This window comes from Ranitomeya imitator, chromosome 6 (genome assembly GCF_032444005.1).
Source record: "Ranitomeya imitator isolate aRanImi1 chromosome 6, aRanImi1.pri, whole genome shotgun sequence".
NCBI classification, from domain to species: domain Eukaryota; kingdom Metazoa; phylum Chordata; class Amphibia; order Anura; family Dendrobatidae; genus Ranitomeya; species Ranitomeya imitator.
Window position 1 is genome coordinate 457768912 of NC_091287.1, and position 110723 is coordinate 457879634.

General features: G+C 45.7%; 1 protein-coding gene across 2 annotated transcripts; it reads left to right on the forward strand.

The window, feature by feature from the left end:
* The first annotated feature begins 471 nt into the window (after positions 1-471).
* On the forward strand, positions 472-73046 carry TERF1 (telomeric repeat binding factor 1). 2 transcript variants are annotated; one of them, XM_069731479.1, is made up of 10 exons: positions 486-828; positions 11614-11709; positions 11793-11929; positions 32787-32873; positions 41092-41241; positions 41985-42061; positions 45458-45508; positions 61296-61384; positions 62682-62767; positions 72739-73046. In XM_069731479.1, the coding sequence occupies exons 1-10, from the start codon at positions 663-665 to the stop codon at positions 72901-72903; spliced, it is 1104 nt and encodes a 367-aa protein (XP_069587580.1). In that variant the 5' UTR covers positions 486-662; the 3' UTR covers positions 72904-73046. The 2 variants fall into 2 exon arrangements, with proteins under 2 accessions (XP_069587579.1, XP_069587580.1); XM_069731478.1 differs by lacking the exon at positions 32787-32873 and having other exon boundaries at positions 472-828.
* The last annotated feature ends 37677 nt before the right edge of the window (positions 73047-110723 follow it).

Sequence of the window (110723 nt, forward strand, 5' to 3'; positions counted from 1 at the left end):
AATTACCGGCTTTCAAGCTGTATAGCGCTGGAAAAAATATTTATATACATATATGTGTCTAATGACATATATATATATATAGACAGTATATATATTTTTTTTTTTCTTTTTGGGACACATGGATCATTTCTATAGCCGTATGTTGGTTTTGCAAGCCTGCGAGAAAACCACGCAGTACGGATGCCATACGGATTACATACGGAGGATGCCATGCGCAAAAAACGCTGACACACCCTGCCTACGGAGGAGCTACGGACCACTATTTTCGGGACATTTCAGCGTATTACGGCCGTAATATACGGACCGTATTTTCATACGCTGAGTGTGAAGCCGGCCTAAAACGGATCCTTGCAGTCTGAGGGCACTTAAGGGTTAACACTAGGAAGCCCTTTGTTTCTGTTTTCCAGGATTTCTCTAGTACTCGCAGGTATCTGCTCACAGTCCACAGCTCCCTCTCCCCTCACTGCTCCTCCCACATCAGTCACAGTCAGGCCGCCTCACACTTCACCTCACAGGCGCCAGACAAGACACAAAACAAAACCCTCGGCTCACTCACACTGCAGAGCCGGCTCCTTCCGTTCACAGCAGGGAGCCGGCTCTTTGTGTCAGCTCGTTCACGAACGACACAGACATCACTAATAATAACAGACGAGGCAGCGACTATGGAAACTATGGAGGACGGCGCCCCGGAGCCGATGGTTTCCTTCGACCAGGTGGCACATGTGGCTTCATCCTGGGTGTTTGATTACATGTTCGCCAGTTTGTGCCATTACTTTTCTCTTGAAGACCGGGCGGAGGATTTCCAGCGCATGTGCCGAGCAATGGAAGGTAAATAAATGTGACGGAGTCGGTTTGAAATGACGAGAGGACGGAACTACTTGCGCAGAGCTTTGGTCCGGTATCAGTGCGCCGACCAAAGCACCGGGTCCTGTTAGGCCATGTTCACACGATCCTTTTTTTCATGCGGAATTGCCGCGATTTTCCCGCTGCGGGTCCGCAGCTGTTTTCCATGCAGGGTACATTACATTGTACCCTATGGAAAACAGGAACTGCTGTGCCCACAATGCAGAAAATAAAAAAAAAAGCCGCGCTGAATAGCTGCGGGAAAAAAGAAGTACCATGTCACTTCTTTTTTCGGAGCCGCAGCGGTTCTGCACCCATTGACCTCCATTGTGAGGTCAAACCCACAGTAAAACCCGCAGATGAAAAAAATATCTGCGGGTTTTACTGCGGCTTGTGGTGCCGAACCGCTGCAGCAGGAAGTGCGGGGAAGCGGGCGGAAGTGCGTGGGCAGAGTGTGGCTGCCCCCCCGTGCTCCAATCCCACCGCCCCGTGCTCCAATCCCACCGCCCCGTGCTCTGATGCCCCCCCCGTGCCCTAATCTCCCCCCCTTATACTTACCCAGTGGCCGTCTTCTCCCTGGGCGCCGCCATCTTGCAAAATGGCAGGCGCATGCGCAGTGCGCCCGCCGAATCTGCCTGCCGGCAGATTCGTTCCAAAGTGCATTTTGATCACTGAGATATAATCTCTCTCAGTGATCAGAATAAAAAAAAAATAGTAAATGACACCCCCACCCTTTGTCACCCCCATAGGTAGGGACAATAAAAAAAAATTAAGAATTTTTTTTTTTTTTTTTCCACTAAGGTTAGAATAGGGTTAGGGGTACGGTTAGGGGTAGGGTTAGGGTACTTTCAGCCATTTTAACTGCATAGAAAACTGCATTAAAAAAAGGATCAAAAAAGGACCAAAAAAAGGACCTGCGTTTTCTGCCAAGAGCTGCAGTTTTTTAAAAAACAGTCCTAAAAAAAAAGGATGGAAATCAGGAACGTGTGAACATACCCTTAGGCTATGTGCACACGATGCGGATTTTGCTGCGGATCCGCAGCAGTTTCCCATGAGTTTACAGTTCAATGTAAACCTATGGGAAACCAAAAACGCTGTGCACATGCTGCGGAAAAACTGCACGGAAACGCAGCGGTTTACATTCCGCAGCATGTCACTTCTTTCTGTGGATTCCGCAGCGGTTTTACAACTGCTCAAATAGAAAATCGCAGTTGTAAAACTGCAGAAAATCTGCAGCGGTTTTCCACTGCGGATTTATCAAATCTGCTGCAGAAAAATCCGCAGGGTACCATTATACGTGTGCACATAGCCTTTCAGTGCGCCAACCAAAGCACTGAGCGTTATGTGCCAGCGCTGTGCTGCGGCGGAGCAATATTATAGCTGGCTGTGATTGTGCGCGGCTCTGGGCGTCGGCCAACGCCTTGGTCATCATTACGCTATGTGCCCACGATGCAGATTTTGCATCCGCAGCAGTTTCCCATGAGTTTACAGTACAATGTAAACCTACGGGAAACCAAAAACGCTGTGCCCATGCTGCAGAAAAAAAACGCACGGAAACGTGTTTTATTTTCCGCAGCATGTCAATTCTTTGTGCGGAATCCGCAGCGTTTTTACATCTGCTCCAATAGAAAACTGCAGATGTAAAACTGCAGCAGAATCCGCAATAGAAAACACGATAAATCCGCAAGAAAAAACGCAGAGGAGCTCTATACGTGTGCACATAGCCTTCGTGCTGGCAGAGGGTTACTGCCTTATCACGTGCGTCCATGTCCGGCATAATAGCGCCCCCCTGACTGGTCAGATTACACAGTGATAGGACATTATCACTGGAAACCTCTGACCCCTTAATGACGCAGACATTATATAGTTCGGGTCTCATGATGTTTTCATGTATTTTTTTATAACCTTGTTTTTTTACAGCAGCCACATGATGGTTTAGGTTTTACAGGAAAAGTAGGTTTGTTTATTTTTAACCATATATTGCACCTAAAAATGGCGCAACTACCAGCTGGAGATACGGTGCAAATAACTCCAATTCTGCTATTTACAGCATTCATTGCGCGGTAAAAATGACGGCGGTACCAAACTTATACAGAGGTTTACTATTCTTATTATTTTAGAGGCCTGTACAAGGAAAAACATGTTTTGTGTCTCCATTTTACAAGACCCATAACTTTTGACATTTTTCCATAGCTGGAGCTGTGTTAGGACTTGTTTTTCATGGTACCATGTTTGGGGTACAAATGATTTTCTCCTGGAATTTTTGTGATATTTTAATTTATTTATTTTTTTTACTAGTGCAGCGACCGCGAAACGGCAATTTTGCTGTCTGTTTCTTTTTTTTCTGTACGGCCTTTAAAGGGAATCTGTCACCTAATTTTGCCACTATAAACTGCGGCCACCACCACCAGGGGCTTATTCTACAGCCCAAAATTAGGTGACAGATTCCCTTTAATTTATAGGTTATTTTTTATTTTGATTAGACTTGTATGGATGAAAATATACTAAATATGCATTTGATTTTTTTTTTTTTTTTTGTAAAGGGAACCTGTCATGTCCCCAATCCCAAACTGAAAGAAAAGTCCCTTAATTCCTCATTGGAGCTGCCAGCTTTCAGATGCAACTATAGTCACCACTCGCAGCACTGGGAGCAGCGGCTATAAACACGCCCAGAGTAACATCAGTCACCACTCACAGCACTGTGAGCAGTGGCTATAAGCACGCCCGGAACAAATACAGTCACCACTCAGAGCACTGAGCAGCGGCTATAAGCACGCCCGGAGCAAATACAGTCACCACTCACAGCACTGAGCAGCGGCTATAAGCACGCCCGGAACAAATACAGTCACCACTCAGAGCACTGAGCAGCGGCTATAAGCACGCCCGGAGCAAATACAGTCACCACTCACAGCACTGAGCAGCGGCTATAAGCACGCCCGGAGCAAATACAGTCACCACTCACAGCACTGTGAGCAGCAGCTATAAGCACGCTCGGAACAAATACAGTCACTACTCACAGCACTGAGCAGCGGCTATAAGCACGCCCGCAGCAAATACAGTCACCACTCACAGCACTGAGCAGCGGCTATAAGCACGCCCAGAGCAAATACAGTCACCACTCACAGCACTGTGAGCAGTGGCTATAAACACGCCCGGAGCAAATACAGTCACCACTCACAACACTGAGCAGCGGCTATAAATACGCCCGGAGCAAATACAGTCACCACACTCACAACACTGAGCAGCGGCTATAAACACGCCCGGAGCAAATACAGTCACCACTCACAACACTGTGAGCAGCAGCTATAAACACGCCCGGAGCAAATATAGTCACCACTCACAGCACTGAGCAGCGGCTATAAGCACGCCCAGAGCAAATACAGTCACCACTCACAGCACTGTGAGCAGTGGCTATAAACACGCCCGGAGCAAATACAGTCACCACTCACAACACTGAGCAGCGGCTATAAATACGCCCGGAGCAAATACAGTCACCACACTCACAACACTGAGCAGCGGCTATAAGCACGCCCGGAGCAAATACAGTCACTACTCACAACACTGAGCAGCGGCTATAAGCACGACCAGAACAAATACAGTCACCACTCACAACACTGTGAGCAGCGACTATAAGCACGCTCGGAGCAACATCAGTTACCACTCGCAGCACTCTGAGCAGCGGATACACTAAGCCCTGCCAGTGCAAATACAGTCACCACTCACAGCACTGTGAGCAGCGGCTATAACCACACCCGGAGCAAATACAGTCACCACTCACAGCACTGTGAGCGGCTATAAGCACGCCCGGAGCAAATACAGTCACCACTACTCACAGCACTGTGAGCAGCGGCTATAAGCACGTTCGGAACAAATACAGTCACCACTCACAGCACTAAGCAGCGGCTATAAACACGCCCGGAGCAAATACAGTCACCACTCACAACACTGTGAGCAGGGACTATAAGCATGCTCGGAGCAACATCAGTTACCACTTGCAGCACTCTGAGCAGCGGATATACTGTAAGCCCTGCCAGAGCAAATACAGTCACCACTCACAGCACGGTGAGCAGCGGCTATAAGCACGCCCGGAGCAAATACAGTCTCCACTCACAGCACTGTGAGCAGCGACTATAAGCACCCTCGGAACAACACCAGTCACCACTCGCAGCACTCTGAGCAGAGGATATACTGTAAGCCCTGCCAGAGCAAATACAGTCACCACTAACAGCACTGTGAGCAGCGGCTATAAGCACGCCGGGAGCAAATACAGTCACCACTCACAGCACTGTTAGCACCGGCTATAAGCACGCCCAGAGCAAATCCAGACCACTCACAGCAGTGTGAGCAGCGGCTATAAGCACACCCAGAGCAAATACAGTCACCACTCACAGCACTGTTAGCACCGGCTATAAGCACGCCCGGAGCAAATACAGACCGCTCACAGCAGTGTGAGCAGCGGCTATAAGCACGCCCGGAGCAACATCAGTCACGACTCACAGCAGTGTGAGCAGCGGCTATAAGCACGCCCAGAGCAAATACAGTCACCACTCACAGCACTGTGAGCCGTGGCTATAAATACGCCCGGAGCAACATCAGTCACGACTCACAGCACTGTGAGCCGCGGCTATAAGCACGCTGGGAGCAAATACAGTCACCACTCACAGCACTGTTAGCATCGGCTATAAGCACGCCCGGAGCAAATACAGACCACTCACAGTAGTGTGAGCAGCGGCTATAAGCACGCCCGGAGCAAATACAGACCACTCACAGCAGTGTGAGCTGCGGCTATAAGCACGCCCGGAGCAAATACAGACCACTCGCAGCACTGGGGGCAGCGGCTATAAGCACGCCCGGAGCAAATACAGTCACCACTCACAGCACTGCGAGCAGTTTTAGCACTCTTGACACTGCACTGTTTGTGAGGAGTAAAATGAGCATTCAACTGGAAGCCCCACCAGGATCGCACAATTAAAGGGCCATGTATGAATATCCAGGGTCTATTCTGTTTAGTTTGCGCCTGTACAAGGCTAGAGATTTACAGTGGGTACAGAAAGTATTCAGACCCCTTTAAATTTTTCACTCTTTGTTTCATTGCAGTCATTTGGTAAATTCAAAAAAGTTCATTTTTTTCACATTAATGTACACTCTGCACCCCATCTTGACTAAAAAAAACAGAAATGTAGAAATTTTTGCAAAGTTTATTAAAAAAGAAAAACCTGAAATATCACAGTCATAAGTATTCAGACCCTTTGCTCAGACACTCATATTTAAGTCACATGCTGTCCATTTCCTTGTGATCCTCTTTGAGATGGTTCTACAAGGCCAGCTGTGTTTAATAAGGCTGGGTTCACACTGCGTTGTGTGAACCCGTTTAACGGACTACGTTACACCGTGGCATAACGTTGGGTAGCGCAGTCCGTTAACGCCGCCATTACTTGCAATGGCGAACGCATCGCTAGCGCACGCCCACAATGGGCGTGCGCTAGCGATGTGCCGTCATTGAGTGACGGACCCGAGACGCGGGCTGCAGCGTTTCCGGGTCCGTCACTGCTAGCGCAGATGGAGCTAGCAGATGCTCCATCTGCGCTAGCGCAGTGCCAAAGTCGGCACTTGCGTTAGTGCAGTCCGTTTAACGGATTTGTTGAACGGACTGCACAACGCAAGTGTTAACCTAGCCTAAGGCTGCCGTCACACTAGCAGTATTTGGTCAGTATTTTACATCAGTATCTGTAAGCCAAAACCAGGAGTGGAACAATTAGAGGAAAAGTATAATAGAAACATATGCACCACTTCTGCATTTATCACCCACTCCTGGTTTTGGCTTACAGATACTGATATAAAATACTGACCAAATACTGCTAGTGTGACGGCAGCCTTAAACTGATAGGACTTGATTTGGAAACGCGCACACCTGTCTATATAAGACCTCGCAGCTCACAGTTCATGTCAGACCAAATGAGAATCATGAGGTCAAAGGAACTGGCCAAGGAGCTAGAGACAGAATTGTGGCAAGGCACAGATCTGGCCAAGGTTACAACAGAATTTCTGCAGTGCTCAAGGTTCCTAATAGCACAGTGGCCTCCGTAATCCTTAAACAGAAGAAGTTTGGGACCACCAGAAGTCTTCGTAGACCTGGCTGTCCAGCGAAACTGAGCAATCGTGGGAGAAGAGCCCTGGTGAGAGAGGTAAAGACGAACCCAAGATCACTGTGGCTGAGCTCCAGAGATGGAGTAGGGAGATGGGAGAAAGATCCACAAAGTCAACTATCACTGCAGCCCTCCACCGGTCGGGCCTTTATGGCAGAGTGGTCCGACGGAAGCCTCTCCTCAGTGCAAGACATATGAAAGCCCGCACAGAGTTTGCTAAAAATAAAAACTCATGAAGGACTCCCAGACTATGAGAAATAAGGTTCTCTGGTCTGATGAGATGAAGATAGACCTTTTTGGTGATAATTCTAAGGCTAAGTACACATGTTGCAGAATTGCCACTGAAATTTCCACGGCAATTCTGCAACTCCTGCCACGGGTATATCGCATGCGGAATTGGCATGCGTTTTCCCGCTAAACACTAGCGTTTTGCAAGTGTAATTAGCTTGCAGAATGCTAGCGTTTTCCAAGCGATCTGTAGCATCGCTTGGAAAACTGATTAACAGGTTGGTCACACTTGTCAAACATAGTGTTTGACAAGTGTGACCAACTTTTTATTATTGATGCTGCCTATGCAGCATCAATAGTAAAAAGATCTAATGTTAAAAATTATTTTAAAAAATGGTTATTCTTACCTTCCGACGGCCCTCGATCTCCTCCTGGGATGATTTCACGGTCACGTGACCGCAACGTCATCCCAGTTCCTTCATTCAAAGCATCCCTCGGAACTGAAGCCGCCATGTGCACCGCTGAGAGGCAGGAGGACTCTGGGGGCCATCGGAAGGTGAGTATATCACTATTTTTTATTTTAATTCTTTTTCTTAACAATTATGGTTACCAGGGCCTGGGTACCATCCGCACATGATCTGCTTACATCCCGCATGGTGGGCATAGCCCCATGCAGGAAGTAAGCGGATCAATGCATTCCTATGTGTGTGGAATCCCCGCGATTCCGCAAATTAATGAACATGCTGCGTTTTTTTCCGGAATGCGTTTCCGCTCTGGAAAAAAAACGCAGCATGTGCATACAAAATGCGGATTGCATTCTATTAATAGGATGCTTAATGTGAGCGTTTTTATAGCGAAAAATCCGGAACATGTGCACACAGCCTTAGGGGTATGTGTGGAGAAAAACAGGCACTTCTCATCACCAACCCAATACAATCCCAACAGTGAAACATGGTGGTGGCAGCATCATGCTATGGGGGTGTTTTTCAGCTGCAGGAACAGGATGACTGGTTGTCATTGAAAGAAACGTGAATGTGGCCAAGTACAGAGATATCCTGGATGAAAACCTCTTACAGAGTGCTCTGGACCTCAGACTTGGCTGAAGGTTCATCTTCCAACAAGACAATGACCCTAAGCACACAGCTAAAATAACAAAGGAGTGGCTTCAGAACAACTCTGTGACCATTCATGACTGGCCCAGCCAGAGCCCTGACCTAAACCCAATTGAGCATCTCTGGAGAGACCTGGAAATGGATGTTCACCAACGTTCACCATCCAACCTGACGGAACTGGAGAGGATCTGCAAGGAAGAATTATTATTATTATTATACATTTTTATAGCGCCATTTATTCCATGGCGCTTTACATGTGAATACGGGGCAAATATAGACAAATACATTAAACATGAGCAGATAACAAGGCATACAGGTACATAAGGAGGGAGGACCCTGCCCGCGAGGGCTCACAGTCTGTAGGGGATTTGGTGATGAAACACTAGGAGAGGGTAGGGCAGGTTGTGCGGCGTTTCAGTAACTTCAGGATCACTGCAGGCTGTAGGCTTGTCGGAAGAGGTGAGTCGGTTCTTTTTGAAGGTTTCTATAGTAGGCGAGAGTGTGATGTGTTGGGGAAGAGAGTTCCAGAGTATGGGGGAAGCACGGGAGAAGTCTTGGATGCGGTTGTGGGAAGAAGAGATGAGAGGGGAGTAGAGAAGGAGGTCTTGAGAGGATCGGAGGTTGCGTGTAGGTAAGTACCAGGAGACCATGTCACAGATGTATGGAGGAGACAGGTTGTGGATGGCTTTGTATGTCATTGTGAGGGTTTTGAACTGGAGTCTCTAGGCGATAGGAAGCCAGTGAAGGGCTTGACTTAAGGTACCGTCACATTAAGCGACGCTGCAGCGATATAGACAACGATGCCGATCGCTGCAGCGTCGCTGTTTAGTCGTTGTGTGGTCGCTGGAGAGGTAAACATCGGGCCACCAAGCGCAGGGCCGCGCCCAGCAACCCGACGTCCACCCCGGTCACCACTGCAAATGCAAAAAAAAAAAAACCACTACACACCCACATTCCGGCATCCGTCACGTCCTCCGGCGCCAGCCCCCTGCACTGCATAAGCACCGGCTGCAAAGTAGAAGAATGGCAGAAGATTCCCAAATCCAGGTGTGAAAAACTTGTTGCATCATTCCCACGAAGACTCATGGCTGTACTAGCTCAAAAGGTGCTTCTACTCCATACTGAGCAAAGGGTCTGAATACTTATGACCATGCGATATTTCAGTTTTTCTTTTTTAATAAATTTGCAAAAATTACTGCATTTCTGTTCATTCAAGATGGGGTGCAGAGTGCACATTGAAAAAAAAGTGAACATTTTTGAATTTACCAAATGGCTGCAATGAAACAAAGAGTGAAAAATTTAAAGGGGTCGTAATTCTTTCTGTACCCACTGTGTATGATGTTGTGTCCGTAAATCTCCAATCTATGAAAATATTAAACTTTTTAATCTGTGTGGTAAATGCGATACAGCAAAAAAATTGGGCACGTAGAATTGCCTGTTTTGGTCACTGCCCTTCACATGCCCACAGCAATATGATTGACATCCTAGTGTGTGCCGCAGAAGAGCAGGGAGGATGTGAAGATGTATGGCTCCCATGATGTTGCCATTTGACTAAGCAAGAATATATCACACAACTACCTAGGAGTTTCCCAAACATTGAAACCCCAGAACCAACATGTGGTACTTTCTTTAAATTGCCCACCCTGGAAGCCTTTTCCTGATTGCTCCCTAGAAGTGAGGCGATGACAATACCCTGCCCTTGGCAGAGATTTTGCATGATTGGGCTCCTTAAGGTACCGTCACATTTAGCGACGCTGCAGCGATCTAGACAACGATGCCGATCGCTGCAGCGTCGTTGTGTGGTCTCTGGAGAACTGTCACACAGACCGCTCTCCAGCGACCAACTATGCGAAGTCCCCTGGTAACCAGGGTAAACATCGGGTTACTGAGCGCAGGGCCGCGCTTAGTAACCCGATGTTTACCCTGGTTACCAGTGCTAATGTAAAAAAAAAAAACACTACATACTTACATTCCGGTGTCTGTCCCCCGGCGCTGTGCTTTCCTGCACTGACTGTGAGTGCCGGCTGGCCGTAAAGCAAAGCGGTGAAATCACCGCTGTAATCTGCTTTACGGCCGGCGCTGACAGTGCAGGGAAGCAGAATGCCGAGGGACGCGACAGACACCGGAATGTAAGTATGTAGTGTTTTTTTTTTTTTTTTTTTTTTTTACATTTACACTGGTAACCAGGGTAAACATCGGGTTACCAAGTGCGGCCCTGCGCTTATTAACCCGATGTTTACCCTGGTTACCAGTGAAGACATCACTGAATCGGCATCACACACGCCGATTCAGCGATGTCTGCGGGAGATCCAGCGACGAAATAAAGTTCTGGACTTTCTGCTCCGACCAACGATCTCCCAGCAGGATCCAGATCACTGCTGCGTGTCAAACACAACGATATCGCTATCCAGGATGCTGCAACGTCACGGATCGCTAGCGATATCGTTGTGAAGTTGGTCAGTGTGAAGGTACCTTTAAGGTACCGTCACACTAAGCGACGCTGCAGCGATACCGACAACGATGTTGATCGCTGCAGCGTCGCTGTTTGGTCGCTGGAGAGCTGTCACACAGACAGCTCTCCAGCGACCAACGATCCCGAAGTCCCCTGGTAACCAGGGTAAGCATCGGGTTACTAAGCGCAGGGCCGCGCTTAGTAACCTGATGTTTACCCTGGTTACCAGCGTAAACGTAAAAAAAACAAACACTACATACTTACCTTCCGTGTCTGTCCTCCGGCGCTCTGCTTTCCTCTGCACTGTCAGCGCCGGTCAGCCGGAAAGCAGAGCGGTGACGTCACCGCTGTGCTTTCCGGCTGGCCGGCGCTCACAGCCAGTGCAGAGAAGCACAGCGCCGGGGGACAGACACGGAAGGTAAGTATGTAGTGTTTGTTTTTTTAACGTTTACGCTGGTAACCAGGGTAAACATCGGGTTACTAAGCGCGGCCCTGCGCTTAGTAACCCAATATTTACCCTGGTTACCAGTGAAGACATCGCTGGATCGGCGTCACACACGCCGATCCAGCGATGTCAGCGGGTGATCCAGCGACAAAATAAAGTTCTGGACTTTGTTCAGCGACCAACGATCTCCCAGCAGGGGCCTGATCGTTGGTCGCTGTCACACATAATGATTTCCTTAACGATATCGTTGCTACGTCACAAAAAGCAACAATATCGTTAACGATATCGTTATGTGTGGCGGTACCTTTAGTCTTCATATTTGCTAAACACCCCTATCTATTCAGGGCAAATAAAAGATTATGCTGACTTATTTACTTTCATTTACAGCGATTCTGGAGGGTCTATTAACATTGGATTCAGAGAAATCAAAAGCCGTCTTAGTATCACAGTTCCTCACCCGAGTATCACAAGGAAAGCATCTTGGTAAAACACGATTCCTATGTTGTTATTTTGGGTCTCTAGTCCAATCCTTTTGTCCTAATGTATCAAACCAAACCTCTCTCTAGATGTGCAGTTTGACTCAGATGAGACCCTTACACCTCTAGAAGCTGCTGCAGTGGTGTGGGATCAGATTATTAAGGAAGAAGAAGACAACGACCTGAGAATGCTCCAAGAAGAAATAAAAACATTGGTTAAGGTTCAGGTAAGGAACCAAAGTTGAAGCGCATTTTTTGTTTTGCTATGATAATTTAGAGGTAATGTTAGACCATATACCCGATGCTTCTTTTTTTTGGCACTATTTTCTGAAAACATGATAAAATCACTGCATTTATGGAAAGTCGGGTCAGTAAAAAAAATCATTGCGAGCGCATTACTTTAGATGTCCAGTTAGAATAAACATTAAGCATTAATGTATTACGGTACTGTAAAAAGTTGTAAACTGTGTGCCATCAGAGTAGGATTTATTTGATTTTCACAGGATCCAAACTCCATGTAAGGGCTTTTTCAGACTTCAGTATGTCTGGTACGTGTGGTGACACTTTTCACACGCACCAGAGACACTTACACAGGTAGACACATTCAAGTGAATGGGTCTGTGCACGTCAGTGTGTGTCCACAGAATGTTTTTCAGTAGGCAGAATACGCTTACATGTTCGTTTTTAAACATCAGCACAGGATGCAAAACGTCCCGCACACGTACACACTGATTACACACGGATAATATCAGTGTGTCATCAATGTTACTCATACCGGTGCTTAGGAAGCAGCGGTTCAGTTAGTGCTGTTCCCCGGTGCTGGGTGCTGAAGATCACTCTTATCATTCTCCCCTGCTCGTGCTGTGATCAGCACAAACATGGGAGAATGTTGAGAGTTATATTCAACTGATAAGAGTGAGAGCAGGCAGGACTGTAGGCAGAGTCTTATCTTCCTGCTCTAGGCCAGAGAAACTAAAGGTACCTTCACATTTAGCGACGCTGCAGCAATCCAGACAACGATCCCGATCGCTGCAGCGTCGCTGTTTGGTCGCTGGAGAGCTGTCACACAGACCAGCAACAAACGATGCCGGTAACCAGGGTAAACATCGGGTTACTAAGCGCAGGGCCGCGCTTAGTAACCCGATGTTTACCCTGGTTACCAGCGTAAAAGTAAAAAAAAACAAACACTTCATACTTACCTTTCGCTGTCTGTCCTCCGGCGTTCTGCTTCTCTGCACTGTGTAAGCACAGCGGCCGAAAAGCAGAGCGGTGACGTCACCGCTTTGCTCTGCTTTCCGGCTGGCCGGCGCTCACAGTGCAAAGAAGCACAGCGGAGGACAGACAGCGGAAGGTAAGTATGTAGTGTTTTTTTTTTTTTTACTTTTACGCTGGTAACCAGGGTAAACATCGGGTTACTAAGCGCGGCCCTGCACTTAGTAACCCGATGTTTACCCTGGTTACCAGTGAAGACATCGCTGAATCGGCGTCACACACGCCGATTCAGCGATGTCTGCGGGAGATCCAGCGACGAAATAAAGTTCTGGCCTTCTAGCTCCGACCAACGATGTCACAGCAGGATCCTGATCGCTGCTGCGTGTCAAACTGAACGATATCGCTAGCCAGGACGCTGCAACATCACGGATCGCTAGCGATATCGTTCAGTGTGAAGGTACCTTAAGGAATGACCTGCCCACAGGCAGCCCCGACGCACAGTCTGTCTGTTTCTCTCTGTCTCTATTATGAGGAACATGTTTGTGCTTCAGGGCGGCTTGTGGTCCGGTGTTTCTTTAGTTTATCTGGCCTAGAGCATGATGATAGGACCCTGCCTACAGTTCCGCCCTCGAGCACGGACATATCATTAGCTGAAAATTTCTAACACTGATTACACAAGAACCACAAGACGGATTCCTTCACCCCAGGTATCATTTTAATGAGTGTAACAGCACCAGCATGACAATGCCTGTAGTTTACTTAGCAAAATCCCGCTGACAGGTTCACTTTAACCCCTTAAGCCCCAAGGGTGGTTTGCACGTTAATGACCGGGCCAATTTTTACAATTCTGACCACTGTCCCTTTATGAGGTTATAACTCTGGAACGCTTCAACGCATCCTGATGATTCTGACACTGTTTTCAAATGACATATTGTACTTCATGGTAGTGGTAACATTTATTTGATATTACCTGCGTTTATTTATGAAAAAATGGAAATTTGGCGAAAATTTTGAAAATTTCGCAATTTTCCAACTTTGAATTTTTATGCCCTTAAATCACAGAGATATGTCACACAAAATACTTAATAAGTGACATTTCCCACATGTTTACTTTACATCAGCACAATTTTGGAACCAATTTTTTTTTTTAGGGAGTTATAAGGGTTAAAAGTTGACCAGCAATTTCTCATTTTTACAACACCATTATTTTTTTTTAGGGACCACATCACATTTGAAGTCATTTTGGGGGGTCTATATGATAGAAAATAACCAAGTCTGACACCATTCTAAAAACTGCACCCCTCCAGGTGCTCAAAATCACATTCAAGAAGTTTATTAACACTTCAGGTGTGTCACAGGAATTTTGGGAATTTAAAAAAAAAAAATGAACATTCAACTTTTTTTCACAAAAAAAATTACTTCAGCTCCAATTTGTTTTATTTTACCAAGGGTAACAGGAGAAAATGGACCCCAAAAGTTGTTGTACAATTTGTCCTGAGTACGCCGATACCCCATATGTGGGGGTAAACCACTGTTTGGGCGCATGGCAGAGCTCGGAAGGGAAGGAGCGCAGTTTGACTTTTCAATGCAAAATTGACTGGAATTGAGATGGGACGCAGAGCCGTGAAAAAAAAAAAAAAAAATTTTTTCACAAAAATTATTTCTCCTTCGCCTCATTGGGGGACACAGGACCATGGGTTATGCTGCTGTCACTAGGAGGCTGACACTAAGCTGAGACAAAAAAAGGTTAGCTCCTCCCCTGCAGTATACACCTTCGTACTGGCTTCCAGACACCCAGTTCAAGCTTAGTGTCCGTAGGAGGCACACTGATTTTTCATCTCACGGATTTTTTCTTTTTAATCTATTCCGGACGAAGGGGGCAACGGATTCTTTCAAGGTCCGATCTCCCCCGAACCAACAACAGGCGAGCACGGGAGTTTCACCTCACCGTATCCTCTCCTGCGACGTGGGAGCCACTGCCTGAGCTGACCTTTTTTGGGCGACGGTTTTTTTCCCTAAAAGGGCGCCGATCTCCCCATGTTGTACAGAGGAGCACTGGTGTTTTACCTCCAGTATCCTCCTCTGCAGCCAGGCCTTTTTATTGCCGGACATCTGCCCTGTCCACCAGGTTCTACCCTCGGCTGTACAGTGGCCCTATCCCTGTGGCGTCCGTGCAGACCACACTGCATCACCAATGTTCTGTGTGACTCAGGTGGTGGACGGTTCCTCTCCACCCCCCTGTCTGGGGCTGGTGGATGGAGGCTTCCCAACCCCTGCACCGTCCCAGCCATCCTAAGGCTCCTCTCACCTCCTCGGGGTAAGTGTCTCGTGGGGGATGGGGGGGGTCGCCGGCGGTCCGGAGGGCTCCTCCTAAGCATGGCACATTGGTGGGCTGTAGCGCAGTATTGGTGGGCTGAAGCGTCGGCACTTTGCGGCCGCGCGCCGGGCCAAGGCCGCAAATTTAGTCCCCGGCTTCGGCCTAGCCGCTGGTCGCCGCCGATAGGCTCCGCCCACCCCTGCGCGTCATCGGCGGCGCCGCCCCCCGGTCCCTGGCGCTTCTCGCAGCCGCCGAGATCTCTCTCCTGATCTCGGCGGCCATCTTGGTCCTCACTGCACGCCGCAGCTCCAGCTCTGCCGCATCTCGGTGTCACAGCGCCCACGTGCAGCCAGTTTCCTATCTCAGGCTTCACAGTTCGGCTTCCCAGGACAGCGGGACACAGGACCGGGGTAAGGAGACATCGTCAGCTTCTCCTCTGCAGCGTCGCCCTCTGCTTCCCAGGCACGGTCATAGATTATAGTCCCTGTGGGTTTTCTTGCATTAGAATCATGTCGCAGTCAAGGTCCAAAAAATCCTCTAAGGTGCATACGACCTTTTTTTCTGCGTGTACCACCTGCCAGGCCCCACTTCCTAGGCCTCAAAGTTCTCCCCTCTGCTCTGCCTGCGATGCTCCATGTGCCCAGGAGCCCTCCACCGCCACCGACTCTGGCGTACCTAGTCCCCCCCCGTGGGTCGCTTCACTCTCGCAGTCCGTGGATTTTTTAGCCAACGCCATCAAATCCATTCAAAATCCTCCCGGGGAACGGGGTAATCCGTTACAGGCGTTAAGAGATCCCTCCATAGCAGGGGAATCGTCGGCCAGCAGGGGCCGCTCTCCACTTAAAGAGGCACGGTCATCCAGAAAACGGATCCGCACTACCTCTCCTGAGCGCTCTCCTCGCCGCTCAGACTCTGGCAGCTCCACCTCTCGCTCACCCTCTTTGGGGGCTCACAGCGTTCACGACTCTGAACATGAGTCTGAGGTATCATTGGACCCGGAGGCTCCGGAGTTCAGAGCTACGGTTGACTCCCTCATTGTAGCAGTCAATCACGCACTTAAGGTGGATGATAACGCTAATTCCGCTCCGGAACACGCGATCTCTTTTACCAGATCCAAACGTTCCCAGAAATCTTTTGCCTCTCATCCAGCCTTTCTGGATATAGTCAGGCGTCACAGGGAGCGTCCAGATAAGCGTTTCACGGGTAAGAAGGACCTGGTATCGAAGTATCCCTTCTCAGCGGATCTCGTGAAAGACTGGACGGATCCCCCTTTAGTAGATCCGCCGGTCTCACGCCTAGCTTCTAAAACGCTTCTTTCAGTTCCGGAGGGCGCTTCAATTAAGAGTCCCACTGAACGCCAGCTAGACTCTCTAGCTCGTTCAGTGTATGAAGCCTCTGGCTCTTCCCTGTCCCCCTCCTTCGCCGCGGCTTGGGTGACCAAGGCTATGGTTTCCTGGGCGGACGCTCTAGCGAAATCCATTCAGGAACAGGACCTCCCGTCTGAGATGGCGGACCTGGCTAAGCAGTTAGCCATGGCTAGCGATTATGTAATGTACGCATCTCTCGAAGCAGCGAATTGCGCAGCATCGGCGGCTTCTAACGCCATCGCTATTAGAAGGGCTCTTTGGCTCAGAGAGTGGCGCGCAGACTCCTCTTCTAAAAAATCCCTGATCTCTCTCCCTTTTCAAAGCGGGCGCCTTTTCGGCGAAAAGCTTGACCAGCTTATTTCCGATGCCACGGGGGGAAAGAGCAAGTTCCTTCCCCAACAGAGGCCCAAGGCGGCTTTCCAGCGCCAGCCTTACTTTCGCTTTCGGCCCTTTCGTACCAGCCCAGCCTGGTCCAATCCTTCCGGTCTTCCCAGATCACACCGTTCCGCTCGCACAGACAGAGACGCTCGTCCCTCCTTCAGGCCGAATCCTTCCTGGCGCGGGAAACCGAGGCAGCCCAGAACCCGAGGTTCCAGACCTCCCAGATTCCCGTCTCAATGACTCGGTATCGACTGGCACCGTTCCCATCAGAGTAGGCGGACGCCTACTCCTTTTTCAGCAAGCCTGGCTCTCCGTCGTGCACGACGAATGGGTCAGGGATCTGGTATCGTCTGGCTACAAGATAGAGTTCTCCTCTCCTCCTCCAACTCGGTTTTTCCCCTCTCGTCTTCCCAGTTCGGCAGCTCAGTCTCGCGCCCTTCTTTCCACCATTCACATCCTCCGCCAGAGCGGGGTCATTGTCCCGGTCCCGGAACACGAGAGGTTCAAAGGTTTCTACTCAAACCTCTTCGTCGTGCCAAAGAAGGACGGAAAAGTGCGGCCCATTTTGGATCTGAAGCTCCTGAACAAGTGCGTAAGAGTCCGGCACTTCAGGATGGAATCGCTCAGATCGGTCATCTCTTCGATGGAAAGAGGGGAATTTCTGGCCTCGATAGACATCAAGGATGCCTATCTTCACATCCCGATTTTCCCGTCTCATCAGAGGTTCCTCCGCCTTGCCATTCTGGAGGATCACTTCCAGTTCACGGCCTTACCCTTCGGTCTCGCCACGGCGCCCAGGGTATTTACCAAGGTCATGGCGGCTGTCATGGCCATCCTTCATTCTCGAGGAGTCGTCGTGTTACCTTACTTAGACGATCTCCTCATAAAGGGGGCCCGTCTTTTCAAGCCTGCGAGTCAAGCGTCCACATTACCCTGGATTCTCTTTCGCGCCTAGGTTGGTTGATCAACTTGGACAAGTCCTCTCCCGTTCCTGCCCGTCGGATCTCTTTTCTGGGAATGATCCTGGACACTTCGAGGGGGCTGGTCTTGCTTCCTCGGTCCAAGGCCCAAGCACTTCAGCAAGGAGCCCGAACGCTCTGTCATCCTCGCCCGCGAACCATTCGGTTCGCCATGAAGATCCTGGGAAAGATGGTTGCAGCAATCGAAGCAGTTCCTTTTGCTCAACTCCATCTCCGTCCCTTGCAACAGGCTTTGCTGGACAACTGGGACAGGAGTATCTCATCTCTCGACCGCCCTTGTCCCCTGTCCCCGCGGGTCAGACAATCTCTCGTATGGTGGACCCTGGGCCCATCTCTTCTCCAGGGGAAGTCCTTCCTCCCGATCCGCTGGTTAGTGGTAACTACCGACGCCAGTCTTCTTGGCTGGGGGGCGGTGTTCCTCCACCACTCTGCCCAGGACCGCTGGACAGTTCGGGAATCCAAACTCCCTATCAACATCCTGGAGATTCGTGCTATCAGACTTGCACTGAGTCGCTTTCACGCCCTGCTCGCGGGTCACCCAGTACGAGTCCAATCGGACAACGTCACGGCGGTGGCTTACATCAACCACCAGGGGGGTACCCGCAGCAGTGCGGCGCTGCAGGAAGTCTCCCTCATCCTTCGTTGGGCCGAAACCAACCATTCCATCATCTCTGCGGTCCACATTCCGGGAGTCAAGAACTGGGCGGCAGACTTCCTGAGCCGCCAGGGCCTTGCCTCGGGGGAGTGGGAACTCCACCCAGAGGTTTTTCACCAGATCTGTCTTCGCTGGGGGACCCCGGACGTGGATCTGATGGCGTCCAGATTGAACACCAAAGTCCACAACTTCATTGCTCGATCTCGGGATCCCCAGGCCATAGGAGTGGACGCGCTGATTTCTCCGTGGCATCATTTTCAGCTCCCATACGTGTTCCCTCCCCTTCCCTTACTGCCGAAGGTGATCCGAAAGATCAAGACGGAGGGAGTTCCAGTCATCTTGGTCGCCCCAGACTGGCCTCGTCGCGCTTGGTACGCGGAGCTCGTTCAGCTCGTAGCCGACGTTCCCTTGCGGTTGCCAGACCGCCCAGACCTGCTTCGCCAAGGACCGATCTACCATCAGAGCTCAGGGGCACTACGTTTAACGGCGTGGCTGTTGAAACCTGGATTCTAACTCGTGCCGGTTTCTCTCAGCAGGTCATCCCCACCATGTTAAGTGCTCGCAAGGCGTCTTCCGCCTCCATCTACCACCGCGTCTGGAAAACCTTCTTCTCATGGTGCAGGCTCCTGGGTCACCCTCCGCTCGTTTTCTCTATCCCTTGCATCTTGAATTTCCTTCAGTCTGGTCTGGACTCCGGTTTGGCCCTGAGTTCCCTCAAAGGTCAGATCTCAGCGTTATCCGTGCTTTTCCAGCGTAGGATCGCCACCAACCTTCAGGTCAAGACTTTCATCCAGGGAGTCTCCCATGTGGTTCCTCCCTACAGGATGCCGCTAGAGACCTGGGATCTCAACTTGGTCCTGGGGGTTCTTCAGGAACCTCCGTTCGAACCCCTTCAAGACGTTCCGCTCTCTGTCCTCTCTTGGAAGGTTGCCTTCCTGGTAGCGGTGACGTCCATCAGAAGGGTTTCAGAGCTCGCCGCTTTATCCTGCCGGGCTCCTTTCCTTGCCTTTCATCAGGACAAGGTAGTCCTACGTCCTTCTCCGGCGTATCTTCCGAAGGTGGTCTCATCTTTCCACCTCAATGAGGACATCATTCTTCCCTCCTTTTGCCCGCAGCCCAAACATAGGGTCGAGAAGGCTCTCCATACTCTGGACGTGGTAAGGGCCCTCAGGAGGTACATTTCCAGAACGGCTCACTTCAGAAAATCGGACGCCCTTTTCGTGCTCCCGGAGGGTCACAGAAAGGGTTTGGCTGCGTCTAAATCCACGATAGCCAGATGGATCCGATCTGCTATCCAGGAATTTTATCGGGTCAGGGGCAGTCCTATCCCGGCGGGGATTAGAGCTCACGCCACTCGGTCGATGGGTGCTTCCTGGGCCATCCGGCACCAGGCAACAGCGGAGCAGGTTTGCAAGGCCGCAACGTGGTCCAGCCTGCATACTTTCACAAAGCATTACAATGTTCACATTCACTCCTCTGCAGACGCGGCCCTTGGCAGGCGTATCCTGCAGGCGGCCGTTGCGCATTTGTAGTCAGATGGTACACGGAGTTATTTGGTTGTATTGTTTCCCTCCCAGGGACTGCTTTGGGACGTCCCATGGTCCTGTGTCCCCCAATGAGGCGAAGGAGAAATAGGGATTTTTGTGTGTACTCACCGTAAAATCCTTTTCTCCGAGCCACTCATTGGGGGACACAGCACCCACCCTGGTAGCCTTTCGGCTCGTGATCTTGTTTTTTGATCTTGACTGTTTGTTTGACATGTTATATTCTATTGTTACTTGTTATATTGTTACTATCCTACTGCTTTTGCACTGAACTGGGTGTCTAGAAGCCAGTACGAGGGTGTATACTGCAGGGGAGGAGCTAACCTTTTTTTGTCTCAGCTTAGTGTCAGCCTCCTAGTGACAGCAGCATAACCCATGGTCCTGTGTCCCCCAATGAGTGGCTCGGAGAAAAGGATTTTACGGTGAGTACACACAAAAATCCCTATTTTTTAGCCCCCAGTTTTGTATTTTCCCAAGGGTAACAGGAGAAATTGGACCCTAAAAGTTGTTCTCCAATTTCTCCTAAGTACGCAGATACCCCATATGTGGGGGGGGAACTACCGTTTTGGTGCATGGCAGAGCTTGGAAGGGAAGGAGCGCCGTCTGGAATGCAGACTTAGATGGAATGGTCTGCAGGTGTCACATTGCGTTTGCAGAGCCCTAATGTACCTAAACAGTAGAAACCCCCCACAAGTGACCCCATATTGGAAACTAGACCCCCCAAGGAACTTATCTAGATGTGTTTTGAGAACTTTGAACCCCCAAGTGTTTCACTACAGTTTATAACGCAGAGCCATGAAAATAAAAAATCATTTTTTTCCTGCAAAAATGTTTTTTTAGCCACCAAATTTTTATTTTCCCAAGGATAACAAGAGAAATTGGCCCCCGAAAGTTGTTTTCCAATGTGTCCTGAGTACGCTGATCCCTCATATATTGGGGTAAACCCCTGTTTGGGAGAGCTCGGAAGGGAAGGAGCACTGTTTTACTTTTTCAACGCAGAATTGGCTGGACTTGAGATCGGATGCCATGTCGCATTTGGAGAGCCCTTGATGTGCCTGCACAGTGGAAACCCCAAATTCTAACTGAAACCCTAATCCAAACACACCCCTAACCCTAATCCCAACTCTAACCCTAATCCCAACACACCCCTAATCCCAACCCTAACTTTAGCCCCAACCCTAACCCTAATGGGAAAATGGAAAAATTCATTTTTTTAATTTTATTATTTTTCCATAACTAAGGGGGTGATGAAGGGGGGTTTGATTTACTTTTATAGCGTTTTTTTTAGCGGATTTTTTAATATTGGCAGCCGTCACACACTGAAAGACGCTTTTTATTGCAAAAAATAGTTTTTGCGTCTCCACATTTTGAAAGCTATAATTTTTCCATATTTTGGTCCACAGAGTCATGTGTGGTCTTGTTTTTTGCGGTACGAGTTGACGTTTTTATTGGTACTATTTTCTGGCACGTGACATTTTTTGATCGCTTTTTATTCTGATTTTTGTGAGGCAGAATGACCAAAAACCAGCTATTCATGAATTTCTTTTGGGGGGGTGTTTATACCGTTCCGCGTTTGGTAAAATTGATGAAGCAGTTTTCTCTATCGCCTTTCATTGGGGGACACAGGAACCATGGGTGTATGCTGCTGCCACTAGGAGGCTGACACTATGCAAATAAAAAAGTTAGCTCCTCCTCTGCAGTGTACACCCTACCGACAGGAAGTAGGATATTCAGTTTAGCTTAGTGTCAGTAGGAGGTGGACACGGGTCTTTCATTAGACCCTTATCTACCTCAATGTGCGTCGTTTCCTTTCAGGTTTTTCCGGAGGGATACAGGGTGAACAGTCACACCTGTAGTCCCACTATGCGGACTATGAGTACGGCGTGTACTGCCACCCCGTATCCTCATAGATCCCTCTCCAGGACCAAGATCCTAGCACACAAGTGTGCTCAGAAGTCCGGTCCTGGCTCCGTCCCCCACCCACTCGCCCACCAGAGCCTGTCGGTCGGAGGAGACGAGGACGTCCATCAGCTCCGTGGACGTCTCATTCCTTCCAGGTTAGTACCGGCGGGGGATGTTTAGGTGAGTATTTTCCCGCCCCACCCTGTGGCTTCCCTGGATCCCAGAAAAAAAAAAAAAAAAAAAGGGTTCCTATTTAGGGGGTTTTCTGATGCGAATCGCACCTCTTTTCAGCCGCGCCACTTCCGTGGATGCGGCCTCCCTGTCCCCTGTTCCGGCGCGGCTGCCTTTATGGACCACCGCGCCGCTTCTTGTCCAGGCACGCTATCTGCGTGGCCTTGCTCAGGGGGGGGGACATTTCCGCCTCGGGTCCTGCAGGCTTCCCAGCCCCAGCTTCAGCGCGGCGGCTTCGGCCCTCAGTGGCTCCCCTGCTCCGGCCGCTGTTTGCGACCGTTCATTCCTTTTCTGCGTGGTGGCTTTGCCAGCCGTCGCATCGCTCTGGCCGCTGTATGCGGCCGTTCTTTTCAGCGCGGCGGCTTCCCAGCCACCACATCGCTTCGGCCCTCTCTGGCTTCCCTGCTCCGGCCGCTGTATGCGGCCGTTCATTTCTTTTCAGCGCGGCGGCTTTGACGGCCGCCGCATCGCTGCGGGCTCCCTGCAGCTGCGTCCCTCTGGCCGCTTACAGTGCCGCTCATCCTCCCTCAGCGCGGCGGCCGCTCACCCATCGCCTTCTGCGGCGCACCGTTCTCCGCTGCGGCCCTTCCATGCCGGTCACCCATCGCTAATTTAGGCCCCGGCTTCTGCCTGGGCCTACTTCCGGTGCCGGACTCCGCCCCCTTTCTTTGTTCGTCGGGCGGGCTTTTCTCCCGCCCGACAATTTCACTGAGAACCGCCTTTTCTCCTCCCACCGGCGCCATCTTGGGACTCCTGAACCACGAGTCCCCTCCTCCGGAACAAGAGAGTGGTGTAGTACAGTGGTAAGGTGTGCAGGCTTGCAAACAGAGAGCTGTGAGTTCGAACCCCAGCAATGAAAGTTAATTTTAAGCAACGCAGATCGATCAAGATTACGGCAGCAGGCCTTACCACCCTCCTGCTTAAGGGTCTATTTCTCGCCGGAGGTTCATACCATCTAGCCGGACAGCTTCCTCCGGATTTCGTCTGCCGTAAGTAGCTCTGCACCGCAGACTGACCCCCCGCTATGTCTGTCCTGCAGCAACCCGATTGTTCCCACCGCCCAGGATCCCCCAGCCGATCCGCCCCAGAGTGATACCCATCCCAGGCTGGGCCTCCTCTCTGTCTCAATCGGTGGCCAATTTAACAGGGGTGTCTCAAACCCTGGTTTCCGTGCTGGATCGGTTACCCCTGCAGACCCCCGCAGTAGCCACCGGGTCGCAGGAAGCTCCGTCCAAGCCCTCCAAGGCTAGCTGCAAAAGGTCCAGACAGGAACGCCGGTCTGAGTCCTCTTCTTGCTCCATCTCGCCACTCGGTCCTCCTCTGCGGTCGGCGTCCTCCCGATCCTCCTCCGCTGAGTCAGGCGAGGCTTTCTCTGGTGCGCCTTCGGAGGATAATTTGGGGCCGGATTCGAACCAAATCGCTAACATGAGGGATATGGTTCAAAGCCTCATTGGAGCGACCAATCAGACCTGTGGCATCGAAGATTCCTCTACGAAACCCGCAGATCAGGCGGTTTCGTTTAGACGGTCTAAACTACCTCCCAAGGTATTTGCTCCTCATCCTGAATTCGAGGAGCTTCTGGCCAGAGAGAGCGAATTCGACCAGACGTTCTCAAAGAGACAAGCGTCTTGGAGTCTCTTTCCTCCGGATCTCATTGCCAACCGGAATGAGAGGCGTTAGAGATCGACCTCTCCCCCTGTGGATCCGTCGGCTGCTAGACTTGCCGCCAACACAGTCCTTACGCTGTCCGGTGGGCGGCTCTGAAAGATTCCATCGATGGGATCATGGAATCCTTCGTGAAGTCGGCTTTCGAAACTGCCGCATCATCCCAATGCCCAGCTTTGGCTTCCTCATGGGTTTCGAAGTCTGTATCTGAGGGGCTAAACAACTCCGTTGGGGCATTCAAGCTGGAGCTCTGTCAGACCGGCTGGCGGAACTTGCCACCCAGATTACTCATGCCGGGGAATAATTTGTTCCCGGGACGTCGCGTCTTCTGCCGCACAGGTGCCCAGTAATGTCGTTGCCAGCTGTCGCACTGTTTGGCTCAAGTCATCGAAGAAGTCCCTCACTAGCCTGCCTTTTCAAGGTTCACGTCCTTTCGGTTCCAAGCTGGACCAAATTATTAAGGACGCCACTGGTGGCACCAGTCCCCTTCTCCACCTTAGGCGGCTACTTTGGTCTTTTCGACCTTTCTCGTAGTTTTGCGGCATCAGATTCTTCTTCGCAACTGCAGAGGCCACAGGCACGTTAAGAGAAGGTATTCTTCGGCTCACTCTTTCCTGGCGTGCCCGCTACTCCTAAGGTGGATTCTCCAGGTCCAGGACTGGAAGTTCCACCTAGGCATGACCCACGACTAGACCCCAGTCCGTTTCTCAGACTGGGCAACCGTCTCCTGTTCCTCAGGGACGTTTGGGTCTCCTCAGCAGAGGTCGCATGGGCCAGGGCACCTGTTACCTCTAGACACAAAATTTTCATTTCACGGTCCTGGGATCGTTTTCTTCAAATCCCAACCTACGAGAGACCCCGCTCTAGTCCCGGGTTTTTCTGCCATTGTTTCCCTCCTTAAATCCGGAGTAATCGTTCCCGTCCCAGAACAGGAACGGTTCACAGGCTTCTCTTCGAATCTTTTTGTACTGACAGAGAACGACAAGGTTCGTCCCAGTCCGGATCTCAATTTGCTGAACAAGAAGTTTCGTCGTAGACACTTCAGGACGATATCCCCTCGTTCAGTAATCGCTTCCATGGAGGCTCAGGAATTTCGGTTTCAGACTCCCGAAAGTCTATCCATCTTTCCCGACATTCTAACCGTTGCGGGTGGCTCGTCAACAGGAAGAAGTTCCGTCTTGTTCAGCGCCTCGTATCTCCGGGCATGTTCTTCGACACTTGTCGGACCAGAGTCTTCCTTCCCGAAGACAAGATATCCCTCCTTTGTCAGGAAGTTCGCTTGGTTCTCGGCTCCCCTCCTTTCCGATGGGCCTTAAAGGCCCTAAGGAGGTTGGTTGCAACATCGGAAGCAATTTTCCCTTCGCCCGTTTCATTCAAGACTTCTTCAGCAGGCTATTCTATCACAGGGGACAGGTCTGTCTTCTCCCTGCATCGTCCGATCCGGTTTTCTCCCGGGTCAAATGGTTCCTCGACTGGTGGCCGAGGTCACTTCTCTTATCCCAGAGTAGATCCTTCTCAGCATATCCTTCCTTCCAGTTCCCTGGCAGGTGGTGACGACGGACGCCAGCCCGCTCGGCAGAGGCGCGGGGCTTTGTCTCCTGTTCTTTCAGGGTTGTTGGTCGGCGCAGGAGTCCTCTTTGCCGATCAATGTTCTCGAGTTCCGGATCATCTTTCGGTCTTGCCTTAACTGGGCAAGGATTCTCAGCAGCCTGCCAATTCGAACCCAGACAGACAATGACACAGCAGTGGCATACGTCTACCACCAGGGGTGGACTCGGCGTTCTCTGGCCTCGGCCGAGATTCCAGGATCCTCCTTTGGACAGAGGCAACAGTCCTGGTGAGCTCCGCAGTGCATGTCCCCGGCGTGGACATTTAGGCCGCCGACTTCCTCGGCTTCGAGGGCCTCGCGGCAGAGGAATGGTACTTCAGGAGGTTTCCTGTCGGATTGCTCTTCGATGGGGGACTCCAGAGGTGGTCCTCATGGCGTCCCGATTGAACAGGAGGTCCCTCGGGTCGGCCCAGGGTCCCATGATCCTCTCAGTGGTGTTGACATTTTGGCCATTCCTTGGTCGCAGTTCCTGCTCCCCTATCGGTTCCCACCCCTTCCCTTGCTTTCCAAGCTGTCGAAAAAGATCAAGGCGGGATGGGTGCCGGTCATTCTGATCGTCCCGGATTGGCCCAGGAGGTCTTGGTTTGCAGACATCGTCAATCTTCTCGCGGACACCCCTGGTGCCTTCCAAACAGACCCGATCTGCTGTCTCAGGGTCCGATCTGCCACCCGAATTATCGGTCGCTCAGTTTAACGGCGTGGCTGTGGACTCCACTGTTTTAAGAGCGTCCGGCCTTTCGGCCCGGATGAGTCACACTATAATCCAGGCTAGGAAGCCTTCGTCTTCTTCCAGGATCTACTATTGTACCTGGAAGGCTTACTTTCGCTGATGCGAGTCCAACCGCTTTTAACCTATGTCCTTTTTCCCTGCCTTCCATTTGGTTTTCCTTCAGGCAGGACTGGATTCAGGCTTTGCTCTCAGTTCCCAAAAGGGCCAGGTTCCTGCGCTCTTCTTCCCTTTAAGAAGACTTTATCTCCTCAGCCACAGGTTAAGACCTTCCTTCAAGGAGTAGTCCACGCTGTCCCTCCGTTCAGGGCCTCTGTGGATTCATGGGATTTAAAGGTTGTGTTGGTTGTTCTTAGGGGTTCCCCCCTTTGAGCCTCTCAGGGAGTTTTCCCTGTCAGTTCTATCTCGGAAGGTGGCATTTCTCAGGTCCATCTCTTCGATCCGCCGCGTTTTTGAGTTGACGGCCATTTCCTGCCGACCTCCTTTCTTGATTTTCCACCAGGATAAGGTGGTCCCAGGCCTCCGCCTTCCTTCCTTTCTCGAGGTGGTTTTCATCTTTCCACCTCAACAAGGACTTCGTTCTACCTTCCTTTTGTCCAGCTCCGACTCATCCTCTGGAGCGATCGTTGAACAGGCTGGACCTCGTCAGGGCAGTGAGGATCTTCCTGGCTAGCACGGCCACTTTCCGAAAGATGGATTCTCTTTTCGCCATCCCTGATGGCGTGCGTAGAGGCCTGCCGGCTTCCAAGGCGACGATTGCTCGCTCGATCAGAACGGCAATTTTGGAAGCTTACCGGGTCAAGCACAGAGGGCCCCCTCCTGAGATGAAGGCTCACTCTACCCGGGCAGTCGGCGCTTCCAGTGCGGTACATCACAGGGCTTTCGCCGACCGCTTTGCAAAGCGGCAACCTGGTCTTCCATCCACACGTTTCGCCGAACTACGGCGGACTCCAGCCTGGGCAGAAGGATCCTGCAGGCGGCAGTGGTGAGTCCTCGGACCTGATGGAAGTCTGTTTTTCCCACCCCAGGGACTGCTTTGGGACGTCCCATGGTTCCTGTGTCCCCCAATGAAAGGCGATAGAGAAAACAGGATTTTTGGTTGCTTACCGTAAAATCTGTTTCTCGGAGCCTTCATTGGGGGACACAGCACCCTCCCAAGTTGAACAGCTCTGTTTACTGTCTACGTTTGGGTTCTTTGAACACTCTGAGTGTTTGAAGCTGTTAATCTGTGAAGCGCCGTGGATTTTGTTGGCGCTATATAAAGTTTATTATTATTATATTATTATTCTTTCTCTTTTACACGTTGCTTCTCCTACTGCTTTCTCACTAACTGAATATCCTACTTCCTGTCGGTAGGGTGTACACTGCAGAGGAGGAGCTAACTTTTTTATTTGCATAGTGTCAGCCTCCTAGTGGCAGCAGCATACACCCATGGTTCCTGTATCCCCCAATGAAGGCTCCGAGAAACAGATTTTACGGTAAGCAACCAAAAATCCTGTTTTATTCTTCGGGTCAGAACAATTACAGCGATACCTCATTTATATCTTTTTTTATGTTTTGGCGCTTTTATACGATAAAAACTATTTTATAGAAAAAATAATTATTTTTGCATCACTTTATTCTGAGGACTATAACTTATTTTTTTGCTGATGATGCTGTATGGCGGCTCGTTTTTTGCGGGACAAGATGACGTTTTCAGCGGTACCATGGTTATTTATATCTGTGTTTTTGATCGCGTGTTATTCCATTTTTTGAATAGAAACAAGAGGAAAGAAGCTGCTCAATAGAATCCACACCCAGGGCTAATAAAAAATGATACATAAACTATAACCACAGGAGTTTTATTAACAAACAACAACTTCAAACACATAAAACATAATTAAAAACAACAATACAGAGTACATTTGGCACACATATAGAAATAACATGTCCAAAATACAGATACAAAATGCAAGTCTGCAAACCTGGATTTATATTAAAGAAGTAACTCTCTGGCTCATGGAGCTAATTACAAAAGAATGGGCGAACGTGCACAACCCTATAAAAGACAAAAAACACCTGCCAAAACCAGGGGAAAATCCTTCAAAGAACCACTATCAGGGCAAAGCCACCAAAATCTAGTGGCTCAGATTGTAATAAATCATAGGGTCCAAATGTACCGCATGCCCCTAATAAGGCGACAGAGCTGTAACATACCCCAAGTGAGAGAAGGAGGCACGCCGTCCCCAGGTGCAGACAAGTGTGAACCAAAAGAAACTGCCCAACGCGTATCGCCCTGCTAGAGAGGGCTTGGTCAGGGGAAGGTGTTGTTTGTCAGACGCCCCCTGTATAAATAGTACACATATGGCTTACCTAATAGAGCGCAGGTGAGCAAGATGCCGGCGAAACCGGAAGTGCGGCGCTTAGAGAAAGGAGAACGCCCATCACAAGACGGGACACAGGGTGGACACGCCCCCCATCTAGGTAAGAGGTGCGCAAGCGCGGTCGAACAGCTGAGAGGAGCACAGCTCCTCCTATAGCCGGAGATGTGACCGGCCAGTATGCGTACCCACAGGCGTATAAAGCACAGGGTAATCAGAGCACCTCAGCAGGCTAGGAGAACTGAGGCAGAGATGCGCCGACCGTATACGGGGCGCAGACCGAGGGGTGACAGCACACCCAGTGTAGATCCACATGTGTGCTGCAGTAATAACTTTGCACGGCACAGCCTGGCAGGTGAAAAGATCTATATATATCCAGCAAGAACCTATACACATGCTGCAGTCCGGGAGCTGCAGACATGAACCTACCTATATGCTGTAGTCAAAAACTACCATTTTTTGTTCAGCGGTATGATAATAAAGCGTTGTGTTTTGCCTTTTTTTTTTTTTTTTTCTGTGTTCACTGAAGGGGTTAACTAGTGGGACAGTTTTATAGGTTGGGTCGTTACGGACACGGCCATACTAAATGTGTCGTTTTATTGTTTTTTGTTTTGTTTGTTTTTTCTCCTTCGCCACATTGGGGGACACAGGACTATGGGTGTTATGCTGCTGTCACTAGGAGGCTGACACTAAGAAATGTATTTATGGGAACAATACAGTTATATGAAAAAGTTTTGGCACCAAAGTTTGGAATTGTTTTGTAAAGAGGAATGGTCAAAAATACCTTCATCCAGTATCCAGGAACTCATTAAAAGCTACAGGAAGCGACTAGAGGCTGTTATTTTTGCAAAAGGAGGATCTACTAAATATTAACCCCTTACTGACATCGGACGGGATAGTACGTCCGAGGTCAGATCCCCTGCTTTGATGCAGGGCTCCGCGGTGAGCCCGCATCAAAGCCGGGACATGTCAGCTGTTTTGAACAGCTGACATGTGCCCGCAATAGCGGCGGGTGAAATCGCGATTCACCCGCCGCTATTAACTAGTTAAATGCCGCTGTCAAACGCAGACAGCGGCATTTAACTACCGCATCCGGCCGGGCGGCCGGAAATGACGTCATCGCCGACCCCCGTCACATGATCGGGGGTCGGCGATGTTTCTCCATTGTAACCATAGAGATCGCTGCTATGTAGCAGAGGCAATCATGCTGTGCCTGCTTCTAGCCTCCCATGGAGGCTATTGAAGCATGGCAAAAGTAAAAAAAAAAAGTTACAAAAAATGTGAAAAAAATATAAAAGTTTAAATCACCCCCCTTTCGCCCCAATCAAAATAAATCAATAAAAAAAAATATCAAATCTACGCATATTTGGTATCGCCGCGCTCAGAATCGCCCGATCTATCAATTAAAAAAAAAGCATTAACCTGATCGCTAAACGGCGTAACGAGAAAAAAAATCGAAACGCCAGAATTACGTTTTTTTGGTCGCCGCGACATTGCATTAAAATGCAATAACGGGCGATCAAAAGCACGTATCTGCACCGAATTGGAATAATTAAAAACGCCAGCTCGGCACGCAAAAAATAAGCCCTCATCCGACCCCAGATCATGAAAAATGGAGACGCTACGAGTATCGGAAAATGGCGCAATTTTTTTTTTTTTTTTTTTTTTTTTTTAGCAAAGTTTGGAATTTTTTTTCGCCACTTAGGTAAAAAATAACCTAGTCATGTTAGGTGAACTTGTAATGACCTGAAGAATCATAATGGCAGGTCAGTTTTAGCATTTAGTGAACCTAGCAAAAAAGCCAAGCAAAAAACAAGTTTGGGATTGCACTTTTTTTGCTATTTCACCGCACTTGGAATTTTTTTTCCGTTTTCTAGTACACGACATGGCAAAACCAATGATGTCGTTCAAACGTACAACTCGTCCCGCAAAAAATAAGCCCTCACATGGCCAAATTGACAGAAAAATAAAAAAGTTATGGCTCTGGGAAGGAGGGGAGTGAAAAACTAACACGGAAAAACACAAAATCCCACGGTCATGAAGGGGTTAATGTCACTTTTTCTGGTGGGGTGCCAATACTTATGCACCTGTCAAATTTTGTTTGAATGCAGATTGCACATTTTCTGTTAGTACAATAAACCTCATTTCAAGGCAGAAACATTACTGTGTCCAACAGTTATTAGATATATGAAACTGTTGCAAAAAAAACAATTTTTATAAAACACTAAGCTTAAGATTAATAAGGGTGCCCAAAGTTTTTCATATAACTGTATATATTTTTTTTCTTTATTTTGGAATTTGTTTTATTTTTATTTTTTTACTTTATAACATTGCCCCAGGGGGGCATCATGTTATAGGGTCAGATCGCTGATCTGACACTTTGCAGTGCACTGTGTCAGATCAGCGATCTGACGTGCACTACTGGAGGCTTGCAGGCGCCTGCTCTGAGCCACCACCTCCCTGCAGGACACGGAAGCAGCCCCGCAGCCATATTGGATCCGGGGCCTGCAGGAAGGAGGAGGTAGGAGGCCCTCGGAGAAACGCGATCAAATAGCGTTGCTCCGAGGGTGTCAGGGAAGCACGCAGGGAGCCCCCTCCCTGTACGATGCTTCCCTATACCGCCGCAACACTGCGATCATCTTTGATCGCAGTGTGTCGGGGGCTAATGTGCCAGGAGCGGTCCGTGACTGCTCCTGGCACATATTGCCGGATGTCAGCTGCGATAGTCAGCTGACACCCGGCCACGATCGGCCACGCTCCCCCCGTGAGCGCGGCCGATCGCATATGACGTACTATCCCGTCACTGGGAATTAAGTCCCAGGTCACCTTGACGGGATAGTACATCATATGGGATTAAGGGGTTAAAGGGGTATTCCCATTTCCAAGATCCTATCCCAATATGTAGTAGGTGTAATTATAATAATATTAGCAAATACCCACAATTAGAAATGTATATAGTTCTTCTAATTCATTATGTCTCATTCATTACGACCACTGATATAGTGACAGATATCTGGCTGTTAGTGGTCGTAACCACGGATACCTAAGCTGCTGCAATGTCTGCAAATGAGGAAAGACACATGGCCAATCATAATAACTACATTACATTTCTAATTGGAGCTACTTGCTAATATTATTATACCTACTACATACTGGGATAGGATCTTGGAGATGAGAATACCCTTTTTATTTTGTGAGTCAGTAAAATTACAGCGATGTTACAGTATATAGTCTTGATAAATAATTGCTGTATATACTCGAGTATAAGCCGAGATTTTCAGTGTGCGCGCCGCCCTCTGCCTGAATAGTCACTGCAGAGACCCGGAAGACACAGCGGCGCGTGGCGGTGGAACGGGGACAGGTGAATATCGCAAGTGCCAGTGTCCCCACCTGCTCAGTACAACAGGTATGTCTTTTTTTTTTTTTTAATCGCAGCAGCATACGGGGCATAATATTCTATGGAGCATCTTATGGGGCCATAATAAACCTTTATGCAGCATTATATGGGGCACATTTTGTATGGAGCATCTTATGGGGGCATCATAAACTTTGTGGAGCATTATATGGGGCTCCTGATTCAATATGGATATTCAAAAACACTTAACCTACTGATGTCTCAATTAATTTTACTTTTATTGGTATCTATTTTTATTTTTGACATTTACCGGTAGCTGCTGCATTTTCCACCCTAGGCTTATACTCGAGTCATTAAGTTTTCCCAGTTATTTGTAGCAAAAATAGGGGGGTCGGCTTATACTCGAGTATATACGGTAATATGCTTAAAAAGAGAACCTCAGAGTGAAGTGAAAGGTTGTCTCCCATATTCATTCTTCAGGAGCGCTCCTGATGACGGCCAGTTCGGACTAGTGGCATGGTTGCGTCGTTGACCCAACTATGTGCCCTGCCATGCTGCTAGCTGTGGCAGCGTTGGCTCTGCGGAATCAGAGGGTTGCAGGGACACCCTAAGCCGGCCGAATACAGCACGCTGTCCACTCGGACAACCAGCTCTAGAGCGTGAAAGCGCTGTTTTTCTGGCTGCTGAAATATTTTAGAGTTTCTATAGGTATATTTCATGAACATGCAAATGAATTCTGTGAGTTCGCTGCCTCTAATTATACTTGTATTCTTTTATAGGCTGTAACCGTTTGCATGGAAAAGGGAAGATTTAAGTTGTCATCAGAAGTTCTTGACCGACAGTTTGAAGAATCTGAGACAAACAAGGTCTCTCAAATCTTCATGTGAACGAGCTGCTAAATATATTATGTAATTGTATAGGTACAAGTTCCCAAATCATGAAGGAACTGGAGATCTGAGTAGATCATTTATTGTATAAGTGTCAGGAAGCCATCTAGTGGTGTTTTTGCTAAATGCAAGTCATAAAGGTTATTGTGGCACCGATATTTTATAAGTAATGGTGGATATTTAAGTGTGAATTATCAGTTTTACTTTAGTTTTTGGCTTGCATTGCATGATTTCTACAGATCGAGTTTTTCAGCTTGTGCGCCATATAAGTTTGAGCTAGAATAGTTTTTAACATCTTTTTGTGAGTTTATTTGCTACATTATATGTACTTATAAATAAATACTTATAATTAGCAAATCACACTCATTCTGTCCAGGGAGGTATTCCCTTTAGTGACTAAAATGCCAGAGAAACCTGTCCTGAAATAGGTGCACAGGCACCTGCCCGAATATCACCCTTCCTCCCCTCCATTCATAAGTAGGATGATGTCATGTTTGTTAATCAGTTACACAGGGCCGGTTTTAGACAAATGCTCACATATTGCATGATCACACGCGGACATTTAGGTTGCATTTACATGCACTGTGTCCAAGCTGTTAAACAAGAACAATATTCAAGTCGTTCGATTCTTGTTTATTGGCCTCTTTACATAGGCTGACAAAGACTGATGGGCACAGAACAATCACTAGTCGATCAATCTGTCCCCATACAGTATCATGTCATCAGCAGCACATCTGCCATTTACACAGGACGTTGTGCTGCTGAAAACCAATTATTTTTGTTCTGGCATAAACAATATAATCACCTCATGAATGAGCAGAATTTTGCTTGTTTGTTGGAATATGGCTGTTGCCGCTTTTATGCATTTGTATGCTACATGCAAACATGTATATGACACACATAATGCATGTTACACACACACATATATGCACAGATCACATACAGTATATGCACAGGGCACATACATACAGATACATACATGCACAAAGAACATACGTGGAGACATGTTGCATACACAGAGCATACATACCGTATGTACAGAGACGCATACACAGAGCACATACTTACAGAAACGTGCATGTACAGAACACATGCATACAGATACATACAGTTAGGTCCATATATATTTGGACAGAGACAACATTTTTCTAATTTTGGTTTAGACATTACCACAATGAATTTTAAACAAAACAATTCAGATGCAGTTGAAGTTCAGACTTTCAGCTTTCATTTGAGGGTATCCACATTAAAATTGGATGAAGGGTTTAGGAGTTTCAGCTCCTTAACATGTGCCACCCTGTTTTTAAAGGGACCAAAAGTAATTGGACAGATTCAATAATTTTAAATAAAATGTTCATTTCTAGTACATGGTTGAAAACCCTTTGTTGGCAATGACTGCCTGAAGTCTTGAACTCATGGACATCACCAGACGCTGTGTTTCCTCCTTTTTGATGCTCTGCCAGGCCTTCACTGCGGTGGTTTTCAGTTGTTGTTTGTTTGTGGGCCTTTCTGTCTGAAGTTTAGTCTTTAACAAGTGAAATTCATGCTCAATTGGGTTGAGATCAGGTGACTGACTTGGCCATTCAAGAATATTCCACTTCTTTGCTTTAACCCCTTCATGACCGGGGGATTTTTCGTTTTTCCGTGTTCGTTTTTCGCTCCCCTCCTTCCCAGAGCCATAACTTTTTTATTTTTCCGTCAATTTGGCCATGTGAGGGCTTATTTTTTGCGGGACGAGTTGTACTTTTGAACGACATCATTGGTTTTAGCATGTCGTGTACTAGAAAACGGGAAAAAAATTCCAAGTGCAGTGAAATTGCAAAAAAAGTGCAATCCCACATTGGTTTTTTGTTTGGCTTTTTTGCTAGGTTCACTAAATACTAAAAATGACCTGCCATTATGATTCTCCAGGTCATTACGAGTTCATAGACACCAAACATGACTAGGTTATTTTTTATCTAAGTGGTGAAAATAAATTCCAAACTTTGCTAAAAAAAAAAAAAAAAAAAAAATTGCGCCATTTTCCGATACTCGTAGCGTCTCCATTTATCATCATCTGGGGTCGGTTGAGGGCTTATTTTTTGCGTGCCGAGATGACGTTTTTAATGATAGCATTTCGGTGCAGATACGTTCTTTTGATCGCCCGTTATTGCATTTTAATGCAATGTCGCGGCGACCAAAAAAACGTAATTCTGGCGTTTCAAATTTTTTTCCCGCTACGCTGTTTAGCGATCAGGTTAATACTTTTTTTTAATTGATAGATCGGGCGATTCTGAGCACGGTGATACCAAATATGCGTAGATTTGATATTTTTTTTATTGATTTATTTTGATTGGGGCGAAAGGGGGGTGATTTAAACTTTTATGTTTTTTTTATTTTTTTCACATTTTTTTAAACTTTTTTTTTTAACTTTTGCCATGCTTCAATAGCCTCCATGGGAGGCTAGAAGCAGGCACAGCACGATCGGCTCTGCTACATAGCAGCGATCTGCTGATCGCTGCTATGTAGCAGAATTGCACGTGTGCTGTGAGCGCCGACCACAGGGTGGCGCTCACAGCGACGGGCAATCAGTAACCATAGAGGTCTCAAGGACCTCTATGGTTACAATATACAAGCATCGCCGACCCCCGATCATGTGACGGGGGTCGGCGATGACGTCATTTCCGGCCGCCCGGCCGGAAGCGGTAGTTAAATGCCGCTGTCTGCGTTTGACAGCGGCATTTAACTAGTTAATAGGTGCGGGCAGATCGCGATTCTGCCCGCGCCTATTACGGGCACATGTCAGCTGTTCAAAACAGCTGACATGTCCCGGCTTTGGTGCGGGCTCACCGTGGAGCCCTGCATCAAAGCAGGGGAGCCGGCATCGGACGGTATAGTACGTCCGATGCCGGTAAGGGGTTAATAAACTCCTGGGTTGCTTTGGCTTTATGTTTTGGGTCATTGTCCATCTGTAGTATGAAACGACGACCAATCAGTTTGGCTGCATTTGGCTGGATCTGAGCACACAGTATGGCTCTGAATACCTCAGAATTCATTCTGCTGCTTCTGTCCTGTGTCACATCATCAATAAACACTAGTGACCCGGTGCCACTGGCAGCCATGCATGCCCACGCCATCACAGGGCCTCCGCCGTGTTTTACAGATGATGTGGTATGCTTTGGATCATGAGCTGTACCACGCCGTCATCATACTTTTCTCTTTCTATCATTCTGGTAGAGGTTGATCTTGGTTTCATCTGTCCAAAGAATGTTCTTCCAGAACTGTGCTGGCTTTTTTAGATGTTTTTTAGCAAAGTCCAGTCTAGCCTTTTTATTCTTGATGCTTATGAATGGCTTGCACCGTGCAGTGAACCCTCTGTATTTACTTTCATGCAGTCTTCTCTTTATGGTAGATTTGAATATTGATACGCCGACCTCCTGGAGAGTGTTGTTCACTTGGTTGGCTGTTGTGAAGGGGTTTCTCTTCACCATGGAGATTATTCTGCGATCATCCACCACTGTTGTCTTCCGTGGGCGCCCAGGTCTTTTTGCATTGATGAGTTCACCTGTGCTTTCTTTCTTTCTTAGGATGTACCAAACTGTAGATTTTGCCACTCCTAATATTGTAACAATTTCTCGGATGGTTTTTTTCTGCTTTCGCAGCGTAAGGATGGCTTGTTTCACCTGCATGGAGAGCTCCTTTGACCGCATGTTTACTTCACAGCAAACCTTCCAAATGCAAGCACCACACCTCAAATCAAGTCCAGACCTTTTATCTGCTTAATTGAGAATGACATAACGAAGGGATTGCCCACACCTGTCCATGAAATAGCCTTGGAGTCAATTGTCCAATTACTTTTGGTCCCTTTAAAAACAGGGTGGCACATGCTAAGGAGCTGAAACTCCTAAACCCTTCATCCAATTTTAATGTGGATACCCTCAAATGAAAGCTGAAAGTCTGAACTTCAACTGCATCTGAATTGTTTTGTTTAAAATTCATTGTGGTAATGTCTATAACCAAAATTAGAAAAATGTTGTCTCTGTCCAAATATATATGGACCTAACTGTACATGCACAAAGAACATACATGGAGACATGCTCCATACACAGCACACACATATATACAGAGATGCATACACAGAGCACATATATGCACATAGCAGAGACATACATGCACAAAGAACATACATGGAGACATGCTGCATACACAGAGCATACATACCGTATATACAGAGACGCATACACAGAGCACATATATGCACAGAGCAGATAAATACATCCACAAAGAACATAAATGGAGACCTGCTGCATACACAGCACATACATATATACAGAGACGCATACACAGAGCACATACTTACAGAAACGTGCATGTACAGAAAGCATGCACAAAGAATATACATGGAGACATGCTGCATACACAGTACATACATTTACACAGCACATGCTTACAGAAACGTGCATGCACAGAGCACATACATACAGATACAGTGGGGCAAAAAAGTATTTAGTCAGTCAGCAATAGTGCAAGTTCCACCACTTAAAAAGATGAGAGGCGTCTGTAATTTACATCATAGGTAGACCTCAACTATGGGAGACAAACTGAGAAAAAAAAAATCCAGAAAATCACATTGTCTGTTTTTTAACATTTTATTTGCATATTATGGTGGAAAATAAGTATTTGGTCAGAAACAAAATTTCATCTCAATACTTTGTAATATATCCTTTGTTGGCAATGACAGAGATCAAACGTTTTCTGTAAGTCTTCACAAGGTTGCCACACACTGTTGTTGGTATGTTGGCCCATTCCTCCATGCAGATCTCCTCTAGAGCAGTGATGTTTTTGGCTTTTCGCTTGGCAACACGGACTTTCAACTCCCTCCAAAGGTTTTCTATAGGGTTGAGATCTGAAGACTGCTAGGCCACTCCAGGACCTTGAAATGCTTCTTACGAAGCCACTCCTTCGTTGCCCTGGCGGTGTGCTTTGGATCATTGTCATGTTGAAAGACCCAGACACGTTTCATCTTCAATGCCCTTGCTGATGGAAGGAGGTTTGCACTCAAAATCTCACGATACATGGCCCCATTCATTCTTTCTTGTACCCGGATCAGTCGTCCTGGCCCCTTTGCAGAGAAATAGCCCCAAAGCATGATGTTTCCAGCACCATGCTTTACAGTAGGTATGGTGTTTGATGGATGCAACTCATAGTAACATAGTAACATAGTAACATAGTTAGTAAGGCCGAAAAAAGACATTTGTCCATCCAGTTCAGCCTATATTCCATCATAATAAATACCCAGATCTACGTCCTTCTACAGAACCTAATAATTGTATGATACAATATTGTTCTGCTCCAGGAAGACATCCAGGCCTCTCTTGAACCCCTCGACTGAGTTCGCCATCACCACCTCCTCAGGCAAGCAATTCCAGATTCTCACTGCCCTAACAGTAAAGAATCCTCTTCTATGTTGGTGGAAAAACCTTCTCTCTTCCAGACGCAAAGAATGCCCCCTTGTGCCCGTCACCTTCCTTGGTATAAACAGATCCTCAGCGAGATATTTGTATTGTCCCCTTATATACTTATACATGGTTATTAGATCGCCCCTCAGTCGTCTTTTTTCTAGACTAAATAATCCTAATTTCGCTAATCTATCTGGGTATTGTAGTTCTCCCATCCCCTTTATTAATTTTGTTGCCCTCCTTTGTACTCTCTCTAGTTCCATTATATCCTTCCTGAGCACCGGTGCCCAAAACTGGACACAGTACTCCATGTGCGGTCTAACTAGGGATTTGTACAGAGGCAGTATAATGCTCTCATCATGTGTATCCAGACCTCTTTTAATGCACCCCATGATCCTGTTTGCCTTGGCAGCTGCTGCCTGGCACTCAGTATTCTTTTTCCTCCAAACACGACAAGTTGTGTTTCTACCAAACAGTTCCAGTTTGGTTTCATCAGACCATAGGACATTCTCCCAAAACTCCTCTGGATCATCCAAATGCTCTCTAGCAAACTTCAGACGGGCCCGGACATGTACTGGCTTAAGCAGTGGGACACGTCTGGCACTGCAGGATCTGAGTCCATGGTGGCGTAGTGTGTTACTTATGGTAGGCCATGTTACATTGGTCCCAGCTCTCTGCAGTTCATTCACTAGGTCCCCCCGCGTGGTTCTGGGATTTTTGCTCACCGTTCTTGTGATCATTCTGACCCCACGGGGTGGGATTTTGCATGGAGCCCCAGATCGAGGGAGATTATCAGTGGTCTTGTATGTCTTCCATTTTCTAATTATTGCTCCCACTGTTGATTTTTTCACTCCAAGCTGGTTGGCTATTGCAGATTCAGTCTTCCCAGCCTGGTGCAGGGCTACAATTTTGTTTCTGGTGTCCTTTGACAGCTCTTTGGTCTTCACCATAGTGGAGTTTGGAGTCAGACTGTTTGAGGGTGTGCACAGGTGTCTTTTTATACTGATAACAAGTTTAAACAGGTGCCATTACTACAGGTAATGAGTGGAGGAAAGAGGAGACTCTTAAAGAAGAAGTTACAGGTCTGTGAGAGCCAGAAATCTTGATTGTTTGTTTCTGACCAAATACTTATTTTCCACCATAATATGCAAATAAAATGTTAAAAAAACAGACAATGTGATTTTCTGGATTTCTTTTTCTCAGTTTGTCTCCCATAGTTGAGGTCTACCTATGATGTAAATTACAGACGCCTCTCATCTTTTTAAGTGGTAGAACTTGCAATATTGCTGACTGACTAAATACTTTTTTGCCCCACTGTATATATTTACAACAGAGTATTTTGCCCCACTGTATATACATGCACAAAGAACATACATGGAGACATGCTGCATACACAGCACACACATATATACAGAGATGCATACACAGAGCACATATATGCACAGAGCAGACACATACATGCACAAAGAACATACATGGAGACATGCTGCATGCACAGAGCACGTACACTTACACAGAGCACATGCTTACAGAAACGTGCAAGCACATACACACACTATATAATACTTACCAATCTGTCTCTTCGTCAGTGCTTCTGGACTGTTGCACCGTAAAAGACGTGTGGTGACATCAAAGTCACACGACCGTGATGTCACCAGAGATCCTCAAGCAGTTTCTACCAATGTAGTTTCTGCAGCAAACAGTGAGGGCCCCTAGATAACTAGGGCCCTAGGCAATTGCACAGTAAAGCCCCTTAGCCTCGGCCCTGGCTGTATGTGCATAGTTTCAGTAATGCTTTGACACACATGTTGCCATTGCCTGCAGCTATACAGCAGTACTAAGGGAACCTGAGATTAGAGACTATTGCTGTAGGTCAGAGATGAGCGGATCGATCCATGTTGTTTGCGTTGAATTTCCTGAATTTTGCACAAATTCGTGCATTTTGAGATTCAACTCGTGATTCGTAAAAAAGAAATGTGCTCTGCACCATTTCCCACACTGTTGAAGCATCAGGCATCAGAGAGTGGGTTCATGTCTTTTTGCATGGCCGTTCGATCTTCCCCATAATGACCTGCAGCTATGATATCTAGTGGCTTATCATACCTTGCGTAGCGGTCAGTACCGGGGCCATCACAGATCAGTGGTTCCCAGTGGAGCACAGTTTGCACGGCAGAGTTGTTTTCCATCTCCAGAGTTAGTAGGTAAACCTCTGGGCAGCACGGTGGCTTAGTGGTTAGCACTGGTAATGCAGTGATGGGTCAAATCCCACCAAGGACAACATCTGCAAGGAGTTTGTATGTTCTCCCTGTGTTTGTGTGAGCTTCCTCCGGGTTCTCTGTTTACTTCCCACACTCCAAAGACATACTGATAGGGAACGTAGATTGTGACCCCCATTGGGGACAGCAATAATAGCACTGCGGAATATGATAGCGTTATATAAGTAATGCATAATAAATAATAATAATTATAAATCTCTCTTCTGTAGAGTGTAAGCTCTTTTGTCCAGTGTGATTCTCCTATCCCCTCATTTATTTTCTGAGTAATTGCAAGTTTTCCGGTAATGAAATTCATGCAGATTTATTCACATCAAATCAAAATTTTTGGGAAAATTTGGCGAAGTTGGTGAATTCACCTTTCAAACGATTTGCTCATCCGTACTATAAATGCTTAAAACGTGGTTTTGTAGTGGGTTATGTCCTCAAGTAAAGCAGATAGTGATAAAACGTAAAATACTTATTCTGTTTTTTTTTTTCCCTTAGTATTTGAGGATGAAAATGTCTATGGTGATTGCTAAAAAAGACCCATACCATGAGTTCCTGAATCATTTTTCTTATGCCAAAATGTTAAAGAAAATCAACTCTTACATCAGTCTCATGTTGACCAGAAGGCGTCCTGTCGTTTTACTGCAGGTGAATTAACTTTGGTGTCGGGATTTGCAAGCAGGTTGTAAGTAAGTGGTCCTGTTCACACTGGCATCATGGCTACCTATGAGGGTATGTGCACACGTATTTTTGAGGGCTGCGGATTTTTCCGCAGCGGATTTCATAAATCTGAAGGTAAAAGGCACTGCGTTTTACTTGCGGATTTACCGCGGATTTTGTGCGGATTACACCTGCGGATTCCTATTAAGGAGCAGGTGTAAACCGCTGCGGAATCCGCACAAAGAATTGACATGCTGCGGAATGTAACCCGCAGCGTTTCCACATGTTTTTTTTCCGCAGCATTGGCACTGCGGATTGCTTTTTCCATAGGTTTACATTGTACTGTAAACGCATGGGAAACCGCTGCGGATCCGCAGCAAAATCCGCAACGTGTGCACATAGCCTTATACCAAAGCGAGGACAGCTGTGCTGAATCTTTTTTTGTTTTTTTGTTTGGAAATTGCAAGTTGTGACTAAGCCTGTAGACTTTAAGACGATTCAAATGTAGTTTACATAATACATGAGGGTACTTTTTTTTTCACACCTTCCATAAATGACAGCATTTCTGAAATGTGTTGTTGTATTTTAGGCCTCACACTTGTTTCTCTTATGTTATTTTACTAAACTGCTAGATCAATAATCATTATCTGTCTCTTCTGTGTGCATTCTGGGATGTGCTGCCTGTCTCCTTATTGAAAATAAGTGAAATGTTTTCATTTTGTAATTTTTAGGCAGCAACAAAAATGGTAGAGGCCAAAGGGAATTTGGAAGTCCAATCAAGAGAGAATGAAGCACCAAGTAATATAAGGTATTACCAATACTGTACAGCATAGTAGTGGGCCTTGTTCTATTATGTTTTTTTATTAATACTTAAAGGAATTGTCCAGTCTAAATTGGTAAGTCTGCAGTCACTCTGTGTGACTGCAGGCTCATGAATCCCCCCCACCAAAAGCAATCACTGGGCTCTGCAAGGATTTGCCTCTTTCTGAGCCACGACCGGCGGGGACGTATGCGTTATGCCAGAACCCGACTAGTGGGCGCAACCTCTCTCCATACACTTGTAGGGCGCTGCCTTGCTCAATACCTAGTGACGCGCCACTAGATGAACTCTGACTGGGACTATATATAACGTATACGTACCCACCGGTCCCGGCTCAGGAACTGGTGAATCCTCGCAGTACACAGTGCGTGCGTTGCAGGGACTCCCGATAAGAATGTAAGTACTTGGATAAGAATACAGTAATTAACCAGAGCCAGCATGGATTTTTAGCAAACAAGTCATGCCACACTAATCTAATTTCCTTCTATGATGGAATCACTGACTGAGTGGATCAGGGTAATGCGGTAGATATAGTATTTCTCGACTGCAGCAAAGCATTTGATAAAGTATCTCATACTATCCTTATTGAAAAATTGACCAAGTATGGGATTGACAAGGCTATGGTTAGGTGGATTCATAACTGGCTCAGTGATCGTACTCAGAGTGGTAATAAATGGTTGCACATCCAATTGGATGAGTGTTTCAAGTGGAGTTCCACAAGGCTCTGTCCTGGCCACGGTGTTGTTCAATATTTTTTATAAATGATCTAGATTAGGGAATTGAAGGTAAACTAAAAAGCTAGGAGAGATGGCTATTAGAGTTGAGCAAATTTGTTTGGGTCCCCGCCTATTCAGCAAGCTTTAGCGCTTCTGTGTAAGCCACAGCAGGAGCCCAGATACATGGAGTGCGCCAGCTGTTCGGGGCCGCAGCTGCATATGTCGCGGCTGTGTCACAGTCACAGCACATGCATAGAGAGCCCAACAAACAGACTATCTATGCATGTGCTGTGACAGTGACACATGCAGCTGCGGCGCTGATCAGCCAGCGCGCTCCATGTATTCGGGTTCCCCCTGTAGCTTATTCGGTAAGTGCTATAGCTTGCCGAATAATCGGGGACCCAAACAAATTCACCCAACTCTAATAGCTAACACTAAAGAAGATAGAGAAAGAGGATTCAGAAGGATCTAGATAAGCTTGAACAATGGGCAGCGACTAATAGAATGGTATTTAACCCCTTTCTGACCTCGGACGGGATAGTACGTCCGAGGTCAGATCCCCTGCTTTGATTTGGGCTCCGGCGGTGAGCCCGCATCAAAGCCGGGACATGTCAGCTGTTTTGAACAGCTGACATGTGCCCGCAATAGCAACGGGTGGAATCGCAATCCACCCGCCGCTATTAACTAGTTAAATGCCGCTGTCAAACGCTGACAGCGGCATTTAACTACTGCTTCCGGCCATCGGGCCGGAAATGAGCGCATCACTGAACCCCGTCACAAGGCTGTAATTCAGCTACATAGGCGCGATCTGATGATCGCTCCTATGTAGCTGAGCCAATCCAGTTGTCCCAGCTTCTAGCCTCCCATGGCTATTGAAGCATGGCAAAAGTAAAAAAAAAAATGAAAGTTTAAAAAAAATATATATAAAAAAATAAAAAATGAAAATTTAAATCACCCCCTTTTTACCCCTTTCAAAGTAAAACAATAAAAAAACAAATATACACATATTTGGTATCGCCGCGCTCAGAATCGCCCGATCTAATAAAAAAGAAAGGATTAACCTGATCGCTAAACGGCGTAGCGAGAAAAAAATTCAAAACACCCGAATTATGTTTTTTTGGTCGCCGCGACATTGCATTAAAATGCAATAATAGGCGATTAAAAGAATATATCTGCACCAAAATGGTCTCATTAAAAACGTCAGCTCGGCGCGCAAAAAATAAGCCCTCACCTGACCCCAGATCACGAAAAATGGAGACGCTACGGGTATCGCAAAATGGCACAAATTTTTTTTTTCTTTTTTTTTGCAGAGTTTGGAAAAAAATTTTAACCACTTAGATAAAAAGGAACCTAGACATGTTTGGTGTCTATGAACTCGTAATGACCTGGAGAATCATAATGGCAGGTCAGTTTCAGCATTTAGTGAACATAGCCAAGCAAAAAAACAATTTTTTTGCACTTTTTTTTGCAATTTCGCCGCACTTGGAATCTTTTTCCCGTTTTCTAGTAGACGACATGGTAAAACCAATGATGTCATTCAAAAGCAAATCTCGTCCCGCAAAAAATAAGCCCTCACATGGCCATAGTGACGGAAAAATAAAAAAGTTATGGCTCTGGGAAGAGGGGAGTGAAAAACGAACACGGAAAAACGGAAAATCCCAAGGTCATGAAGGGGTTAACAGGGAGAAATGCAAGATTCTACATGTGGGCAAGAAAAACGAAAATTACATCTACAGAATAGGAGGAATAAAATTAAGCAACAGCACATGTTAAAAAGACTTGGGTACACTAATAGACTACAGATTACACATGAGTCAGCAGAGTGATGCAGCTGCAGGAAGCGCAAACACCGTTCTGGGATATATTAAGAGAAGCATAGGGTCTAGATCACATGAAGTAATTATCCCCCTCTACTCCTCCTTGGTCAGGCCTCATCTGAAATACTGTGTCCAGTTCTGGGCACCACATTTTCAAAAATAAATTGAAAAACTGGAGCAAGTTGAGAGAAGCGCCACCAGGATGGTGAGCGGACTGTCCTGAAAGGAATAGTTAAGTCTAGGAAGGTTTAGATTGCAAAAAAGAAGGCTAAGAGGAGACTTAAAGGGAACCTGTCACCTGAATTTGGCGTGATCGGTTTTCGGTCATATGGGCGGGGTTATCGGGTGTTTGATTCACTCTTTCGTTACCCGCTGGCTGCATGCTGGCCGCAATATTGGATTGAAGTTCATTCTCTGTCCTCCGTAGTACATGCCTGCGCAAGGCAATCTTGCCTTGCGCAGTATGCTTTGCCCAACTGCGGGCAAAGCTGAAAAGCATTAGTGCGCATGCGCCGGCGCACTATGTCCCGGAACACAGCAAAATAACATTTTAATCAGTATAACGGCGCCAACATGACACTCTGTAGGTTGCTGAGCACAATCCTGCTGACAGGTTCACTTTAAAGCCAGAGTAAATAATACCGGTCTTGAAGAATCAGGCTCTGTTATCCATTTCTTTATAGCATTTGATATTCTTTGTAAGTGTCAATTCTCTGTACAAATTGAAATGATGACATTCTCCCGCTACTGATGGGAGAGAATGAGCTTGTTTCATAATGCATCTTAATATTGAATTCCATGTCTAATACGCCGGGAGCTAAACTCATTTGTTTCTGTCTTTATTTTACAAGTAACAAATCACCAGATTCGGTTGCACACAATGCAGATAAAGTAACGGAAAGGTAATATATGTTTGCTTTAGTTTTCCAATATTTTTTTCCTTTACATTTCCAAGACCCCCTGCTTGTGGTCTGTGAATGAGAGCGGTTATTGTGTGTACCCTGCTTATATCCAGGCGGCACATGCACCGGGCCAGTAATGGTATCAGATCTCTTCTCTAAAAAGCCATATACCTTTACATTTGTTTGTCAGATAAGAGGTATGTGATAAGAAAATTATTAGAAGATGTCAGTTCTTGTTTGTGGGAAGGAAAATTACAAGCAGCCTTGCAACTATATCAAAAATGTAAAAAAAAGTTTGACTTGCTCTCCCAGTATGGAAGAATTAATTTATGTCAATTGCTTATATTTCACCAACATATTCCACATCACCAGCTTGATACTATTCACATGAGTGCTTGATCTCCATGAAACTCGTAATGTAATTTTGCACCATAGGGTCACTGTTCATTGGAAGCTAGTAATGGTGCGTCAGGGGCTTTAGGTGGTCAGGGCACCTAACTGCTTACTGACCACCAATACGACTAAAAACTGACCTGAGATATAAGAGAATAGTGTCCCCGAAAATGAAGCAGCTGTGAGCTGTACACTATAGCGGACACCCTGCTGCATCAATCATGATCGGGTTTGCACCAACCATCAATGTTTAACCCATTAGATGCTATCAATAGTGACTATGGCATCTAGATGGCTTACAGAGTGTGGGGGTTTCCTCTGATCCTGATGATTACCATGCCAATTCACAACCAAAATAATTTAGGGCCCAAAAATTATTCCTTTCCGGTTATGCCATGTTGCATTTATTCCTGAAAAGGTTCCAGCATATATACCTACCTCCAAAATCATATGTGGTAATTGTTATTTATTAACTATTTTGTGTGGTATGATTATCTGGATTAAAGGGATAATCATTAAAATTTTGAAAATTGCTAATTTTTAGACATTTTTTGTCAAATGTCTGATATTTTATAAATAAAAAATATCAGCCAAAACTTACCATTGTCATAAAATATGTCACACAAAAACAAATTCTCAAAATCGCTGGGATGTGTTGAAACATTCCAGATCTTATCATTCACGTAAGGTGACACGTGTCAGATTTTGAAAAACTTGGCCTGGTCAGTAAGGGGGTAGCTTTCTGTAACATCAAGGTAGCCCCACGTTGTGTCCACATATTGTTCACCAGTGGGGAAATGGTTTTAAGATCTGACTGCATTAGAGCTGCAGCCACCAGGAACAGAGAAGGCTTTGATCATGGCTATTAGCCCTCTGTGATATGTGATCTACGCATTGTGGAAGATGGATGGACCCCCTTGTAGTTGCTTAGGCAATATTGTGGAACAAGTTTGCAACTAGGTAAATATCCCCCTGGGTTGCCTCTTGTAGGAGCCTGCTATGCAATAACAGGGTGTACCCTTATTCATATTTTTATTTATAAACAGTAAATACTAACTTCTATGTGCCCCAATATCATACGAATTACAACCTTTTTACTATCAAGAAAAGAGGAGGGGGGGAGAGGAAAAGTTAGGAGCTTGACACGCCGAGATATGCATCTGTAAACCGTTGCAAATGAATGCAACTGGTGGGTGCAGTACCTGCTGGTGATTTCAGCTGAAGTAGAAGAAAGGAAAAGGGAATATCCAGCACGTCCATCCAGTGTAAGTAAAATATCCAAAATTTATTGAAGCATTTTAAAAAACAATATTAAAAAAGAGAGAGGGAGACTCTCTCTGCCTGACGCGTTTCTGGCGCACCACGGCGCCCTTAGTCATAGGAACTAATACCATCTAGATGAACAGGTTTATATATAGCAAGGAACCAATCACAGACATAGCAATCAATTGCATTGAAAAAGGCTGCAGCTAAACACACATAACAAGACTTTTTTCTCCTATTTCAAATACACTGAAATTGCATAAATATATACTTTAAATTGCCGCAAGATCTATCTGTTAGTTCAATATATATAAAAAAGGTCATTCCTGTAATTCATACCGTGTGGCTGTTTAGTATCTAAAGTCAGAATCCAAAAGGCTTCCCGCAGTGCTAATTGTTTCTTCCAATCTCCACCTCTAGGTGACTGACTAACCCTTTCTATGCCAAAAAATGAAAAATCTGATAGGTCTCCTTTATGTACAGAAATAAAATGTTTCGTAGCCCCAGAATAGCCTGAATTATTGTTATTTATATTTGCTATGTGTTCTGAAATTCTTTTTTTGATTTTCCTTGTGGTGTAACCTATATAGCAAATGTTTCAAGCCTTACATTTTATGCAGTATATGACGTGGTCAGAATCACAATTAATAAATGATTTTATATTATAAGTAACATTGTGATTCGAGGAAAAAGTAGTTCTTTTGTTGTCTGCAAATTGGCAGACATTACATCTGTTGCCAGAACATTTAAAAAAACCTTTTATTGATAGCCATGATGTGGGAGTTTTTTTCTGGCGCACCATACTGGGAGACAAAATATTCCCCAGTGTGCAACCTCTCCTGGCCACTACTCTGCATCCATTCTGAAGAATTGTGCATAAAGATTTGTCCTGATTGACTACAGGGAGATATTTAAGAATGATCTGTTTAATTTTATTGTACTGACTGCTATAAGCGGTAGAAAAAGTAATCTGCGTTTCAGGAGCAGCACTTGCATTTTCACTGTCAGAATACAATAAATCAGCACGTGGAATTTTGGAAACATGTCTGAATGCATGTCTTATATTAGATTGTTTATATCCCCTATCAAATAATCTATCAGAAATAAGATGACTTTCCTTGTGGAAACTTTCCTCACTAGAGCAAATTCTTCTCGCTCTCGTGAGCTCACCCCTAGGAATGGCATGAATGGTATGTCGAGGGTGTGCGCTTGAAGACATCAGGATTGTGTTTCCAGAATTGTCTTTTCTATAAAGAGAAGTATTAACCCTATGTGTTGTATTGCTGCCTGTAAGTTGCACTTCCAAGAATGAAACCTCGTTTGATGGAATGCCGCTGGTGAAACGAAGGTTACACTTGTTGTTATTCAAATAGAGCATGAAATCAGAAAACTTAGTCACACCCCCTTGCCAAATTAGCAGAATATCATCCACAAATCTCCCATACCAATTAAGGTATGGGAGAAATGGATTATCATCTGTGAATATGTAGGTTTCTTCCCACCATGCCATAAATAAAACGGCTAAAGATGGGGAGAATTTAGACCCCATAGGAGCACCCATGGTCTGGATGAAGTACTCATTTTGAAACATAAAAAAATTATGCTTAAGTAAGTAATGTAGAGACGCAAGAATGAACCATTTCAATGAATCTGAATAGCTACTATACTTACTTAGATGATGTTCAATTGCTGTCATAGCCAAAGAATGGGGAATGCAAGAATATAAATTTGTGACATCGCAAGTTACAAAAGAATAATTATGACACCATTGAAAAGTATCAAAAACCTTTAAAACTGTTGAGGTGTCTTTAAGGTACCCTGGAATTCTTGGGATCAAAGGTTGGAGATACTCGTCAATCAAATGACTGAGGTTTTCATTAAGGGAACCCATCCCAGAAATTATAGGTCGTAACGGTGGGGGGAAAACGTTTTTATGCGTTTTTGGGAGCCCATGGAAAATGGGAGTAATTGAATGTTCAGGCAATAGCCATTTGTAAATCTTATTGCTGATAACCCCCAATCTCTGTGCTTTATTGAGTATTTCAGTCATGTCATATTTAAAGGATAAAGTGGGGTCAGATCTTAAAGAAGTATATGTGCTAGTATCCTGTATAATAGACATTATCAACTTACAATACAAAGCAGTGTCTATGACTACTATACAGCCCCCTTTGTCTGACTGGCGGACTGTCAAAAAAAATCATATTGTACCAGGGAAAATAATGCGTCTCTTTCCTTTATGGAACAATGTACTTTACTCACTTTAACTTCTCTTCAGGAAGAAAATTTTGCCAAGAATAAAATAAAGGACGAGGATGTGCAGGTGCTTTCATCTAATCTGGCATATTATCCCCTCCAATCAAGGGTTCCTGCCTTAGACCTTTTTCAGACTCTGGTCGAACAAGATTTGAAAAAATTACATGCTGAAACCCGGAGTGCAAACCACCAAAGTAACCTGAGTAGAGACCAATCTCAGGCTGTTAGAGATTTACAACGTAATTACAACTTGACAGTCCGCCAGTCAGACAAAGGGGGCTGTATAGTAGTCATAGACACTGCTTTGTATTTGCGTTTCACCAGCGGCATTCCATCAAACGAGGTTTCATTCTTGGATGTGCTCCTTACAGGCAGCAATACAACACATAGGGTTAATACTTCTCTTTATAGAAAAGACAATTCTGGAAACACAATCCTGATGTCTTCCAGCGCACACCCTCGACATACCATTCATGCCATTCCTAGGGGTGAGCTCACGAGAGCGAGAAGAATTTGCTCTAGTGAGGAAAGTTTCCACAAGGAAAGTCATCTTATTTCTGATAGATTATTTGATAGGGGATATAAACAATCTAATATAAGACATGCATTCAGACATGTTTCCAAAATTCCACGTGCTGATTTATTGTATTCTGACAGTGAAAATGCAAGTGCTGCTCCTGAAACGCAGATTACTTTTTCTACCGCTTATAGCAGTCAGTACTAGTGTTGAGCATTCCGATACCGCAAGTATCGGGTATCGGCCGATACTTGCGGTATCGGAATTCCGATACCGAGATCCGATACTTTTGTGGTATCGGGTATCGGTATCGGATACATAGAGATGTGTAAAATAAAGAATTAAAATAAAAAATATTGATATATTTACCTCTCCGGCGGCCCCTGGACTCAGCGCGGGTAAGCGGCAGGCTTCGTTGTTCAAAATCAGCGCTTTTAGGACCTGAGAATCACGTCCCGGCTTCTGATTGGTCGCGGGCCGCCCATGTGACCGCCACGCGACCAATCACAAGCCGCGACGTCACCGCAAGCTATTAACGCGCTCATTTTTAAAAATGAGCGCGTTAATGGCTTTCAAAGACGTAGCGGCTTGTGATTGGTCGCGGCCACGCGACCAATCACAAGCCGCGACGTCACCGCAAGCTATTAACGCGCTCATTTTTAAAAATGAGCGCGTTAATGGCTTTCAAAGACGTAGCGGCTTGTGATTGGTCGCGGCCACGCGACCAATCACAAGCCGCGACGTCACCGCAAGCTATTAACGCGCTCATTTTTAAAAATGAGCGCGTTAATGACTTTCAAAGACGTAGCGGCTTGTGATTGGTCGCGTGGCCGCGACCAATCACAAGCCGCTACGTCTTTGAAAGTCATTAACGCGCTCATTTTTAAAAATGAGCGCGTTAATAGCTTGCGGTGACGTCGCGGCTTGTGATTGGTCGCGTGGCGGTCACATGGGCGGCTCGCGACCAATCAGAAGCCGGGACGTGATTCTCAGGTCCTAAAAGCGCTGATTTTGAACAACGAAGCCTGCCGGTTACCCGCGCTGAGTTCAGGGGCCGCCGGAGAGGTAAATATATCAATATTTTTTATTTTAATTCTTTATTTTACACATCCCTATGGATCCCAGGGCCTGAAGGAGAGTTTCCTCTCCTTCAGACCCTGGGAACCATGAGAATACCTTCCGATACTTGATGTCCCATTGACTTGTATTGGTATCGGATATCGGTATCGGCGATATCCGATATTTTTCGGGTATCGGCCGATAGTATCCGATACCGATACTTTCAAGTATCGGACGGTATCGCTCAACACTAGTCAGTACAATAAAATTAAACAGATCATTCTTAAATATCTCCCTGTAGTCAATCAGGACAAATCTTTATGCACAATTCTTCAGAATGGATGCAGAGTAGTGGCCAGGAGAGGTTGCACACTGGGGAATATTTTGTCTCCCAGTATGGTGCGCCAGAAAAAAACTCCCACATCATGGCTATCAATAAAAGGTTTTTTTAAATGTTCTGGCAACAGATGTAATGTCTGCCAATTTGCAGACAACAAAAGAACTACTTTTTCCTCGAATCACAATGTTACTTATAATATAAAATCATTTATTAATTGTGATTCTGACCACGTCATATACTGCATAAAATGTAAGGCTTGCAACATTTGCTATATAGGTTACACCACAAGGAAAATCAAAAAAAGAATTTCAGAACACATAGCAAATATAAATAACAATAATTCAGGCTATTCTGGGGCTACGAAACATTTTATTTCTGTACATAAAGGAGACCTATCAGATTTTTCATTTTTTGGCATAGAAAGGGTTAGTCAGTCACCTAGAGGTGGAGATTGGAAGAAACAATTAGCACTGCGGGAAGCCTTTTGGATTCTGACTTTAGATACTAAACAGCCACACGGTATGAATTACAGGAATGACCTTTTTTATATATATTGAACTAACAGATAGATCTTGCGGCAATTTAAAGTATATATTTATGCAATTTCAGTGTATTTGAAATAGGAGAAAAAAGTCTTGTTATGTGTGTTTAGCTGCAGCCTTTTTCAATGCAATTGATTGCTATGTCTGTGATTGGTTCCTTGCTATATATAAACCTGTTCATCTAGATGGTATTAGTTCCTATGACTAAGGGCGCCGTGGTGCGCCAGAAACGCGTCAGGCAGAGAGAGTCTCCCTCTCTCTTTTTTAATATTGTTTTTTAAAATGCTTCAATAAATTTTGGATATTTTACTTACACTGGATGGACGTGCTGGATATTCCCTTTTCCTTTCTTCAACCTTTTTACTATATCCCCTTATTCATAGTTGTTTAAAAAAAAACTTAAAACCTGGAAATACTTTTTTTTGTTATTTAAATGAAATATCCAAAAATGGTGTGGTCTAAAATGACCTTTTCCCCAAGGGGTTAAACCATCAGTATATTTATGAAGAACAAGAACTAGATTACCTGCAGGAAACCTGTTTTTAAAGGGAATCTGTCAGCAGGTTTTTACTACCTCATCTGAGAGCAATATGATGTAGGCAAAGAGATCCTGAATCCAACGATGTGTCACTTCGATTACTGGGTGCGCCTGCTCTGACACAGTTTTTAGATTTAGCAATGCAGCAGAGCTGAGAAAGCAAACCCCGCCCGCAAAATAAAATTGAATTAGTGATAAAATGTTCAATAATCAGTTTCCATTTTATGTGAATAGTAGCATTTGCAATAATCACCAATATGTACAAACGTCAATGTTCTAACTGCCTCTGAACCAACCAAGACATGAAAGCCGTTCTTATTGAATGAGCGAACGAACTCCACTTACATTACACAATTTTCAAAAGATGAACAAGAATTTATTTTGGTTTTCGCACACATTGTTCAGTTGCTCAACCCATAAACATCACACAATTAATGTGGATGAAGGGTAGTTAACATTTAATGTGAATGATTATTGGCCTGTGTGAATGCAATTTTAGTTACAACAACAATCCTAGCATGATTGAAGCAATACTTTTTCTGTTTTTCCCGGTCTTAAGACCTAGCAGGAAGTTTTTTTTTTTTTTTAGCTAATACACAAAGATCTTCCCACTGACCGCAAGCAAATCTTGACAATCGTTAGAGAGTGAAACAGAGCTTAAATTAGAATATGAAGAATTTCTTTATCGCCTCTCATTGGGGGACACAGGAACCATGGGTGTATGCTGCTGCCACTAGGAGGCTGACACTATGCAAATAAAAAAGTTAGCTCCTCCTCTGCAGTGTACACCCCACCGACTGGCATTATACTCTTCAGTTTAGCTTAGTGTCAGTAGGAGGTGGACACGGGTCTTTCATTAGACCCTTATCTACCTCAATGTGCGTAGTTTTCTTTCAGGTTTTCCGGAGGCATACAGGGTGAACATTCACACCTGTAGTCCCACAATACGGACTATGAGTACGGCGTGTACTGCCACCCCGTATCCTCATAGATCCCTCTCCAAGACCAAGAGCCTAGCACAAAAGCGTGCTTAGAAGTCCGGTCATGGCTCCGTCCCCCACCCACTCGCCCACCAGAGCCTGTTGGTTGCGGAGACGAGGACGTCCATCAGCTCCCTGGATGTCTCATTCCCTTTTCAGGTTAGTATCGGCACGGGAGGTTTGAGGTAAGTATTTCTCCATCCCATCCCAGATATTTCAAGGGGGGGGGTCTTGCTAGGGGCTCCCAGATTACCTGGTCGTCGCTTGCGCCCAGATTGCAGCAGCATGACCCGGGATTGCAGGATAAGGTGGTCCTCAATTGCGCAGCAGGAAGGTGCGTTTCTTCTTGCAGTGGCCCTTCTGCCTTCTATCCGACGCGGGGCCCTTAAAGGCTGCCGCACCGCTTCCTATCTCCGGCGCCGCGGTTCTACAGCCGCCCACCTTCTCCACTGTCCGGCGCCTGTGATACAGCCCTGACAGGCTGCCGTGCCGCTTCTTCCTGCGGCGCACTGCTCCGGCGCGGCGGTTTCATAGGGCACTACTTTCTCCAGCGCGACAGCCCTCACAGGCTGCCGCGCCGCTTCTCCCTGCGGCGCAGTGCTCTGGCGCCGCGGGGATTTTCGCGGCGGCTGCTCTACAGCCTTTTCTACTGCGGCGCACTATTCCGGCGCCGCGGCTCTTTCCTCGGCTGCCGGCTCCTAATTTAGGCCCCGGCTTCGACCCGGGCCTACTTCCAGTACCGCGCTCCCCCACTTCCGCTTTCATCGGGTGGGCTTTCTCCCACCCAACAAACTGTGTCCTGCACTCTCCGCCCACCGGCGCCATCTCGGCTGACTCCGCCCCTTCCTCCTCGCGGCTGCTTGGCACACACATGGTGCCCCACACTTTCCAGAGCGCTCATTTCTGTGGGGGACACAGCACACCATCTGCGCGGATTGCAACAGGAGCTTTACTTTTCTCCGGAGATCCACCGCAAGCTGGACAGCTTCCTCCAGGCCTGCAGCAACCTGGTATCCGTTTTCTCGTCTGCCGTGAGTAGCTCTGCACTGCAGACTGACACCCCCCTCTGCTCCCCAGTCCCCTAACCCGCTGGCATTTTCTTCAGGGACCTCTTCAAAATGTCTAACTCTAAAGGGGGCCGCTCTCGTCCTCCTACTTCTTCCTCTTCCGCCTTAATCTAGTACTTTGCATGTTCGTCCTGTAACTTCAAACTTCCCTCAGGTCAGTCCTCTCCGCTCTGTCAGGCCTGCAGCAACCCGATTGTTCCCACCACCCAGGATCCCCCGGCCAATCCGCCCAAGAGTGATACCCCCATCCCAGGCTGGGCTTCCTCTCTGTCACAATCGGAGGCCGATCTAACACGGGTGTCTCAAACTCTGATGTCCGTGCTGGATCGATTACCTCTGCAGACCCCCGCAGTGGCCAGCGGGTCGCAGGAGCCTCCGCCCGAGCCCTCCGTGATAAGCCGCAAAAGGTCCAGACAGGAACGACGGTCTGAGTCCTCTTCTCGCTCCATCTCGCCACACAGTCCTCCTATGCGGTCGGCGTCCTCCTGATCCTCCTCCCCTGAGTCAGGCGAGGCGTTCTCTGATGCGCCCTCAGAGGATATTTCGGAGCTGGATTCTAACCAAATCGCCGCCATGAGGGATATGGTCCAGAATCTCATTGGAGCTATAAACCAAACCTGTGGCATCAAGGATCCCTCTACGGAACCCGCAGATCAGGCGGTTTCGTTTAGACGGGCTAAACCACCTTCCAAGTTTTTTGCTCCTCATCCTGAATTCGAGGAAATCATGACCAGAGAAAGAGAGAACCCGACCAGAGGGGAAAACGCATTGGTGTGTTGTATCCTTTTTCTCCAGAACTTACTGCCAATTGGACGGTCTCTCCCTCGGTGGATCCCCCTGTTTCCACGCTGTCCACCAACACGGTGCTTCCACTGTCCGGCGGAGCATCTCTGAAGGATTCTAACGATAGAGTTATAGAATCCTTTGCGAAGTCAGCCTTTGAAGCGGCTGCAGCTGCTCTATGCCCAGCTTTTGCTTCCACTTGGGTTTCGAAATCCATTTCCAAATGGGCCAAAGAAATCCGTCGAGATATCCTGGACGGGGCGCCACCCATGCAGCTGGCGGAGCTTGCCAACCAGATTTCCCACGCTGGTGAATACCTGGTCTCCGCCTCTCTGGATGCCTCGTCTTGTGCGGCTCAGGCGTCCAGCAATGCTGTTGCCATCCGCCGGACTGTTTGGCTCAAGGCCTGGCAGGCAGACTTATCTTCCAAAAAGTCCCTTACGAGTCTGCCCTTTCAAGGCTCACGTCTCTTTGGTTCCAAGCTGGACCAAATCATTAAGGATGCCACCGGGGGTACAAGTTCTCTTCTCCCCCAAGCTAAGCCTCGTTGCCCTCCTCCTAGACGGCAATTTTGGTCCTTTCGGCCTTTTCGTCGCTTCGCGGCATCAAATTCCTTTTCTCAGCAGCACCAGAGGCCACAGGCACGTCAGGAGAAAACAGTATCCTTTAGGCCCACTCTGTCCCAGGGTAGATCCTCCAGGCCCAGGACTGGCAGATCCACCTCGGCATGACTCTCAGCAAGACCCCAGCCCACCTCCTAGGTTGGGCGGCCGTCTTCTCTTCTTCAGGGACGTCTGGATCTCCTCAGTAGAGGACGCATGGGTCAGGGAAGTTGTATCCTGGGGATACAAGATAGAGTTCGTTTCACGACCCCGGGATCGTTTCTTCGAATCCCGACCTCCAAGAGATCCAGCTCTAGTTCCGGGTTTCTTTACAGCCATCGCTTCTCTTCTCAAAGCCGGGATAATCGTTCCCGTCCTAGAAAAAGAACGGTTCACAGGTTTCTATTCAAACCTTTTTGTGGTACCGAAAAAAGACGGCAAGGTTCGCCCCATTCTGGACCTCAAATTGCTGAACAGGAGAGTTTGTCTGAGACACTTCAGGATGGAATCCTTTCGTTCAGTAATTGCTTCCATGGAGGCTCAAGAATTTCTGCGTTCCATAGATATTCAGGACGCCTACCTCCATGTCCCGATATTCTCCGGACATCACCGATTCCTGCACTTTGCGGTGCTCCATGAACATTTTCAGTTCGTTGCCCTGCCGTTCGGTCTTGTAACCGCCCCAAGAGTTTTCACGAAGATCATGGCGGCGCTGATGGCCATCTTGAGGGTCAGAGGCCTGGTTCTGTTTCCATACCTCGACGACATCCTCCTCCTCCTCTGGGCAGAGGCAACGGTTCCGGTGTTATCCGCGGTGCATATCCCCGGCGTGGACAATTGGGCCGCCGACTTCCTCAGCCGTGAGGGCCCCGCGGCAGGGGATTGGTCCTTGCATCAGGAGGTCTTCCATCAGATTTGACTTCGATGGGGGACTCCGGACATGGACCTCACAGCGTCTCGAATGAACAGGAAGGTCCCGCAGTTCGTCTCCAGGTCTTGCGACCCTCTTGCAGTGGGCGTCGGTGCTCTGGCCAATCCTTGGTCACAGTTCGCGCTACCCTACCTGTTCCGACCCCTTCCATTACTTCCCAAACTGTTGAAAAAGATCAAAGCGGAAGGGGTGCCGGTCATTCTGATCGCCCCGGATTGGCCAAGGAGAGCTTGGTTCGCGGAGCTCGTCAACCTTCTCGTGGACGCTCCCTGGTGCCTTCCAGACAAGCCCGATCTGCTGTCTCAGGGTCCGATCTGCCACCCGAATTCTCGGTTGCTCAGTTTAACGGCATGGCTGTTGAGATCGCAGATCTAAGAGCGTCCGGCTTTTCGGACCAGGTGATTCTCACCATGATCCAGGCTCGGAAGCCTTCGTCTTCCAGGATCTACTATCGTACCTGGAAGGCTTACTTCCGTTGGTGCGAGTCCTTTTCCCTGCCTTCCATCTTGGCCTTCCTTCAGGCAGGACTGGATTCGGGCCTTGCTCTAAGTTCCCTAAAGGGCCAGGTTTCTGCGCTTTCCATCCTTTTCCAGAAGACTTTAGCTTCTCGGCCTCAGGTTAAGACCTTCATTCAAGGAGCAGCCCATGCTGTCCCTCCGTATAGGGCCCCGGTGGAATCATGGGATTTAAACCTTGTACTGGACTTTCTGAGGGTTTCCCCCTTTGAGCTTCTCATGGAGATTCCCCTGTCAGTTCTATCTTGGAATGTGGCCTTTTTTGTGGCCATCACGTCTATCCGCCGCGCTTCCGAGTTGGCGGCCCTGTCTTGCTGGCCTCAAGAACAGAGTGCCCCCTCCTGGGATCAAGGTCCATTCTACCCGGGCAGTCGGCGCCTCCTGGGCGGTGCACCACAGGGCTTCCGCCCTACAGCTTTGCAAAGCGGCAACTTAGTCTTCCATCCACACGTTCGCCAAATTTTACAAGGTCCATACCTACGCTTCGGTGGACGCCAGCCTAGGCAGAAGGATCTTGCAGGTGGCAGTGGTGAGTCCTCTGACCTGATGGAAGTCTGTTTTTCCCACCCTAGGGACTGCTTTGGGACATCCCATGGTTCCTGTGTCCCCCAATGAGAGGCGATAAAGAAAACAGGATTTTTGGTTGCTTACCGTAAAATCTGTTTCTTGGAGCCTCCATTGAGGGACACAGCACCCTCCCAATGTTTCTCAGTTTCTGTTTTATGTTCTATGACTGTTCTCACGTTTACAGTTCTCAAGTTTGTGGTTATGGTTTTTCAACCTCGTTATTTATCTCCTACTGCTTTCTCACTAACTGAAGAGTATAATGGGGTGTACACTGCAGAGGAGGAGCTAACTTTTTTATTTGCATAGTGTCAGCCTCCTAGTGGCAGCAGCATACACCCATGGTTCCTGTGTCCCCCAATGGAGGCTCCAAGAAATAGATTTTACGGTAAGCAACCAAAAATCCTGTTTTTTCACTATATGGTGCTTAAAGGAAACCTGTCGCCTTGGAATACTATTTACCTGCAGATATAGGGCTCATTTGCTTGTAAATGGCTTGCAATGCTGCCCAGCTGCTTTACTGAAAATGCGGCTACTGGGAGAAAATAAGCTTGTTTCCTCCCAGGAGCTGCCGACTTTCAGTTACAAGGGTGGTGTAGGGTACAATTACAGTCTTGGCTCACTGCACTGCTCTCTATACTATGAGTGGTGGCAGTAATCACACCCCGGAACTTTAACAGCTCGCTCTGCACATAGCTCTCAAGACTCTTTCACTTCCTTGTTGGGAAAGCAAGAACTCCTCCTTGAGAGGTAGTTGTGGTTCAGTGGCTATGTCCTACTGCTGAGCTAATGCTACATTGACACATTAACGGCCCCAGTGCTGTTACATGCATAAAATTATAAAGCCTTTGAGCAAGCACCTAATACAAGTGAGCAATGATTAGGAGAACTTCTCTGAAAACTGCTATTGGGGGCTGTTAATTTTGCTGAACTGATAACAGCAGCTGGGTCGGGAGGGAATGTGAATATCTAACTTCTGTATAGAAATCAGTGGGCTGGAGAGAGCTGACTGGGGTCTCGTGAGGTAACTCCTTAGTCAGGAATGTAACTATTATTATTTATTTATATAGCACCATTGATTCCATGGTGCTGTACATGAGAAGGGGTTACATATATCACTTACAGTAAACAAACTAACAATGACAGACTGATACAGAGGGGCGAGGACCCTGCCCTTGCGGGCTTACATTCTACAGGATGGTGGAGAAGGAGACAATAGGTTGAGGGTTGCAGCAGCTCTGGTGTTGGTGAGGTGGTAGCTTCAGTAGTGATGAGGAGGCAGCGGGGTCAGTGCAGGCTGTAATCTTTCCTGAAGAGATGGGTTTTCAGGTTCCGTCTGAAGGATCCGAATGTGGTTGATAGTCAGACATGTTGGGGCAAAGAATTCCAGAGGATGGGGGATATTCGTGAGAAGTCTTGGAGGCGATTGGATAAGGAGCGAATAAGTGTGGAGGAGAGAAGGAGGTCTTGGGAGGACCGGAGATCACGTGAGGGAAGATATCGGGAGATTAGTTCAGAGATATATGAAACTATTGAAATGCTTACCTGGCCAGTCTCTTTTGGTCTTGTTGGCAACAAGCTGTACACTATAAAACAAAACCTAAGATAGAAACAAATTGTTATATAGTCACATTCCCTCCTGACCAAGCTGCTATCAGTCCAGCAAAATTAACAGTCCCCAATAGTAGTTTTCAGAGCAGTTCTCCTAATCATTGCTCACTTGTATTATGTGCTTGTTCAAAGGCTTTATCATTTTATGCATGTAACAGCACTAAGGCCATTAATGTGTCAATGTAGTATCAGTAGGACACAGCCACTGAACCACAACTACAACTCAAGGAGGAGTTCTGACCACCTTCTACTCTCTAGGCTCCAGTCACTAGGCATTAAGGACACTGCTCTCTCCTTCAGTGTTCTGTTCACTAGCTCCACTTCATCTCCTCTTCTCACTGTCGGGTACCTCAGGGCTCAGTCCTTGCACCCCTTCTCTTCTCCCTCTACACGGCCCCAATTGGACAGACTATCAGCAGATTTGGCTTTCACTACCATCTTTATGCTGATGACACAACTATACACGTCATCCCCTGACCTTCCCCCCGCTGTACTACAGAACGCCACTGACTGTCCTTAGTCTCCAACATCATGTCCGCTCTCTATCTGAAACTCAACCTCTCCAAAACTGAACTTCTTCTGCTCCCGCCGTCTACTAATCTCCCTAAATCTGACATTTCCCTCTCCGTGGGTGGCACCATAATAACACCCAGGTAGCAGGCGGGCTGTCTGGGTGTTATGTTTGACACGAATCTCTCCTTCACCTCCCATATATAATCTCTTGCCCGCTCTTGCCGCTTACACATAAAGAACATCTCTAGAATCCGCCCTTTTCTCACCATGGAAACAACAAAAACCCTCACTGTCGTCCTGATCCACTCCCGCCTGGACTATTGTAACGCTCTATTAATTGGCCTCCTCCTTACTCGACTTCCCCTCTCCATTCTATCCTTAATACAGCCGGGGTCATCCACCTGTCTAATCGTTACTCGGATGCGTCAGCTCTTTGCCAGTTACACTGTTTGCCCATTCATTATAGGATCCAATTCAAAGTACTTGTTCTCACCCACAAAGCTCTGCACAGTACGGCACCACCTGACATCTCCTCCCTCATTTCTGTCTATGGGCCTAACTGACCGCTGCGCTATGCAAATGACTTTCACCTAACCTCTGCAGTAATCCGTACGTCCCACTCCCGACTTCAAGACTTCTCCCGCGTTGCACTAATCCCCTGGAATGCACTACCCCAAGATATTAGGACCAGCCACAATTTGCACAGTTTTATGTGCTCCCTCAAAACACATTTGTTCAGAGTGGTCTATCACGTTCCCTAATCAAAGTCATTTTATGTGTAAGTGTGTGTGTAGCCCATTCACTATCTCCACCTATCCCCCACCCCCTGTAGATGGCTGGACCTTCACTGTAAATACATCATTGTAAATACACACCTGTTTCAGGGTTGTTTTCTGTTTCTTTAATCATTATATTATTATTAGCGCCATTACTTATGACTGTTGTGTTTGAAACTGTTTAACTGTAAAGTGCTGCGGAATATGTTGGCGCTATATAAATAAAGATTATTATTATATACACTGCTGAAAGTAAATAGTAATATTACATGTAAATAACATAGGGTGCTTAGTTTTTTGATCAAAAAAGTGTAAAAGTCATCACACCACGGCAAGGGTTAAGCTGTACACTATGTAAGATAAAGGCTTTCACAGCAACAGAATGACTGCAGATAGTCCATTGCCAATTTTCTTATTCTCATGCTATTCTAACTAACTGGACACATTTTATAACATGAGAATACCCTTCTAAACTTAATTTTCATCAAACCAGTGAATCCAAAGTAGTAAATCCTAATTCGGCACCATCTTTTGCAGACCTCAGAGGCAACTCTTCTCTTTGGAACAAGACACACCGTGGCATCCTGGCAAAACATGGAAGAAAGCAATAAGCAAATCCATTATAGGTGAGTTAGGACAATTTCACGTTCTTTGCAACTCTTCCACTAAGTAGTAATAGTTTGATAACTTTCTCATTCTCCCAGGCACATTACTGTTTTATTTATCCCATGTTTTTGCAAATTTAAAACCTTTTTCTGTGTTCAGTAGCATTACTTTAGCTATATGATTAATTACCAAACCTGTTTATTCTGTTAGTAATGTGCAGTATGACTACATTGCTGAACCTGCTGCTGTGTTCACGGTGTAAAGTTTTCCAGATTCACTACATTGTGTTAAACCTGGCAGTAGTGTACTGCAGCCATGTAAATCTGTCCTAACAGTTATTTTCTGATATTAATTAATTTCATAGTAGGTTTGTAAGAAGGAAACTTCAGTAGGTCCCAAACCAACTGGGCTCCAGTGGTCGGCAGAGCACCCAAAACATTTGTCATAAAAAAACTCAAAATGCAGCACCATTAAAGTGTGCATTTCAGTTGGGAACTTTAAAGTGGTCCGGAAGATAAAATTATGTTAATTGATTTGTTTAAAGGAGTTTTCCCTTACCCTTAAAGGTATGTGCAGACGATCAGTAAACGCTGCGGCTTGGACTCTGTGTACTTGTGCAGTACCCAACGCTCAGCGTCCAGCTGTTACAGCAAAGTGGATGGGATTTCAAGAAATCCCATGCCAGCAATGCATTCAGAGTTGCCCGCGGCTCAACTGTGGAGACGGACATGTGGCGCGTCTCTCCAGACCGCAGCATGTCAATTTCTCTTGCGGAGACACGAGTCTCTGCAAGAGAAATTTCACCCTACAATCTATTGAACACATGCGGATTCACCTGCGTTCAATAGAGGGCAGCGCTTTGGGCACAGCGAATATGCGCTGCGTCCAAAACGCTCCCAGTTTTGGATTGCTGGCACATACCCTAAATAGTTATTCTCAATTGCCCAGGGTGGGATAATTAAAAAAAAAAATAAAAAAATCTTATTGTCGCCTACCCGCCCAGCACCGCTTTTTTTTCTGTGTCTCCTTGCGGTATCCGAGTCCAGAGGAGACATCACTTGACCCGTACAGCCAATCGGAAGATTATGGTCCGATGCAGGCTTCACATTTTGTCCGAAGTGGATACCTGTGCTGGGGTCACTGTATGTAGGTACAGGACTGGTCTGGTAAGTGAATATTGGATTATTTCTTATTACCCCACAGTGGGCTCCATTGAGTATAACTTTTAAATTAGGGGGAAATCACTGTTGAATCATTTTATCCAAAAACTTACTTGGCAGTAAAATATCTCACACTTTCCTTACTTTCATACAATAGGAAAACAAAATTGTGATAATTTAGAAAATATATCACCTGAACATCTTGATACATCTTCTAATTCTGCAGCACGTAAAAAAAAACAGGTAAGGTTTAGCCAAATAAATGTAACTTAAAAGGGAATGTGTTGTCAGAATATGACCCACGGTACTTTTTAAGTTCGGCTTTATGCTAAATGTATTTTAACATCTTTGATAAAAAAAGAAATTCCTTTTCCATATCACGATTCTGTATTTTTTTAAAAAATCAAATATTGTAGCGCACACGTCCTTACTTCCTGTTGTATTTAGAAATCTGGACAGACATTAGCACCAATAAAGTATCTCGGACCCTATCTATTATATTGAAGCTTGTGAAAAAGTTATTGCCAAGAGGTGGGGAGCAGAGACAACTGTGACATTGCCTAATGTGATTGGTGGATGTTGTGTATGGAGCTGCTACCTGTCATTGTAATCCCATCTGTGATGATAATGAGCAAGCTGAAAACTGCAATACTATGAATCTACAATAGTCCCATTGGCCAATGTTGAGAGCTGGAATATTTCTAATTATTTCTATTTAATATAGATTGTGATATAAAAAAAGCATGGTCAAATATTAAATAAATAAAATATATAACAAAAAATGCTGCAGCCATAGGAATAATGACACGGCCCCTTTCTCACCTGACCTAAACCCTATGACTAAGTGTGAGACCTCTGACTGGACATGTAAGGGGGATCGTTCTCCTTGTTCAGAGTGCCAAGCTGGTGTAAATAAACTGGTAGGCCATGTACAGCTACTCTGGGAATTTAAATATGCAAATAACTTCTTCACGAGGAAGAGGACTTGACTTGGCACCATTTATTCGATACTAGTCACAACTCGGTCTAACCTAACAAAACAACCGAAATGAAGCGATCCAGAATAGAAAAATAACATCAAAGCTTTATTTGTAAACAGTAATCATCATGTGCATAAATGCCCGAGCACCCTAAAAAAGTGGGAAGCTGAATAGTATATATCACACTCAGTAGTCAATAATGCAGAGTAGTTAACATATACCCCTTATACCTGTCCGGTACAACCCTAGCTGCTATTGCAGCGCCCCAGAGACCTGTTCATTGCAGTAACGTCGCTCTGCCACTAAGGGGAGTGATGGTACGTCTGATGGCACTAAAGGAGTTCATCTGACCAGGTATCACCAGCACACAGTACACTTCACACTCCGGCCACTAAGGGGAGCAAAAGGTTTTATTTATTAAGCCACTCCTCACACTGGTAAAACTGGGGTCGGATAGGAAGTTAGTCAGAAGCTGACTGGGTTTGATTCAGGCAACATCCCGTGGCAGGGAGTGTTGCAGGGAGAAGATTCAGGGGGGTCCCTGCCAGGCGTGGGAACCTGGCAGGTACCTAGCGACAAGAGCAGAACGTTACGGAACCGCGCCTGCACTATACGCGGCGGTATCCTAAGAAAGAGACACGAAGCGAAGGATATTGTGGACAGTGAGAAACGAGATCAAGCACAAAGGAGAGCCAGTAGAAGTTGTGCCCGGAGAACGGCAACATCCTACTGAGGCGCGTAGCCGGTGCCCGGAACACCGAGGAAGTGACTGACTTTATGCCTTACTTCAAATACCGCAGGACAGTTAATTATAGGTTGGCTGTCTACCTTACATCACCTAAGAAGACATAGGGGGCAACGCGTGGAGAGGGGCATCTCTAGGGTCCCGGAAGAGCTCCGAGCCTACCCGTCAAACGGGTGCGTCCTAGCCATAACATACTAGGGGACAAGGAATAGAAAGAACTGGAACGAATTAGAACGAACGAGAATAGAAGTTGTGAGGACTATCCCAAATGCTCAGCAGGGAAGCACTACAACACAGGCGCTAGTGGTAGGCAACGATTTCCACCTGCAAAGGGAACTCTGGATGTGCCTTCGGACCAGCCGGTCTCAGACAGCCCTGTTAACTGTCCTCTGGATTGCGGATCCCGAAGTCTTCAGTAAAGAGGTAAAGAGACTGCAACCCTGTGTCCTCCTTATTGTCTGCACCTCTAACCATCACCATCCACCTTATTGGGAAGCCCTGGGGATATACTTCACCTGTGGGAAGGTTTACCATCTAGCTGCCATCAAATCACCCGAGTGGGCCCCAAGCAGCGTCGGTCACCCTGACCGAATACCACAGGTGGCGTCACAAAACCTTGACAGACTCGTATCACCTTTCATTGGACGACCCTTGGCAGGGTCACGGACCGGGTCCAGCCACCGTGACATCCCCAGAACTGAGCCAGCAGAGGACCGGTACCGAGTAACCCGCGGCCCTGCGTCTGGGGGCACTCCAACTTGGCGTCACGAACAGGATCTACTTAAGCCTGAGAAGCAGGTCATGTGTGCCTTGGAACTGTGATTGAATTGTGACTGAACTGTAACGTGTTGTAAAGACTGTACATTGCTGACCGCTGCAAGGATTCCCGCCAAAACCGCCGCCATTATAGCGCCACGAGGAGCGCAGGAGAAGAAGAAGGGCGTGGAGTTCTGGGCGTGAAAGGACTGCGAGCGTGAAAAGCAATGGCCGCTCAGTCTAAGTATTGCTGTATTCTGAGGGCATGCCCGTCAGCCGCTGAGGTCCGCCTTCTCATCCTCTATGGAGGGTGGGGACAGTGGGGACGGAGCCGCCCCCGAAAAAGAGCCCGGGAAGAAGATCCAGAGGAGGGGACAAAGATGGCGACTTCCAGGACCCAGCATGGTGACATCCCGGCCCAGCGCGGGGCTACAGTACCCGTACCAGCCCCGGAACCACCGACGCTGCAGGGGTTAACTGTTGCGGAGCCGCCTAGAGAGACACCCGGCAGGCGGATGATGCCTGACGGCTGGGTGGCCGCAGCCGAAGCCCGGCGGCTGGCGCGTTGCCGAGAGGCCCGCGCTCGCTTGAGTACCTGGTTGGGCCACTCGACGGAGATCCGTCTTTCTGTGTCCCCTCCTTTACCCGCTCCGACCGCGGCAGACCCCCGAACCCGGCCAGGGGATCGCGCACCACAGGAGCCGGACCTGAGGATCCTGCCGGTGACGGAACACCAGCGGCGCCTGGTGGCAGCATGGAGGAAGCAGCCCCGACCTGTGACTGTGATTGACCTCACAGAGGAGGTGAAGGTCCCACCATCGCACTGGGGGGTAGTGGTCCTCTTCAATCCCAAGGAAGAGAGGGGTGTCATCCAGGAGATCGGAGAGCCCCTACAGGTCCATGTCACCCGGAGCGAGGTGGAGCCCTGTTATGGAGCAGTCGATGAGGACCGTTGTTATGACCTGGTGGTTAGGAGCACCCGACCTGATAGTTAAACTCATACAGGACGAGCTCTGGGATGTGGGAGCTCTGCTGACCGCAAGCCCTAATCCTATCGCACACACTAGAAATAGCCGTGGAGCGCTCCTGACGCTCCCTATGTTCCTCGTCACAGCCTAAGACCTAGCTAGCCCTAGAGAAGAAAATAAAGCCTACCTTGCCTCAGAGAAATTCCCCAAAGGAATAGGCAGCCCCCCACATGTAATGACTGTGAGTAAAGATGAAAGTCACAAACGCAGAAATGAGATAGGTTTCAGCAAAGGGAGGCACGACTTACTAAATAGACAGAGGATAGGAAAGGAATCTTTGCGGTCAGCACAAAAACCTACAAAAGACCACGCAGAGTGTGCAAAAGGGTCCTCCGCACCGACTCATGGTGCGGGGGTGCCACCCTGCATCCCAGAGCTTCCAGCTAGCAAGACAAAATCAAGATAACCAGCTAGACAAAGAAACAAGAACAATAATAACAATCAGGAACTTAGCTTCTGCAGGAGAAGACAGGACACCAGACAGATCCAGGAGCGAACTGAACCAATGCTAAAACATTGACAGCTAGCATGGAGAAACGATCTGAGTGGAGTTAAATAGAGAAGCCAACCAAAGGATAAACCACGTCACCTGTGTAAGGAACCTCAGAAGCAGCAGCTCCACTCACAGCCACCAGAGGGAGCCCATGGACCGAACTCACCGAAGTACCATTCATGACCACAGGAGGGAGCTCGACAACAGAATTCACAACAGGCGGTGACCTGAAGCCTGGGGATGCCGTGACCTACACCCGATGGCAGAGGGGGATCGGCTGGATGGCCAGGGGCATCCAGCGGTGCGCAGTCCTTCAGGTTGCAGCTGAAGCTCCAGGGGCAGAGGCCTCCGCTACAGACCACCAAACTGACCAGGCCCCTCGCGTAACTGTGGGATCCACCCGTTCCCGACCGAGAGGGGTGGTTTGTGAGGTACGGCCACAACCTTCGCGGAAATAAACCTCAAAGGCCCGCACTTGTAAATAGTTAACTATTTGTTCTTCTTGTTACGTGCTGCTAAAACCCGTCCAGGGTTAACTCTTAAAGAACCCTTCGTTTACCCGGGATCCCTCTTGTTTTTTGGCTTGTTTGTTCATCACTGTTTTAAAAAGACTGCCGAATCATGGACGGTGAATGATTCACAAACTGCTTTGTATATAGTTCGCACCTTATTAAAGGTGCCCTCTACTGGTTTTACAATGAAAGAAGGCTTTGTGAAGAGACTGCTTTGAACACAGCACAGAACGTCTTGCTTTCAAACGGACTTGCAGACAGAAAGAATCTGCACTACCTCAAAGAGACTTGGTTCCCTCTTAAAGGGAATGTTCACATGTTGCACTTAAGTATAATGTTGCCTTAGGAAAGTTAAAAATAGTAATAATGTTGAGATTTAGAAACTGTTGATAATGTTGCTAGAGATTGAGGACAGGAAAAGTTGAAAGTGAACCCGTAGGGGTTAGAGAGTCCTCCTGAGAACCATAGGAAGATGGTTGGTTGCTGATAGAGAAACAATGACAGTAGGCCCAGCCAAGGAGCTAGGCGGTCCTGCATTGAAGTTAGAAAATAAAGAAAAAGTTGAGTTTGCATTAAAGTACTTTTAGTGGGTTCAGCCTATACGCCCTTAAAGGAGAAGTTAAATTATTGTTCAGAATTTGCACTTAGTAGAATACCCGGAAGGGTACCAGACGTTATTTATAGTCAGAATGTTATTTAAAATATTTAACCTTGTTTTTGTTTGTAACGTTCAAGTGTCCTCACCTCTCATAAAGGGAAGCATTGTTATATTTACTTGTTCCAAGCATTCCAAAATTTTGTATGTCTTTTGCTGACATGTATTGTTGTTCTTCTTCCCAGTCCAGGAGTACTGGATTTAACCGGGGGGGAAGTGCAGCGCCCCAGAGACCCCTTATACCTGTCCGGTACAACCCTAGCTGCTATTGCAGCGCCCCAGAGACCTGGTCATTGCAGTAACGTCACTCTGCCACTAAGGGGAGTGATGGTATGTCTGATGGCACTAAAGGAGTTCATCTGACCAGGTATCACCAGCACACAGTACACTTCACACTCCGGCCACTAGGAGGAGCAAAAGGTTTTATTTATGAGGCCACTCCTCACACTAGTAAAACTGGGGGTCGGATAGGAAGTTAGTCAGAAGCTGACTGGGTTTGATTCAGGCAACATCCCGTGGCAGGGGGTGTTGCAGGGAGAAGATTCAGGGGGGTCCCTGCCAGGCGTGGGAACCTGGCAGGTACCTAGCGACAAGAGCAGAACGTTACGGAACAGCGCCTGCACTACCCGCGGCGGTATCCTAAGAAAGAGACACGAAGCGAAGGATATTGTGGACAGTGAGAAACGAGATCAAGCACAAAGGAGAGCCAGTAGGAGTCGTGCCCGGAGAACGGCAACATCCTACTGAGGCGCGTAGCCGGTGCCCGGAACACCGAGGAAGTGACTGACTTTATGCCTTACTTCAAATACCGAGGGACAGTTAATTATAGGTTGGCTGTCTACCTTACATCACCTAAGAAGACATAGGGGGCAACGCGTGGAGAGGGGCATCTCTAGGGTCCCGGAAGAGCTCCGAGCCTACCCGTCAAACGGGTGCGTCCTAGCCATAACATACTGGGGGACGGAGAATAGAAAGAACTGGAACGAATTAGAATGAACGAGAATAGAAGTTGTGAGGACTATCCCGAATGCTCAGCAGGGAAGCACTACAACACACAGGCGCTAGTGGTAGGCAACGATTTCCACCTGCAAAGGGAACTCTGGATGTGCCTTCGGACCAGCCGGTCTCAGACAGCCCTGTTAACTGTGCGCTGGATTGCGGATGCCGAAGTCTTCAGTGAAGAGGTAAAGAGACTGCAACCCTGTGTCCTCGTTATTGTCTGCACCTCACACCATCACCATCCACCTTACTGGGAAGCCCTGGGGATATACTTCACCTGTAGGAAGGTATACCATCTAGCTGCCATCACATCACCCCAGTGGGCCCCAAGCAGCGTCGGTCACCCTGACCGAATACCACAGGTGGCGTCACAAAACCTTGACAGACTCTTATCACCTTTCATTGGACGCCCCTTAGCAGGGTCACGGACCGGGTCCAGACACCGTGACATCCCCAGAACTGAGCCAGCAGAGGACCGGTACAGAGTAACCCGCGGCCCTGCGTCTGGGGGCGCTCCACTATCGCATTCATATATTACAGATGTATGTAAAACCAACAGATAAGAATAATATCTACCTGCAGCACAGCGTCCCACCTCACCCCAACGCGCGTGTCGCAACCAGCTTCCGGGGGCGTGATGCGCGTTGGGGTGAGGTGGGACGCTTTGCTGCAGGAAGATATTATTATCTGTTGGTTTTACATACATCTGTAATATATGCATGCGATAGCAGCTAGGGAAGGCTTCTAAAGGTACCTTCACACTAAGCGATACTGACAACGATGTCGATCGCTGCAGCGTCGCTGTTTGGTCGCTGGAGAGCTGTCACACAGACAGCTCTCCAGTGACCAACGATCCCGAGGTCCCCGGTAACCATGGTAAACATTGGGTTACTAAGCGCAGGGCCGCGCTTAGTAACCCGATGTTTACCCTGGTTACCAGCGTAAACGTTAAAAAAACAAACACTACATACTTACCTTCAGCTGTCTGTCCTCCGGCGCTCTGCTTTCCTCTGCACTGTCAGCGCCGGTCAGCCGGAAAGCAGAGCGGGGACAGACAGCTGAAGGTAAGTATGTAGTGTTTGTTTTTTTAACGTTTACGCTGGTAACCATGGTAAACATCGGGTTACTAAGCGCGGCCCTGCGCTTAGTAACCCGATGTTTACCCTGTTTACCAGTGAAGACATCGCTGGATCGGCGTCACACACGCCGATTCAGCGATGTCAGCAGGGAGTCCAGAGACGAAATAAAGTTCTGGACTTTCCTCAGCGACCAACGATCTCCCAGCAAGGGCCTGATCGTTGGTCGCTGTCACAAATAACGATTTCCTTAACGATATCGTTGCTACGTCACAAAAAGCAAGGATATCGTTAACGATATCGTTATGTGTGACGGTACCTTTATACCAAGAAGGCTTGATAAAGGGTCGATATTGACTTTGTTCTGAAGTGGTTAGTTACAGATTTAATTAACACGTGGAACATTGCATGTCTTGTAAATGTTACGCCATCTTGGCACTCTTTGCAGGGAGAAACTTTCCCCATTATACCTCTAAAAATATGAAAAAGTAAAAAGATTTTCTCCATTTTCAATAAGGAAATAAAAATTAAAAAAAATAGACGTGGTATCTCCTCATCGGTAAAAGTTTGACCTATTATAGTATAAAATTAAATAACCCGATATGTTAACAATATGATGAGAAAAGGAGTCAAAATGAGAAGTATGCTTTTTCAGCTGCCGCAACAACACAGGGATATGCAATAAGAAGGAATCAAAACATCGTATCTACCCCAAAAAGGTATCAATAAAAATGTCGGCTCAGAGGAAAAGAACCAAGCTCCCATATCAAACGATAAAAAGAATGGTGTTATTCAAAAGTACAACTCATCCAGCAAAAATCCAGGGCTGTGGAGTTGGAGTCTGTATAAAATGTGTGTAGAAATAGAAAAATATCCAGCGTGTTTAATAAAATTCAGAAGTCTTTATTCGAAAATTAAAAAGTCGCACCAGTATACATGCAACAGGAACAGAATAGCCGGTCTCAGGAGCGGTTGTGGTTTTACCCTAGCTGGTGTCTGTGTTCTCCTTCCGCGCTCCTGAGACCGGCTAGTCTGTTCCTGTTGCAAGTCTTTCTCCCCCGCTGTGGGGTATCCGGCTGGAGCTGCGGGGACCTGCGCACTTATTTCCTCCTCATTGGGACGGCCGTTAGCGCCACTACTACAAACCGCCATTTGTTGTTCTGCACCAGTATACATGGGCAGAAAAAAATGTGCAAATCTTGCATACGTGTTTTGGAATTTAATCACCAATTAAAAACATAAAGTAAACGTACTGCCCAGCGTCTGCAGCAGAACGTTGTGCGATGAGGCGGTTTGTATCGACAACATGCAGTGCTGATTCAGTGTGGCTTCTTCACGGGTGCCACATTACTGTGCGGAAGAAAGGCCTGGTAATCTACTTCCTTATTACGCCAAGAACACTTGGTGGAGAGTACAACTGGTAATATATTGGAACCTTTTCCAAATAATGTGCTTCAATTAATCATTAAAATTAAATGAACCACAGGAGAGTGTAACATATAAGGAAGCATGCGGCCCATAGCAATACTGAGGCCTCATTCACATGTCCGTGTTTAAACACATACAGTAATGGCTGAAAGTGTTGGTATCATTGAAATTGTTACAGAAAATTAAGTATTTCTTTAAGAAAATTATTGCAATTACACGTTTTGTTATACACATGTTGACTTCCTTTCTGTGTGTTGGAGCAACACAAAAAAACAGGTAGAAAAAGGCAAATTTGACATAATTTCACACAAAACCCCAAAATTGTTGGCACTCTTAACTTAATATTTGGTTGAGTACCCTTTGAAATAAATAAGTGCAATATATCGCTACCTATAATAATCAGGGCTGCAGCTCTGCTCTGTGTAGCAGAAATACTCACTTGGGGTGGGACTAGTGATGCACTTCTGGCGCAGTCACATTAAATGCCGCTATCCGAGATTGGTGGCGGCATTAAACAGGCTAACAGATCGCGATTCCTCCCGCGGCTGTTAGCGCACATGTCAGCTGGTCAAAAGAGCTGACATGTGCCAGAAAAGATGTGGGCTCAGCGCTGGAGCCCACATCAAAGGGAAGGACATGACATGCACAGTACATGTTGTGAAGGGGTTAAAATGATTTGATCGTCTTCGATTGCATCTTATTGAGGAGGTAACTTGACTGAGAAACTGGAATTATGTCATTTTAATTTCTTTTTCTCTATCATATGGGCTATAATTAGTTTAACATATTTATATATAAGAATTTTATAGCTGTGACAATACCAAGTACCATGTAAGGTTCATGGTTTTTGAATTGGGAAAACAAAGTGATTTCAAATGTTTTCCTTTTAATTTATTTTTTTAATTAATTTATTTTAATTATTCGTCTCCCCCTCACCCCCCCCCCCCCCAATAAATGATTTATATGGTAATTACGATCTGTGAAGCTTGGCCTCAGTAGTTCTCTGGCTGCCATAGCAAATTCTCAGCACTCCATAACCGTATATAGGGCAGGGCAATGGGTGCCCCTACCTGGTCGTTCTATTTAATGTCCACTGTCGATGATTGATGGCAGCATCTAAATGGTTGAATATGAGCGATCCAAGCTAGCTCTGGTCGCTGCTTTTAAATGCAGGTGGCTGCACCCACCCCACATGGGGATGACTCTGTATAGTAAGAGTCTTTTTGTTTTGTTTTGCTTGGAGACATACACAGTATTCCAGAATTCTGAAATACAGGGCTGAAAGGTGGTGGCCGTAGGTTATATGGGAAAAAATTGCCGCCATTGACCAACGTATACAGATTCAGTTATGATTTTATGCTTTAAGCTTGTGATTTAATGAACAGGTACATTCAGTAGAGTCCACTGTACCTTTATGTGTGTATGATGTATGGGATGATGTAAGCAACAGCGAAATACGATGAATGAATATGTCAAAGAATTCTGCGTATTGTCATATATAGTGTAATATTCTAACATAATTGTTATAATCATTTTCTTTAGCCTTGGACTTGGCAAGAAGATGAACTATTAAAGAAAGGAGTAAAAAAATATGGAGTAGGGAACTGGAGTAAAATGTTAATTAATTATGAATTCAACAATCGCACTGGAGTGATGCTAAAGGATCGCTGGAGGACCATGAGGAAGCTGAACATGGTCGGCGATTAATGAGATTCCTTGGTGTCTAATTCTGCAGGATCACACTCCGGGGAATCCTCTTGCTTGGGTTTTTTATAGATCATCAGAAGAAAAGTTGCTGCAGCTTCTCTGTGTGAAAATGTTGTACAGTATTAAAGAGATTTGCTCCTCTATCTTTTCTTTTTAATTTCTTTTATTGACAACTATTGCATTACATACTTATGATCCACGTTATATGTAGCTACAGCGTATGGCAAGCTCTGTCACACATGAAATTGCATTCAGTAAAATGAATTTGAGAGATTACAATTCTGACTGTTGCTAAGCTACTACGTCCGTTAACCCCTTTCTGACCTTAGACGTACTATCCTGTCGAGGTGACCTGGGCCTATCTGACCCTCGACGGGATAGTACGTCATAGCGATCGGCCGCGCTCTCGGGGGGAGCGCGGCCGGGTGTCAGCTGCCTATTGCAGCTGACATCCGGCACTATGTGCCAGGAGCAGTCACGGACCGCCCCCAGCACATTAACCCCCGGCACACTGTGATCAAACATGATCGCAGTGTGCCGGCGGTATAGGGAAGCATCGCGCAGGGAGGGGGCTCCCTGCGGGCTTCCCTGAGACCCCACAGCAACGCGATGTGATCGCGTTGCTGCGAGGGTCTCTTACCTCCTCCTCCTCCTTGCAGGCCTGGATCCAAGATAGCCACAGCATCCAGGTCCTGCAGGGAAGTGGCTTCACTGCGCCTGCTCAGTGCAGGCGCCGGGAAGCATAGGAAAAGTGCACGTCAGATCGCTGATCTGACACAGTGCACAGCAAAGTGTCAGATCAGCGATCTTACACTATAACATGATGCCCCCCCGCTGGGGCAATGTTATAGTGTAAGAAATATATATATATTCCAATGTGTAAAAAAATTTTTTTTAAAAATTCCAAAAAAAATATATATATATTGTTCCTATAAATACATTTCTTTATCTAAATTTAAAAAAAATAAATAAAAGTACACATTTAGTATCGCCGCGTCCGTAATGACCCCACCTATAAAACTATATCACTAGTTAACCCCTTCAGTGAACACCGTAAAAAAATATATATATATTCTCATACCGCCAAACAAAAAGTGGAATAACACGCGATCAAAAAGACGGATATAAATAACCATGGTACCGCTGAAAATGTCATCTTGTCCCGCAAAAAACGAGCCGCCATACAGCATCATCAGCGAAAAAATAAAAAAGTTATAGTCCTCAGAATAAAGCGATGCAAAAATAATTATTTTTTCTATAAAATAGTTTTTATCATATAAAAGCGGCAAAACATAAAAAAATTATATAAATGAGGTATCGCTGTAATCGTACTGACCCAAAGAATAAAACTGCTTTATCAATTTTACCAAACGCGGAACGGTATAAACGCCTCCCCCAAAAGAAATTCATGAATAGCTGGTTTTTGGTCATTCTGCCTCACAAAAATCGGAATAAAAACTTGTCAACTCGTCCCGCAAAAAACAAGACCTAACATGACTCTGTGGACTCAAATATGGAAAAATTATAGCTCTCAAAATGTTTTAACGCAAAAAATATTTTTGCAATAAAAAGCGTCTTTCAGTGGGTGACAGCTGCCAATCATAAAAATCCGCTAAATAACCCACTATAAAAGTAAATCAAACCCCCCCTTCATCACCCCCTTAGTTAGGGAAAAATTTAAAAAATGTATTTATTTCCATTTTTCCATTAGGGTTAGGGTTGGGACTAAAGTTAGGATTAGGGTTTAGATTACATTTACGGTTGGGAATAGGGTTGGGATTAGGGTTAGGGGTGTGTCTGGGTTAGAGGTGTGGTTAGGGTTACCGTTGGGATTAGGGTTAGGGGTGTGTTTGGATTAGGGTTTCAGTTATAATTGGGGGGTTTCCACTGTTTAGACACATAAGTGGCTCTCCAAACGCGACATGGCGTCCGATCTCAATTCCAGCCAATTCTGCGTTGAAAAAGTAAAACAGTGCTCGTTCCCTTCCGAACTCTCCCGTGTGCCCAAACAGGTGTTTACCCCAACATATGGGGTATCAGCGTACTCAGGACAAATTGGACAACAACTTTTGGGGTCCAATTTCTCCTGTTACCCTTGGGGAAATACAAAACTGGGGGCTAAAAAATTTTTGTGGGGAAAAAAAAAGATTTTTTATTTTCACGGCTCTGCGTTATAAACTGTAGTGAAACACTTGGGGGTTCAAAGTTCTCACAACACATCTAGATAAGTTCCTTGGGGGGTCTAGTTTCCAATATGGGGTCACCTGTGGGGGGTTTCTACTGTTTAGGTACATTAGGGGCTCTGCAAACACAATGTGATGCCTGCAGACCAATCCATCTAAGTCTGCATTCCAAATAATGCTCCTTCCCTTCCGAGCTCTGCCATGCGCTCGGTTCCCCCCCACATATGGGGTATCAGCGTACTCAGGACAAATTGGACAACAACATTAGGGTCCAATTTCTCCTGTTACCCTTGGAAAAATACAAAACTGGGGGCTAAAAAATAATTTTTGTGGGAAAAAATTTTTGTTTTATTTTTACGGCTCTGCATTATAAACTTCTGTGAAGCCCTTGGTGGGTCAAAGTGCTCACCACACATCTAGATAAGTTCCTTAGGGGGTCTGCGTTCCAAAATGGTGTCACTTGTGGGGGGTTTCAATGTTTAGGCACATCAGTGGGTCTCCAAATGCAACATGGCGTCCCATCTCAATTCCTGTCAATTTTGCATTGAAAAGTCAAACGGCGCTCCTTCCCTTCCGAGCTCTCCCATGCACCCAAACAGTGGTTTACCCCCACATATGGGGTATCAGCGTACTCAGGACAAATTGTACAACAACTTTTGGGGTCCAATTTCTTCTCTTACGCTTGGTAAAATAAAACAAATTGGAGCTGAGAATTTTTTGTGAAAAAAAGTTGAATGTTCATTTTTATTTAAACATTCCAAAAATTCCTGTAAAACACCTGAAGGGTTAATAAACTTCTTGAATGTGGTTTTGAGCACCTTGAGGGGTGCAGTTTTTAGAATGGTGTCACACTTGGGTATTTTCTATCATATAGACCCCTCAAAATGACTTCAAATGTGATGTGGTCCCTAAAAAAAAAAATGGTGTTGTAAAAATGAGAGATTGCTGGTCAACTTTTAACCCTTAACTCCCTAACAAAAAAAAATTTTGGTTCCAAAATTGTGCTGATGTAAAGTAGACATGTGGGAAATGTTACTTATTAACCTCTTTCTGACCTCGGACGGGATAGTACGTCCGAGGTCAGATCCCCTGCTTTGATGCAGGGCTCCGCGGTGAGCCCGCATCAAAGCCGGGACATGTCAGCTGTTTTGAAGAGCTGACATGTGCCCGTAATAGGCGCGGGCAGAATCGCGATCTGCCCGCACCTATTAACTAGCTAAATGCCGCTGTCAAACGCAGACAGCGACATTTAACTACCGCTTCCGGCCGGGCGGCCGGAAATGACGTCATCGCCGACCCCCGTTACATGATCGGGGGTCGGCGATGTGTCAGGATGGTAACCATAGAGGTCCTAGAGACCTCTATGGTTACTGATCCTCGGCAGCTGTGAGCGCCACCCTGTGGTCGGCGCTCACAGCACACCTCCATTTCAGCTACATAGCAGCGATCAGCAGATCGCTGCAATGTAGCAGAGCCGATCGGGTTGTGCCTGCTTCTAGCCTCCCATGAAGGCTATTGAAGCATGGCAAAAGTAAAAAAAAAAAAAAGTTAAAAAAAATGTGAAAAAAATAAAAAAAATATAAAAGTTTAAATCACCCCCCTTTCGCCCCAATCAAAATTAATCAATAAAAAAAAAATCAAATCTACACATATTTGGTATCGCCGCGCTCAGAATCGCCTGATCTATCAATTAAAAAAAAGCATTAACCTGATCGCTAAACGGCGTAGCGAGAAAAAAATTCGAAACGCCAGAATTACGTTTTTTAGGTCGCCACGACATTGCATTAAAATGCAATAACGGGCGATGAAAAGAACGTATCTGCACCAAAATGCTATCTTTAAAAACGTCATCTCGGCACGCAAAAAATAAGCCCTCAACCGACCCAAGATCACGAAAAATGGGTATCGGAAAATGGCGCAATTTTTATTTTTTTTTATTATTTTTTTTAGCAAAGTTTGGAATTTTTTTTCACCACTTAGATAAAAAATAACCTAGTCATGTTAGGTGTCTATGAACTCGTACTGACCTGGAGAATCATAATGTCAGGTCAGTTTTAGCATTTAGTGAACCTAGCAAAAAAGCCAAACAAAAAACAAGTGTGGGATTGCACTTTTTTTGCAATATCACCGCACTTGGAATTTTTTTCCCGTTTTCTAGTACATGACATGCTAAAACCAATGATGTGGTTCAAAAGTACAACTCGTCCCGCAAAAAATAAGCCCTCACATGGCCAAATTGACGGAAAAATAAAAAAGTTATGGCTCTGGGAAGGAGGGGAGTGAAAAACGAACACGGAAAAACGAAAAATCCCAAGGTCATGAAGGGGTTAAGTATGTTGTGTGACATATCTCTGTGGTTTAATTGCATAAAAATTCAAAGTTGGAAAATTGCGAAATTTTCGCCAAATTTCCATTTTTTTCACAAATAAACGCAGGTAATATCAAAGAAATTTTACCACTATCATGAAGTACAATATGTCATGAGAAAACAATGTCAGAATCACTGGGATCCATTGAAGCGTTCCAGAGTTATAACCTCATAAAGGGACAGTGGTCAGAATTGTAAAAATTGGCCCGGTCATTAACGTTCAAATCACCCTTGGGGGTAAAGGGGTTAATCTTGTACACTCAAAAAAAGAAAAAAATCATATGTACTATTGAAGAAGAAGACATATTACTATTATATGAGTAGAATCAAATATAAACCAATGCCGTAAACAAAAAAATGAGCTATCCAGTTTCATTCTGTTTCTCAGGTGGAGAATTGTAGCCTACAACTATTTTTGTAGATGAGATTGGATAAATAAAGCACATAAGGGGCGTTTCAGTCTCCAACTGTTAACGTATCACAATAAAAACAAAAAGTTTAGTTGGATTGTCAGGAGTGTAGAATTTTAGAGACCCCGTGGTTGAAAAAACTACAACCCCTGTAATAAAATGTTCTCTCGTATGGGACTATTGTGCTGACAGAAACGTTTCATGATTGTAATGTTGGAAGGAAATCAGTCATCCAGTGCATAGCTATCAGCTTACTAGCAAGCAACAGAGCCCCTGGTAGGAGTGCTCTATTGTGCTGTGGCCATGTTTCTGTCATGATACGTATTGTGACCCAACGGGGAGTCTGTCAGCGGATGGCGCAACACACACACAACGGGATGTATTGGGGGAAAGGAAGGCCCTACAGCTAGGGAAATGGGGGATGGACACCACTTGAGCTCAAACCTGAGCCTGTCCCTGCACTCCCCTAAAGCCCTAAGTGGGTCCTTAACAACCCAACACCATCACGAACCCAAGTCCCTCGCTGTCACCTAATACTGCCCTGGCTAGTGCATCGGCCGGCAAGGAGCACTAGCCGCACCACTGCAGATGATACCACACAGGGGACAGTGACAAACACCAAAGGGACAATGTGAAAATACAGCACTTAGCTTCCAGACACCACTGCCAAGCTCCACACCGCAGATAGCACAGCAACAGGACTCCAAGCACCAGAAGTGGCTGACACCAGAGGCTGGCCTCCAAAGATAAACTCTTATCACCAACAGTCAGCTGATGCATCAGGTGTCCATTTAAAGGATGGTGGGAGTGGTCACCACCGCATCAGCTGACCCAGCAACACTGCAGTTACACCAGATTGCCAGGGGAGGGGACTGACATTAACCCCCGATGGACAGAAAGGAAAAAAACTACATTTAAAGTGGAACCAGAGCTGCCACAAATCCAAAAATATATTGTGACAAGTTCTTCCTCAATGGGGATGGAATATTAAAGAAGAAAAAAGGAGACTGATCAAAGAGGAGTCTTCAGCCTGCCAAAAAGAAATGATCGGACTGGCCTACATCATGTGCCAGAAGCCTGTGTCCAAAGTGCGCACTCTGAGGTGGGTATCTTATTGGGGGTAGGTAAGTAGCACCACTCCACCCCTGCCTGTCAGAGGCAGATGATGGTTGATTATTACATGATCCTTTAACACTTAGTCTTCTAGTCCATTATGTATTCTGATACATAGTTGCTGTAAGAAAAAAATAGCTCCAACATTTTTTTTTATAAAACCCTAATTCTGAAGGGATTTTTTAGCCAAAACAATCTAAGTAAAAATAAGAAAAGGTTGCCACCAAAGCAGATCACTATGCAGGATTAGCTGAAGTTCGATATCTATTGCCAAGGGTGGGATCTTGTGTTAAGGTCCCCCATGCACATTGTATTAAAGGGAACCTGTCATGTCCCCAAATGCTATTAATTTGCAGGTTAATAGTGCTACAAAGCTGTCCAGCTGCAATTCTGAAAGCGAAGCTGCAGGGTGAAAATGAACTTATTTCCTCCTGGGAGTTCCCGTCTTCCCGTTATAAAGGTGTGTACAGAGCGGCTACAGTCTGCAGCATTATAACCAGCGGTGGTCAGTATTCCCTGGCAATTTGACAGTTTGCACTGCACAAATGTGCTACAGATCTAGCTGATATAGTGTCAGGCCGAGCTTACAGCCAGCGCTCACTATGTACTTCACGGTGACTAGCTACTACGGACACACGTGTATGACTACCAACAACTCAAGAAAAGTAGAATATTCTGCAATGGACAATTCAATCACCAGATCTTAACCCCATCCACCAGCATTTCATGTGCTTAAAGGGAACCTGTCACCTGAATTTGGCGGGACTGGTTTTGGGTCATATGGGCGGAGTTTTCGGGTGTTTGATTGACCCTTTCCTTACCCGCTGGCTGCATGCTGGCTGCAATATTGGATTGAAGTTCATTCTCTGTCCTCCATAGTACACGCCTGCACAAGGCAAGATTCTGCGTTGAAAAAGTAAAACAGTGCTCCTTCCCTTCCAAGCTCTCCCGTGTGCCCACACAGGGGTTTACCCCAACATATGGGGTATCAGCCTACTCAGGACACATTGGACAACAACTTTTGGTGTCCAATTTCTCCTGTTACCCTTGGGAAAATACAAAACTGGAGGCTAAAAAATAATTTTTGGGGAAAAAAAAAGATTTTTTATTTTCACGGCTCTGCGTTATAAACTGTAGTGAAACACTTGGGGGTTCAAAGTTCTCACAACACATCTAGATAAGTTCCTTGGGGGGTCTAGTTTCCAATATGGGGTCACTTGTGGGGGGTTTCTACTGTTTAGGTACATTAGGGGCTCTGCAAACGCAATGTGATGCCTGCAGACCATTCCATCTAAGTCTGCATTCCAAATGGTGCTCCTTCCCTTCCGAGCTCTCCCATGTGCCCAAACGGTGGTCCCCCCCACATATGGGGTATCAGTGTACTCAGGACAAATTGGACAACAACTTTTGGGGTCCTATTTCTCCTGTTACCCTTGGGAAAATACAAAACTGGGGGCTAAAAAATAATTTTTGTGGGAAAAAAAAAGATTTTTTATTTTCACGGCTCTGCGTTATAAACTGTAGTGAAACACTTGGGGGTTCAAAGCTCTCACAACACACCTAGATGAGTTCCTTAGGGGGTCTACTTTCCAAAATGGTGTCACTTGTGGGAGGTTTCAATGTTTAGGCACATCAGTGGCTCTCTAAACGCAACATGGTGTCCCATCTCAATTCCAGTCAATTTCGCATTGAAAAGTCAAATGGCGCTCCTTCCCTTCCGAGCTCTCCCATGCGCCCAAACAGTGGTTTACCCCCACATATAGGGTATCAGCGTACTCAGAACAAATTGTACAACTGGATTGGAGTCCAATTTCTTCTCTTACCCTCGGGAAAATAAAAGATTGGGGGCGAAAAGATCATTTTTGTGAAAAAATATGATTTTTTATTTTTACGGCTCTGCAATATAAACTTCTGTGAAGCACTTGGTGGGTCAAAGTGCTCACCACACCTCTAGATAAGATCCTTAGGGGGCCTACTTTCCAAAATGGTGTCGCTTGTGGGGGGTTTCAATGTTTAGGCACATCAGGGGCTCTCCAAATGCAACATGGCGTCCCATCTCAATTCCAGTCAAGTTTGCATTGAAAAGTCAAATGGTGCTCCTTCACTTCCGAGCTCTGCCATGCAACAGTGGTTTACCCCCACATGTGGGGTATCAGCATACTCAGGACAAATTGTACAACAACTTTTGGGGTCCACTTTCTCCTGTTACCCTTGGTAAAATAAAGCAAATTGTAGCTGAATTAAATTTTATGTGAAAAAAGCTTAAATGTTCATTTTTATTTAAACATTCTAAAAATTCCTGTGAAACACCTAAAGGGTTAATAAACTTCTTGAATGTGGTTTTGATCACCTTGAGGGGTGCAGTTTTTAGAATGGTGTCACACTTGGGTATTTTCTATCATATAGACCCCTCAAAATGACTTCAAATGAGATGTGGTCCCTAAAAAAAAAATGGTGTTGTAAAATTGCTGGTCAACTTTTAACCCTTATAACTACGTAACAAAAAAAAAATTTGGTTCCAAAATTGTGCTGATGTAAAGTAGACATGTGGGAAATGTTACTTATTAAGTATTTTGTGAGTCATATCTCTGTGATTTAATTGCATAAACATTCAAAGTTGGAAAATTGCGAAATTTTCGCCAAATTTCCGTTTTTTTCATAAATAAACGCAGGTAATATCAAAGAAATGTTACCACTATCATGAAGTACAATATGTCATGAGAAAACAATGTCAGAATCACCGGGATCGGTTGAAGCGTTCCAGAGTTATAACCTCATAAAGGGACAGTGGTCAGAATTGTAAAAATTGGCCCGGTCATTAACGTTCAAATCACCCTTGGGGGTAAAGGGGTTAATCTTGTACACTCAAAAAAAGAAAAAAATCATATGTACTATTGAAGAAGAAGACATATTACTATTATATGAGTAGAATCAAATATAAACCAATGCCGTAAACAAAAAAATGAGCTATCCAGTTTCATTCTGTTTCTCAGGTGGAGAATTGTAGCCTACAACTATTTTTGTAGATGAGATTGGATAAATAAAGCACATAAGGGGCGTTTCAGTCTCCAACTGTTAACGTATCACAATAAAAACAAAAAGTTTAGTTGGATTGTCAGGAGTGTAGAATTTTAGAGACCCCGTGGTTGAAAAAACTACAACCCCTGTAATAAAATGTTCTCTCGTATGGGACTATTGTGCTGACAGAAACGTTTCATGATTGTAATGTTGGAAGCAAATCAGTCATCCAGTGCATAGCTATCAGCTTACTAGCAAGCAACAGAGCCCCTGGTAGGAGTGCTCTATTGTGCTGTGGCCATGTTTCTGTCATGATACGTATTGTGACCCAACGGGGAGTCTGTCAGCGGATGGCGCAACACACACACAACGGGATGTATTGGGGGAAAGGAAGGCCCTACAGCTAGGGAAATGGGGGATGGACACCACTTGAGCTCAAACCTGAGCCTGTCCCTGCACTCCCCTAAAGCCCTAAGTGGGTCCTTAACAACCCAACACCATCACGAACCCAAGTCCCTCGCTGTCACCTAATACTGCCCTGGCTAGTGCATCGGCCGGCAAGGAGCACTAGCCGCACCACTGCAGATGATACCACACAGGGGACAGTGACAAACACCAAAGGGACAATGTGAAAATACAGCACTTAGCTTCCAGACACCACTGCCAAGCTCCACACCGCAGATAGCACAGCAACAGGACTCCAAGCACCAGAAGTGGCTGACACCAGAGGCTGGCCTCCAAAGATAAACTCTTATCACCAACAGTCAGCTGATGCATCAGGTGTCCATTTAAAGGATGGTGGGAGTGGTCACCACCGCATCAGCTGACCCAGCAACACTGCAGTTACACCAGATTGCCAGGGGAGGGGACTGACATTAACCCCCGATGGACAGAAAGGAAAAAAACTACATTTAAAGTGGAACCAGAGCTGCCACAAATCCAAAAATATATTGTGACAAGTTCTTCCTCAATGGGGATGGAATATTAAAGAAGAAAAAAGGAGACTGATCAAAGAGGAGTCTTCAGCCTGCCAAAAAGAAATGATCGGACTGGCCTACATCATGTGCCAGAAGCCTGTGTCCAAAGTGCGCACTCTGAGGTGGGTATCTTATTGGGGGTAGGTAAGTAGCGCCACTCCACCCCTGCCTGTCAGAGGCAGATGATGGATGATTATTACATGATCCTTTAACACTTACTCTTCTAGTCCATTATGTATTCTGATACATAGTTGCTGTAAGAAAAAAATAGCTCCAACATTTTTTTTTATAAAACCCTAATTCTGAAGGGATTTTTTAGCCAAAACAATCTAAGTAAAAATAAGAAAAGGTTGCCACCAAAGCAGATCACTATGCAGGATTAGCTGAAGTTCGATATCTATTGCCAAGGGTGGGATCTTGTGTTAAGGTCCCCCATGCACATTGTATTAAAGGGAACCTGTCATGTCCCCAAATGCTATTAATTTGCAGGTTAATAGTGCTACAAAGCTGTCCAGCTGCAATTCTGAAAGCGAAGCTGCAGGGTGAAAATGAACTTATTTCCTCCTGGGAGTTCCCGTCTTCCCGTTATAAAGGTGTGTACAGAGCGGCTACAGTCTGCAGCATTATAACCAGCGGTGGTCAGTATTCCCTGGCAATTTGACAGTTTGCACTGCACAAATGTGCTACAGATCTAGCTGATATAGTGTCAGGCCGAGCTTACAGCCAGCGCTCACTATGTACTTCACGGTGACTAGCTACTACGGACACACGTGTATGACTACCAACAACTCAAGAAAAGTAGAATATTCTGCAATGGACAATTCAATCACCAGATCTTAACCCCATCCACCAGCATTTCATGTGCTTAAAGGGAACCTGTCACCTGAATTTGGCGGGACTGGTTTTGGGTCATATGGGCGGAGTTTTCGGGTGTTTGATTGACCCTTTCCTTACCCGCTGGCTGCATGCTGGCTGCAATATTGGATTGAAGTTCATTCTCTGTCCTCCATAGTACACGCCTGCACAAGGCAAGATTCTGCGTTGAAAAAGTAAAACAGTGCTCCTTCCCTTCCAAGCTCTCCCGTGTGCCCACACAGGGGTTTACCCCAACATATGGGGTATCAGCCTACTCAGGACACATTGGACAACAACTTTTGGTGTCCAATTTCTCCTGTTACCCTTGGGAAAATACAAAACTGGAGGCTAAAAAATAATTTTTGGGGAAAAAAAAGATTTTTTATTTTCACGGCTCTGCGTTATAAACTGTAGTGAAACACTTGGGGGTTCAAAGTTCTCACAACACATCTAGATAAGTTCCTTGGGGGGTCTAGTTTCCAATATGGGGTCACTTGTGGGGGGTTTCTACTGTTTAGGTACATTAGGGGCTCTGCAAACGCAATGTGATGCCTGCAGACCATTCCATCTAAGTCTGCATTCCAAATGGTGCTCCTTCCCTTCCGAGCTCTCCCATGCGCCCAAACGGTGGTCCCCCCCACATATGGGGTATCAGTGTACTCAGGACAAATTGGACAACAACTTTTGGGGTCCTATTTCTCCTGTTACCCTTGGGAAAATACAAAACTGGGGGCTAAAAAATAATTTTTGTGGGAAAAAAAAAGATTTTTTATTTTCACGGCTCTGCGTTATAAACTGTAGTGAAACACTTGGGGGTTCAAAGCTCTCACAACACACCTAGATGAGTTCCTTAGGGGGTCTACTTTCCAAAATGGTGTCACTTGTGGGAGGTTTCAATGTTTAGGCACATCAGTGGCTCTCTAAACGCAACATGGTGTCCCATCTCAATTCCAGTCAATTTCGCATTGAAAAGTCAAATGGCGCTCCTTCCCTTCCGAGCTCTCCCATGCGCCCAAACAGTGGTTTACCCCCACATATAGGGTATCAGCGTACTCAGAACAAATTGTACAACTGGATTGGAGTCCAATTTCTTCTCTTACCCTCGGGAAAATAAAAGATTGGGGGCGAAAAGATCATTTTTGTGAAAAAATATGATTTTTTATTTTTACGGCTCTGCAATATAAACTTCTGTGAAGCACTTGGTGGGTCAAAGTGCTCACCACACCTCTAGATAAGATCCTTAGGGGGCCTACTTTCCAAAATGGTGTCGCTTGTGGGGGGTTTCAATGTTTAGGCACATCAGGGGCTCTCCAAATGCAACATGGCGTCCCATCTCAATTCCAGTCAAGTTTGCATTGAAAAGTCAAATGGTGCTCCTTCACTTCCGAGCTCTGCCATGCAACAGTGGTTTACCCCCACATGTGGGGTATCAGCATACTCAGGACAAATTGTACAACAACTTTTGGGGTCCACTTTCTCCTGTTACCCTTGGTAAAATAAAGCAAATTGTAGCTGAATTAAATTTTATGTGAAAAAAGCTTAAATGTTCATTTTTATTTAAACATTCTAAAAATTCCTGTGAAACACCTAAAGGGTTAATAAACTTCTTGAATGTGGTTTTGATCACCTTGAGGGGTGCAGTTTTTAGAATGGTGTCACACTTGGGTATTTTCTATCATATAGACCCCTCAAAATGACTTCAAATGAGATGTGGTCCCTAAAAAAAAAATGGTGTTGTAAAATTGCTGGTCAACTTTTAACCCTTATAACTACGTAACAAAAAAAAAATTTGGTTCCAAAATTGTGCTGATGTAAAGTAGACATGTGGGAAATGTTACTTATTAAGTATTTTGTGAGTCATATCTCTGTGATTTAATTGCATAAACATTCAAAGTTGGAAAATTGCGAAATTTTCGCCAAATTTCCGTTTTTTTCATAAATAAACGCAGGTAATATCAAAGAAATGTTACCACTATCATGAAGTACAATATGTCATGAGAAAACAATGTCAGAATCACCGGGATCGGTTGAAGCGTTCCAGAGTTATAACCTCATAAAGGGACAGTGGTCAGAATTGTAAAAATTGGCCCGGTCATTAACGTTCAAATCACCCTTGGGGGTAAAGGGGTTAATCTTGTACACTCAAAAAAAGAAAAAAATCATATGTACTATTGAAGAAGAAGACATATTACTATTATATGAGTAGAATCAAATATAAACCAATGCCGTAAACAAAAAAATGAGCTATCCAGTTTCATTCTGTTTCTCAGGTGGAGAATTGTAGCCTACAACTATTTTTGTAGATGAGATTGGATAAATAAAGCACATAAGGGGCGTTTCAGTCTCCAACTGTTAACGTATCACAATAAAAACAAAAAGTTTAGTTGGATTGTCAGGAGTGTAGAATTTTAGAGACCCCGTGGTTGAAAAAACTACAACCCCTGTAATAAAATGTTCTCTCGTATGGGACTATTGTGCTGACAGAAACGTTTCATGATTGTAATGTTGGAAGGAAATCAGTCATCCAGTGCATAGCTATCAGCTTACTAGCAAGCAACAGAGCCCCTGGTAGGAGTGCTCTATTGTGCTGTGGCCATGTTTCTGTCATGATACGTATTGTGACCCAACGGGGAGTCTGTCAGCGGATGGCGCAACACACACACAACGGGATGTATTGGGGGAAAGGAAGGCCCTACAGCTAGGGAAATGGGGGATGGACACCACTTGAGCTCAAACCTGAGCCTGTCCCTGCACTCCCCTAAAGCCCTAAGTGGGTCCTTAACAACCCAACACCATCACGAACCCAAGTCCCTCGCTGTCACCTAATACTGCCCTGGCTAGTGCATCGGCCGGCAAGGAGCACTAGCCGCACCACTGCAGATGATACCACACAGGGGACAGTGACAAACACCAAAGGGACAATGTGAAAATACAGCACTTAGCTTCCAGACACCACTGCCAAGCTCCACACCGCAGATAGCACAGCAACAGGACTCCAAGCACCAGAAGTGGCTGACACCAGAGGCTGGCCTCCAAAGATAAACTCTTATCACCAACAGTCAGCTGATGCATCAGGTGTCCATTTAAAGGATGGTGGGAGTGGTCACCACCGCATCAGCTGACCCAGCAACACTGCAGTTACACCAGATTGCCAGGGGAGGGGACTGACATTAACCCCCGATGGACAGAAAGGAAAAAAACTACATTTAAAGTGGAACCAGAGCTGCCACAAATCCAAAAATATATTGTGACAAGTTCTTCCTCAATGGGGATGGAATATTAAAGAAGAAAAAAGGAGACTGATCAAAGAGGAGTCTTCAGCCTGCCAAAAAGAAATGATCGGACTGGCCTACATCATGTGCCAGAAGCCTGTGTCCAAAGTGCGCACTCTGAGGTGGGTATCTTATTGGGGGTAGGTAAGTAGCACCACTCCACCCCTGCCTGTCAGAGGCAGATGATGGATGATTATTACATGATCCTTTAACACTTAGTCTTCTAGTCCATTATGTATTCTGATACATAGTTGCTGTAAGAAAAAAATAGCTCCAACATTTTTTTTTATAAAACCCTAATTCTGAAGGGATTTTTTAGCCAAAACAATCTAAGTAAAAATAAGAAAAGGTTGCCACCAAAGCAGATCACTATGCAGGATTAGCTGAAGTTCGATATCTATTGCCAAGGGTGGGATCTTGTGTTAAGGTCCCCCATGCACATTGTATTAAAGGGAACCTGTCATGTCCCCAAATGCTATTAATTTGCAGGTTAATAGTGCTACAAAGCTGTCCAGCTGCAATTCTGAAAGCGAAGCTGCAGGGTGAAAATGAACTTATTTCCTCCTGGGAGTTCCCGTCTTCCCGTTATAAAGGTGTGTACAGAGCGGCTACAGTCTGCAGCATTATAACCAGCGGTGGTCAGTATTCCCTGGCAATTTGACAGTTTGCACTGCACAAATGTGCTACAGATCTAGCTGATATAGTGTCAGGCCGAGCTTACAGCCAGCGCTCACTATGTACTTCACGGTGACTAGCTACTACGGACACACGTGTATGACTACCAACAACTCAAGAAAAGTAGAATATTCTGCAATGGACAATTCAATCACCAGATCTTAACCCCATCCACCAGCATTTCATGTGCTTAAAGGGAACCTGTCACCTGAATTTGGCGGGACTGGTTTTGGGTCATATGGGCGGAGTTTTCGGGTGGTTGATTGACCCTTTCCTTACCCGCTGGCTGCATGCTGGCTGCAATATTGGATTGAAGTTCATTCTCTGTCCTCCATAGTACACGCCTGCACAAGGCAAGATTCTGCGTTGAAAAAGTAAAACAGTGCTCCTTCCCTTCCAAGCTCTCCCGTGTGCCCACACAGGGGTTTACCCCAACATATGGGGTATCAGCCTACTCAGGACACATTGGACAACAACTTTTGGTGTCCAATTTCTCCTGTTACCCTTGGGAAAATACAAAACTGGAGGCTAAAAAATAATTTTTGGGGAAAAAAAAGATTTTTTATTTTCACGGCTCTGCGTTATAAACTGTAGTGAAACACTTGGGGGTTCAAAGTTCTCACAACACATCTAGATAAGTTCCTTGGGGGGTCTAGTTTCCAATATGGAGTCACTTGTGGGGGGTTTCTACTGTTTAGGTACATTAGGGGCTCTGCAAACGCAATGTGATGCCTGCAGACCATTCCATCTAAGTCTGCATTCCAAATGGTGCTCCTTCCCTTCCGAGCTCTCCCATGTGCCCAATCGGTGGTCCCCCCCACATATGGGGTATCAGTGTACTCAGGACAAATTGGACAACAACTTTTGGGGTCCTATTTCTCCTGTTACCCTTGGGAAAATACAAAACTGGGGGCTAAAAAATAATTTTTGTGGGAAAAAAAAAGATTTTTTATTTTCACGGCTCTGCGTTATAAACTGTAGTGAAACACTTGGGGGTTCAAAGCTCTCACAACACACCTAGATGAGTTCCTTAGGGGGTCTACTTTCCAAAATGGTGTCACTTGTGGGAGGTTTCAATGTTTAGGCACATCAGTGGCTCTCTAAACGCAACATGGTGTCCCATCTCAATTCCAGTCAATTTCGCATTGAAAAGTCAAATGGCGCTCCTTCCCTTCCGAGCTCTCCCATGCACCCAAACAGTGGTTTACCCCCACATATAGGGTATCAGCGTACTCAGAACAAATTGTACAACTTTTGGAGTCCAATTTCTTCTCTTACCCTCGGGAAAATAAAAGATTGGGGGCGAAAAGATCATTTTTGTGAAAAAATATGATTTTTTATTTTTACGGCTCTGCAATATAAAATTCTGTGAAGCACTTGGTGGGTCAAAGTGCTCACCACACCTCTAGATAAGATCCTTAGGGGGCCTACTTTCCAAAATGGTGTCGCTTGTGGGGGGTTTCAATGTTTAGGCACATCAGGGGCTCTCCAAATGCAACATGGCGTCCCATCTCAATTCCAGTCAAGTTTGCATTGAAAAGTCAAATGGTGCTCCTTCACTTCCGAGCTCTGCCATGCAACAGTGGTTTACCCCCACATGTGGGGTATCAGCATACTCAGGACAAATTGTACAACAACTTTTGGGGTCCACTTTCTCCTGTTACCCTTGGTAAAATAAAACAAATTGTAGCTGAATTAAATTTTATGTGAAAAAAGGTTAAATGTTCATTTTTATTTAAACATTCTAAAAATTCCTGTGAAACACCTAAAGGGTTAATAAACTTCTTGAATGTGGTTTTGATCACCTTGAGGGGTGCAGTTTTTAGAATGGTGTCACACTTGGGTATTTTCTATCATATAGACCCCTCAAAATGACTTCAAATGAGATGTGGTCCCTAAAAAAAAAATGGTGTTGTAAAATTGCTGGTCAACTTTTAACCCTTATAACTACGTAACAAAAAAAAAAATGTGGTTCCAAAATTGTGCTGATGTAAAGTAGACATGTGGGAAATGTTACTTATTAAGTATTTTGTGAGTCATATCTCTGTGATTTAATTGCATAAACATTCAAAGTTGGAAAATTGCGAAATTTTCGCCAAATTTCCGTTTTTTTCATAAATAAACGCAGGTAATATCAAAGAAATGTTACCACTATCATGAAGTACAATATGTCATGAGAAAACAATGTCAGAATCACCGGGATCGGTTGAAGCGTTCCAGAGTTATAACCTCATAAAGGGACAGTGGTCAGAATTGTAAAAATTGGCCTGGTCATTGACGTGCAAACCACCCTAATCATCTCTACTTTTGAGCACCTGAAATGAGGCTTTCTAGAGAAATGGTTGAAATCCTAAACGTTTCACAGGATATTTTTGTTCAACCCTTTTTACTTAAACCAGAAAGTCTCCACTTCAATTGCATCAAATCTAAAGTACAGCAATTGGCCAAGGTACTAATATGTCAGTCTATAAGGTAGGAGTCTATCTAGTACTTGTATGTAGGACCAGTAACCAAAAGGTTCAGCGCATAGGGAAACATGTAAACATGAGAAACAATTTGCGCACACAACTCCAATTAAAATTACACAATTTTGTAATATACAAAGATACATATATATCTTTTTATTCTTTTTATTCTCTACTTTATGTTGTATCTAATAAATGTCACGGGGATACCATGAAAGAATGAGGTCAGACAATGGCAGTGTCTGGTGACACATATACCTAGGGTAGTTAGAATGGCTTCACCGTCCTATTGGCACTTCCGGCTTTCTTTGATCTGGTACTGCAAGGGTTTAACTGCTTATTTGGAGTCCTAGAGTACGATATCTTGGGTGGTATCAGCTGTTCTGAATTTGTTACTCCCAGAAGGCATAAGAACCCTCCTCTTTGCTTCTGACCTTGTCAGTGACAGTTACCACTACCTGGTTTGGAGTTGACGAAGAGAGTTCAGTGTTTGGACTTGGCCTTGGAGAGTTTTTCAGGAGATTGCTGCATGGAGTTGGTTTGCATGTTTATCCTTATCTCCCATTTATCTTCTTCCTTCCTATTCCTCCCATTTTCCCGTTTTGTGAGTGTATTTGTATGATTGTAGTTTTCTTTTATCGCAGTCTGTTTATCCCTGTCTGGTTAATGTTTGCCTATGCACTTTGGCCTCACACACCCCTAGGTGGGTGGGAGGGGACACATAAGGGTAAGATAGGAGCATAGCAAGGTATGTGACCCCGGCATCTCCACCATTCAAGGGACAAGGATCGCCTTGGGCATCCCTAGTCTGATATATCTAGAAAGGTGCCCACAGTCCATTATCACTACGTGACAATAAAATTGTGTAATTTGTAATTGAAGTTCTGTGTGTGCACATTTTTTATCATGTTTCCAATTCCATTGCCTCTAAGTTGAACCTAACTCTATATGCAGGTTAATAATGTTTGGGAACGTGCCAGGTTTCGTTTCAACCCCTTCACGACCTATGACGTATATGTACGTCATAGGTCATGTCCCTCCCTTTGATGTGGATTCTGGTGCTGAGCCCGTGTCTTTCCCGGCATATGACAGCTGTATGATCAGCTGAGATGTGGCTCTATCAGCCGCAGGTGGAATCGTAATCAACCCACAGCTGTTAACATGTTAAGTGCCGCTGTCAATCTGACAGCGACATTTAACTTGTGCAAACTGGATGCACGTCACAAACCCCGACCATCGGTGCCTCTGTCACATGATCGCAGGGTACCGAAGGGTTGGCATGACAGCCGGGGGACACCTGTGCTTTTCATTTCAGATCTTTGAACGCCAAACTGTGGCTGCAGCCCTGCTACACTGTGTGCAGAACTATTAGGCAAGTTGTATTTTGATCAAAAGATACTTTTATACATGTTGTCCTACTCCAAGCTGTTCAGGCTTGAGAGCCAACTACCAATTAAGTAAATCAGGTGATGCGCATCTCTGTAATGAGGAGGGGTGTTGTAATGACATCAGAACCCTATATAAGGTGTGCTTAATTATTACGCAACTTCCTTTCCTTTGGCAAAATGGGTCAGAAGAGAGATTTCATAGGCTCTCAAAAAAGTCCAAAATTGTGAGATGTCTTGCAGAGGGATGCAGCAGTCTTGAAATTGCCAAACTTTTGAAGCGTGATCACCGAACAATCAAGCGTTTAATGGCAAATAGCCAACAGGGTCGCAAGAAGCATGTTGGGCAAAAAAGTTGCAAAATAAGTGCCCATGAATTGAGGAAAATCAAGTGTGAAGCTGCCAAGATGCCATTTGCTACCAGTTTTGCCATAATTCAGAGCTGCAACATTACTGGAGTAACAAAAAGCACAAGGTGTGCGATACTCAGGGACATGGCCAAGGTAAGGAAGGCTGAAAAACGACCACCTTTGAACAAGAAACATAAGATAAAACGTCAAGACTGGGCCAAGAAATATCTTAAGACTGAGTTTTCAAAGGTTTTCTGGGCTGATGAAATGAGAGGGACTCTTGATGGGCCAGATGGATGGACCAGAGGCTGGATCAATGAAGGGCAGAGAGCTCCACTCCGACTCAGACGCCAGCAAGTTGGAGGTGGGGTACTGGTATGGGCTGGTGTCATCAAAGATGAACTTGTGGGACCTTTTCGGGTTGAGGATGGAGTGAAGCTCAACTCCCAGACCTACTGCCAGTTTCTGGAAGACTTCTTCAAGCAGTGGTACAGGATGAAGTCGGTATCATTCAAGAAAAATATGATTTTCATGCAGGACAATGCACCATCACATGCCTCCAACTACTCCACAGTGTGGCTGGCCAGTAAAGGTCTCAAAGAAGAAAAAAATAATGACATGGCCCCCTTGTTCACCTGATCTGAACCCCATAGAGAACCTGTGGTCCCTCATAAAATGTGAGATCTACAGGGAGGGAAAACAGTCCACCTCTCGGAACAGTGTCTGGGAGGCTGTGGTGGCTGCTGCACGCAATGTTCATCGTAAACAGATCAAGCAACTGACAGAATCTATGGATGGAGGCTGCTGAGTGTCATCATCATAAAGAAAGGTGGCTATATTGGTCACTAATTTTTGGGGGGTTTTGTCTTTGCATGTCAGAAATGTTTATTTCTAAATTTTGTGCAGTGATATTGGTTTACCTGGTGAAAATAAACAAGTAAGATGGGAATATATTTGTTTTTTATTAAGTTGCCTAATAATTCTGCACAGTAATAGTTACCTACACAAACAGATATCCTCCTAAGGGTATGTTTCCACGTGCAGGAAACGCTGCGTGTCTGACGCTGCATAGAGCCGCAGCGTCAGACACGCAGCGTCCAGATGTTACAGCATAGTGGAGGGGATTTAATGAAATCCCGTCTCCACTATGCGTGGTAACACGCACGCGGCGGCCCTGCGACTCCGGACATGCTGCGCGTCTTTTCAGATCGCAGCATGTCCGTATATCTTGCGGCGACGCTGCGTCGCCGCAAGATATAACACAGGGCCCTATGCGATGGGTGTGATGATGCCGGATGTGTGCTGTGAACACATCCGGCATCATCGCGTCCTAGAAGGGGGCGGGGCTTAGCGCAGAGCGGCAAAGCCGCTCCGACGATACCGCCGGCCATCCTGAAAGTGGACACATACCCTAAGATAGCCAAATCTAAAAAAACCCACGCCAACTTCCAAAAATATTAAGCTTTGATATTTATGAGTCTTTTAGGTTGATTGAGAACATAGTTGTTGATCAATAAAAAAATAATCCTCTAAAATACAACTTGCCTAATAATTCTGCACACAGTATATATGTGGTACAAGCAATCGGATGATCACAGCATCAAGTCTCCTAAAGGGACTATTGAAGCAAGTAAAAATAAAATGTTTTAAAAAATATTAAAATAATATAAAAGTTCAAATCACCCCCTTTTGCTCCATTCAGAATAAAACCAAAAATACACATATTTGGTATTGCTTCGTTCAGAAATGCCCAATCTATTAAAATGTAAACTAAATTAATCCGATCGGTAAACGGTGTAATGAGAAAAAAAAAACGAAACCCACAGAATTACTTTTTTTGGTCGCTGGGACGTTGCAATAAAATGCAATAACAGGCGATCAAAACATCGTAATGGAGCGCCCCCAGACACAGGGCCACAAGTCACTCGGTACCGGTCCCTTATCCTTCGGTTCTGCGGTTGTCACGGTGGCTGGACTCGGTCGTGACCCTGCTAAGGGGCGTCCAATGAAAGTGGTAGTACAGTCTGTCAGGGGTTCGTGACGCCACCTGTGGTGTTCGGTCAGGATGACCGACGCTGCTGTGGGGTCCGCTGGGGTGATGGAATAGCAGCCGGATGGTATACCTTCCCACAGGTGAAGTAAATCCCCAGGGCTTCCCAGTAGTGTGTATGGAGATGGTGTGAGGTGCAGGCAATAACGAGGACACAGGGTTGCAGTCTCTTTACCTTTTACTGAAGGCTTCAGTACACTCAGTCCAGAGCACGTTCCACCGGGCTATCAGAGACCGGCCGGTCCGATGGGCACATCCAGAGTTTCCCTCGCAGATGGAAATCGTTGCCTACCAATAGCGCCTGTGTGTTGTAGTTCTACCCTGCTGAGCATTCGGAATAGTCCTCACAACTGCTGTTCTCCTTCATTCGTTCTCTACAGCTTTCTCTCTCTCTCGTTCTTTGGTTCCAGATGTTGCTAGTTTCTAACGTCCCCCAGATATGTTATGGCTAGGACGCCAACCATTTGACGGGAAGGCTTGGAGGTCTTCCGGGACCCTAGAGACACCCCTCTCCCAATGTTGCCCCCTATGTCTTCGTAGGTGTAAAAGGTAGACAGCCAACCTATAATCAACTGTCCAGCGGAATTTGAAGTAATGCGTGAAGTCAGTTACTCCTACGGTGATCCGGCCACCAACTACGCGCCTCAGTAAGATGTTGCCTTTCTCTCTCGGCACGACTCTTACTGGCTCTCCTTTGTGCTGATCTCGTTTACACTGTTCCACAATATTCTTCCCCTCTTGTCTCTTTCTTAGGATACCGCCGCAAGGTGTGCAGGTGCGGTTCCGTTACGTTCTGTTCTGTTCGCTAGGCGCCTGCCAGGTTCCCAAGCCTGACAGGGACCCCCCTGTGCCTTGTCCCTGCAACACCCCCTGCCACGGGATGTTGCCTGGTTCCAACCCAGTCAGCTTCTGACTAACTTCCTCCCCAGCCCCTAGTTTTACCAGTGTGAGGAGTGGCCCAATAAATGAAGCCTTTTTCTCCCCCTAATGGCCGGAGTGTGAAGTGTAATGTGTTCTGGTGATACCTGGTCAGGAGAACTCTTTAGTGCCATCGGACGTACCGCTACTCGCCTTGGGGCCATACTGCAACGACCAGGCCTCTGGGGCGCTGCAGTAATATATCCCAAAATGGTATCAATAGAAACACCAGCTTTGTGCACAATAAATAAGCCCTGACCCAGCCCAAGATCGGGAAAAATGGAGACACTACAAATCTGTATAAATGGCGTTTTTGTTTTTTTTTTGTTTGTTTTTTTTTTACACTTTGGAATTTTTTTTCACCACATAAATAAAGAAGAACCTAGACATGTTTGGTATCTGAGAACTCGTAATGACCTGGAGAATCATAATGGCAGGTCACTTTTAGCTTTTAGTGGAGATGGCGAAAAAAAACTGTTTTGGAGTTGAACTTTTTTTAGCAATTTCCCCGCACTTGGAATTTTTTCCATTTTCCAGTACACTATATGGTAAAATCAATGGTGTCGTTCAAAAGTACAACTCGTCCTGCCAAAAAAAAAAAAAAAGCCCTCGCAAGGCCATATTGATAGAAAAATAAAAATGTTATGGCTCTGGGAAGAAGGGGAGTAAAAAATGGAAAATACCAACGTCTTGAAAGGGTTCAAATTGGCTAAACTCGCAGGTTATGTATGAGGGAGGATCTCCTTACCCTCTTCCTAAAAGGAAAGTTAGAGCAATTTGAATTCACTATACAGTATATTAGACACGTGACCAACACTGAGGACTGGGCCCCATCGTGCGCCTCTCAGCGGGAAGATTTCTCTTCATTCTTTTGTATGGGAGGTCAGAATATTGCACGGCTCATTATAGGGGCCAGAACTGTTACACATTTGTGGTATATCATGTAAATGGATGAGATGGGAATGCCACATTCACTGCCACAAGGAAGAGCACATGGCGTCCAGGTGACAGTTGATTGTCTCGTTGTATGGGATGGCTCTGACGAGAACATCTATATCCTGCTTTTCTTTTGTGAATGCAGTCTAATTTTAGCTTTGGGAAGCTGGCAGTTCTATCTTTCAGACATTGAGGCATCTGCTTGTTTTCTGTTTATTTTTCTTTATTATTTTTTTTTACAGTTATGTTATTTTTGTCTGTTTACAACCATTTACATAAACCTGCGGAGTTGGCCTGAGCCTATTTGGCATGGCTGGCCTTATTTTAATGCAGACACATTGTTCTTGGACCCTAAGAAAGGCGATAAGGAATACATTTCACAGTAAACAGACAAACAAAAGGACATTGCTAAACCTTTTTTGTCCAACAGTGAATAAGGCCCTACTTGCATCACATTTGTTTTTTTGTTATGTACAGTATATGAGGGAAGTTCTCAACATGCTGATAATCATGTCCATTGGGGTCCATTAGTCAGGAGGCCACAAGATTGTGCTTTTGACCCCCACCTGGACAGTATGCAATAGCAACTGAAGTCCATTAAATAAAAGCATAAGACAAAGTATTCATTTCTTAACTATGGGTGATAGATGCCACAATATGCTTTTAAAGGAAATTTGTCGGCCCTTTTTTTTACCATGTAATATGAGAGCAGCATGACGTAGGGGCAGAGCCTAATTCCAGCTATGTTACTCACCGGAATGTTTGATGTAGTTTTGATATAATCCCTATTGCTGATATAGCAGTGGTCAGAATGCTGAGCCAGAGGTGGACATACCGCCAATGCCGATGCCGCTGCACCTGGGTACAGAGGTGCAGGGGGGCCCCTGCAAAGCCACTAATAATGAGAACAATTTAGCCTGTCCCTCCGGCTCCGGGAGCCCATAATAATAATAATAATCTTTATTTTTATATAGCGCTAACATATTCCGCAGCGCTTTGGACAGATTGCCCACATGTGCAGCTCTTACTGTCTGGCACAGCTGGATGACATCAACATTCAGAGCGAGCCAGTGTCAGAGAGCTGCCGGCGATGATGATGCTGCCGAGGCACGTAGTGGGGGACAGGGAAGTGATGGAGGTGATGGGGAGAGGGCAGTGATGGGGATGGTGGAGAGGGCAATGATGGTTGCTGTGGAGAAGAGGGCAATGATGGGGATGGCTGGATAGGACAATGATGTAGGTGATGGGGAGGACAATGATGGAGGTGGTGGAGAGGGCAATCATGGAGGTGATGAGGGACAAACAATGACTGGGGTGTTGGGGAGGGGAATGATGGAGGTGGTGGGTGAAAACATTGGGATGGTAGAGAAGGCAATGATGGAGGTGGTGGGGAAAGGGCAATGATGGTTGAGGTGGAGAGGGCAATGATGGGGATGGTAGTGAAGTGGGCAATGATGAAGGTGGTGGGGGAGAGGGCAATAATGGAGGTGGTGGGGAGGACAATGATGGAGGTGGTGGAGAGGGCAATGATGGATGTGATGGAGAGAACAATTATGCAGGTTGTGGAGAAGGCAATGATGGAGGTGGTGGAAAGAGCAATGATGGAGGTGGCGGGGGAGAGGGTAATGATAGGGGTGATGTGGAAGAGGGTAATGATGGTTGTGGTGGAGAGGGCAATGATGGGGTGCTGTGGGAGAGGGCAATGATGGTGGTGGTTTAAAGGGCAATGATGGGGTCGTAGAGGAGAGGGCAATGATGGAAGTGGTACAGGAGAACAATGATTGGGTTTGGGAGAGGGAAATGATGGGAGTGGTGGGTGAGAACAATGATTGGCATTGTTGAGAGGGCAATGATGGAGGTGGTGGGGGAGAACAATGATTGGGGTCATGGAGAGGGCAATGATGAAGGTGGTGGAGAGGGCAATGATGGAGGTGGTGGGGGAGAACAATGATTGGGGTGTTGGAGAGGGCAATGATGGGGTTGGAGAGTGGACAATGACGGGATGTGGAGGGAGGACAATGAGGGGTGTGGGGGATTGCGATGGGTTTAGAGGGGACTTATAATGGACTTCTGAACAGGGAAGGGGAAAGAGGACATTGAATCTGGATGTAAAATGAATTGAGTGGTGGAGGAGGGTGCTATTGTGGACTTAAAATGTATTAGGGACTGGGAGAGGATGCAGTAAGGTGCATAGGACCGTTTATGTTATGATCCGGTGACCTTGGAGCAGCATGAGAACTTTCACTGGAGAAGGTGGCCACTATACTGACCGCAATCCTGAACTTAACACCGCAACTAGAAGTAGCCGTGGAGTGTACCTAACACACCTAGACACCTCGTCACAGCCGGAGGACTAAATACCCCTAAAGATGGAAATAGGAATACTATCTTGCCTCAGAGCAGATCCCCAAAGGATAGACAGCCCCCCACAAATATTGGCGGTGAGTCGGAGAGGAAAAAACATACACAGGCAGAAAAACAGGATTTAGCACAGGAGGCCACTCTAGCTAAATAGGACAGGATAGGACAGAGTTCTGTGCGGTCAGTATTAAAACCCTTCAAAAATATCCACAGCAGAATATACAAAAACTTCCTACATCTAACTAAAGATGTAGGAGCGTAAATCTGCAACTCCAGTGAATCCTACAATCAGAGCAGGAATATAAACAAAAAACAAGCACACAGCAGTGTGCCACAGACGCAAAAACCAAACACTTATCTTTGCTGAATTTGGCAGCAAGCAGGAGAAGCCAGAAAGTGAACCAACACTTCACAAGGAACATTGACAACTGGCAAGGGCTAATGGATCTTGCACACCTAAATATCCCAGTCAGAATTGTAATCAGCAGATACACCTGGCCAAGACTGCGACTCAGAGACAACTGCATTCCCACCTACAACCACTGGAGGGAACCCAAGAGCAGAATTCACAACAGTACCCCCCCCCTTGAGGAGGGGTCACCGAACCCTCACCAGGGCCCCCAGGACGATCAGGACGAGCCAGATGAAAGGCACGGACCAAATCAGCAGCATGGACATCAGAGGCAAAAACCCAAGAATTATCCTCCTGGCCATAACCCTTCCATTTGACCAGGTACTGAAGCTTCCGCCTCTAAAAACGGGAATCCAAAATCTTCTCAACAACATATTCCAACTCCCCATCAACCAACACAGGGGCCGGAGGATCAACAGAGGGAACAACGGGCTCCTCATATTTCCGCAACAAAGATCTATGGAAGACATTATGGATAGCAAAAGAGGCCGGAAGCGCCAGTCGAAAAGACACCAGATTAATAATCTCAGAAATCCTATAAGGACCAATAAACCGAGGCTTAAACTTAGGAGAAGAAACCTTCATAGGAACATGACGGGAAGACAACTAGACCAGATCCCCAACCCGAAGCTGGGAACCAACACACCGACGATGATTATCAAAACGTTGAGCCTCCTCTTGAGACAACACCAACTTGTCCACCACATAAGCTCAAATCTGCTGCAACCTGTCCACCACAGAATCCACACCAGGACAGTCAGAACGCTCAGCCTGCCCAGAAGAAAAACGAGGATGAAAACCAAAATTACAAAAGAAAGGCGAAACCAAGGTAGCAGAACTAGCCCGATTATTAAGGGCAAACTCGGCCAATGGCAAGAAAGCCACCCAATCATCCTGATCAGCAGACACAAAGCATCTCAAATAAGTTTCCAAAGTCTGATTAGTTCGCTCGGTTTGGCCATTTGTCTGAGGATGAAATGCGGAAGAAAAAGACAAATCAATGCCCAGCCTAGCACAAAAGGCCCGCCAAAACCTAGAAACAAACTGGGAACCTCTGTCGGACACAATATTCTCCGGAATACCATGCAAACGAACCACATGCTGAAAAAACAACGGAACCAAATCTGAAGAGGAAGGCAATTTAGGCAAAGGCACCAAATGAACCATCTTAGAGAACCGGTCACAAACAACCCAGATAACAGACATCTTCTGGGAGACCGGAAGATCAGAAATAAAATCCATCGAAATATGCGATCAGGGCCTCTCAGGGACTGGCAATGGCAAAATCAACCCACTAGCACGGGAACAACAAGGCTTGGCCCGTGCACAAGTCCCACAGGACTGCACAAAAGAACGCACATCACGCGACAATGGAGGCCACCAAAAGGACGTACCAACCAAATCTCTGGTACCAAAAATGCCAGGATGACCAGCCAACACGGAACAGTGAACCTCAGAAATCACTCTACTAGTCCATCTGTCAGGAACAAACAGTTTCCCCACAGGACAGGTTTGTCAGCCTGAAATTCCTGAAGAACCCGTCGTAAATCAGGGGAAATGGCAGAAAGGACCACCCCCTCTTTCAGAACACCGACCGGCTCTAAGACCTCAGGAGAATCAGGCAAAAAACTCCTAGAGAGGGCATCAGCCTTAATATTCTTAGAACCCGGAAGGTACGAGACCACAAAATCAAAACTGGAAAAAAACAAGGACCATCGAGCCTGTCTAGGATTCAGCCGTTTAGCAGACTCGAGGTAAATCAAATTCTTATGATCGGTCAAGACCACAATACGGTGCTTAGCTCCCTCAAGCCAATGTCGCCACTCCTCAAACGCCCACTTCATAGCCAACAGCTCCCGATTGCCGACATCATAATTGCGTTCAGCAGGCGAAAACTTACGGGAAAAGAAGGCACACGGTTTCATTAAGGAACCAACAGGATCCCTCTGAGACAAAACGGCCCCTGCGCCAATCTCAGAAGCGTCAACCTCAACCTGAAACGGAAGAGAAACATCCGGTTGGCGCAACTTTGGAGCAGAAGTAAATCGACATTTAACCCCTTAGCGACCGCCGATACGCCTTTTAACGGCGGCCGCTAAGCGTACTTAAACCACAGCGCCATTAATTAACGGCGTTGTGGAAAAAGTAAATAGTGCCCCCCAGAGTCGGATTTTCTCCGGGGTCTCGGCTGCTGGGGGTAGCCGAGACCCCAGAGAACATGATTCGGGGTTTTTTTTACCCACCCAGCATTTGCGATCGCCGGTAATTAACCGTTTACCGGCGATCGCAAAAAAAAAATGCGATCTCTTTTTAATTTCTCTGTCCTCCGATGTGATCGCACATCAGAGGACAGAGAAAAGGGGTCCCAGGTAGCCCCCCAATACTCACCTATCTCCCCCGAGGCATGCGCAGTGCGCCCGCCGGCCGGCCCCGCGAGAGTCTTTGGGGTCTCGGCTTCCGGGGGTAGCCGAGACCCCAAAGAGCATGATCGGGTCGGTTTTACGATCGCCGGTAATTAACTGTTTACCGGCGATCGCAAAAAAAAAAAAAAAAGTAAAGTGTAATTCTCTGTCCTCTGATGTGATCGCACATCAGAGGACAGAGAAATAGGGGGATTCGGGGACCATATCATACTCACCTTTGTCCCTGGGTCCTCCTGCTGCTCCTCCTGGCCGCCGGCAAAAGAAAATGGCGGGCGCATGCGCAGTGCGCCCGCCATCTGTCTCCATCTGCTGGCCGGCAGGAGAATAGCAGTTGGGGCTAAAATTAGGGTTAGGGTTAGGACTAGGGTTAGGGGTAGGGGTAGGGTTAGGGCTAGGGTTAGGGCTAGGGTTAGGGCTAGGGCTAAATTTAGGGTTAGGGTTGGGGCTAAATTTAGGGTTAGAATTCTTTCACACTTACGTCGGTACGGGGCCGTCGCAATGCGTCGGCCCGACATACCGACGCACGTTGTGAAAATTGTGCACAACGTGGGCAGCGGATGTAGTTTTTCAACGCATCCGCTGCCCAATCTATGTCCTGGGGTGGAGGGGGCGGAGTTACGGCCACGCATGCGCGGTCAGAAATGGCAGATGCGACGTACAAAAAAAGTTTCATTGGACTTTTTTTGTGCCGACGGTCCGCCAAAACACAACTGATCCAGTGCACGACGGACGCGACGTGTGGCCATCCGTCACGATCCATCGGCAATACAAGTCTATGGGCAAAAAACGCATCCTGCGGGCACATTTGCAGGATCCGTTTCTTGTCCAAAACTACGGATTGCGACAGATGCCAAACGACGAAGTGTGAAAGTAGCCTTAGGGTTAGGGTTGGGGCTAAAGTTAGGGCTAGGGTTGGGGCTAAAGTTAGGGTTAGAGTTGGGATTAGGGTTAGGGTGGGCATTAGGGTTACGCTTGGGATTAGGGTTAGGTTTGGGATTAGGGTTAAGGTTAGGGTTGTGATTAGGGGTGTATTTGGATTAGGGTTAGGGTTGAGGTTAGGGTTGAGATTAGGATTAGGGGTGTGTTGGATTTAGGGTTTTGATTAGGGTTATGGTTAGGGTTGACATTAGGGTTGTTTTGGGGTAAGGGTTGTGATTATGGTTAGGGTTAGTGATTAGGATTATGGATCGGGTTGGAATTAGGGTTAGGGGTGTGTTGGAGTTGGGTTGGAGTTAGAATTGGGGGGTTTCCACTGTTTAGGTACATCAGGGGGTCTCCAAACACGACAGCCAATTTTGCGCTCAAAAAGTCAAATGGTGCTCCCTCCCTTCTGAGCTCTGCCGTGCGCCCAAACAGTGGGTTACCCCCACATATGGGGCATCAGCGTACTCGGGATAAATTGGACAACAACTTCTGGGGTCCAATTTCTCCTGTTACCCTTGTGAAAATAAAAACTTGGGGGCTACAATATCTTTTTTGTGGAAAAAAAAATATTTTTTATTTTCACGACTCTGCATTCTAAACTTCTGTGAAGCACTTGGGCATTCAAAGTTCTCACCACACATCTAGATAAGTTCCTTGGGGGGGTCTAGTTTCCAAAATGGGGTCACTTGTGGGGGGTTACTACTGTTTAGGTACATCAGGGGCTCTGCAATCGCAACATAATGCCCACAGACCATTCTATCAAAGTCTGCATTCCAAAACGGCGCTCCTTCCCTTCCGAGCTCTGCCGTGCGCCCAAACAGTGGTTTACCCCCACATATGGCGCATCAGCATACTCGGGATAAATTGGAAAACAACTATTGCAGTCCAATTTCTCCTGTTACCCTTGTGAAAATAAAAACTTGGGGGCTACAATATCTTTTTTGAGGAAAAAAAAATATTTTTTATTTTCACGACTCTGCATTCTAAACTTCTGTGAAGCACTTGGGCATTCAAAGTTCTCACCACACATCTAGATAAGTTTCTTGGGGGGTCTAGTTTCCAAAATGGGGTCACTTGTGGAGGGTTTCTACTGGTTAGGTACATCAGGGGCTCTGCAAACGGAACATAATGCTCGCAGACCATTCTATCAAAGTCTGCATTCCAAAACGGCGCTCCTTTCTTCCGAGCTCTGCCGTGCGCCTAAACAGTGGTTTACCCCCACATATGGGGTAACAACATACTCAGGACAAATTGGACAACAACTTTTGGGGTCCAATTTCTCTTGTTACCCTTGTGAAAATAAAAACTTGGGGGCTAAAAAATCTTTTTTGTAGAAAAAAAAATATTTTTCATTTTCACGACTCTGCATTATAAACTTCTGTGAAGCACTTGGGCATTCAAAGTTCTCACCACACATCTAGATAAGTTCCATGGGGGGTCTAGTTTCCAAAATGGGGTCACTTGTGGGGGATTTCTACTGTTTAAGCACATCAGGGGCTCTCCAAACGCGACATGGCGTCCGATCTCAATTCCAGCCAATTCTACATTGAAAAACGGCACTCTTTCTCTTCCAAGCTCTGCGGTGCACCCAAACAGTGGTTTACCCCCACATATTGGGTATCGACGTATTTAGGAGAAATCGCACAACAACTTTAGTGGTCTAATTTCTCCTGTTACCCTTGTGAAAATAAAAATTTGTGGGCAAAAAGATCATATTTGTAGAAAAAATGCGATTTTTTTTTTTTCACGGCTCTACGTTATAAACTTCTGTGAAGCACATGGGGGTTCAAAGTGCTCACCAAACATCTAGATAAGTTCCTTAAGGGGTCTAGTTTCCAAAATGGTGTCACTTGTGGGGGGATTCCACTGTTTAGGCACATCAGGAGCTCTCCAAACGCAACATGGCGTCCAATCTCAATTCCAGCCAATTCTACATTGAAAAAGTAAAACGGCACTCCTTCTCTTCCAAGCTCTGCGGTGCGCCCAAACAGTGGTTTACCCCCACATATTGGGTATCGACGTACTCAGGAGAAATTGCACAACAACTTTAGTGGTCTAATTTCTCCTGTTACCCTTGTGAAAATAAGAATTTGTGGGCGAAAAGATCATTTTTGTGTAAACAAAAGCGATTTTTTATTTTCACGGCTCTACGTTATAAACTTCTGTGAAGCACTTGGGGGTTCAAAGTGCTCACCACACATCTAGATAAGTTCCTTAAGGGGTCTAGTTTCCAAAATGGTGTCACTTGTGGGGAGTTTCCACTGTTTAGGCACATCAGGGGCTCTCTAAACGTGACATGGCGTCCAATCTCAATTCCAGAGAATTCTACATTGAAAAAGTCAAACGGCGCTCCTTCACTTCTAAGTTCTGCGGTGCGTCCAAAAAGTGGTTTACCCCCACATATGGGGTATTGGCATATTCAGGAGAAATTGCATAACAAAATTTATGGTTACATTTCTGTTTTTACACATGTGAAAATTAAAAAAATGGTTCTGAATTAAGATGTTTGCAAAAAAAAGTTAAATGTTCATTTTTTCCTTCCACATTGTTTCAGTTCCTGTGAAGCACGTAAAGGGTTAATAAACTTCTTGAATGTGGTTTTGAGAACCTTGAGGGGTGTAGTTTTTAGAATGGTGTCACACTTCGTTATTTTCTATCATATAGACCCCTCAAAATGACTTCAAATGTGATGTGGTCCCTAAAAAAAAATGGTGTTGTAAAAATGAGAAATTGCTGGTCAACTTTTAACCCTTATAACTCCCTAACAAAAAAAATTTTGTTTCCAAAATTGTGCTGATTTAAAATAGACATGTGGGAAATGTTATTTATTAACTATTTTTCGTGATCTATCTCTCTGATTTAAGGGCATAAAAATACAAAGTTTGAAAATTGCAAAATGTTAAAAGTTTTCACCATATTTCCGTTCTTTTCATAAATAATCGCAAGTAATATCGAAGAAATGTTACCACCAACATGAAGTACAATATGTCACGAAAAAACATTCTCAGAATCAGCGGGATACGTTGAAGCGTTCCAGAGTTATAACCTCATAAAGTGACAGTGGTCAGAATTGCAAAAATTGGCTCGGTCATTAAGTACCAAATTGGCTCTGTCACTAAGGGGTTAAGCTCCTGAAAGGCAGACAGCCGCAGAGGACCAATTCGCCACATCAGCGCCTTTCTTCGTCAAATCGGTCAAGGGTTTAACCACGCTGGAAAAATTAGCAATGAAACGGCGATAAAAATTTGCAAAACCCAAAAATTTCTGAACACTCTTCACGGATGTGGGCTGAATCCAATCATGAATGGCCTGAACCTTAACAGGATCCATCTATATAGACGAGGGAGAAAAAATATAGCCCAAAAAATAAACCTTCTGCACCCCAAAGAGACACTTAGACCCTTTCACAAACAAAGCATTGTCCCGGAGGATCTGAAATACCATCCTGACCTGTTGCACATGAGACTCCCAATCATCGGAAAAAATCAAAATATCATCCAAATATACAATAAAGAATTTATCAAGATAAGTCCTGAAGATATCATGCATGAAGGACTGAAAAACAGATGGAGCATTAGAGAGTCCGAATGGCATCACAAGGTATTCAAAATGGCCTTCGGGCGTGTTAAACGCAGTTTTCCATTCATCACCCTGCTTAATACGAACAAGATGATATGCCCCTCGAAGGTCAATCTTCGTAAACCAACTAGCTCCCTTAATCCTAGCAAACAAATCGGAAAGCAAAGGTAAAGGGTATTGAAACTTGACCGTGAGTTTATTCAAGAGGCGATAATCTATACAGGGTCTCAAGGAACCATCTTTTTTAGCAACAAAAAAGAACCCCGCTCCCAACGGTGAAGAAGATGGTCGAATATGCCCTTTCTCCAAAGACTCCTTAATATAGCTCCGCATGGCGGTATGTTCAGGCACAGACAGGTTGAAATGTCGACCCTTAGGAAACTTACAGCCTGGAATCAAGTCAATAGCACAATCGCAGTCCCTGTGCGGTGGAAGGAAACTGGACTTGGGCTCATCGAATACATCCTGAAAATCAGACAAAAACTCTGGAATTTCAGAAGAGGAAGAAGAGGAGATTGACATCAAAGGAACATCATTATGTACCCCCTGACAACCCCAACTAGTCACAGACATGGACTTCCAATCCAACACAGGATTATGTACCTGCAACCACGGAAAACCCAGCACAATAGCATCATGCAAGTTATGCAACACCAGAAATCGACAATCTTCCTGATGGGCTGGCGCCATGCGCATGGTCACCTGTGTCCAAAACTGGGGCTTATTTTTAGCCAAGGGTGTAGCATCAATGTCCCTTAAAGGAATAGGGTTCTGCAAAGGCTGCAAGGGAAAACCACAACGCTTGGCAAACTCAAAGTCCATTAAATTCAAGGCGGCGCCTGAATCCACAAATGCCATGACAGAAAATGATGACAATGAGCAGATCAAGGACACAGATAACAAAAATTTAGGTTGTACAGTACTGATGGTAATTGAACTGGCGATCCTCTTTGTCCGCTTAGGGCAGACAGAAATGACATGAGAAGCGTCGCCACAATAATAACACAACCTATTTTGACGTCTGAAACCTTGTCGTTCCGTTCTAGACAGAATTCTATCACACTGCATAGGCTCAGGAATTTGCTCTGAGGATAACGCCACAGCGCACATAGTTCTGCGCTCCCGCAAGCGTCGGTCAATCTGAATGGCCAGAGACATAGAATCACTCAGACCGGAAGGCGTGGGAAACCCCACCATGACATCTTTAACGGATTCAGAAAGCCCCCTTCTGAAAATTGCCGCCAAAGCATCATTATTCCATTTAGTCAACACAGACCATTTTCTGAATTTCTGACAATACAATTCTGCCGCCTCTTGACCCTGAGACAGGGCCAACAAGGTCTTCTCAGCTTGATCCACAGAATTAGGCTCATCATATAATAATCCCAAAGCCTGAAAAAAGGGGTCAATATTAAGCAAAGCCGGATTCCCAGATTCCAGGGAAAACGCCCAATCCTGTGGGTCGCCATGCAGCAGGGAGATTACGATTTTTACCTGCTGAATGGAATCACCAGAGGATCAAGGTCTCAGAGCAAGAAACAGTTTACAGTTGTTTTTAAAACTCAAAAATTTGGACCTGTCACCAGAAAACAAATCAGGAGTAGGAATCTTCGGTTCTAAAGCAGGAGTCTGAACAATATAATCAGAAATACCTTGCACCCTAGCAGCAAGCTGGTCTACACGAGAAGCTAATTCCTGAACATTCATGCTTGCACCAGGCTCCTCAGCCACCCAGATATTAAAAGGGAAGAGAACACAAAACAGACTGGAGAAAAAAAAATGGCTCAAGAGCTTTCTTCCCTTCTTTTGAGATGCATTTAACTCATTGTTGGCCAGTTGTACTGTTATGATCCAGTGACCTTGGAGCAGCATGAGAACTTTCACTGGAGAAGGTGGCCACTATACTGACCGCAATCCTGAACTTAACACCGCAACTAGAAGTAGCCGTGGAGTGTACCTAACACACCTAGACACCTCGTCACAGCCGGAGGACTAAATACCCCTAAAGATGGAAATAGGAATACTATCTTGCCTCAGAGCAGATCCCCAAAGGATAGACAGCCCCCCACAAATATTGGCGGTGAGTCGGAGAGGAAAAAACATACACAGGCAGAAAAACAGGATTTAGCACAGGAGGCCACTCTAGCTAAATAGGACAGGATAGGACAGAGTTCTGTGCGGTCAGTATTAAAACCCTTCAAAAATATCCACAGCAGAATATACAAAAACTTCCTACATCTAACTAAAGATGTAGGAGCGTAAATCTGCAACTCCAGTGAATCCTACAATCAGAGCAGGAATATAAACAAAAAACAAGCACACAGCAGTGTGCCACAGACGCAAAAACCAAACACTTATCTTTACTGAATTTGGCAGCAAGCAGGAGAAGCCAGAAAGTGAACCAACACTTCACAAGGAACATTGACAACTGGCAAGGGCTAATAGATCCTGCACACCTAAATGTCCCAGTCAGAATTGTAATCAGCAGATACACCTGGCCAAGACTGCGACTCAGAAATAACTGCATTCCCACCTACAACCACTGGAGGGAACCCAAGAGCAGAATTCACAACACGTTTATAATGAACTGAAAGGTGGGAGAAAATGCTGTCAGTAACTTGTAATGAATTGGGAGGTGGCGGAGGATGCTCTGTACCTGATGGCGTCTTCTCCCACCCCCAAATTCATTATGATGCTATCAAGGACTTATAATGAATGGAGGGACACAGGACAAGGACTAAGGCTATCTGCACACGTTCAGGATTTGCAGGAGAAAATTCTGCTCCATATCGTAATGTGTTGGCTGGAAGAATGCTGTGTAAAACACATTAATTTTTTTCCACATTTTTGCCATTCTTTTGTTGCTTATTTTTCCCACTCATTAGTATGGGTGAAATATGCTGTGAAAATTGACATTATGGAGATTTTAATCTGCAAGGAAAAATAAGCAGCGTGTGCATGGGACTTCAGGGGTCTCATTCATTTTGCTTGTATTGTAAAACCTTGCACATTTTCTGTGTGCACATAGCCTTACAGTTAATTGGGGAGAGTCACAGACTGAATAACTTATATTTTTTGGGTGAAGGAGATTATAGTTAATGGGGGCACAGTGCTGCTTATCACTTTATATTTTTAATGGTGGGGTACATGTCTGTATTCAGGGGGGAGAAACACATGTATGTATACAATATATGTAACCTTGTTATTTCCAGGGCTGCGACGATCATTGTGACAAGATATGTCGTGGCTGGGAGATGTTGACATGAAGGTCTGACCAGATGGAGAAGAAACAGCATAAAACAGCTCTAATTAGACGAGACGTCAGCGGTAAGTGCCTGGATGTAGATATTATTCTGTTTCTGTTTTGTGTGACTTGAAGTAATAATGTTATCTGTAAAATCCCTTATTCTATCTACATTCTCACATTTCTGTGAAATGTCCGTGTGTTGCCAGATTTTTTTTATCGGACAGCACATAGACTTGTAGAGTTTTATAGGTCCATTCACACATCCATGAAAATCACCAATGTAAGAATGAGATTCGTAAGGGGTCAGAAAATGTCCTCTTCTGATCGGATTTTGAGGATCAGAATAGGACATGCTCAATGCGTCTGTAAAAGCGCGCAGCACACCCACAGTGCACACGAATACAGGAATGTTGCCTTATTATGTATAGCACAGTCCCTTAGTAAATAGTGTACTCACTTATTATAAAACATACTTATTATGTATAGCACAGTCTCATAGTATACTCACTTAATATGTATAGCACAGTCCCTTAGTATATAGTGTACTCACTTATGTATAGCACAGTCCCATAATATATAGTATACTCACTCATTATGTATAGCACAGTCCCTTGGTGTATAGTATACTCACTTATTATGTATAGCACAGTCCCTTAGTATATAGCGTATTCACTTATTATGTATAGCACAGTCCCTTAGTATATAGTGTGCTCACTTATTACGTATAGCACAGTCCCTTAGTTTATAATGTGCTCCAATTATGTATAGCACAATCTCTTAGTATATAGTGTACTCACTTATTATGTATTGCACAGTCTCTTAGTATATAGTGTGCCCAATTATTATAGGACAATACCTTAGTATATAGTGTACTCACTTGTTATGTATAGCACAGACCCTTAGTACATAGTGTACTCACTTGTTATGTATAGCACAGACCCTTATTACACAGTGTACTCACTATATATAACACAGTCCCTTAGTATATAGTGTGCTCACTGGTTATGTATAGCACAGACCCTTAGTATATAGTGTACTCACTTATTATGTATAGCACAGTCCCTTAGTATATAGTGTACTCACTTATTGTGTATAGCACAGTCCCTTAGTGTATAATGTGCTCATTAGTATAGCACAGTCCCTTAGAATATATTGTACTCACTTATTGTGTATAGCGCCTTCCTTGGTTACATAGTTTCCGATTTTATTATGTATAACACCGTCCCTTATTACTTACCATCCTTATTATGTACCATCTATTTATATATGGTGCCGTCCCTTATTATATAGCTTGCTCTGCTGTTATGTTTAGCAGTGTCTTTTATATAGTGTATTCTTCTTATTTTTGTTATTCACAGCACCCTCTTTTATTGCATAATCCTCTCTTGTTAGATATGAAATAACTGCTGATGGAGCAGCCAGTGACCAGAAGACCAGTCCATCAGCTCCTACATTAGAAAAGAAGCTTTCCCATGCTCCATCAACTGTCATTGCATTAGACATCTTACAAAAGAGGATGGTATGTAATAAAGACAGGGCTCTATAAAATCCGATATGTAAGGGATGGTGCTGTACATAAGAGGGGGCACTGTGTAATAGGGGATGGCAATATACATAATAAAGAAGACTGCATAAGATACATATTAATATATATATACATATGTGTGTGTGGCTATATATATTATGTATACGTAGCTTTGTCGCTATAAAAGGAGTGGGCCCCGGACACATTTCTTGCACAGGGGCCCCAAGCTGTCAGCATCCGCTCCTGTGCTGAGGTGTGTATAACCCAGCCCCAACCACTGATTAGCAGCTTGCTGATAATACACAGGAAGCTGCCAATCAGTGGTGGGAGCAGCGTTATACAGGTTAGCCTGACTGGCCTGCATGTGAGACCTA

Coding starts and splice junctions, on each gene's coding strand:
- TERF1 (XM_069731479.1), top strand. CDS start 663: ATGGAAACTATGGAGGACGGCGCCCCGGAGCCGATGGTTTCCTTCGAC. Junction 42,062..45,457: donor GAAGCACCAAGTAATATAAG/GTATTACCAATA, acceptor TTATTTTACAAG/TAACAAATCACCAGATTCGG. Junction 45,509..61,295: donor GCAGATAAAGTAACGGAAAG/GTAATATATGTT, acceptor CATCTTTTGCAG/ACCTCAGAGGCAACTCTTCT.